Source organism: Pistacia vera, unplaced genomic scaffold (assembly GCF_008641045.1).
Source record: "Pistacia vera cultivar Batoury unplaced genomic scaffold, PisVer_v2 Contig468, whole genome shotgun sequence".
NCBI classification, from domain to species: domain Eukaryota; kingdom Viridiplantae; phylum Streptophyta; class Magnoliopsida; order Sapindales; family Anacardiaceae; genus Pistacia; species Pistacia vera.
The window spans coordinates 342,250-485,080 of record NW_022196299.1 but is presented as its reverse complement, the minus strand read 5'-3'; the positions used below and the strand labels follow the sequence as shown (position 1 = coordinate 485,080).

The window sequence follows — 142,831 nt, the reverse complement described above, 5'->3', positions numbered from 1 at the left end:
TTTAGATAGAAAGGAATAGAATGGGATTCTGATTTCCTATTATAGACTGTTGCAGGCAAGGCTGCTGAAACCCTAGTTAGCTTAATTATAGGATAGCCAACTCATAGAGTGGCTATAGTCGTAAGGTGATTTTAAGTGTAGGCCTAATCGAGAGGGCTGAGGCCTTGGGCCATGACATGTTTATTTCGTTATTGGGCCTCATCAAGCCCAAGATGATTTTTTGGCCCTAACATTCACCAATGCCAAGAAAAATGATATATTAAGAAAAATTGTTCACATGCCAGAAAAGTAACTGGGATGACGTTATTGACATATACCAGAGGGATCCAAGTTTTCACATGAGAAGACACCAAGTCAGGGCAGACAGCATTACAATCGCTGTTTGATGTCCAAGAACAAAAGGTTGCAAAGCTGTGGATATTATCATAAAACACCTAACCAAAACGGATGAATCAACAATAGTCGATATATAAGACTACACTTCAAAAATAGACGAGGCTAAAGCAAGATTTCCAACATTGGCAGTTGAAGATGACAGAGGAAACACTTCTTCATATTGCAGCTTCGCTGGGGAGTGCAAAGATGTGCGAATGCATAGCTTGGGCGACAAGGACTCATCATTAGAGTTGATTGGTGCTCGTAACCATGACTGGTGAGACTCCTTTCTTCTTGGCTGCTCTTCAGGTCACAAAGACGCTTCCTTCGACCCATTATATTATTTCCAACCAAATGCTCAGGCTATGAGTAAGTAGAAAAACGACGGCGTACATTCTTCACTCTGCCATCTCTGGAGACTACTTCGGTATATACAGACCTTTATATATAATATATATATATATATATTAATATATATATAATATATATATTATATATATATATATATATTATATATATAATAATATATATTATATATATATATATATATGAATTGAATGAAATTCTATTCTGCCATGCAAATATTACTATTTCGACCTGATTTATTTTATTATTGCTTTGATATGTTGATTTGGCATTTCAAAATATTCATTTGTATAAACGCTTGGCAAACTATGTCAACGAACCAGGATTGACCCTCTTCATATCCTAGTGTTGATCGTAATTTTGACACCAACCAAATACACGTGTGAAATGCTGAGCGGCCAGAAGACACACACGGTGAAAGAATGAGTAAAAACAATAGGGAACAGCGTTTAAAGTGGTTCGGATGCTAAGAAAGCAAATCTTAAGTCCACTGATTTTGTATTAATAGTAAAGGTCAGGTCGCGTTCAGCGGACTGACTTACAAATGATTATACAAGAGAGAGATTGCTATTTTCTTTTGAGAGATTAGCTAATCTTTAATGAGAGAGGAGCTCTCAATTTATAGTGGGATGAATTAAGGTTATCATTACTAAATTGTGATTGGGGGATTATCCGCGCAAATCATCTTTAGCCCATTGCCCACTTCTAGAGTGATATGTGATTTGGTGCAGGGATTGGACAGTGGGAATCACTATAGCTTCTGACTGGTGACACACACCCACTGTCTAAAGAAGCATGTCGCCCTAATGTATGACGTGGCTACCTCAGCTAATGGATGCGGGCCAACTAACTCTGACTTTTTATTACTGGGTCTTGCGTCAGCTCTACTTCAGGCATTCCCTAGTTTTTAAGGTTCAAGGATCAAACCTTGAAAACTATAATCATGCCGTGACAAGATGCCTTCGAGGAAACTTGGTGATTCCGACCTATATGAAAAGAGGTTGAGACCGCGCTTGTGCGCGTGCGACCCGATAATATTTGCTTAAACATGAACGACCTGATCTTAGACCGTACAGTGCTTTGATTTCGATTTTCCGAAGTTCACGGCCTGATACTTGGATTCTCTTCTGACAAGGATTAGGTTGTTTCGGAACTAATACTCATCGAGAGTCATGTCGCTTCGCGACCATGGGTAGATAGAATGGAGAGTCACGTTGCTCGTGACTGACCAGATGAAGAGTGTTCATGTAACGATCTCTTCAGACTTTACCTGTTGCATTGTAATGCATTAATAGAACGCCTTCTGCTCTACAGCATGTCCTGTGCACAATTAATGCCAGCCATGCGCATAAATGCGGAGCATGCGAAACGAATGACGCCATTTAGAGCATTAAATGCAAATTGGGGCGACTTTAATGAATGCGGCAGGAGAATGTTGCATCGTTTGGGTGTTTTCAGAGGAGAGTGGACGTGTGATTGCGTGTGTCGGGCGGACGCGTGGCGGATACACGCGTAAATCATGATTTTCGACACCAACGTCAAGGCCGTGTCAACAGGTGAGAACAAGTTTGTCCACACAAAAGTCCATTTGAGTCTAGAGAAAAGCCGATTCATGCTTACCAGGTTCGTTCAGGCAATGTTAAATCATCTTTTCAGAGAGAGGCATAGAGCTTTGCATTGGATTCTTTGCCTACCAAGCCAGCGCATGCGCGTACTGATATTTGAAAGCAGATAGGATCCATCTATATCAAAGAGGTAAGAAAATTTTTGTTTTATTCTCACTCCCGTAGTGAATAAGATGATTGTTACCGATAGTTGATCGGAGACGAAAGTTCTTACTGGGTTGAGCATGAATGCAGCTCGAATCATTCTGTTAGGGTTTCTTTCTGGGAATTTTTAGTGAGGTGGGAAGGGTGATTGTTTCTCCCAAACATCGTACGAAATGGTGTACCGCGCTAAGAAAGAGCGCCTGATTCACTTTTGGAGAGGGCCTATGATAGAATGGGACCCCATTCTCAACGACGATCGACAAAGAGCGGGGGAACAGTTCGTCCACGCAGGATGTCTGTGAGTCACCACCACGAGATCTTTCGGTGACTACTGAGGAGAGACTCGAGTCGAGGGATAAACCAATACAGATCTGCGAGGATGTTTTTGTGATAGACGGACTCACAGCTCGGCATCCGTGACCGTGGGTTGGCCAGCGATCTCCAAGGAAATCTCAAGGGTGGGGCTTGACTCCCTTTTCCACCATTGTGTTCGGTGGTGCTTGGATCATTTTGATGTACGCACGATGTAACTCAGCCAAACGCGCACCTGATTGCGGTTGCCATGTACATCACATGTCACGAGAACTGGTTGGGCAAGCTAACCGTAGTAGAACTCAGTTCTGTACATCCTAAAAAAAGCGCAGGACAAGGACTTCTACTACTGTCCAAGGACTAATCGTAGTGGAGATACACAGTACCTAGCACGCGGGGCTTATGAGACGAAGCTCTCTTTTTGTACGAGGCCCTCCGCTTCCAGGACAAGTGGTTTTTTTTCCCTTACGAGTCAGACTTGTTTTACTTACTAACGAACTATTATTTTTCTGACAGTTACAAAACAACCAGTTTGGATGCTGCTCAGATCTGATAGAATCGTAGCCTTCCGTTCTTGTTCGAAGTGAGCCACGATGCAAAGTGCTCGTGCAAACGCGAATCTGTGGAGGTACGCTTCTTCACGTAGAGCGGACCTTGACCCCATCGAGTAAGTTACATTAATGGATCCTTTTATGCGCCGGACGAATTTTTTTTTTTTTTTTTTTACTAACAACGTTCGTATGCAGCCAGACCAACGAGCGAGCAGGGCAACACGGGTGCTGCGCATTTATCGAGGCTCCTCAGCCTTGGGCGGCGTCCTTGAATCCAACTACGGGTGCTTCCCAGCCCGATCGACCTGTGCCGAAGCAAAAGCAAGCCAGCGGACCCCAGGAAGATGCGACAAATTGAGTCAGAAAGTCAGAGTCTGAACTGGAGGTCATAGGCGTTCAGCCCGGGGGGTCATAGCCAAGCTATCCCAATGCTTTGAGAGCATCGCCAGCAAGGCAAAGCCAAGGTCCAAGCACTAGAAAAGGTCGGGTAAGGAGCTGTGGGCGACACTCCTGTCGGGGGTTACTGGCAGTACTTAGTGTTGGACTCGATGGGACAACTACCAATCATTTGCAGTTGGCAGTCTTTGCCTTGCTGGAGTGCGAACTCGCGGAAGTATTCGAGTTCATGGGTTTGACCATGTGGACCTGATTCCACAATCATCCAGCACATAGGCAAGGTAAAACGAATTGTTTCAATGAGGACTGCCTTTTTGTTCTTAGTAGGAAACTGACATTCTTCTTGTTCGCAGACTCTGTTCTCCAGGCAACTACCCTGCAAAAGGTTTCGGCTAGGAGCTACTGCGGGAAGAGGTCGCACTGAAGGAAAAGAATACGAAGCTTAACCGGACTTGGAAGCGTTCGAAATAGAAAAAAGGCTCTCCACTAAATCGATGGTCCGGTACCTGAATGAAGGGATGCGGCTTTCGCACGGTGGATTTCAAAAGGCGAGCTTGAGGCAAGGAGGGAGGAGATAAAGGACCCAGAGAACTAAACAGCTCTCAGCGAAGTCGACGGAAAGAGTCAGGACTCAAAAGACACCTCTCAGCGGGCTTTACGAGTAGAGCAGGAGAAGGAGGGTCTCAGAGAAGCAAAGGCAGGCTCTTGAGGCCGCAAACTCAAGCGAGTCAGGGAAAAATTACTTCGCTAACTGAAGAGATGCAGAACCAAGCAGAGGAGATACGGGCAAAAGTGCTGAATGGGCAATGAGTTATCTATGCCTTGCGACTGAAGAATCAGAGAGATTATAGTCCGACTCTCGGAGGATTAGCGGGAAACTCTATTGCCATGGCGCGGCGCGAGGATGAGGAAGCAGTGAGTGCCCGAGGATTGATCAAAGAGATGCTTAGGGACACGCCTTTAGGAAACCACAACCGATCGGGCGGATGGCGACCAGCCATGAGATGACGGGTCGATCCTCCAAGAGTCAAGAATCAGGGCCGATAATTGTAATTTGTTTTTGGTATCTGTCTTGTTAGCTGTACTTATTAAGAAAAACATCTTAATCTCTAGAGCAATAACTGTACCCGAGATCGCTTTCAACCATTTATAACATTAGAACAAGTCTATGCGAACAAATTATAAACGTCTATACGAGCAGAATACATGAGGATTATTACAAAAGAACAGGATAATTACTTGGTATTTACATTTACGAAGAAATTGCGAAAAATAAAATCTTTACAAGGAAAAACTGAGTTCGGAATTACTGATAATATGGTCGGAGATGTTCAGCATTCCAAGCTCGGGGTATTTAAACCCATTTAGCCTTTTGAGATGATAAGGCCCGGCTATCACTTTGGCAATGTGGAGGCCCAGTTCAGTCCTAAACTCCACACTGATTCTGTTAACTGGGAAGAACTTCCTTCAAACACAAGGTCGCTGACCAGAAGTCTCTTCTCCTACCTAGAGTCGAAGAACTCTTTGCGGTTGCTGATAGGCTACTACCTTTAGCTGAGCCTTGCTGCGATGTTCTTCAATAGGCAAGACTTGTGCGATAAACGCTCATTGTGGGCTTTGTTGTACAGGTCCCCTCCAAAGTGAAAGGTTCCTACCTCCACAGGGATCATCGCTTCGCAGCCATATGCATGCGAAAAAAGTGGTTTCGAGGTAAAGGGTCTTGGAGTTGTCTGTAGGCCTATAGAACTTCGGGAGGTGTCGGGGCCCAATTTCCCTTGGCTGCGCCAAGCTTTGCCTTCAGGGTGTGTTGATGGTTTTTTGACAGCTTCAACTTGACCATTTGCTGCGGCTTTGCAACTAAGGCAAAATTTTATGAAACCCAACCGTACTGTTGTGCCCAATGCTGATCTCATCAATTTTGCATGTCGAGATAAGAGTGGAGGAATCCATAGCAGCACATAATGTTCTTGAAGATGAAATCCTTGAGCTTTCTGGTCATGATCGCGAGCTAACGATTCTACTCGACCCACTTGGTGAAGTAACCCGCGAGACCACAACATACTTTACCCCCTTTCCAAAGTGGGGCGATGAGATCGATTCCCACATGGAGAAAGCCAAGGCTGGTCAGGTTATCGCTGGAGGAAGGAGCTCGGGGTATGTTGTGAATGCTGGCACTTGGCACACCCTTTTGACAAAGTTGTAGGTTTCTTGAATTAGGGGCCAGTAGTACCTTGACAAACAACTTTGTCGGCAAGAGATCACGCGGTGGTGTGATTACGCAGATCTCTTCAGTATCTCCTCATGATGTAATTTGCCTCTCGCTAGTTAAACATCAGAGGAGAGGGCGCTAACCACTGCCTATACATCTGGCTCTGATGAGGGTGTAAAGAGCAGATTTTGTTCGTAGAGTCCTTGCCTCGACTTGAGTAGGCAAGGTCCCATCCCTAGATACTGAATGATGGGGTCATCCAGAAATCTGATTCATTACATTCACAACCTGTTCGATTGGGCTGATACGGGGGGTCTCAATGAATCAAACAAAAGATACTTTGGTGCATTTGAGTCAATGACGAGGTTATCCTGCCAAGGCATACACCATAGAGTGTATCTCTAGGAAATTATGGTGAGCACGTGCAATGAACGCTGCCCCTAACGAATTCTTTGTCAGGTCACGAATGATAATTTTCTCACTGGCCGTTGGCTTACCCCGAAAAATCTTCAGATCCACGACTCAGCTAGGTAGTCGCGTTATACTGTTTGCAGCCAATCTTGGCACGATCAGTCGACGCAGCAGAGCTCATACCGCCGCATCTTATTGGTTGGTCCGTTTAAAACCGAACGGACGAATGCCATGAATGCAAGCACCTTCGGGACTCAAAAAAAGAAGAAGACCATCCCCGACGCTCCTTCTGTTGAGAATCCATGCGACTAGAGTGAGATTGAAGGGCTAGGCTCCGATAGGAATGTTTGGCAGAAGTTGTGGCGAGACAGCTTGGAAGTACACTGTTGAGCACCTAGATTGATTTAAGTAGGTACCTGATGCCTAGAATTCATGACGTGAGACTGACGTAGATCTGGTAGTGATCGTATGGGGTAAGTAATATGACTTCTGAAGGATGCTTGAGCAGGGCGACCACTGCCATACCGGATAGCAATCTAGCAACTATGATGCAATTCGCCGGTAAAGACATCGCCATGGAATTAGGCCCACTGACCGCGAACTGAGGGATGGATAGATTAGGAGGAGGATCTCTGCGGGGAGAGGTTTGGACAGAAGAGGTATTCCCAGGTGTTCTTAACTCTGAACTCCTGTTCACACTGGGATGTCGACATCAACTTTTAGGTAGGCACTGAGAAAATTAGAATGCAAGCAGCGATTTTTTTGCCCTTGATATGAAATGACTTAGTGTCACTATTCACCCATTGAGGCTCATGCTGCTTTGTTGGTAGGTGGTGCTTTATGAGGAAAGCTTGGATTTTCTCGGGGTTGACTCTATTCCCCGTTGGTTAACCATGTATCCTAGGAAGTTTTCCCGAAGATACTACCGAATGGGCACTTTAGGGGGGTTTTGCTTCATTTTGTATGTTATGAGAGTGATGTCGAACATCTCAGAGATGGAGAGCGATGTAATCTGAACCGGACATATGACGACCAAAAATGTCATTAGATAGACCTCCATCGATGTTTCTGATCTGTTTGGAAAATATGCGATTAACCAACTGCCTAGTAAGAGCGTTCCCCTATTAATGAGCCCGCCATGGCATAGCATAACTCTATAGCAGTACAGCCCCGATCTATAACAAAGGATGTATGCTCTTCTTCCGGCTCATACATCGAAATTTGATTGTATCCCGACTACGCAACCTAAAAACTTAGCAGCTCGTGCAAGAGGTGGCATCCTGAGCTGGTCGATTTAGGTAGGGGAAAGCTATCTTTTAGGCATGCTTTATTGAGGTCGGTAAAGTCGACGCAGGTCCACCATTTGTCGTTAGGCTTCTTTATAGAACCCGGTTGGCAACCCAGGTGGATAGAGCGCTTCTCGGATAAACCTATTTCGAAGGAGATTATATCACTCAAGCTTCAAGGCGACACAACGTTTGGACATCGCTCTCTGCTTTTGGCAAACCGGCTTAGGTTCACTATCGATGTTCATGCATGGCAAAATATCTGGGCTGATCCTGACCATGTCTGCATGTGACCATGCGAACACACCGATATTCTCTCTGAGAAAGCTGGTCAGTTCGGTGGCCAGTGGGGGTTGAGATTGCCCAATCCTTAACACTCTGCTCGGCTCACTCTGGCGACCGATACTTTCGACACATCCTACTGGCCAGGGGTGGAAAAAACTGGTTAAACAGTTTGAACCGAACCGATTTCGGTTTCCAAATAAAATGAACCGAAACGGTCCGGTTTGATTATAAACGTTAATTATAATGGGCTGGATTCAAGATTTTTTTCGGCCCAATTTGTCAAACCTCCATTGGCCCTATTTTTTTATTTTTCTAGGTTTTATTACACTTGAATATTTGAATTCGTTTTATTGTTTTAATAGGCCTTATCAATCTGTATTTTCATTAAGAAAATGTGAAATACACCCAATAAATCATTTCCATGTTTTACCTCTAAAGTGTAGCAGTATTCGACTTTTCTTATCATATGAATTTCGGCAACTGTTTCTCTCAATGAAAGAGTTATAATCTTGTTCTTCCGCTGAACAGCTTTGTAGATACAAGACACAATTCATAGTGCCATGACGAGGAGACTGAAAGCTCAAAATATTGTCGTATATAATCAACGAAGTATATATCCTAACAAACAAGTTTTATATTACAACACAAAACTCTAGAAATAAATTTAAAAAAAAAAAAAATCCAACGGAACGTTCTGAGACCTAAGTGGAGAGTTAACAAAATGCAGAAGGGTTTATACGAAAGGCGATGATTACCACTTCAAATGAAGGGCGGAGGTTTAACAAAGCTTCAACTGGTGGTATGGTTCGTTGCTTCAACTAAATGCAATGGATACGGGATCAAACCCTTGAGAATTGCGCTTCACTTTGCTCCAGCTCTACCTCTTTTATTAATCATCAACCTTCTGATAAAATCTACCCCAAGAGAGGGTCATGTCCTTCCAATGGTGGTCATAATGGCCCATGATGCATTTTGGTGACTGAGAGAAAGAAGAATGGTGAGTGGTGACTACAAGTCTGCAATTGCGGCTGCCTAGTGCTGCCGTCTGCCATCTGGTGAGCAAAAGATCGGGGACTGCATAACTGGTGAGCTTTTCGGTGACTGAGAGAAAGAAGAATGGTGAGTTGGGGACTGCAAATCTGCAACTGTGGCTTCCTAGTGTCTTGACTACCGTCTGGTGAGCAAAGATCGGTGACTATTGAGCTTTCCAGTGACTGAGAGAAAGAAGAATGGTGAGTGGTAACTGAAAGTTTGCAACTGCTGGTGGAGTGGTGTGACAGTGTCTGCCGTCTGGGAGCAAAGATTAGCGGCATGAGAACTAAGAAATTTATGATTTTGTGTGGCTGAGGGCAGCGGCAATGAGGCTTGACCGCGTGAGAAGTGAGAACAAAGAGTCTGAGAGAGAGTCGGAGAGAGAGACAGGAGTGAGGAGTGAGAGTGAGAGTGAGAGACTGAGTGAGTGAGTGACTGAGAGTTAGCCAGTTATGGTCTTACACTCTTACTGGGATTCCAAGTCAAAAACCCAAAAGCATAATTTCAAATTTGTTTAAAAATTCGGTTCAAAAACCGGTTTCCAGGTAACCGGAAATTCATTTAACTAAAAACTAAAACCAAAAGGATATTCAGTTTTTTTATAAAACCGAACCAAAACCCCAAAAAAAACCAAATTTTCGATCCGGTTCAATTTTCGGATTTTTTTTTCCACCCCTAATTGGCCCACTGGAAGGGTATTCCTGAATACGAGGATCCATATTATCCCGGTTGGGCCAGGCTGTAGAGGAATGCTGGCGCGATAACCTTCCTTAGCTCGCCATTTGGTAACGCCCACTTGAGGTACGTAGTTATTGGTCCTCTTTCGCCCTCATTGAGTGTTTTGGTAATATGTTTGATAGTTATTAGTATGAGTGTTGTGTGGATTAATTGCTTGAAATGGGTTAAAATAGAGAGAAGTGTAGTATGCCGAGCTTCGCCGGGGCAAAGAAGAATCTTCGCGCGGCGAAGATGTGTTGAAACCACCGGAAACTCTCTGGACGGTTTCACCGCGGCGACGGGCCGATTAATGTTGGTAAGTTTTAGATATTTCTTCCTAAGGGCAATTTGACCATTCTACCCTAATTAGCAGGAAAAGTGGGGAGTTATAATAAGTATTTTCATGGAGAATATGTTGATATGTGGGTGAGTTTGTAATGAATCAAAGGATATGGATGAAATTCCCAAATAAGATAAGGGCAAAATGGGAAATGATTGGGTATATATTTCATAAAAGGAATTAGAATCAGAAAACCCCTCATTCTTCTCTCCAAAAACGCAACTCTTCATTCTTCTTCCTATCAACTTCTCTTTTCTTTTGATCAAGGAATTCCAAGGGATTTTTTGAAGTGATTTGGGGTAGAAAAGCAACCTAAGGCTTCCTAAGAGGAAAAGTCAAGCAAAACAAGTGAAAGGAAGAGTGGTGAAGTCTCTCCATAACAAGGTAAGTAAACCCAACCAAGTTGAGATTTATGAAATTTCTTAATTAGGGTTTGATAGACTGATATAGGTATGGATGGCATGTAATATGCCATGTAGGAGGTTGTCATAGAGATTTCTATGCCTTAAGAATGCTTACATATTGCAAATAGAGAAAGGGTTGTTGGGTTGGCAAGGGTGTTGAGATGGATTTGAAAGGTGGTTGGAACCCTTTTTGGAAGTGTTTGTTGACAGGTTTTATGGCTTTGTGAAGGGGTTTTCCCCCATTTTGGATGGTTAGAAAAAGTTTTAGAATCATGGCTATGATAGAGTTTTATAGTGCACATGAGTTGTTGATGAAATGTCTAATAGAGGTTTGAGTGTGGTAATGAACCTTAATTCTTGCAATATGCATGTTGGCATCTCATAAGGCATTGGTGAAGTTGAACCATCCATAGGTACTAGTTGTACATAGAAAAGTGACCTAAGAAAGTGTAAGAAATTGTGTATGCAATACTCTATGAGTAGAGAGCTTAGTGGGTGCAATTACTGTAAGGGTAGAAAGCATTGGAAAATGCTACATAGAATGAATTAGAAGAGTAGTATAGTTGGGATGATGCTTTGTGATCATCACGACGTTATGGGAATCGGATTGATGCTTTGTGATCATCATCGAATAGCCCTTAGAGATGGGTCGATGCTTTGTGATCGCACCAATGAGTAATAGAAAAGGGAGATGCTTTGTGATCGTCACCCAATGAGTAATAGAAAAGGGGTAGATGCTTTGTGATCCGCACCCCAATGAGTAATATAAATAGGGTAGATGCTTTGTGATCACTACCAATTAGTTATTAGATAAGTGGTTTGATGCTTTGTGATCATCATCCACTAGTTAGTAGGAGCGGGTAGATGCTTTGTGATCATCCCTGACAGTGACTAGAAAACGGGTATATGCTTGGTGATCGTTACCCAAAAGTCATGAGGAACGGGTAGGTGCTAGGTGATCTCCACCCGATAGTTAGGAAAACCGAGTAAGTGCTTTGTGATCCTACTCGGTAGTCACTAAGAACGGGTTAGTACTGTTGAATTCCACCGATAGTCATGGAGAGTGAGATGGTGCTGTGTGAACGCCATCGGCCGTACTCCGGTAAGATGAGGCCATGGTATTTAGTAGAAACAGAAACAGAATTAGAAAAAGGAAAGAATTAAGAGTTACATACGGGGACAGGCAGTTAGAGAGTTTTACTTACTGAGCATTAATTGTGTCACCCCGTTATTTTCCTTTGTGGACGCAGGTTCTAGGTGTTGATGCGGTCGGAGGGGGTCGGCAAGCGAGGAGCAATAGCTACACTGTTCCCCTGTTTTGTCTTTTAAAATGCATTTTTGTAAACAGTACTATTTGTGGTATAAAAAGACATATGTATTATAATGAAAAGAAATTTTTGGGGCCCAAATTTACATTGTTATTATGCATGCATCGTACGAGTTTCAGCAGATGTGTACAATTTGCACTGCTTTTATGTAATAATCACGAGATGCGTGCTAAGATCTGCTAACTTCCTATTCCCGTCGGGGTGGGACATTCATCTTCAGATGGTATATCGAAGTGACTACCTTGAAGATTCTCAGTAGAGGTCACCCAGGATACCATTAAAAGCGGATGGGCAATCCACTACCAAGAATTCAGTTACCTTGGTCACTTCGTCAAAGTTACCCAGCGTGACTGGAAGCAAGATCATTCTTTGGGGATTTGGTGGTCCCTTGTTAAAACCATATAAATGGATCAAGGCGGGGCTTCAAGTCGGCCTCGTCCAAGTTCATTCTTTCGAAAGCTGTCTGGAACAGGATGTCACAGCACTTTTATTGTCCACCAACATTCTGTGGACGTTATGGCGCCCTATTAGGGGCGTGATCACAAGAGCATCATCGTGGGGATGATGCAATCGAACTGATCGTTTTTGGATTAGGTAATTTCCTTTTCCCTGCAAAACTTTTGTGGTCGTCGCGTCATGCTCATCACAATGATAGGGTTGTGAGGGCTGCGCGAGAATACTCTCCTGGGCACCTCGCGAGTTCCCGCGAGGTGTGATCCCCGAAGATCATTTGACGTTGCACACACCTTTGCGAGCACGACGTTTCTTTCCTAGTTCCCCTGATTTTCTCTTGTGCAGGAGTGAAGTCATCAATATATTCCTTGAAATCCCCTGCTTGATGAGGTCTTCGATTGCCTGTTGAGAGCTCGAACCATTGATATGATGTTCGTTATCCCGATGAAAACGACAATATTTTTTACTATTTTGGCGATAGGGATTTTTCATGGGCTCAGGCTCTCAAAGCAGGCTGGCTTCTTCCGACATTGTCAAGAATAGCCGATATAGACGCATTCAAAGGTGTACACTGATTTCTATCGCGATTGCGATAGGAACTAGAGCATAAGACTTTTTGGGCTCGTAGCGCGGTTTCTTCCTTTTCGTTGATCATTAGTAGCCCATCTGCGATCAACTCTCCTACTTTCCCCTTGACCAGGCGCACTTCCTTTAGCGCCGGGGTCGCGGCGGTGAGAGCGCCGCCACAGAACTTTCATACGGAGGTACTTCTCCGCAAGGTTATAAAAAGCAGGTGAGGGAAACATCATCCTCAGCCTGTAACTATTTCCATAGGTCGGTTTGTAGGTCCATAGGTCGGTTTGTAGGCGAACTGCCGTTATGATGAGAGTCCGAATAGACTCTTCGGGAGTGTGAGCTACCTATAAGTTCTCTGTGGAATCTATCGATGTATGATTGGAGGGATTATCCCTCTCTTGCCTATTGCTGAGGTAGCTCAAAGGCATCGAGAACTTTCGATTCGTTTGGAAATGCTCAGGAATGTCGCGCTCATTTGAGGCCACGGCTGATCGATCCTGCTGGGAGCGAACTGAACCATCGTTTGGCATAGAGGTTAGAGTAACTGCCAAACAACGGCATTTTGCCAAATCTGAAACTGGTGAAGCTCCATCAGATCGTTGAATTCATACAAGTGATCTTGCGGATTAGAATTTCCATCGAACGCTAGCAATCGGGCATTAAATTGATGGGAGTGGTGTGGGTAATACTGCCAAAGAAAAGGGAGACGCTACTGCGACCTGCCTTGCTCTTGTTGAGCTTTAGCTGATCAAAGCTTACTATAGCTCCTCAATCTGAGGCAGCGGAGCTATTTGGGGATGCTTTCACCCATGTGAGTTGCCCTCGCAATTGTGATTGAGGAAAGCCGGAGGTGGATTCCACTTCACACTAGACCCGCAGTTTCGGCTGCTCTTGACATATGCTGGCTTGAGCCTCTGATGGCGATGAATGGTGCGAGGAATTTCACGACCTTCGCAGTGTATGAACGCCCCGCGGAGTGTGGGAACCTCTCGCACGACTATGATCAGGATTGCTTTTATGACGGTGATGAGAATCACCCCTCCCAGCATTTATGAAGATTTTCATGCGACGCGGCATGGGATGGCTCGGGCTATGACTTTTCACCGAGTCTTAACACCACGGGTATTCTATTCTAGACGTGGTCGGTGTTCACCGCCCTTTGGAGCCTTTAGGCCCATTTTTCTCACTTGCTTACCCTTCCTTTGGCATGCTGCAGTGCTCGCGGCACGGGCTATCGCCCTTTGCCGCACTTTCGCAGACTGCAGGCGTTTTGGCAATGCACCGCTCCGACTGATTCGAGTGGCACGCCCTGGTCCAAACGGTCCAACCTTTGTTTGACTGTTGGAGAGTATTGTTGAACTCTCCAGGTAGCTCACGATGGCAGTGTCAAGTTGTAAACTTGACGGGACATCCTAGTGATATTTGCGGAACCAAAGGTACCCCAGACAGGTGTCCTCCTGCATTAGTTATCTCCTCAGCGCCCTGATGGTTTGCTCAGGTTTAAGTCAGCAAGCTATTTGTGTTGTAGGACCGGTGTAGTAGATATTCTCTGATGAAGGACGAATACTAACAGGCCTCCCTCTAGCGTCAAACTGTTGATGCATTATTTTGACATAACCAAATACACATGTTGAAATGCGGCTAGCCTAGAGCAACACACGGGTGAAAGAATGAGTAAAAACAATAGGGAACAGCGTTAAAGTGGTTCAGTGCTAAGGAAGCAAATCCTACCCGATGTTTGTATTAAATAGTAAAGATCAGGTCGCATTCAGCGAGCTGATTTACCAATGATTATACAAGAGAGAGATTGCATTTTTCTTTTGAGAGATAGCTAAACCTTTAAATGAGAGAGGAGCTCTCAATTTATAGTAAGATGGATTAGGTTATCATTACTAAATCTGTGAGTTAGTAGGATTATCTGTGGAAATCTTCTTTATGTCCCATTGCCACCTTCTGGAGTGATTTACGCGATTTGGTGCAGGGATGGACAAGTGAAATCGCTATAGCTCTGGCTGGTCGACACGCACCCACTGCCCTGACATAAGCATGCCGCCCCTGTATTGTATGACGTGACTGCCCTGACTGGCTGTGGGCCTACCTAAGTTCTGACTTTTATGCTGAGGGTCTTGCGTCAGCCCACTTTTCAGGTTAAACACCTAGCAACTAAACCTTCCGCCTTCAGAGCAGTAGTAGCCACCTCGGAGCTTCAACCAAATTATATATCATTGAAGTATCACTATCACCACTAGAAAGATAGACCCTAACGAGGCAGGCCGGCAGTCGAGAAAGCCAATTCTTATCGTGGGTTTGGTTCACTATTTGACATTTTTAGAATAATATTTTAGAAAAAGTTCAGTTAAGTAGTATTTAAGAAGTGTTTGTATATTTTTTAATAGCATTTTTTAAATATTTAGATATTTAACCCTAGGTTTGTGTAATTTAACTAAACATCCCTAACAGTAAAAGTTATAAATGAACAAAAACACCCATCCACCACGTATTGCCAGTAAGTCAGCCACCAACGCCAGAAGGTGGTCAGAATCTGTCTAATAACGCAACCGGTTGGATTTGGTCAATAGTGCACTGATCTGCTTTCTGGTTAGATCATCGTGGATCTAGCTAGAAATTGCCAAATCCGGCCACAGATCTAGCCGTTGATGACTAGATCAACGACAATGAGGCCAAACGACGACCAAGATATGGCCATCTTCAATGGCCATATGTGGGCTGATCTAGCCAGGAAAGGCCAGATCGACGCACTCAGCAACCAGATAACTGATGTCATTACGGCAGGTTCCGGCCACACATGATTCCAAGGCCGGGCATGGAACTGGTCTAGGCCCAGGCCCAAGCCCAGGGCTGGTCCTCCTCCCCGATTTCCTTTTAATCCCTATAACAATATCCCAAAACCCCATTTAATAAAAATTAGCAATAATAAGAATTGAAATGACATTTTACAACACAAAAAAATTGTCCACCCAAAGGCCAAAGGATCGGTCCCAGGACCGATTGGGCCGGGGCTTTCCCACCTTTTTAAATATTGATATTGCTCTCTTCAGCGTGTTGTAGTCTGCATAATCCATAATGGTAAACTAAACAGTGTAAACAATAATTATAGTTATTTATCAAGGATGGTATAATCACTCGGTAGTGCAAAGGACTTTAATTACACCAGCTGGGGTATATGGTCCCATGATAATACACGGTGGGTTGTTGGCACAGCTTTGCGGTGTGCGAAACTTAAATAACAAACACACAAACTACAAACGTAAAAGAAAGAAAGCGAGTACATGTGATTTTACTTTGGTTCATCTAATTAATAGAATTGTCTAACAAGAATCAAATATTGTAATATTACCTCACCTCTCCGATTACAATAAATGAATGTGTTCTGATTGCTATCGCTCATTACAAAGAGAAAACGTGTTTATATTATGTTTAAAGATTAAAACCTAGTATTACAAGGATTTCTATTCCTAAACTCAAAACGAATAAAAAATTAATAACGTAAAGAAATCCAAATTTGTCTACGTGGCCTATAATAATGAAGTAATCGACAACCCAACATGTATGCCTATCAAATTTCCATATGTGATGAATTCAACTTAATTCCAAGAGCAAAATCTTGTATCAATATTCAAGTTACTTTCAATGGCATGCGCAGGCAAATAGGACAAGAATTTGAATTCGGTAGTTGCGGGGGGAGATGGATGGGAGAAGGAATAAAAGACAGTTGATAAACAGCGCAACCTCTACAGAGCCACACACGTTGATTCATCTCGTCCAGTCTCACAATAATCGCAGTGCGTTAAGCTCGAAGTTGGAAGGAAACTGAGAGACACTTTTTGTGATTTAGGTTTTGATTGAGGGTTTTTATATTAAAGGTTTTTTTTTATCTATATATTCTATAGGGTTTTCATTTTGGCAATTTCAAGGCTATTTAAAAAAATTTAAAAAAAAAGGGTTTAGTATGGTACGATTAAGTTCGAATAACCAAAAAAAAAAAAACCCAAATCGTATCGTGCCATTCTTAAAAAGAAACCAAACGAATTATTTTTTTTTACTAAAAATCTATTGTACTATATCGTACGGCTTCACGGTTGTATAGCTTCATGGATTTTTTGCCAACCCTAGTGTATTGCAATTTGTCTTTACTCATAAGATGAAAAAAACGTTTGATAATTTCGTGATTGGTCCAGTAAGCATACTGGGAGAAAATTAAATGTTTTTCAAACAAGTAAATTTTGTCATGCTACAGTATAGCAAAGAGCCATAACTAGTAAACTTATATATATATCAATTAATTATTTATTTATTTTTCTCTTATTTATCATAAATGCAGACAAAATACCTAAAGGCGGAGAGTTACATGAGGATCATTTCAGCTTATTATCATTATTTAAACATTTTTCGAAACATTACGAAGTGAATAAGTGATACTAAAGTTCCCTCTTGAAAAAAGGTTGCTCATCAACAAAACTTTAAAAAAGTAGGCGAGGATAATTGCTTAAAACTTTAATGATTTATTGATAGTAGTTGGACGCATGATGATCATCCCATCATGTGAGCCCAGATAATTTATTTTTATGAAATTATTGGTATGGAAACTCTAAGGACCCGTTTTTTGATTTGCAGATGGTTTGATACAAGTTTTGTAGAAACAGTTTTTCAAAGAAGAGAAAATACAGGACATAGAAAGGAGGCACGTTTTCATCACTATTAGTTGCACGAAAGAGAGACAGATACCAAAGAAAGTAACCATAACTGATGATCGAATTGAGATACTTCAACCAGAGATGTATTTCTGCCATGATTTAAATGAATACTCCAAGTTATGGCCAGCGTAATTATTTCAGCTCCATTTTTCTCACATGCAACACATTATTATTAAGATAGTCCACCACACTACACTAGAACAATGTTATAGTCCCGAAGTCCCTCAAGAAATACGTTTAATTATAAATTTGTTCCTGCTCTCTGAGACAAAACACCACAAAGATCAGATCGATCATAGAGAATAATGGCGGTGGTGGAAGCTAAACCAGTTTCAATAACAGAAGCAACAACAATTCCGGTCTTTGTGAAAGGAAGTGTAATACTCCAACAACCACCACAAATGAGCACAAATAATTCAATCACTCCTAAACAATTGTTATTGTTTGTCGTCGGAACCAGGAAAATTATGATGTTATATTGTTCTTTCCTGGTACCTCCCTTGGCAATAAAAGCTATTCTGACCTCTTCAACAACATTGCTCCCATGGATCATAGTTGTAGCTCCCAGGTAACTAATTGTTCATTATGAATTTCCATATATATATATATATTCCCTATCAAAAAGGTTCAATACACCAAAGCTAGGTCCCGATGTTTGTAGCTCAGCATATAAATTCAATATCTAACGTCGCGGCGTCAAGGTAACGGTATTCCCGACGCAGTAAATTTGCGTCGAGGAATTACAGTAACTATCCATATGTATGTCATCTATGACGTCGAGAGTTGGACAGATAAAATCTGGCGCTAGTAGCGCGGCAGAGCCTGTCTCCACTGGGCTGACGCCGGACCGCGTCGGTGTAAAATGTTACAGTTTTTAAGATTTGATATAGATTATTTGGATATTTCCAGTTATACAGCTGCTTGCCAACGTCTGGAAACCACGAAGTTGACTATGCTGACAGATTGCAAATTGGCTATCAAGGCTCCAATCAGTTCTTCCGGAGAATGTGAACCAACCTAGACAATCTTGTTCTTTCAGGCCACAGTCGAGGAGGACAAAAAGCATTTGGTCTGCACTCGGATACGCCAAAACCCCAAGTAGTCCCTCAGTTTTCAGCAATAATCGGCATAGACCCCGTCGCCGGGACATCAAAATGCACTGCACTCAATCCCACTCTCTCCTCCCTATGACTCGTTCAACTTCTGTCTCTCGATGCCCGTCACCGTGATCGGAACCGGACTGGGTGGCGTAACAAAGTGTGTGGCGTCCGCGTCCGGAAGGAGAACCACGAGGAGTTTTATAACAGATTGTAAATCTACTCGAGCTCATTTTGTTGCTACAGATTACGGCCACAGGACATGTTAGATGTGTCCGGCGGATTTTGGTTCCAGGGTAATTCAAAGTGTTTGTGCACAAATGGAAAGTGTTCAAGGGATCCAATGAGGAGATGTGTTGGTGGAATTACGGTGGCGTTCTTGAAGAAATTTTGTGATTTGGACAGTAGTGATGATGAATTTCTACGATTGTGAAAAATCCTCTTTGGCTCCATAGAGCTGATCAGTGGAGTCAGTAAAGGATAAAATCATGCATGTCCGAGTTCATTGATCATCTATTATTATACCATAGTGTACTATTCGAGAGTTTACGTTGGTTGTATGTTGACGTCATTGAAAACCACGACATAATACCACATTACTCTTACCACCATTGATATATTTTTCAATAATGCTACTCCACAACCTTTTCGCACAATTTTCTATCACATTCTTATATAGTCGTGTGTCATATTTAGCTAGTAAATAGGTAATCAGGACTATACAAGAAGTGAGATTTTTGCGAATTGACCAATGACGAACTATTACGTGAAGGTTATGAGATTAGATGTAGACCTAGTATGACTAATTATTATTATAAATATTTTACAGTAAGTTGAGGTCCATAAACCAATCTCCAAACCCCGACAAGCACCGCACTCTTCAGCTCACAAAAATGGGTTCATCTACCATTTGCGAGAACTAATGACAAGTTACAACGTTAGAGGTTGTGAAAGAAGGTTGATACCTGAAAATTTAAATTAATAACTACTAATCACATTCATGATAAAGATATAAGAGAGAAAAAAAAAATAGAGTTTACATTTGATAATAATTTTCAACTTTCCTTGTAAATTCAAAACATTTTTCCGAAACATTATGAGCTGAAGAAGTTTGTGTACCGAAAACTTCGCCATGGTCTCATTACTGAGGTGACAAAATCCCTTGCACAATTGAAGTGCGTTCCCCAAATTTATGGTGGAAATTCAATGGTACCTAGTACCTACTACTGCTACAAACTGATAATCCTAGGGTTCATTATATATTCTCCTAGTAGAGTTATAAATTATAAATTTTTAAAATTAATTTTAAATATAACGTTTAAAAAAAAAGTTTTCTATTATTGGTAGAATAAATAAATATTAAAAAAATGATGTGTAAATGTTATAGGTTACTATCATGCAAAGGGGTCATCGGTTCCAAATACCCTACATTTTCAAGGGAACGGAACCGTTATAGCGGAAGTTCCAAAAAAAAATGAATTGAAACCGGAACGCACGGTATAGGTTCTTAAATTTAAGAAACTGAAACCTAAATTTTAGGTTCGGACTTCCGATTCTTTCCCCGGTACCTATAAAAAATCAATACCGTATTAGTTTAAAAAATGACAAAAAGACTTTAAAACAAAATGTGATTACTCATTCATGTGTCAAATGGCTCATAAATCCTTAATCTATATACAACATTGAATCAATCAATTCATCACAATTCATATCAAATTCCCAAACAAAACCAAAACACAAATAAATTAATTAAACAATCATACTATAAATCTTTTTATTTAATAATACAATTAAATTCTTAATCATTAATTAAGTATTGTACTAAGTTTATAATAAAATATTATAATAATTAAGTAATCATACTATAAATCTATAATGTAATGTATAATAATTAAATTAATTTTAATTTTAATAAATAAAATATTTCTAATGTAATAAATTACTAAGGTTATAATGAATGTATAAATTTGATAATTATAATATAACATTTAACTAGTAATGTATAATTAATTAAGTGATATAAATAATATAATGGTATAATTAATTAAGTAATTATTGAATTAATGTAAGGTTTTAATTAATTAAATTTTTAATCATTAATTAAGTATTGTGAACAATTACTAATATTTATATATCAATGTCATATTAATTAGTAATCATTTTAATTACAATGTTAATCAACTACGTGGATCATATTATGAGTCTTAATGTAATATTATAATTAATTAAATTTTAATATTAATTAAGTATTGTACTAATGTTTATAATGGAGTGTATAACTCTAAACCCAAACCTAAAATAATAGTTGGTGTGTAATGTTAGAATAAATTACGTAATTTATAAAATATTTAATAATAATATAATAAGTTAATTTTCTAATTATGTAATTAGTATTGTGCTAATGTAGGAAGTACTAATGTTTCAATATATATCATAATTAATAAGTAATCATTTAATTAGTAATATTATAATAATTATGTGATGATACTATAATGTAATGTTATAATAAATTAATAATAATATCATAAATCTTAATGTACTATTGTAATTAATTAAATTCTAATCATTTAATAAGTATGTACTAATGTTATAAGAAAATTATAATGAACTAATATCATTTGGTTATAATGTAATGTTATAATTAATTAAGTAATTATACTATAATTCTATAATGTAATGTATAAAATTAAATTTCTAATTATTTAATCTAAGCAATATGACTAAATATACTAAGTAATGTTAATAAATTAGAAATTAAGTAATGATAATGAAACTATAATATAAATATGTAATGATACACTTAGAGCTTGATAATGAAGTAAATAACTAAGTATGGTATTATTATTCAATCAAATATACTATTTATTCAAAAATAACTTCTAATAACATTAAAACCATTTTTAATTGGTCTAATTCCAAATACATTAAGTTAATCAAACTTTAATATTAATATATATAATATATTAAAGTTTTTATATGTGAGTTTTATGTAAAGGTATAATTGTAAATTATTTAATAGGGTATGTAAAAATTTAACTTTTCCATTTAAAGTTTTTTATATGTAAAATTACAATGGCCCCCCATTTTTAACAAGATTTTATTCGACTCGGGTTCGAAAATAGGGTATGTGCAGGTTCCAAGTAGGTTCCAGCCGGGGGTACCTGCTACAGGTTTTTTTTCAGGTGTCGATTTTGGTTCCAGTTTGGTTCCTCCACATATAGGAATCAGAACGGAACTGCATAATGTCGGTTCCAAAAAAAATGGAACCAAACCTGCCGTCACACGGGTCGGTTCTAGGTAGGTTCCAGTTTGATTCTATCCGTAGGTTCTGATTCTACCTGCTACCTGTTGCTCACCCGCGCACAGCAATGTGGAGAATTAAATTATGGAAAATCTTTTGTACAACATTAAGTGGCTTTCAGAGGAGGGATCCCCATCCCCCACTCTGTTTATGTTGTGGTATAGATTTGAAGAAGGACCTACTAGTTAATGAGCTAAATTCCTGGACTCTTCAATAAGATTTTGTTAATAATGGAGTTGGAGGGATCGGAAAACAATCACAATCAGCCCTTAATGTAATTCGAGGCACATACGATCGTAATTACGAATGATCGTTTAATGAATATAATCCATGAGATATGATATAATAACAAAAATCCTCATAGTTTTATAATAAGAGCATCCCCTGTTCATGATTAATCATTAGTGAGTCGTTAAAAATTACATATTATTAGTAATATTCCTCTTTATTATGATTTTAACATCTAAAATTTATGTAGATAGAATGAGAAATAAAAGTAATTATGTAGTTTGAATAGGTCATCTATAAAACCTCTTATAGTCATAATGTTGGGATCAAACTAATTTATTACTATAAGTAGGTTAGAACTTAATTAAATGGTAGTTGCAAAAAACTATTTTGATTTCTTATTGTATAATTCATGTTGTAGTATGTATTAGGACTTCAATTAATGTTTTAGAGTATTAGGATTGCTTTTAATTTTAACTATTCTGTTTCTTATATTATAATTTATGTTTAATAGATTGGATTTACTATTTTACTTTATATTACTGATTTCCTATTTTAAATCAGTTTTGATAGTACTAGGATTCAATTCATGTTTTAGTATTTGTAGGATTTCAATATTGTTTTAGTAGTAGCATTAGGATTTCTCATTTACTCTACTAGTAGAATTATGATTAGCCTACTGATAAATAGGGTGTCTTTTCAACTTATTCAATCAGTTTTTAATAAAATTTTCCACCAATTCTAGTGATACCGTTCTTTCCTCTAGCAAATCAATCATGCACCCAAAGTTAATACATGAAACTCATTGACCGAAGTGTTCGTGTTGAGTGTATGCAAAATGAAAGAATCAAACCCTAGTTGGAAGCAGAAAGATCTTGTGAAGGGTTTAGAATAATCTGGTCTTAAGGATCACAGCAGCAATATCAAGACACTCAAAACGATCAGCTGACCTTCTTTAAGAGAGAAGGATTGTTGAACAAACACAAAACATTCAAAGATGGTAAAGTACCAGCAATGGAGTCTGCCTCTCTGAATGGTTTGAGGCCACAGAGCAGTCAATATGAATGGGTGAATTTAAAGAGAAAGAGGATATTTTCTAAGGAAAACTGATCCCCAAGCTACCTTGTTTGGATTTTCAAATGGTGGTGAGAAAAGTTCAAGCAACGACATGTATTCATTCCTTCCTCATTTTGAGAAAAGTGGTTCAAAATATGGAGGAAATGAAGCTAGTTTGTCATCAATAAGAGAGGAATAGACAAAGGGCTGGAAAGGACATTATAAATGCATGAAACTGGCTTATTTTCATCGAATAGAAGCCGATAACTCTCTGGCAACAAAGCAGTTGGAGGGCCGAAAGGCAAAACAAGAGAGGATGTACAATGTTTGTGTGCAACGGCGACGGCTATGACAAACTTCCACTTGGGTCATCGGTAAGTTTCTAATCCAACGATGCTTTAAAATGTTAACCATGACTATCAATTGCAAGTATCGAGCGAATTCAAATGCATAGATGACTCTTTGTTTTTAGGAATTGCTTAAGTGGTTTGATAGCGTTTGAGTAGACATGTCTGTCTGCTAATTGGATAATTGTACATACTATGGCAAAAAAGGAGAATCTCCCCCCACTTCATCACACAACTGTTCTGTTCTACACCAGCTAGACTTCCAATCCACCCATGTGATGCAGGCATTATTAGAAATTTAAAGGTTATTATCGGCAGCGCTTAATCGCTGCTTTTGAACGGATAGAAGTTCATTATTGGAACCAGAAAGATAAGTATCCTGGTGGAATTGTAAATGCAGTTGCTGCATGGTCAATTGAATGTATGAGCCACAGGACCAATATCAATGTTTAGCATGCAAAATTAGGACCCCCGATGTCGATGTAGAATGCAAGTTACAAATTGAAGTGGATATGAAGAGAATAGAAAAGTCATTGTAAAATTGAAGTGATCAGATTCGACAACTTACTACACTAATAACGATATTATGTGCTTCCTGCGATCATTCAAATGGAGCAACAAGCGTATATGTTTTAATGAAGAAGACATCATGCTGTGCAATTAGGACAAGAGAGAAATGAAATAATTCTGAGGAGAGTGACGGAAATGCAAAAAGTTTCATGCCATGAAGCTCAAAGATGCTGAAAAGCTAGAAATATTTTGGCTTCAACAGAAGATGTCCATGCTAGCGAATATTATATACCGCAAGTTGAGAGATTGGTAACACCTTAAAGCATAAATAATGTCGTAAACAACTTTAGATAAATTTTTGTTCATCATAAACCTTTATGTAAATAACATATTTTATTTTTTTTTTGCATATAAAAAATAATTATTACTATGTGGAGGCAACTTCCTTTAAGACGGGAATTAAAAAAATTAAACTTATTACAATATGAAAGTTTGTTTCTTATTTATACTATCCAATTAGAAATATATTTTTTATGATATGTACAGTTTATCCTATATAGAGTAGCACTATAGAGAGATTTTAATATTTACTTCGGAAATCTTGGGAGAATGAATTTTGTAACTTCTAACATATACAAAATATTGTAGGTGAATTATAAACCCTCAAACATTTCGTGATTTAAAATAAACCGTGGTTTCTAAAATGGGACTAACTTCATTTCATTAGTTTCGCAGTTTGAAAGGTAGATAGATAGATAGTATTTGATTTTCAATTTGTGTCTCCAAAGGGAATTTTTTAAATAAAAACTCAATGGATATATATTTCTTCCCCCCCCCCCCCCACCCCCCCCCCCCCCTTTTTTTTGTGTGTGTGTAACCCAAGGTGTTTAGGCAGCTTACGCAGCACCGTAACTAATCTTCGAGGTCCATTAAACACTCTATAAGCCAAAGAATAAGAACACAACAATGTTATCGTGGTAGGTGGTCCAAGATTGAATCCGAAAACTCAAGGAAGCGAACAAACGCCTGATCGCTTAGGTCAATCTCACAGGGTTTTTTCTCGTCTTTTCCCTTATCCTTGTCCCTTTTTCCTTCCCCCACCAAATTTTTCTGAGAGATCTACACATTCGAAATATGTGAAGTGGATCTGGTCTCAGTAGCTTCGAAGAGGTTGATTTGGGCATTACACGACTACGATGAGGGCATTATGGCGTGCGCGGACTTGAACAAGCTATAAAGGTCCTAATATGTGGTTGCCAAGCGTTGGAATACGGCCTTAGTGGAAGCTTTGGCGTCGATTATGGGTTTTCACAGGGTAAAAGTTTATTTTAAAATTTAAAGTATTGCATTAACTATTTTTCGCTACAATTTAATTTTTTTTTTTTATAGAAGTCATTGAGGATGGGTAATTTCTCTATGATGTTATTGCCAGCTTGAACTGGGAAAGATGGATAGTGTTACCTGGCTTTTTGCTTGAAAAAACAAGAGCAATAGGTTTCTGTGGTGGGTCAAAGGTGAAGAGGAGATTATTAAAGCCTATATAGTGGGTTTGTGTTGTCAAATTGAAACAATTAGCGATAAAGATAAAGTGTGCATGCAGGAAAAGAAACAGATACCTTTTTGACTCTTACAAGGCTTCTCTGTAATAATAAAGATATTGTAATTTAGTTTCTGTATTTTTTAATATTTATGTATGTTAAAGTTAATATACCACATGGCTTTCTTTTCGAAAGAGAGATTACAATCTATCTGAAAAAGATTGAAAAGCTTACATTATATATGCATGCATGATTCACATTATGGAACATAACTAGCTTCAAGCTCAAGTTAATTTACTGGGTCCAATACCAAAAATCTTGGCCACTAATCACTTTATATTATGCTTTCTTCTTTTTCTTTTATTTATTTTTTTTTTTTTTGGGGTAATCGAGGTGTTCGGACTAGCTTACGCGTACCTCAACTCATCCACTAGGGTCTATTAAACACCCTACAAGCTCAAAGGACTAGGTAAGCAAAAAAGGGTCCATTGAATATCATATAAACCCAAATGACCAAGTAAGCCGAAATGTTATTTATATTATCCTTTTTTTTTTGGTAACAGGGGTATCCGGCTAACTTGCACACATCTCAACTAATCCCGTAAGGTCTATTGAACACCCTACAAACTCAAAAGAGCAGATAAGTCACATTGTTATTATAGTAAATGGCCTCAAGGGTTAACTTAGAAACTCAAAAAATGGAGCAAATCTTTTTAACTGACAAACCAACTCCTTCAGTTATATTATCTTTTTTTTTTAATATATTATTCAGTCACAAATTTTTAAATATACCAAAAATCTTCTTTTTTATCTTTATCTTTATTTTTTTATCTTTTTATTTTTTTAATTTTTTAATTTTTTTTTTCCAATTGCACAGTAACTAAGATTGTAGAATAAAAATGATACTCGCTAGTACTTGGCAGCTGCTACTTCAAATCAATATTGTAATTCTTCTTCTTCTTCATCTTCGTAGCTCTTTAATTTAAAGTCTAGTAAGAGCAGTAATGGGTTCACCAATGCCGAAAAATGATATAAATTATGATATTAAGAAAAAATTGTTCAGATTTGCCATGAAAAGTAACTGGGACGACGTTATTAACATATACCAGAGTCATCCAAATGTTCACATGGAGAAGATCACCAAGTCAGAGCAGACAGCATTACACATCGCTGTTTCTGATGTCCAAGAACAAAAGGTTGCAAAGCTTGTGGATATTATCATTAAACACCCAACCAAAACGGATGAATCAACAATAGCTGATCATCATAAGACTACAGCTTCAAAAATAGACAAGGCTGAAGCAAGATTTCCAGCATTGGCAGTTGAAGATGACAGAGGGAACACCCCTCTTCATATTGCAGCTTCGCTGGGGAGTGCAAAGATGTGCGAATGCATAGCTTGGGCGAACAAGGACTCATCATTAGAGTTGATTGGTGCTCGTAACCATGACGGTGAGACTCCTTTCTTCTTGGCTGCTCTTCATGGTCACAAAGACGCCTTCCTTCGACTCCATTCTATTATTATTTCCAATCCAAATAGCTCAGGCTATGAGTATTGTAGAAAAAAACGACGGCGATACAATTCTTCACTCTGCCATCTCTGGAGACTACTTCGGTATATACAGACCTATATATATATATATATATATATATATATATATATATATATATATATATATATATATATATTATATATATATAGATAAGATATATATATATATATATATGAATTGAATTGAATAATTCTATTCTGCCATGCAAATATTACTTATTCGACCTGATTTTATTTTATTATTGCTTTGATATGTAGATTTGGCATTTCAAATTATTCATTTGTATAAACGCTTGGCAAACTATGTCAACGAACCAGGATTGACCCCTCTTCATATCCTAGTGTTGATGCGTAATTTTGACACCAACCAAATACACGTGTGAAATGCTGAGCTGGCCCAGAAGACACACACGGGTGAAAGAATGAGTAAAAACAATAGGGAACAGCGTTTAAAGTGGTTCGGATGCTAAGAAAGCAAATCTTACGTCCACTGATTTTGTATTAATAGTAAAGGTCAGGTCGCGTTCAGCGGACTGACTTACAAATGATTATACAAGAGAGAGATTGCTATTTTTCTTTTGAGAGATTAGCTAATCCTTTAAATGAGAGAGGAGCTCTCAATTTATAGTGGGATGAATTAAGGTTATCATTACTAAATTTGTGAATTGGTGGGATTATCCGCGCAAATCATTCTTTATGTCCCATTGCCCACTTTCTAGAGTGATTTATGTGATTTGGTGCAGGGATTGGACACGTGGAATCACTATAGCTTCTGACTGGTCTGACACACACCCACTGTCTAACAGAAGCATGTCGCCCCTATCATTGTATGACGTGGCTACCTCAGCTAACTGGATGCGGGCCTAACTAAGCTCTGACTTTTTATCTGACTGGGTCTTGCGTCAGCTCTACTTTTTCAGGCATTCCCCTAGTTTTTAAGGTTCAAGGATCAAACCTTGAAAACTATAATTCATGCCGTGACAAGATGCCTTCGAGGAAACTTTGGTGATTCCGACCTATATGAAAAGAGGTTGAGACCGCGCTTGTGCGCGTGCGACCCGATAATATTTGCTTAAACATGAACGACCTGATCTTAGACCGTACCAGTGCTTTGATTTCGATTTTCCGAAGTTCACGGCCTGATTATACTTGGAATTCTCTTCTAGACAAGGGATTAGGTTGTTTCGGAACTAAATACTCATCGAGAGTCATGTCGCTTCGCGACCAATGGGGTAGAATGGAAGAGTCACGTTGCTTCGTGACTGACCAGATGAAGAGTGTTCTATGTAACGATCTCTTCAGACTTTACCTGTTGCATTTTCGTAACTGATACATTTAATGAAACGCCTTCTGCTCTAACAGGCATGTCCTGTGCACAATTAATGCCAGCCATGCGCATTAAATGCGTGACATGCTGAAACGATATACTCCATTAGAGCATTAAATGCAGATTGGGGCGCATTTAATGCGGCAGGAGAATCGTGCCATCGTTTGGGTTTTTCAACGGAGAAGGACGATGATTTGGTTTTCTTGGAGCGTGACGGTCACCCGTTCCTATGGATGAGCGACACGTGGTCGCGATCAACAGGGAGGAACATTTTTTCACCCAAACGTCATTTGATTTCAGGAAAACCAAGTGCCAGTTCTTTTGCTATAAAACCCAGGTTCGTTTCAGGCAATGTTAACACACTCATCTTTTCAGAGAGAGCAAGAGACTTTTGCAAACTTGGATTCTTTGCCTACCAAGCCAGCGCGTACCTGATATTTGAAGCAGAAGGATCCATCTTCATACTCCAAGAGGTAAGAAACATTTTTTGTTTTTATTTCTCACTCCCAGTAGTTGATAAATGATTGGTTTTCCAGTAGTTGATCGGAGACGAAATGTTCTTACTGGGTTCGAGCCATGAATGGCAGCTCGAATCATTCTGTTAGGGTTTTTCTGGGATTTAGGAGGGGAAGTGTTTGCTTTCTTCCACATCATCGTACGAAATGGTGTACGAGGGCTAAAAAGATGCCCTGCTTGTCACTTTTGCAGACTGCAGTAGAATGGACCCCTCAACGACCAGATCCGAAGAAGGGACCAGTTCGTCCACGCAGGATGTTCCTGTGAGTCCCACCCAAGAGATCTTCTCGGTACTTACTGAGGATGAGCTCGATAGGGTGATAAACCAATACAGTATCTGCGAGGATGTTTTTTGTGATAAGACGCTCACAGCTCGGCATCCGTCACGTGGGTTGGCCGCGATCTCCAAGGAAATCTTCAAGGGTGGGGGCTTGATCCCTTTCCACCCTTTTGTCAGGTTGGTCTTGGATCATTTTGAGATCGCACCGATGTAACTCATGCCAAACGCGCACATGATTGCGGTTGCCATGTACATCACATGTCACGAGAACTGGTTGGGCAAGCTAACCGTAGTAGAACTCAGTTTCTCGTACATCCTAAAAAAGAGCAAGGACAAGGACTTCTACTACTTGTCCAAGCGACCTACTATCGTAGTAGGGATACACAGTTACCCTAGCAACGCGGGGGCTTATGAGACGAAGTTCTTCTTTTTTCGTTACGATGGCCTCTACCGCTTCCAGGACCCAAGTAGGTTTTTTTTCCCTTAACGAGCTCATTGACTTTGTTTTTCTTACTAACGAACTATTTATTTTTCTGACAGTTAACAAAACAACCAGTTTGGAGCTGCTCGCAGATCTAGATAGAATCGTAGCCTTCCGTTTCTTGTTCGAAGTGAGCCACGATGCAAAGCTGCTCGTGACAACCGCGAATCTGTGGAGGTACGGCTTCTTCAACGTAGACGCGACCTTAGAGCCTCCATCGAGTAAGTTACATTAACTGGATCCTTTTTTATTGCGCAGTGAACTTTTTTTTTTTTTTTTTTTTTTACTAACAACGTTCGTATGCAGCAACCAAGCCGAAGGGGCAACATCGGGGTCTGCGCATCCTACTGAGGCTCCCTAGCCTTGGGCGGGCTCCTTGATCCAACCTACGGGTGCTTCCCAGCCCTCGACTGCTCGTCCGAAGCAAAAGACAATGGCTCAGCGACCCAGGAAGATGCGACAAATTTGAGTCGAAGAGTCAGAGTCTGAACTGGAGGATCTAGGCGTTCAGCCCGGGAGGTCATAGCCAAGCATTCCCAATGCTTCGAGAGCATCCCGAGCAAGGCAAAGCAAGGTCACAAGCACTAGAAAAAGGTCGGGTAAGGAGCCGGTGGGCGACACTCCTGTCGGGGGTACTGGCAAGGATACTCTAGTGTTGGACTCGATGGGACAACTACCAAATCATTTGCAGTTGGCAGTCTTTGCCTTGCTGGAGTGCGAACTCGCGGAAGTATTCGAGTTCATGGGTTCTGACCATGTGGACCTGATGTCCACATCAATCCAGCACATAGGCAAGGTAAAACGAATTGTTCTCAATGAGGACTGCCTTTTTGTTCTTAGTAGGAAACTGACATTCTTCTTGTTCGCAGACTCTGTTCTCCATGCAACTATCCCTGCAAAAGGTTCGGCTAGGAGCTACTGCGGGAGAGGTCGCACTGAAGGAAAAGAATACGAAGCTTAAACGGGACTTGGAAGCCGTCGAAATAGAAAAAAGGCTATCCACTAAATCGATGGTCCGGTACCTGAATGAAAGGGATGCGGCTCTTCGCACGGTGGATTTTCAAAAGGCCGAGCTTGAGAAGCAAGGGGAGGAGATAAAGGAACTCCAGAGAACTATAACCAGGCTCTCCAGAGAAGTCGACGAGAAAGATCAGGAGCTCAAAACGACCTCTCAGCGGGCTTTACGAGTAGAGCAGGAGAAGGAGGTCTCAGAGAAGCAAAGGCAGGCTCTTGAGGCCGAACTCCAAGCGAGTCAGGGAAAAATTACTTCGCTAACTGAAGAGATGCAGAACCAAGCAGAGGAGATCGAGGCAAAAGCTGCTGAATGGGCAATCGAGTCTATCTATGCCTTGCGACTGAAGAATCAGCAGATTGATATGTCCGACCTCTCGGAGGATTAGCGGGAAACTCTCATTTCCATGGCGCGGCGCGAGGATGAGGAAGCAGTAGAGGCTGCCCGAGGATTTGATCAAAGAGATGCTTAGGGACACGCCCTTAAGGAACCCACAACCGATCGGGCGGATGGCGACCAGCCATGAGATGACGAGGTCGATCCTCCAAGAGTCAAGAATCAGGGCCGATAATTGTAATTTGTTTTTGGTATCTTGTCTTGTTAGCTGTACTTATTAATGAAATACATCTTAATCTCTAGAGCACTTAATCTGTACCCTACGAGATCGCATTCTAACCATTTATAACATTAGAACAAGTCTATGCGAACATAATTATAATACGTCTATACGAGCAGAATTACATGAGGATTATTACAAAAGAACAGGATAATATACTTGTTATTTACATTTACGAAGATTGCGAAAAATAAAATCTTTACAAGGAAAAACTGAGTTCGGAATTACTGATAATATGGTCGGAGATGTTCAGCATTCCAAGCTCGGGGTACTTTTAAACCATTTAGCCTTTTGAGATGATAAGTCCCCGGTCTTATCACTTTGGCAATGCGGTAGGGGCCTTCCCAGTTCAGTCCTAAGACTCCCACACTTGATTCTCTGGTACTGGGAAGAACTTCCTTCAAAACAAGGTCGCTGACCCAGAAGTCTCTTCTCCTAACCTTAGAGTCGAAGAACCTCTTTGCGCGTTGCTGATAGGCTACTACCTTTAGCTGAGCCTTGCTGCGATGTTCTTCAATTAGGCCAAGACTTGTGCGCATAAACGCTTCATTGTCGGCTTTGTTGTACAGGTCCCTCCAAAGTGAACCGGTTCCTACCTCCACAGGGATCATCGCTTCGCAGCCATATGCTAGCGAAAAAGTGGTTTCTGAGGTAAAGGTTCTTGGAGTTGTCCTGTAGGCCTATAGAACTTCGGGGAGGTCGTCGGCCCAATTTCCCTTGGCTGCGCCAAGCTTTGCCTTCAGGGTGTGCTTGATGGTTTTGTTGACAGCTTCAACTTGACCATTTGCTTGCGGCTTTGCAACTAAGGCAAATTTTTTATGAATACCCAACTCGTCGCAAAACTGCTTGAACTCCTCATTGTCGAATTGTTTGCCATTGTCCGAGATAAGAGTATGAGGAATCCCATAGCAGCACATAATGTTCTTGAAGATGAAATCCTTGAGCTTTCTGGTCATGATCGCAGCTAACGATTCTACTTCGACCCACTTGGTGAAGTAATCCACCGCGACCACAACATACTTTACTCCCCTTTTACCAACTAGCATGGGATCGATGAGATCGATTCCCCACATGGAGAATAGCCAAGGGCTGGTCATGGTTATCAGCTGGTAGGAAGGAGCTCGTGGTATGTTTGTGAACTGCTGGCACTTGTCACACCTTTTGACAAAGTTGTAGGTGTCTTCTTGAATTAGGGGCCAGTAGTACCCTTGACAAACAACTTTGTCGGCAAGAGATCACGCGGTGGTGTGATTACCGCAGATCTCTTCATGTATCTCCCTCATGATGTAATTTGCCTCTTCGCTAGTTACACATCAGAGGAGAAGGGCGCTAAACCCTCGCCTATACATCTGGTCTCTGATGAGGGTGTAAAGAGCAGATTTTGTTCGTAGAGTCCTTGCCTCGACCTTGAGTTAGGCAAGGTCCCATCCCTGAGATACTGAATGATAGGGGTCATCCAGAAATCTGATTCTATTACATTCACAACCTGTTCGATTGGGCTGATACGGGGGGTCTCAATGAATCAAACAAGAATACTTTCTGGTGCATCTGAGTCCAATGACGAGGTTATCCTTGCCAAGGCATCTACCATAGAGTTGCTATCTCTAGGAATCTATGTGATCGCGAAGTGCTTGAACCGCTCGAGCGCGGCCTTAGACTTCTTCAGGTAGCTGATCATATTTTCTTCCTTGGCTTGGTACTTCCCCAAAATTCAGTTAACGACTAGCATGGAGTCGCTGTGGATACTGATTGCAGTTGCACCTATTTCTTTGGCCAATCGCAGTCCAGCGAGCAGAGCTTCATACTCGGCCTCATTATTGGTTGCCTTAAAACCGAACCGGAGAATGCCATGAATGCAAGCCCCTTCGGGACTCAAAAAGAGAAGACCTATCCCGACCCTCTTTCTGTTTGATGATCCATTGACTTAGAGGCTTTAGGTCGATAGATTTTGAGCAGTTTCCTAAATGACTTCACTAGGCTGTTGCTCCGACTCATCCGTTGCATGATATGAGAATTCGGATATGAAGTTGGCAACAGCCTGCCCTTTGATAGTTGATTTCGGTCTGTACTTCAGATCGAACTGACTTAATTCCATGGCCCATTTAAGTAATTTACCTGATGCCTCCGGCTTCTAGAGGACCTGCCTGAGCGGGTAATTAGTCATTATGTGGATCGTATGGGCGTAGAAGTAAGGTTGCAACTTGCTGGAAGCGATTAGCAGGGCATAGGCTAACCGTTCCATTTCCGGATACCACATCTCAGCATCCAACAGATATTTGCTCGCGTAATACATCGACCATTGGACCTTATCCTCTTCCTGAATTATGGCTGCACTGACCGCGAACTGAGAGATGGATAGATATAGGAGGAGGATCTCTTGCGGGAGAGGTTTGGACAGAAGAGGTATCTTCCCGAGGTGTTCTTTAATACTCTGGAATGCCTGTTCACACTTGGGAGTCCACTCAAACTTTTTATTGGCCCTTAGAACATTGAAGAATAGCAAGCAGCGATTTGTTGCCCTTGATATGAAATGACTTAGTGTCACTATTCACCCATTGAGGCTCATGACCTGCTTTTTGTTGGTCGGGCTCTTCATATCGAGGAAAGCTTGGATTTTCTCGGGGTTGATCTCTATTCCCCGTTGGTTAACCATGTATCCTAGGAATTTTCCCGAAGATACTCCGAATGAGCACTTGAGGGGGTTTAGCTTCATTTTGTATTATCGGAGGATGTCGAACATCTCAGCGAGATGCGCTATGTAATCTGAAGCGACATATGACTTGACCAAAATGTCATCTATATAGACCTCCATCGATTTTCTGATCTGTTTGGAAAATATTCGATTAACCAACTGCTAGTAAGTTGCGCCAGCGTTCTTAAGGCCGAAGGGCATAACTCTATAGCAGTACAGCCCCCGATCTATAACAAAGGATGTATGCTCTTCTTCCGGCTCATACATCGAAATTTGATTGTATCCCGACTACGCATCCATAAAACTTAGCAGCTCGTGTCCAGAGGTGGCATCCTTGAGCTGGTCGATTCTAGGTAGGGGAAAGCTATCTTTTAGGCATGCTTTATTGAGGTCGGTAAAGTCGACGCAGGTCCACCATTTGTCGTTAGGCTTCTTTACTAGAACCCGGTTGGCAACCCAGGTTGGATAGAGCGCTTCTCGGATAAACCTATTTCGAAGGAGATTATCTACCTCAAGCTTCAAGGCGACACAACGTTTTGGATCCATCGCTCTCTGCTTTTGGCAAACCGGCTTAGGTTCACTATCGATGTTCAATGCATGGCAAATAATATCTGGGCTGATCCTGACCATGTCTGCATGTGACCATGCGAACACACCGATATTCTCTCTGAGAAAGCTGGTCAGTTCGGTGGCCAGTTGGGGGTTGAGATTGCTCCCAATCCTTAACACTCTGCTCGGCTCACTCTGGTCGACCGATACTTTCGACACATCCTCAACTGGCCCTAGGGGTGGAAAAAACTGGTTAACCAGTTTGAACCGAACCGATTTTCGGTTTCCAAATAAAATTGAACCGAAACCGGTCCGGTTTTGATTATAAACCGGTTAATTATAATGGGCTGGATTTCAAGATTTTTTTCGGCCCAATTTTGTCAAACCCTCCATTCGGCCCATTTTTTTTATTTTTCTAGGTTTTTATTACACTTGAATAATTTGAATTCGTTTTATTGTTTTAATAAGGCCATTATCAATCTGTTATTTTCATTAAGAAAATGTTGAAATATCACCCAATAAATCATTTCCATGTTTTACCTCTAAAGTGTAGCAGTATTCGACTTTTCTTATCATATGAATTTCGGCATCCTGTTTCTCTCAATGAAAGAGTTATAATTCTTGTTCTTCCGCTGAACAGCTTTGTAGATACAAGAACAATTCAATAGTGCCATGACAGAGGAGACTGAAAGCTCAAAATATTGTCGTATATAATTCAACGAAGTAATTATCCTAACAAACAAGTTTTATATTTACAACACAAAACTCTAGAAATAAATTTAAAAAAAAAAAAAATCCAACGGAACTGTTCTGTAGACCTAAGTGGAGATTAACAAAATGCAGATATAGGGTTCTATACGAAAGGCGATGATTACCACTTCAAATGAAGGGCGAGGTTTAACAAAGCTTCAACTTGGTGTATGGTTCGTTGCTTCAACCTAACTGCAATGGATACGGGATCAAACCCTTGAGAATTTCGCGCTTCACTTTGCTCCAGCTCTACCTCTTTTATTAATGCATCAACCTCTCTGATAAAATCTACCCTCAAGAGAGGGTCATGTCCTTCCAATGGTGGTCATAATGGCCCATGATGGCATTTTGGTGACTGAGAGAAAGAAGAATGGTGAGTTGGTGACTACAAGTCTGCAATTGCGGCTGCCTAGTGTCTGCCGTCTGCCATCTGGTGAGCAAAGATCGGTGACTGCACTAACTGGTGAGCTTTTCGGTGACTGAGAGAAAGAAGAATGGTGAGTTGGTGACTGCAAATCTGCAACTGTGGCTTCCTAGTGTCTGCCATCTACCGTCTGGTGAGCAAAGATCGGTGACTATTGAGCTTTCCAGTGACTGAGAGAAAGAAGAATGGTGAGTGGTAACTGAAAGTTTGCAACTGCCTGGTGGAGTGGTGTGACAGTGTCTGCCGTCTGGTGAGCAAAGATTAGCGGCATGAGAACTAAGAAATTTATGATTTTGTGTGGCTGAGGGCCTGAGGCAATGAGGCTTGACCGCGTGAGAAGTGAGAACAAAGAGTCTGAGAGAGAGTCGAGAGAGACAGGGAGTGAGGAGTGAGAGTGAGAGTGAGAGACTGAGTGAGTGAGTGACTGAGAGTTAGCCAGTTATGGTCTTACACTCTTACCTGGGGATTCCAAAGTCAAAAACCCAAAATGCATAATTTCAAATTTGTTTAAAAATTCGGTTCAAAAACCGGTTTCCAGGTAACCGGAATTCATTTAACTAAAAACTAAAACCAAACTGGATATTCAGTTTTTTTATAAAACCGAACCAAAACCCCAAAAAAACCAAATTTTCGATCCGGTTCAATTTTCGGATTTTTTTTTCCACCCCTAATTGGCCCACTGGAAGGGTATTCCTGAATACGAGGATCCATATTATCCTCGGTTGGGCCAGGCTGTAGAGGAATGCTGCGCGAGATACCTTTCCCTTAGCTCGCCATTTGTGTAACGCCCCACTTGAGGTACGTAGTTATTGGTTCCTCTTTCGCCCTCATTTGAGTTGTTTTGGTAATATTGTTTGATAGTTATTAGTATGAGTGTTGTGTGGATTAATTGCCTTGAAATGGGTTAAAAATAGAAGAAGTGTAGTATGCCGAGCTTCGCCGGGGCAAAGAAGAATCTTCGCCGCGGCGAAGATGTGTTGAAACCACCGGAAACTCTCTGGACGGTTTCACCGCGGCGACGGGCCGATTTTAATGTTGGTTAAGTTTTAGATATTTTCTTCCCTAAGGGCAATTTGACCATTCTACCCCTAATTAGCAGGAAAAGTGGGGAGTTAATAATAAGGATTTTTCATGGAGAATATGTTGATATGTGGGTGAGTTTGTAATGAATCAAAGGATATGGATGAAATTCCCAAATAAGAGTAAGGGCAAAATGGGAATGATTGGGTATATATTTCATTAAAAGGAATTAGAATCAGAAAACCCCTCATTCTTCTTCTCCAAAAACGCAACTCTTCATTCTTCTTCCTATCAACTTCTCTTTTCTTTTGATCAAGGAATTCCAAGGGATTTTTTGAAGTGATTTGGGGTAGAAAAGCAACCTAAGGCTTCCTAAGAGGAAAAGTCAAGCAAAACAAGTGAAAGGAAGAGTTGGTGAAGTCTCTCCATAACAAGGTAAGTAAAACCCAACCCAAGTTGAGATTTATGAAATTTCTTAATTAGGGTTTTGATAGACATGATATATGTATGTGATGTGCATGTAATATGCCATGTATGGAGGTTGTCATAGAGATTTCTATGCCTTAAGAATGCTTACATATTGCAAATATGAGAAATGGGTTGTTGGGTTGGCAAGGTAGTTGAGATGGATTTGAAAGGGTGTTATGGAACCCTTTTTGGAAGTGTTTTGTTTGACAGGTTTTTATGGCTTTGTGAAGGGGTTTTCCCCCATTTTGGATGGTTAGAAAAAGTTTTAGAATCATGGCTATGATAGAGTTTTATAGTGCACATGAGTTGTTTGATGAAATGTCTAATAGAGGTTTGAGTGTGAGTAATGAACCTTAATTCTTGCAATATTGCATGTTGGCATCTCATAAGAGCATTGGTGAAGTTGAACCATCCATAGGTACTAGTTGTACATAGAAAAGTGACCTAAGAAAGTGTAAGAAAATTGTGTATGCAATTACTCTATGAGTAGAGAGCTTAGTGGGTGCAATTACTGTAAGGGTAGAAAGCATTGGAAAATGCTACAATAGAATGAATTAGAAGAGTAGTATAGTTGGGATGATGCTTTGTGATCATCACCCGACCGTTATGGGAATCGGATTGATGCTTTGTGATCATCATCCGAATAGCCCTTAGAGATGGGTCGATGCTTTGTGATCGTCACCCAATGAGTAATAGAAAAGGGGTAGATGCTTTGTGATCGTCACCCAATGAGTAATAGAAAAGGGGTAGATGCTTTGTGATCGTCACCCAATGAGTAATAGAAATGGGGTAGATGCTTTGTGATCGTCACCCAATGAGTAATATAAATAGGGTAGATGCTTTGTGATCACTACCCAATTAGTTATTAGATAAGTGGTTTGATGCTTTGTGATCATCATCCACTAGTTAGTAGGAGCGGGTAGATGCTTTGTGATCATCCCCTGACAGTGACTAGAAACGGGTTAATGCTTGGTGATCGTTACCCAAAAGTCATGAGGAACGGGTAGGTGCTAGGTGATCTCCACCCGATAGTTAGGAAAACCGAGTAAGTGCTTTGTGATCCCTACTCGGTAGTCACTAAGAACGGGTTAGTACTGTGTGAATTCCACCCGATAGTCATGGAGAGTGAGATGGTGCTGTGTGAACGCCATCCGGCCGTACCTCCGGTAAGATGAGGCCATGGTATTTAGTAGAAATAGAAACAGAAACAGAATTAGAAAAAGGAAAGAATTATTAGTTTCACACGGGGACAGACAGTTAGAGAGTTTTACTTACTGAGCATTAATTGTGCTCACCCCGTTATTTTCCTTTGTGGACGCAGGTTCTAGGTGTTGATGCGGTCGGAGGGGCGTCGGCAAGCGAGGAGCAATAGCTACACTGTTCCCCTGTTTTGTCTTTTAAAATGCATTTTTGTAAACAGTACTATTTGTGTATAAAAGACATATGTATTATAATGAAAAGAAATTTTTGGGGCCCAATTTTACATTGTTATTATGCATGCATCGTATGAGTTTCAGCAGATGTTACAATTTGCACTGCTTTTATGTAATAATCACGAGATGCGTGCTAAGATCTGCTAACTTCCCCTATTCCCGTCGGGGTGGGGACTTCATCTTCAGATGGTATATCGAAGTGACTACCTTGAAGATTCTCAGTAGAGGTCACCCCAGGATACCATTAAAAGCGGATGGGCAATCCACTACCAAGAATTCAGTTACCTTGGTCACTTCGTCAAAGTTACCCAGCGTGACTGGAAGCAAGATCATTCCTTTGGGGATTTGGTGGTCCCTTGTAAAACCATATAAATGGATCAAGGCGGGCTTCAAGTCGGCCTCGTCCAAGTTCATTCTTTCGAAAGCTGTCTGGAACAGGATGTTCACAGCACTTTTATTGTCCACCAACATTCTGTGGACGTTATGGCGCCCTATTAGGGGCGTGATCACAAGAGCATCATCGTGGGGATGATGCAATCGAACTGCATCGTTTTTGGATTAGGTAATTTCCTCTTCCCTGCAAACCTTTTGTGGTCGTCGCGTCATGCTCATCACACTGATAGGGTTGTGATGGGCTGCGCGAGAATATCTCTCCTGGGCACCTCGCGAGTTCCCCGCGAGGTGTGATCCCCCGAAGATCATATTGACGTTGCACACACCTTTGCGAGCACGACGTTTCTTTCCTAGTTCCCCTTGATTTTTCTCTTGTGCAGGAGTGAAGTCATCAATATATTCCTTGAAATGCCCCTGCTTGATGAGGTCTTCGATTGCCTGTTTGAGAGCTCGACACTCATTGATATGATGTTCGTTATCCCGATGAAAACGACAATATTTTTTACTATTTCTGGCTGATAGAGGATTTTTCATGGGCTCAGGCTCTCAAAGCAGGCTGGCTTCTTCCGACTTGTCAAGAATAGCCGATATAGACGCATTCAAAGGTGTACACTGATTTCTATCGCGATTGCGACTAGGAACTAGAGCATAAGACTTTTTGGGCTCGTAGCGCGGTTTCTTTCCTTTTCGTTGATCATTAGTAGCCCATCTGCGATCAACTCTCCTACTTTCCCCTTGACCAGGCGCACTTCCTTTAGCGCCGGGGTCGCGGCGGTGGAGCGCCGCCACAGAACTTTCAATACGGAGGTACTTCTCCGCAAGGTTATAAAAGCAGGTGAGGGAAACATCATCCTCAGCCTGTAACTATTTCCATAGGTCGGTTTGTAGGTCCATAGGTCGGTTTGTAGGCGAACTGCCGTTATGATGAGAGTCCGAATAGACTCTTCGGGAGTGTGAGCTACCTTATTAAGTTCTCTGTGGAATCTATCGATGTATGATTGGAGGGATTCATCCCTCTCTTGCCTTATATTGCTGAGGTAGCTCAAAGGCATCGAGAACTTTCGATTCGTTTGGAAATGCCTCAGGAATGTCGCGCTCATTTGAGGCCACGGCTGATCGATCCTGCTGGGAGCGACCTGAACCATCGTTTGGCATAGAGGTTAGAGTAACTGCCAAACAACGGCATTTTGCCAAATCTGAAACCTGGTGAAGCTCCATCAGATCGTTGAATTCATACAAGTGATCTTGCGGATTAGAATTTCCATCGAACGCTAGCATATCGGGCATTCTAAATCTTGATGGGAGTGGTGTGGCTAATACTGCCAAAGAAAAGGGAGACGCTACTGCGACCTGCCCTTGCTCATTTTGTTGAGCTTTCAGCTGATCTAAAGCTTACTATAGCTCCTCAATCTGAGGCAGCGGAGCTATTTGGGGATTGCTTTCACCCATGTGAGTTCGACCCTCGCAATTGTGATTGAGGAAAGTCCGGAGGTCGGATTCCACTTCACCTCGACCAGCAGTTTCGGCTGCTCTTGACATATGCTGGCTTGAGCCTTCTGATGGCGATGAATGGTGCGAGGAATTTTCACGACCTTCGCAGTGGTATGAACCGCCCCGCGGAGTGTGGGAACCTCTCGCACGACTATGATCAGGATTGCTTTTATGACGGTGATGAGAATCACCCCTCCCAGCACTTTTATGAAGATTTTCATGCGACGCGGCATGGGATGGCTCGGGCTATGACTTTTCACCGAGTCTTAACACCACGGGTATTCTATTCTAGACGTGGTCGGTGTTCACCGGCCCTTTGGAGCCTTTAGGCCCATTTTTCTCCACTTGCTTACCCTTCCTTTGGCATGCTGCAGTGCTCGCGGCACGGGCTATCGCCCTTTGCCGCACTTTCGCATGACCTGCAGGCGTTTTTGGCAATTGCACCGCTCCGACTGATTCGAGTGGCACGCCCTGGTCCAAACGGTCCAACCTTTGTTTGACTGTTTGGAGAGTATTGTTGAACCTCTCCAGGTAGCTCACGATGGCAGTGTCAAGTTGTAAACTTGACGGGACATCCCTAGTGATATTTTGCGGAACCAAAGGTACCCCAAGACAGGTGTCCTCCTGCACTTAGTTTATCTCCTCAGCGCCCTGATTGGTTTGCTCAGGTTTAAGTCAGCAAGCTATTTGCTGTTGTAGGACCGGTAAGTTAGATATTCTCCTGATGAAGGACGAATACTAAATCAGGCGCCTCCCTCTAGCGTCAAACTGTTGATGCATTATTTTGACACTAACCAAATACACATGTGAAATGCTGAGCTAGCCTAGAAGACACACACGGGTGAAAGAATGAGTAAAAACAATAGGGAACAGCGTTTAAAGTGGTTCAGATGCTAAGGAAGCAAATCCTACGTCCACTGATTTTGTATTAATAGTAAAGATCAGGTCGCATTCAGCGAGCTGATTTACAAATGATTATACAAGAGAGAGATTGCTATTTTTCTTTTGAGAGATTAGCTAATCCTTTAAATGAGAGAGGAGCTCTCAATTTATAGTAAGATGGATTAAGGTTATCATTACTAAATCTGTGAGTTAGTAGGATTATCTGTGCAAATCCTTCTTTATGTCCCATTGCCACCTTCTGGAGTGATTTACGCGATTTGGTGCAGGGATTGGACACGTAGAATCGCTATAGCTCCTGGCTGGTCTGACACGCACCCACTGCCCTGACATAAGCATGCCGCCCCTGTTATTGTATGACGTGACTGCCTCTGACTGGCTGTGGGCCTACCTAAGTTCTGACTTTTTATGCTGACTGGGTCTTGCGTCAGCCCTACTTTTTCAGGTATAACACCTAGCAACTAAACCTTCCGCCTTCAGAGCAGTAGCCACCTCGGAGCTTCAACCAAATTATATATCATTGTAAGTATCACTATCACCACTAGAAAGATAGACCCTAACGAGGCAGGCCCGGCAGTCGAGAAAGCCAATTCTTATCGTGGGTTTGGTTCACTATTTTGACATTTTTTAGAATAATATTTTAGAAAAAGTTCAGTTAAGTAGTATTTAAGAAGTTTTTTGTATATTTTTTAATAGCATTTTTTAAAATATTTAGATATTTTTAACCCCTAGGTTTGTTAATTTAACTAAACATCCCTAACAGTAAAAGTTTATAAATGAACAAAAACACCCCCATCCACCCACGTATTGCCAGTAGCTAGCCACCAACGCCAGAAGGTGGTCAGAATCTGTCGTAATAACGCACTACCGGTTGGATTTGGTCAATAGTGCACTGATCTGCCCTTTTCTGGTTAGATCCATCGTGGATCTAGCTAGAAATTGCCAAATCTACGGCCACAGATCTAGCCGTTGATGACTAGATCAACGACAATGACGGCCAAACGACGACCAAGATATGGCCATCTTCAATGGCCATATGTGGCCTGATCTAGCCAGAAAAGGCCAGATCGACGCACTACCAGCCAGATCCAACAGATAATGTGTCATTACGGCAGGTTCCGGCCACCACTGATTCCAAGGCCCGGGCATGGAACTGGTCCTAGGCCCAGGCCCAAGCCCAGGGCTGGTCCCTCCTCCCCGATTTCCTTTTAATCCCTATAAAATATCCAAAACCCCTTATTTAATAAAAATTAGCAATAAATATAAGAATTGAAATGACATTTTACAACAAAAAAAAATTGTCCACCCAAAGGCCAAAGGATCGGTCCCAGGACCGATTGGGCCGGGCCTTTCCCACCTTTTTAAATATTGATATTGCTCTCTTCTTAGCTGCTTGTAGTCTGTCCATAATCCATATATGGTTAAAACTAAACAGTGTAAACAATAATTATAGTTATTTATCAAGGATGGTATAATCACTCGGTAGTGCAAAGGACTTTATAATTACACCAGCGTCGGGGTATATGGTCCCGATGATAATACACCGGTGGGTTGTTGGCACAGCTTTTCGCGTGTGCGAAACTAAAATAACAAACACACAAACTACAAACAGTAAAAGAAAGAAGCAGTACATGTGATTTTACTTTGGTTCATCTAATTAATAGAATATGTCTAACAGAATCAATATTATTGTAATATTACCTCACCTCTCTCGATTACAATAAATGAATGTGTTCTATGATTGCTATCGCTCATTACAAGAGAAAAACGTGTTTATATATTATGTTTAAAAGATTAAAACCTAGTATTACAAGGATTTCTATTCCTAAACTCAAACCGAATAAAAAATTAATAACGTAAAGAAATCCAAATTTGTCTACGTGGCCTATTAATAATGAAGTAATCGACAACTCCAACATGTATGCCTATCAAATTTCCATATGTGATGAATTCAAACTTAATTCCAAGAGCAAAATCTTGTATCAATATTCAAGTTACTTTCAATGGCATGCGCAGGCAAATAGGACAAGAATTTGAATTTCGGTAGTTGCGGGTGGGAGATGGATGGGAGAAGGAATAAAAGACAGTTTGATAACAGCGCAACCTCTACAGAGCCACACACGTTGATTCACTACTGTCCAAGTCTCACAATAATCGCAGTGCGTTAAGCTCGAAGTTGGAAGGAAACTTGAGAGACACTTTTTGTGATTTTATTGGTTTTTGATTGAGGGTTTTTTAATATTTAAAGGTTTTTTTTTTAATATATATATTCTATAGGGTTTTCATTTTGGCAATTTCAAGGCTATTTAAAAAAATTTAAAAAAAAAAGGGTTTAGTATGGTACGATTAAGTTCGAATAACCAAAAAAAAAACCCAAAAATCGTATCGTGCCATTCTTAAAAAGAAAACCAAACGAATTATTTTTTTTTTACTAAAAATCCATTATTGTACTATATCGTACGGCTTCACGGTTTTGTATAGCTTCATGGATTTTTTTGCCAACCCTAGTTATTAGCTAATTTGTCTTTACTCATTAAGATGAAAAAAACGTTTGATAATTTCTGTGATTGGTCCCAGTAAGCATACTGGGAGAAAATTAAAATGTTTTTCAAACAAGTAAATTTTGTCATGCTACAGTATAGCAAAGAAGCCATAACTAGTAAACCTTTATATATATATCAATTAATTATTTATTTATTTTTTCATTATTTAATCATAAATAGCAGACAAAATACCTAAAGGCGGAGAGTTACATGAGATCATTTTCAGCTTTATTATCATTATTTAAACATCTTTTTCGAAACATTACGAGTGAATAAGTGATACTAAAGTTCCCCTCTTGAAAAAAGTTTGCTCATCAACCAAACTTTAAAAAAGTAGGCGAGGATTAATTGCTTCAAAACTTTAATGATTTTATTTGATAGTAGTTGGACGCATGATGATCATCCCATCATGTGAGCCCAGATAATTTATTTTTATGAAATTATTGGTATGGAAACTCTAAGGACCCGTTTTTATTGATTTGCAGATGGTTTGATACAAGTTTGTAGAAACAGTTTTTCAAAGAAGAGAAAACTACAGAACATAGAAAGGAGGCACGTTTTCATCACTATTAGTTGCACGAAAGAGACAGATACCAAAGAAAGTAACCATAACTGATGATTCTGAATTGAGATACATTCAACCAGAGATGTATTTCTGCAATGATTTAAATGAATACCTCCAAGTTATGGCCAGCGTAATTATTTCAGCTCCATTTTTCTCACATGCAACACATTATTATTAAGATAGCTCCACCACACGTACACTAGCAACATGTTATAGTCCCCGAAGTCCCTCAAGAAATACGTTTAATTATAAATTTGTTCCTGCTCTCTGAGACAAACACCACAAAGATCAGATCGATCATAGAGAATAATGGCGGTGGTGGAAGCTAAACCAGTTTCAATAACAGAAGCAACAACACTTCCGGTCTTTGTGAAAGGAAGTTATACTCCAACAACCACCACAATTGAGCCATCAAATAATTCACCTCCTAAACAATTGTTTATTGTTTGTCCGTCGGAACCAGGAACTTATGATGTTATATTGTTCTTTCCTGGTACCTCCCTTGGCAATAAAAGCTATTCTGACCTCTTTCAACACATTGCTTCCCATGGATTCATAGTTGTTGCTCCTCAGGTAACTAATTGTTCATTATGAATTTCCATATATATATATATATTCCCTATCAAAAAGGTTCAATACACCAAAGCTAGGTCCCGATGTTTGTAGCATCAGCATATAAATTCAATATCTAACGTCGCTGGCGTCAAGGTAACGGTATTCCTCCGACGCAGTAAATTTGCGTCGAGGAATTACAGTAACTATCCATATGCTGATGTCATCTATGACGTCGAGAGTTTGGACAGATAAAATCTGGCGCTAGTAGCGCCGGAAAGCCTGTCTCCACTTGGGCTGACGCCGGACCGCGTCGGTGTAGTAAATGTTACAGTTTTTAAGATTTGATATAGATTATTTGGATTATTTCCAGTTATACAGCTTCTTGCCACCGTCTGGAAACACCGAAGTTGACTATGCTGCACAGATTGCAAATTGGCTATCCTCAGGGCTCCAATCAGTTCTTCCGGAGAATGTTGAACCCAACCTAGACAATCTTGTTCTTTCAGGCCACAGTCGAGGAGGACAAACAGCATTTGGTCTCGCACTCGGATACGCCAAAACCCCCCAAGTAGTCCCTCAGTTTTCAGCAATAATCGGCATAGACCCCGTCGCCGGGACATCAAAATGCACTGCACTCAATCCACCTCTCCTCTCCTATGACTCGTTCAACTTCTTGTCTTCCTCGATGCCCGTCACAGTGATTGGAACCGGACTGGGTGGCGTAACAAAGTGTGTGGCGTCCTGCGCTCCGGAAGGAGCCAACCACGAGGAGTTTTATAACAGATGTAAATCTACTCGATCTCATTTTGTTGCTACAGATTACGGCCACATGGACATGTTAGATGATCGTCCGGCGGATTTTGGTTCCAGGGTAATTTCAAAGTGTTTGTGCACAAATGGAAAGTGTTCAAGGGATCCAATGAGGAGATGTGTTGGTGGAATTACGGTGGCGTTCTTGAAGAAATTTGTTGATTTGGACAGTAGTGATGATGAATTTACTACGATTGTGAAAAATCCTTCTTTGGCTCCTATAAGACTTGATTCAGTGGAGTTCATTAAAGGATAAAATCATGCATGTCCGAGTTCATTGATCCATCTATTATTCTATCATACCACTAATGTACTATTCGAGAGTTTACTGTTGGTTGTATGTTGACGTCATTGAATAACTACCGATCATAATACCACATTACTCTTACCACCCATTGATGTATTATTTTTCAATAATGCTACTCCACAACCTTTTCGCACAATTTTCTATCACATTTTCCGATATAGTAGTTTGTCATTATTTAGCTAGTAAATAGGTAATCAGGACTATACAAGTAAGTGAGACTTGTTTTGCGAATTGACCAATGACGAACTATTACGTTGAAGGTTATGAGATTAGATTGTAGACCTAGTATGACTCTAATTATTATTATAAATATTTTACAGTAATGTTAGGTCCATAACCCAATCTCACAACCCTCGACATAGCAACCCGTCACTCTTCAGCTCACAAAATGGGTTTCATCTACCCATTTGCGAGTTAACTAATGACAAGTTACAACGTTAGAGGTTGTGAAAGAAGGTTGTATACCTGAAAATTTTAAATTAATAACTACTAATCACATTCATGATAAAGATATATAAGAGAGAAAAAAAAAATAGAGTTACATTTTGATAATAATTTTCAACTTTTCCTTGTAAAATTCAAACATTTTTTCCGAAACATTATGAGCTGAAGAAGTTTTGTACCGAAAACTTCGCCATGGTTCTCATTACTGAGGTTGACAAAATCCCTTTGCACAATTGAGTGCGTTCCCCAAATTTTATGGTGGAAATTCAATGGTACCTAGTACCTACTACTACTACAAACTGGTAATCCTAGGGTTCATTTATACGATTTCTTTAGTAGAGTTTATAAATTAGAAATTTTTAAAATTTAATTTATAAATATAAATGTTTAAAAAAATAGTTTTCTATTATTTGGTAGATAAATATATATATTAAAAAAATGATTGTAAAATTTTATAGGTTACTATCATGCAAAGGGGTCATCGGTTCCAAATACCCTACATTTTTCAAGGGAACTGGAACCGTATAGCGTAAGTTTCCAAAAAAAAATGAATTGAAACCGGAATCGCACGGTATAGGTTCTTAAATTTAAGAAACTGAAACCTAAATTTTAGGTTCCGGACTTCCGATTCCTTTCCCCGGTACCCTATAAAAAATCAATTATCCCGTTATTAGTTTAAAAAATGACAAAAATACTTTAAAACAAATTTTGATTACTCATTCATTTGTGTCAAATGTGGCTCATAAATCCTCTAATCTATATACAACATTTGAATTCAATCAATTCATCACAATTCATATCAAATTCCTCAAACAAAACCAAAACACAAATAATTAATTAAACAATCATACTATAAATCTATAATTTAATATTACAATTAATTAAATTTCTAATCATTTAATTAAGTATTGTACTAATGTTTATAATAAAATATTATAATTAATTAAGTAATCATACTATAAATCTATAATGTAATGTTATAATTAATTAAATTTTTAATCATTTAATTAAATAATTTACTAATGTAATAAATTACTAATGTTTATAATGTAATGTTATAAATTTATAATTAATTAAATAATCATTTAACTATGTAATGTTATAATTAATTAAGTGATTATAATATAATATAATGTTATAATTAATTAAGTAATTATTTAATTATAATGTAATGTTTTAATTAATTAAATTTTTAATCATTTAATTAAGTATTGTGAAAATTACTAATATTTATAATATAATGTCATAATTAATTAAGTAATCATTTAATTATATAATGTTATAATCAATTACGTGATCATATTATGAGTCTTTAATGTAATATTATAATTAATTAAATTTCTAATCATTTAATTAAGTATTGTACTAATGTTTATAATGGAATGTTATAACTCTAAACCCTAAACCTTAAAATAATTATTTGTTTATAACGTAATGTTATAATTAATTACGTAATTATACTATAAATTTATAATGTAATATTATAATTAATTAATTTTCTAATTATTTAATTAAGTATTGTGCTAATGTAGTAAATTACTAATGTTTACAATATAATATCATAATTAATTAAGTAATCATTTAATTATGTAATATTATAATTAATTATGTGATGATACTATAATGTAATGTTATAATAAATTAAGTAATCATACTATAAATCTTTAATGTACTATTGTAATTAATTAAATTTCTAATCATTTAATTAAGTATTGTACTAATGTTTATAATGAAATATTATAATTAACTAAATATTCATTTGTTTATAATGTAATGTTATAATTAATTAAGTAATTATACTATAATTCTATAATGTAATGTTATAATTAATTAAATTTCTAATTATTTAATTAAGCAATATACTAAATTACTAATGTAATGTTATAAACTTATAATTAATTAATGATAATTGAACTATAATATAAATATGTAATGATACACTTAGAGCTTGATAATTGAAGTAAATAACTAAGTATTGTATTATTATTCAATCAAATATACTATTTTATTCAAAAATAATTCTTTTAATAACATTAAAACATTTTTAATTGGTCATAATTCCAATTATACACTTAATTAATCAAAACTTTAATATTAATATATTATAATATATTAAAGTTTTTTATATGGTGTAGTTTATATGTAATAGGTATAATTGTAAATTTATTTAATTAGGTTATTGTAAAAATTTAACTTTTTCCATTTAAAGTTTTTTTATATGTAAAATTACAATGGACCCCCCATTTTTAACAAGTATTTTATTTCGACTCGGGTTCGAAAATAGGGTACCTGTTGCAGGTTCCAAGTAGGTTCCAAGCCGGGTACCTGCTACAGGTTCTTTTTTTCAGGTGTCGATTTTGGTTCCAGTTTTGGTTCCTCCACATATAGGAATCAGAACCGGAACTGCATAATGTCGGTTCCAAAAAAATGGAACCAAAACCTGCCCGCACAGTGTCGGTTCTAGGTAGGTTCCAGTTTTGATTCTATCCGTAGGTTCTGATTCTACCTGCTACCTGTGCTCACCCCTGCATGCAATGTGGAGAATTAAATTATGTGAAAATTCTCTTGTACAACATTAAGTGGCTTTCAGAGGAGGGATCCCCCATCCCCCACTCTGTTTATGTTGTGGTATAGATTTGAAGAAGGCCCTACTAGTTAATGAGCTAAATTCCTGGACCTCTTCAATAATGTGATTTTGTTAATTAATGGAGTTGGAGGGATCGAAAACAATCACAATCAGCCCTTAATTAATTCGAGGCACATACGATCGTAATTACGAAATGATCAGTTAATGAATTAATCCCATGAGATATGATATAATAACAAAAATTCATCAGAGTTTCTTAAATAAGAGAATCCCCCTGTCATTGATTAATCATTAGTGAGTCGTTAAAATTTACACTATTATTAGTTAATATTCCCCTCTTATTATTGATTTTAACATCTAAAATTTATGGTAGAATGAGAAATAAAAGTAATTATGTAGTTTTGAATAGGTCATCTATAAAACCTCTCTATAGTCATAATGTTGGGATCAAACTAATTTATTACTATAAGTAGGTTATAACTTAATAAATGTGTAGTTGCAAAAAACTATTTTGATTTCTTATTTTATAATTCATGTTTTAGTAGTATGTATTAGGACTTCAATTAATTGTTTTAGTAGTATTAGGATTGCTTATTTACTTTTAATATTACTTGTTTCTTATTTTATAATTTATGTTTTAATAGTATTAGGATTTCCTATTTACTTTTAATATTACTTGATTTCCTATTTTAAAATTCATGTTTTGATAGTACTAGGATTTCAATTCATGTTTTAGTATTTGTAGGATTTCAATTCATTGTTTTAGTAGTAGCATTAGGATTTCTCATTTACTTATCCTAGTAGAATTATGATTAGCCTACTATAAATAGGGTTGTTCTGTTTCAACTTATTCAATCAAGTTTTTAATAAAATTTTCCACCAATTCTAGTGATACCTTTCTTCTTCCTCTAGCAAATCAATCATGCCACCCAAAGTTAATACATGAACTCAATTGACCGAAAGTGTTCGTGTTGAGTTATGCAAAATGAAAGAATCAAACCCTAGTTGGAAGCAGAAAGATCTTGTGAAGTGGTTAGAAGATACTCATGGTCTTAAGGTATCACAAGCAGCAATATCTAAGACACTCAAACGATCAGCTGACCTTCTTTAAGATGAAGGATTGTTGAACCCAAACACAAAACATTCAAAGATGGTAAAGTACCCAGCAATGGAGTCTGCCCTCTATGAATGGTTTGTATGCCATCAAGAGCATGTCAATATGAATGGGTGAATTGTTAAAAGAGAAAGGAGATATTTTTCTAAGGAAACTCTATCCCCAAGCTACCTTGTTTGGATTTTCAAATGGTGGTTGGAAAAGTTCAAGCAACGACATGCTATTCATTCCTTTCCTCATTTTGAGAAAAGTGGTTCAATTAATATGGAGAAAATTGAAGCTAGTTTGTCATCAATAAGAGAGGAATTAGACAAATGGGCTTGGAAGGACATTTATAATATGCATGAAACTGGCTTATTTTATCGAATAGAAGCCGATAACTCTCTTGCAACAAAGCAGTTGGAGGGCCGAAAGCAAAACAAGAGAGGATTACAATTGTTATTTGTTGCAACGGCGACGGCTCTGACAAACTTCCACTTTGGGTCATCGGTAAGTTTCTTAATCCAAGATGCTTTAATAATGTTAACCATGATAATCTCAATTGCAAGTATCGAGCGAATTCAAATGCATAGATGACATCTTTGTTTTTTATGGAATTGCTTAAGTGGTTTGATAGCTGTTTGGATAGAAATGTCTTGCTTATATTGGATAATTGTACTACATATGGCAAAAAGGAGAATCTCCCCCCACTTCATCACACAACTGTTCTGTTCTACCACCAGCTAGCACTTCCAAAATCCAACCATGTGATGCAGGCATTATTAGAAATTTTAAAGGTTATTATCGGCAGCGCTTTAATCGCTTGCTTTTGAAACGGATAGAAGTTCATGTATTGGAACCAGAAAAGATAAGTATCCTTGATGGAATTGTAAATGCAGTTGCTGCATGGTCAATTAATGTGAAGCCACAGACAATTATCAATTAGTTTAAGCACTGCAAAATTAGGACCCCCGATGTCGATGAATTGCAAGTTACAAATGAAGTGGATGAAGAGAATAGAAAAGTCATTGTAAAATTGAGTGATCAGATTCGACAACTTCACTACACTAATCGAATGGATATTAATGTCTTCCTCGATCATCCAAATGAGCAACAAGTCGTATATGTTTTAACTGAAGAAGAAATCATTGCTGCAATTAGACAAGAAGAGAAATGAAATAATTCTGAGGATGATAGTACGGAAATGCAAAAAGTTTCATGCCATGAAGCTCTAAAGATGCTTGAAAAGCTAGAAATATTTTGGCTTCAACAAGAAGATGTCCATGCTAGCGAATTATTATATACCCGCAAGTTAGAAGATTTGGTAACACCTTTAAAGCATAAATAATTGTCGTAAACAACTTTAGATAAATATTTTGTTTCATCATAAACCTTTAATGTAACATAACATATTTTTTTTTTTGCAATATACAAATAATTATTACTATGTGGAGGCAACTTTCCTTAAGACGGGAATTAAAAAAATTATAACTTATTACAATATGAAGTTTGTTCTTATTTATAACTATTCCAAATTAGGAATATATTTTTTTATGATTATGTACAGTTTATTCCTATATAGAGTATCACTATAGAGAGATTTTACTATATTTTAGCTTCGGAAATCTTTGGGAGAATGAATTTTTGTAACTTCTAAATATACAAAATATTTAGGTGTAATTTATAAACCCTCAAACATTTCGTGATTTAAAATAAACCCGTTGGTTTCTAAAATGGGACCTAACTCTCATTTCATTAGTTTTTGCATTAAAGTTAATTAATAGATAGATATTTTTTATTTTCCAATTTGTGTCTCCAAAGGGAATTTTTTATAAAAACTCAATGTATAATATTTTTTCTTCCCCCCCCCCCCCCTTTTTTTTTTTGTGTGTGTTAACCAAGGTGTTTAGGCCAGCTTACTCGCACCTTAACTAATCTTCGAGGTGCCATTAAACACTCTATAAGCCCAAAGAATTAAGTAAACACAACTGTTATCGTGGTAGGTGGTCCCAAGATTTGAATCCGAAAACTCAAGGAAGGGAAAAAACCGCCTTGATCGCTAGGTCAATCTCTCAGGGTTTTTTTTCTCGTCTTCTCCCTTCTCCTATTCCCCTTTTTTCCTTTCCCCCACCAAATTTTTTCTGAGATCTACCCTCAATTATGGTGAAGCTGGATCTGGTCTCATGTAGCTTCGAAGAGGTGATTGGCTACACGACTACGATGAGGGCATTGGCCTTGCGCGTGAGACAAGGCTAGTAAAGGTCTCCTATATATGGTGGCCAAGGTTGGAATCGGCCTAGTGGAAGCTATTGGCTCGATTATGGGTTTTATAAGGGTAAAAGTTTATTTAAAATTTAAGTAATTTCATTAACATATTGCTAAATTTTAATTTTTTTTTTTTTTTCTTATAAGTATTGAGATGGGTAATTTCTCTATGATGTTATCTGCCAGCTTGAAACTTGGAAAGATGGATATGTTACCTTTCTTTTTTGCCTTAAAAAACAAAGAGCAATAGGTCTTCTTTTGGTGGGTCAAAGGTGAAGAGGAGATTATTAAAGCCTATATATGTGTGTGTGTGTGTCAAATTTGAACAATAGTTGATAAAGTAAAGTGTATTGCATTGCAGGAAAGAAAAAATACCTTTTTGACTCTTACAAGGCTTCTCTGTAATAATAAAGATATGTAATTTAGTTTCTGTATTTTTAATATTTATGTATGTTAAAGTTAATATACCACATGGCTTTCTTTTCGAAAGAGAGATTACAATCTATCTGAAAAAGATTGAAAAGCTTCATTATATATGCAAGCATGATTCACATTATGGAACATAACTAGCTTCAAGCTCAAGTTAATACTGGGTCAATACCAAAAATCTTGGCCACTAACCCTTTATATTATGCTTTTTTTTTTTTTTTTTTCTGAGGGGGTGTTCAACAAGCTTGCGTGCACCTCAAATCACATTGGGGTTATTGAACACCTTACAAGCCCAAAGGATAGATAAGCAAAAAAGGGCTATTGAATATCCTATAAACCCAAAGGACAGAGAACCGAAATGTTATTATATATCTTTTCTTTTTTTTTTTTTTTTTGTAACAAGGGTGTAGCTAACTTATACACTTAGAACACTCTACAAACTTAAAAGGACAGATAAGCCATAATGTTATTATGGTAGATGGACAGATGACTTCAAGATTTAACCTAGAAACTCAAAAGATGAAGCAAATCTCCTGAACTGTCAAACCAAGAGTTATATTATCCTTTTTTTTTAATATATTATTCAGTCACAAATTTTTAAATATACCAAAAATCTTCTTTTTATCTTTATCTTTATTTTTTTATCTTTTTATTTTTTTTTATTTTTAATTTTTTTTTCCAATTGCACAGTACTAAGATTGTAGAATAAAAATGATACTCGCTAGTACTTGGCAGCTGCTACTTCAAATCAATATTGTAATTCTTTCTTCTTATCTTCGTAGCTCTTTAATTTAAAGTCTGTAAGAGCAGTAATGGGTTCACCAATGCCGAAAATGATATGATAAAGAAAGAATTGTTCAGATGTGCCAGGAAGTAAGTGGGATGACGTTATTGACATATACCAGAGGGATCCAAGTTTCACATGGAGAAGATCACCAAGTCAGGGCAGACAGCATACACATCGCTGTTTCTGATGTCCAAGAACAAAAGGTTGCAAAGCTTGTGGATATTATATTAAACACCAACCAAAACGGATGAATCAACAATAGCTGATCATCATAAGAATGCAGCTTCAAAAATAGACAAGGCTGAAGCAAGATTTCCAGCATTGGCAGTTGAAGATGACAGAGGGAACACCCCTCTTCATATTGCAGCTTCGCTGGGGAGTGCAAAGATGTGCGAATGCATAGCTTGGGCGAACAAGGACTATCATAGAGTGATTGGTGCTCTGTACCATGACGGTGAGACTCCTTTCTCTTGGCGCTCTCTATGTCACAAAGAAGCCTTCCTTCGACTCCATTCTATTATTATTTCTAATCCAAATAGCTCAGGCTATGAGTACTGCAGAAAAAACGACGGCGCATACTATTCTTCACTCTGCCATCTCGGAGACTACTTCGGTTGTACAGAACTATAATATATATATAATATAATATATGAACGAATAATTCTACCATGCAAATATTACTTATTCAACCTGATTTTATTTTATTATTGCTTTGATATGTAGATTGGCATTTCAATATTTCATCTGTATAAAGCTTGGCAAACTATGTCAACGAACAAGGATTGACCCCTCTTCATATCCTAGCAACCAAACCTTCCGCCTTCAGAAGCGGTAGCCCTCGGACGTTCAACCAAATTATATATCACTGTAAGTTCACTATCACCACTAGAAAGATCGACTCTGACGAGGAGGCCGGCAGTCGAGGAAGCCAATTCTAATAATAAGCGCTAGAAAAAACGTTGAGGGCATCATGGTCGGGAACATGATGCCCCAACGCCAGGGAGCGTCTGTAATTCAGACCTCCCAAGTGGGAGGCCTTGCAATCTCGATGCCAGTTTGGTTGCGAGGTAATGCATTATAGATATTGCAGTACCCACCGCCAGCGCAAAATTATTTTATTTTATTTATTTTGAAAGGCACATTCGTTGAAAGGCTTAAGGAGGTTCGGTGAAGCCATTTCAAGCCCCAACTGAGTCGACACATCAGCTGATAACAAGAAATTCAGCTTCCCGGAAAACTACCAAACTGCTGTAGCATCATTGTCTCCTAAAGAAATGGTAAAAGTAGGTAAGTGATCAAATCGATCAAACCTTTTTTTTTTTTGTAATTACAATTTATAACAGCAATCAAATCTTTTAGCTCATGAATATCATCACATTTAGGCTAACTGATCGTTTTGTTTGATTATAATATGGACCTACTCACTAGAATTTTCATTAATTTTCAGCCATTTTCCCAAGAAGAAAAGAGGCAGAACCAGAAGCGCCACCAGCTGGAGATACAGAGGATCCTCAAGGAAACTCAAAAGGTATTCTATTTTACTTTTCGGTTCGACTTCATTTTCTTTTCGGTTTGTAGCTCATGTTAGACTTGTTGACGATAAAAGTCAAAAGAAGGAGAGGAGTGAAATTATGATGCTGTCCTTATCTAATACGCTGCCGTTTTGATTGTTTATATCTTAAGTGGTTGACTCAAGTCAGCTTCTGCTTTTCTTTATCACGGTTTCTTCTTTGAATGCTTCATTCAATCTTCTCATTCATTTAGTAATATTACACTAAAAAATAAATCTCATAAACTTTCTCTCACAAATTCAATGTGACACTTAAGTTGACATTATCACGTCGAACTCACAACTTTGATTAGACATAAGTAGTTGTTCTTTAGAGATAAACGATCATTCATCATATAAGAAACATCCATTCCTTAGAGATAAACGATCGTTCATCATATAATGGTCATTTCAGAAATAGCCATTCCGTAGGAAGGGAGGCTATTTAATCATAAAATTGTCGTTCCTCTAACTGGAATGGTCATTCCTCATCCAAAGATGGTTGTTTCTCATCCAAAAAACAACCATTCCTTTACTCATAACAGCCGTTTCCTATAAAGGAATGATTGTTTCTTAATTTTAATTGAAATCATTATGCAACCAACTCAAGTACTACGTGGGGTTTGTAAGATGCATTTATGAGCTTATCTATATTCTAGTAACAAAGGAAATCTTTCTCTTTACACTCAATATCACTCAGCTGCTTAAAGCTGGGAATTATTAACTATTTACAAGTTACAATATACTATATACTATACATAAATCTAAATAAAAATAGAATTTTTTTTTTTTTTACTTAAATATTAGTGTTGAATTCTTACTAGAAACAGTGTTTCATTTGAAGATTTTTCAATATATATCCTTATATCATCCATGTTTCTAAAGCATCAGGCATTGGTGGAGCTCAAGGTCATCTATTATTTCCTCCCAATTATAAGAACTGCTTTGAGTTCGTGAAGCTTGTATCCAAAGCAATGCTAGTTATCCTCGGATTAGGTATGCCGATATCTACTACCTTCTGATCTCTGTACCTTTCTATATATTATACTTTATATTCATATAAATGCACGGTATCAAATTAGGATCGAAAAGGATAAAGAAGACACGAGAGAAGAAAGAGAAACACATATGGTCTGTTCAGATTATGAATGAACTTCTAGTCCTAGATGCCTCATTCGACTATGAAGACGATGGAACACAACCCTCGCCGGGATCAATACCTGAATTCTCATCAATTGATTTGGAGTTACTTGCAAAGGCTCCTACACCAGATCATCCGGGTTCAGTACCTCCAATTTCCAGTTTTTCATCAGACCCTAACCATAATAAGGACAAGGAAAACGAGAAGGGAAAATCAAAGGTTGAAGAAGGTAACTATTGGAAAATGATACAATCTGTTTTTTTTTTTTTTTTTTTTTTTTAACTTATACGTGGTGGTATCCATGCAGGGATGATATCAAAGGAGGAACCACCAGCAAAGAATGATCTTTCTGAAAAAGTGCAGAATTTCTTAAAAAAATTCCCAGTGGCAATCCTAGCCACAAACACGGATGAAAAAGTGTTATTGTCAGTGGATAACAGGAAGCAGGATATCCATACAGGGATGACGTCAAAGAAGGAAACTCCTATATTAATCGCAGCTAAGAATGGAATCACTGAAATGGTGCAGAAAATCCTAGAAAAATACCCAGTGGCAATCCAAGACATGAACACGGACAGAAAGAATATAGTGCTGTTAGCTGTGGAGAACAGGCAACCCCACGTGTATCAGCTCTTACTCAAAATAAGCACCATGAAAGAGAGCGTCTTCCGTAAAGTTGACAATAAAGGGAATAGTGCACTGCACCTCGCTGCAACACTAGGAGATCATAAGCCCTGGCTTATTCCAGGGGCCGCTTTACAAATGCAATGGGAACTCAAGTGGTATGAGGTATGACCAAATTGAGAAAAACTTATATATACTGGACAGTCTCACTACTTCACTTTGTTGATGTAGTAATACATATCATTATATTATTAGACGGTTTTATCACGTTAGCAAAGTAGGGTAGCAAGACCGTCCAATATAAGTATTTTTGGAGCAAATTTCAATCATTTTTTTTTTTTTTATCAATTTTGTGATAGTTAGCCAGATTCTTGATCGTCCCATGAAATTAATGTTTGCAGTTTGTTAAAGACTCTATGCCATTCCACTTCTTTGTTCGTTACAACAAGGACAACAAGACTCCAAAAGATATCTTCACCGAAACGCATAGCGATCTCGTCAAAGCTGGGGGCGAATGGCTAATGAACACCTCAGAGTCATGCTCCGTCGTGGCTGCACTCATTGCCACGGTTGCTTTTGCAACATCAGCCACCGTACCAGGAGGCGTCAAGCCTGATAGCGGAATACCAACCCTCGAAAACCAGCCGGCATTCAACGTGTTTGCCATCTCATCACTCGTTGCCCTCTGCTTCTCGGTCAATGCAGTGATCATGTTCTTGTCAATACTAACGTCAAGGTACCAAGAGAAAGATTTTGGTGAAGATTTGCCCAGAAAGCTCCTGATTGGCTTAACTTCGTTGTTCGTTTCCATAGCTTCGATGCTCATATCTTTCTGTGCGGGCCATTTTTTTGTTCTCAAAGATAAGTTGAAATTTGCTGCACTCCCCGTCTATGCAGTGACATGTTTGCCCGTTACTTTCTTCGCTGTTGCGCAATTTCCACTGTATTTTGATCTTGCGTGGGCTACCTTTAAGAAGGTGCCACAGCGTAGCTACAAATCGATTCCTCATTAGACATTATTAGTCTTTTCCTCTTTGCCCTGGTCCTTTCTTTAATGTATCCTTTGTTTCTTTCATTTTAATCCCTTATTTACGGATCATTATATATGTTTGAATTTAGTATCTGTTTCCCGTGGTATGGCTCATATACTTGGATCAGAATAGTGTTTTGGGTGTAGTCAGCATCTAATTTTATATACGTAAGTTATATATGTAAGTGTTTGATAGAAAACCAGAAAGAAAATCTAGAGTGTTTGGGAGAAAATTTAGAAAGAATGAAATTTTATTGATCCATCACTGTAACTTAAGTAGTCCTTTATATAACGTTGAAAGCACTTGAAAATTTATAATGAGTTTTTACTATTGCATTTCCAATGCATTGTAGGAATAGTACATTATTGTTTAAAATATTCTCTCTCTTTTTTTCAATTAATTCTTAATAATATTAATTATTTTGTATATATTAATTAATTTATAATAATTAAATTAATATAAATAAAAAATAAAGATGACATGATATACATTATAGACTAATAATATCACACCAAATTTAGCGTAATACTATTTGGTTTGAGCAAAATTTGAACGATGCTCTAACGTGGTCTTGACTCTTGAGCAAAATTTATATTAATATTAATATAAATAATAATTAAATTAATATAAATATAAATTAAAAAATAAGAAATACAGATGACGTAACGTAGACGAATAATATCTCTCCAAATTTAGCGTATTACTGTTTGGTTTGAGCAAAATTTGGACGGTGCTCTAACGTGGTCCTGGTTCTCAGGATAAGTCGTAGGCGAATCTCAATTTTTCAAGTTAGCCTTGAAAAAAGTGAAACAAAAAAGAACCCGCAACGTGGTCCTCTCATTTGTCCACTATACATGGGCGACACGTGGGTTTTCGGACACGTGGCCACAGAGGGCTATCCAAAATTTCATCAATGTAGGTCCCATCCTTATCGTCCGTACCACGATTTGTCTCTCACCTCATAATCCACCCGCTGCTTTCACTCTCAACCCTTCACGCTCCAACGCGCGTCCACTCACAAAAATTAAATATTTTTCTCAAATTAGATATTATTTAATGAGAATAATTCAAGAGAGAAGCGATAACGTGGCGACCTGGGGTGGCAACTTGCCATTCAGCATATTTAAACTTATTTATTTAAATAAAAATAAAAAAAATCCTAAAATCAAAGCTGAGACGCCGCAAACAAGAGTAATGCTGCACCACGTCCCCTTTTTACAAATTTTTTTCTGTAATTCGGATGTGGTAATTCATAATTAATCAATTATAATTTTTTAGATAAAATCTGACCAATTATTACTGATATTTCAGAATTTGAGAATTATAAGAGAAAGTTGGTAAAAACGAACACATCTTCCCAAACAAAAATCCCTCATATCCTCGCTTTCACTAATTCGCGCAGTCACACTCTTGCCTTCCTGAAATTCTCCAAAAGGCGTCAGTTTTACCAAAATGGTGACCAAAAGAAATCAGCAGAAAGTGTAAAGACTAAAGAGCGCGTCGATCTTCTTTCTGCGATTCGGAGGAGGTGATTGATCGGTGACTGGAAATTGTACAACATGTCACCGGGAGAGACGGTTTCCCGGTCACTTCTTGACAAGCCTCTCAACCAACTCACTGAAGAAGACATTTCTCAGCTCACTCGTGAAGATTGCCGCCGATATCTCAAAGAGAAAGGTTAGTTCACTTGCATCTTTACATAAAATCTTCACATTTTTGTGAAGATGCAGTAGTACTTTGAGTGAGCTTTTAGTTACCTTTTCAGTGTTTTTTGTGTGTGTGTGTTTGTGTACAGGCATGAGGAGGCCGTCGTGGAACAAATCGCAGGCGATCCAGCAAGTGATCTCTCTCAAAACGCTCTTTGAAACGACGACGGATTCAGAGGCCACAGAGGCGCGAAAGAAGCTCTACAGTGTGCGCTTCTCTTTTTCTCTACTACCACTTTTGTTATTTTATAATGGTGCTAATTTGTTGTTAGTTCATTTATTTTATAAAATAAACTAAATTCGAGGACCTTTACTGTAATCATTTTTTATTTTTAAAATTAAAACATAATTATATTTTTGTAGGTCCCTTCAAATCCTGTTGTTTCAGTTAAGGAAACGAGTGAACCGGTTCCGTACCGGCGTCAGGATCCCCCGAAGCCCGATATTCCGGTTAATCCTTCCGGCCAACTGGCTGCGGACAAGGATTCTGTTTCTTCTAGGTTTTCCTCCACAAAAATACTTTTAATAGTGTGCTTTCTTGAATTTAATTTTAAACTTACTTTTTTGTAATATGAGTAACTTTAAAATTGGAGGATTTTAGTTGGCTCTATTTTTGTGAGGTTACAGTTGCGTTTGTTTGGGGATTTGTTTATTTTTGGTGCGTAGATTCAATTCTCAACTTTTATTTGGTGGGAATGCTGGTCAAGTTGTGTCAGCGAATTAAGTCTAAGCTTATCACAAATGTGGATGTGTGTTAAAGCGTGCTCACATGTTTAAATCACTCTTATAGTTGAGTGTTCTATACGCATATTACATATAGGTTGCTATGATTATTCACAATTGTTTGAATCAGATTAGTCGTATTTTGTAATTCCAGTATTACCATTTGATAGAAGAGGCCAGAGTGGACTTTCATGAATCCTATCAAGAGCCCATGAAACAGAGTTGACATAAGTAAAGATAAAGTGTCTCACGAAGATCTATGCAAAATATGAGTTCTTGTTTCTTATGAAGATAACGGTTCTGTTCGATCATTCTTGTTGGAGAAAGGAGGTTCTTTGAATCTTTTAAAAAAGTTTGACATATGAAGGATATTTGAAATTAGATCAAACCAGTGCAGCTGTAAATATGTAGTGGAAATGCAGTCTTGTTGTATTTCACCTTTTACTACTCTTTGATGGCCATCCTTAGAAAAGAGGTCCATCAAGAAATATAGAAAAACTTGCAAGATGAGTGGAATCAAAATGCGTCATGATTGCTGGATCCTATTATGCCAGGATACTGGTGTGGCTAATGGTTTAGGAGTAGAAAAGTCTTGTAACTTTCTTGTTTAAATTTTAGATGTTCAAGTTTAAGACTTAAAAAGAAAATATGCGTTCCTAATTGTAGCAAGCTTATAGTTTTGCCAGAATTAAATGTGGTTAACAGTGTCTTTTAATGGTCACGGGAATTAAGATTTTTTCTTTTAAGATCCTTATATGGTTCAACCCGATTCTTTATGATTCCTTCAATTTATTTATATATTTTTAAGTTTCTGTGCGTGGTTACCTTATTCAATTTGCTTTTTATTCCTATTGCAACTTCAATCACCTTGCATCTCTGCATTAGTGTTTGGTATAGATCTGGATGATCATTTGCAATGTCTTCTTAGGAAGAGCAAACAGGTTTTACAAAGGTTTTTGATTACTTGTTGAAGTTTCAAAACTAAAAATTCCTTTAAATCCCAGAACCACAATTGCAGCAAGTGAGCCGGTAGGACAGATGACAATCTTTTACGGTGGAAAGGTGAATGTCTATGATGACATGCCTGGTGATAAGGTTATGAAGCTGATCTTTTTCTTGTCAAACATGCAATATGTGTCATCATGAATTGGCTATCTAATGTTATTAAGTGAATTTCAGGCACAAGCAATAATGCAGCTTGCTTCAAGCCCACTCCCAGTAGCACCATCAGAGGGAAATTCAGCACTATGGTCTGGTCCATGCCACTTGCAGCCTACAGGTATCAAAGTTGGCCCAAGTTCTCCAGTGTTGAACTTCCCAACTTTACAAACAGGTAGATTTGGTGGCAGGGTCTGGGGTTTTCATTATCTTTGTTTACTTAATATATATACACTGTAAGGGGCTTTTGATCCTCAGATGAGAACGCTATATTTTATGTTGTGGCTATTGTAGTAGGATAATCTTGTGTTAACATGCTTGGTTTTCTTTGCAGTGAAAGTGGCAGAAAACTGTCAGCTTCCCCGGGAAGAAAGTTACATTTCTTGCGAAGACAGCCACGGTAAACACTTCTATAAGACATCTCTTTAATTTCTTGTTCATTTGATTGGTGGCATTGTCCACTCAATACTTGATCAGCACTTTGTCATCATGCTCTGTTTAGATCATCTATGTTCTTTTGTTTTTGCTCTTTTATTTATTGATTCAGGAGACCAGTTGTGAACACTTTTAGCAACTCTTGGTACAGTCTCACAAGATTTCTTTTTATTCTTTTTGCTCTCTATTAAGAAAGCCCTTTTTAAAAAAAATAATAATAATAATTAAGTTGTATCGTCTTGGAAAATATAACAGAAATTTTGAATGATCAATACTTTTTTACATTAACGGTTTATCTATTTCGGTAGACGCTTTCTTATTCAACTTTTGAACTATTAGCCTTAAAATATTTACGTTTTGTTTCTGCATTTTGGAACTTCTGTCTCACCTTATTAATTTATTCCATCTTGAGTTACTTCCAGATGGCCCAACCAGCAGAAAAGCATCAGTGCAAAGATACCGTGAAAAGCGGAAAGACAGGTATCTTCACTTAATTATAAGCTGTTTCTGACAATCTTATAGCTTTAAAAACAGCTATTTTGCTTTCCTATATGTTTCTCATACCCTTGTTAGGTGAAGGTTCAAGAACAAGAGAAAAGTACCAATGCCTTCATCTGCTGGTTTGGATGTCTATTTCAACCATTTGATTGGAGATGAGATCTCAAATGAGCAGCTGAACCAAAGTGGTGGCTGCTCTACTCCCAAATCCAGACCACCTAACATGCCCATTGGTTGCGGCTTGGTTGAAAATTTTTCGTTTGTTTCCAATCACTCTGCTAATTTCAATGACAAAGGTGACAAAAACTTTTATCTCTCTGCAACTATTAGATTAGTTAAATACAAAATTATGCAGGTCAATTATTATAATATACTCATAACTCCTACCTCACCTGTGTAGAGGTAAAAATCTGCTCTCAAATGCTGACTACTGAAATTAAAAACCTGCCACCTGCTGCAACCCATCTTAGATATTCATAATGTGCTGATGGTTACCTCTTTTTTGCTACTGTTTTTTTTTTTTTCTCAATATTTTTCTTCTCTCCCTCTCTCTCTCTCTTTTGGACTAGGAAACAGAAATGAGTAGAGAAATAGGAGATTAAATTAGATCTTGATACAAATGATAGATGAGTAAGAAACTATATTTGCTCCCTTAAAGAGAAGTTTCCTGGTGTCACCAAAAAGGAGAAGATAAGAGAAGAGTGGCATCTGTTGAATGAATATTGAATATTATGTTTTTGTGTATTCTTTCATATTTGACTTTTGTATACATGCGCTTTTTTCATCTGGTAAAGCTCATTAGTACTTGTATCAGGAACTGGCAGGTTCCCTTCTAGTGTGAACCATATCTCGCAAAGTTTGAAATTTTTATGTTTACACTTTGGATCAAACTCCCTTAAATTTAACTAAATTCTGTTGTGGGAGTTAATTTTATTATCAGATGTGCAATGATAACTGGTAGACACTGAAGCTGGTCTTAACTTCCCCTTAGGTATGCTTTAGATGTGGCTTCTCTTTGACTAGTCTTCCTGGTTGGTCATGAACTAAAATATTCGGGACCAACTTAAGAGCTGTTAAACATATGGCGAAAATCAATGTGATAGTTTGTAGAAATGTGGAAATGCAAAATGATGATGATGATTAAATTACCTATTCCTTGATGTAATTCTGTGCCTGCGAAATGTTTCTGGAACTGAGAAGTTTGTTAGCACCAAGGTGATCATTTTGTCAGCTTTTGAAATTCTTTGGATGTATCAAGTTTGCCAATTTGCCATGACAGACAATTTATCACCTCTTTATATTACATTTTTGTGATTGCGATGTGACTTTGTAATCGGAATGGATGATTTCTTATTGTTTGCAGATGTTCAGGAATGTTGAGTATAGAGCGGACGGATCTACTGTGACATCGTTGCTGGCAGAGAGTTGTTTGGAGCCTGGGCATATTTATCCTAGTTAACCATATGGTAAGTACGTAGATGCATTATGTAGCCTTCCTCGGTTGCTTCAAGTACATTTTGAATTGGATGAGAAAGAAGATCACAGTTTCTGCATGCCATTTCCGTTTTGATGTGCATGAAATAAATGATCATAATTCCAAAGGCTTAAAAAAGAGGATTGTTGTCAGTTGTCACCGGAGTTAATAGCTTATTTTTAACTAAACTTAAGCATCCAAACCTGCGGGTTTTAGACAGTGCAAAATCACCTCTAGCACATACCCTTTTATGTGAAATTAGAACCCATTGATTTTGCCATTGTGTTTACATGTAATCTAATGTGCTTACGTTGTCTAATGCAATCCTGATATCTGTTAAACCTTGACAAGTTTGCCAACATCTGCAAATTTATAACTTTTGTCGCGTGTCACGACATCGAAATTAGAGCAAATATCGTTTGTGGCATGCATTGAAACAAACATCTCAGTTACCAAATCTGCAAACCCCAACAGAAGACCATAAAGCCCGGGAGCGGGCCTGCTGGGCCCAAATCCATTATATCCTCGAACAGTTGTTCAAATCATCCACTATACGCTACTATTATGGATGCTCGGTTGCGTATAGATGTTCCTTAGTTGATTAAGAAAGGTACATGAATCCCCAGTCCAAACCAAACCCACTACACAGCTTTGAGGATTTGCATATTTCTCAAGCATCACAGAGACCAATAATATTTTCTGAATTATGCCCGCGATTCCACTGGTCCCCTATTCTTCACCCCCTTCATAGCCCACCACCTGACCGAATTTTTTTTTATTATTATTCTTCTCTTTAATCTCTACATCATTAGACGTTGTGGTTTTTTTTTTTTTCTAATAAATTTTGCCATTAGTACTACTCTATTATGGGTGAATCAAGTAGGAATGAAAAAGGGTGTAGTTTATGAAGGTTTTGATTTTGACTTAGATTTAAACCTGAGGGTGTGTTTGGTTTAAGGAGTGTTGTATAATGGGGAATATTATATTAATGAAAAGATAAATTACTTTGAAGATTATTGGGAATGTAGCGAAATGTGTTTAGTAGGTTAAAATAAATTGGTGAGTATGTTATATTGATATGTTTGGTTGGGAGAAATAAATTGGTGGTTATGTTTATAGATTACTAAATTACTCTCTTTTTTAAATATTAATATATTATTATTTTTGAACTATTTTTTTAACCTCCTACATTTGAGATTTTGTTAAAACATTCAGTCACATAAAAGTTTGATTTTTGACAAAAACACCCTCACCCACTCAAGCCATTGTTGGCTGTCTAAACCACCGCGAGTCATTGATCGAGAAGTGCAATGAAGATGTTCTTTAAGGGGTTTTGAAGAGGAGGTGAAAGGAGTCGATCGGTGCAAGTGGGGGTGATTTTTGGTGGAAAACGCGATCGAAAAAGCATTGAGAAAAAGAGAAATCGCACGAAAAAGCAATGGGCTTTGTTGATGATTGAGGGCAGCTTCGATGATGGGGTTTGGTGGGATTTGAAGAGGAAATGAGAGAAGTAAGGTGGTGGTGGTTGGGGCCGATGGTGATGCCGGAATCAGCCCAGATTGGGCTTAATATCGACGATTGCGTAGAGGAAAAAGTCCAGATTCGGCCAAAAAAACCTGGTTCCATGGTCATGCGGTCGTTTTTGACCACCGTCGGTCGAATCCGGTCGATCGTGCGTTGTTCCAACGACTTTGGCTGACAGTGGTGGTTGGCTGTCGACAGTCTTTTTGGGTGGCTTGTAAATTGTTTTTAAAATAAAGGTATTACTGTCCAAAAAAATTTAATTTAAGAGTTAAGGGTAAAACTGTAACAAAATTAAGATTACCAACTAATTTTAAAATAATTAAGAAAATAGAGGTATTCAGATTATCACATATATAACCAATAGTAATTATTATTGATTTTGAAAAATTTGCAAAATCTTATATTAGTTAACAACAAAACAAAATAACTCTCGACCAGCCTCTTAATAGTCATGGCTCCGTTTGTTATGTTATTTTGGATAGGATTTTAAGAATAATATTGGTTAGTTGAATAAGGTGAGTATTACGAGGTAAAATTTAAAAATTTACCAAAAACCCTTTAGGTTTGCCAATTTAACTAAACACTCCAATATATAAATTTTTTGTAAAATGACAAAAAAACCCCTATCCACCCACAATGCCAGATTCCGGCCACCACCGTCAGAATCTAGCCGAAAAATGGCTTTATGATGCAAACTGGTCAAATCTAGTCGGTCGTGCATCGATATGGTCTTTTTCGGCTAGATCCATAGCTGATCTGGTCGGAAAAGGCCAAATCTGTCCTTCAACAGTCATAAAAGGCCAGATTTGGCTGTCGTTGTCGATCAACAATGACTCTTTCTTTGGTCGTTGCTGGCGGCAAGATCTGGCCTTTTTCGACCAGATCTAATGTGGATCTGATCGAAAAAAATCAGATCGGTGAATTACTGACCATTTCCGATCGTTTGTATGCCGTTGTGACAGATTCCGACAATTACCGACAGTGGTTGTCGGAATCTAGCAACTATGGGTGAGTGGGGGTGTTTTTGTTAATTTTTAAATATTTTTTTAGGGGGTTTTTAATTAATTAATAAACTTAAGGGGTTTAAAAGTAATTAAAAAAATAGAATAGTATTTCTCAAATAATCAATTTTTATTAATTTCATAAACTCTAAAATCAAAAATAAAAGATTTGAGTATTCATATTTGATTCATACATTAAAATTTTCAAAACATCTATACCTAAAATTTTTTAAATGAAATTCAGTTTTTTTTTAAAAATAAATAAATAATTAGGTAAACCTAGTAATTACCTCTTCTTTCAAATACAATATTTTTGGATAACGATTAATTTTTAATGGTTAAAGGGTTTATCATTTGAATAAGAGAAAATAAATAATTATTAAGTCTTTAGTATATTATTTTTGTTACAAATAATGTTATATTAATATAGTCAAATCTTCTTATACATGTAAGAATCAAAATTCGAGATTTACCTACTTTATGATTTTAAATAAAGATTTAATGCTCCTTTCAAATTGAGCAGAAACAATAAGATAATAATAATAATAATAATAATTAAGCTGTCCCAGCAGCAGTGAAGCCAAATTGAAGCTCATGGTATTAGTCCCCACTCTCTGGCTCCCACAACAAAGGCATAGGATTTGGCAAAAACTCACAATTCAATAGAGGGGCATTTAAGTCATTTGAGAGTTAGATTTTCCCGAGAATTTAAAGGCGAAAACATCGGCATTTGATGTTGTATGACTCTGTGATTGAGGAGCATGTGCTGTTGTGTTGATTATTATTATTTTCTCAAACCCATATCATATCATTTCATTTGGAAACTTTTTTACATGTAGATGCTCACACCTTTACGTTTTATCCTCCTTTTTTATTTTTTAATCTCATACCCTGCCACCTCATCGCCATGATTTTACATCAAATCAGTGGCACCAACACCAACTCTGAACTTTTTTTTTTTTTTCTTTAATAAGGGATTTATCTAACGTTAAAAATTTCCTTCTTCTTAAATTTTTTGATTCAAATTTTAGAGTTACTTACTATAATAATATTATGATTTATCTAATTTTTTAAACTTATAGAGTATTCAATAAACCTAAAAGATTAATTGAGATGTACGCAAACTAATACTAGGTTTGATCTAATAACAATAGAGAAAATAATTTTTTTTCACCCACATAATGAGTTTAATAATACTTTTTTACTTACAGACTTTTAAAATACTACTTTATTACTCAAATTTATATTTTGTTTCTAATTTCGGTATCATTGCGATCTCGCACCACCACAATTTTCATCCTTGATCATCATTCATTAAAACCCTTCAAACCTTACTCCCGTTAATCTTGTCAATCGTTGATAATTAAACAATTATGGTTTTCGTAATTATCCCTCTCAATTTAATTTTTTAATTTTTTTTTTTTTATATGCATAACATGATGTATACCCCTAAAAAACTTTTATTATATATAAAAAAATATTAATGTTATATTTATAATTTTTTTTCATAATTTTTGACGTGATAATTTATCATAAATGAGCTTATAAAATAAGTTTTATTTATCTATCTATGAGTTAATCAAAGAAAAGTTACGGCGTAAAAAGTTATAAACCTAACAGTATTGATAAAAAATTTCTTAGTAATCCTCGAAAAATTGTTTAACATATTTTGTTTTATGTTATTTATTTATGGATTGGAATTTTACAAGCCCACAAATGTTAACGTTAGTAACACAATCCAAATCCAAAATTCTAAGTGAAAACACAGGAATGTCAGAACTTTTTGACCACCACCACTGAGTCACTGGCTCTAATTTTGAGTAAAAGTGTGATAAAAAAATCAAACATTTTTATTTATTAAAATCAAGTGGGCCCAATCATATTGTGATAAGAGTGTTATACATGCAAGACTGTCTCCACTCGTTCTTATTAACCATAATTAAATTAACTTAAATTCAAAGGACCCCATTATGACAAGTTAATTAATAATTGAACCTAACAGCAACACAGCATTTATCACACTTATTTTCTCACTTTTACTCCAAACAAAACGACATGTCGTTTTCTCACTTCCAATCGTTAACGGCGCACCTACACAGTCAATTTTTATCATTTTTTTTATTTTTAATTTTCGGTTTTTGTACTTGCACCAAACTGTGGCTGAAATCTTTCCGGTTTCCAACAGAAGGAAAGTGAGAGGAAGAAATTTTAATAAAGAAAAAAAGAAAAAGAAAAAGAAAAAGAAACTTTCCCTTTTACCAAACAAAAGCGGAATGAAGAAAGTGGGAATTCTGAATTTTTGCCCTTTGGATTCCTTCACTTTGATCTCTCTCGTGTCAGATTTGCTTCTGTAAATTGAAACCCTCAACTAGGTAGTTTTAGTTTCTTCTCTTTCTGTTTCTCTCTCTTATTGTAACGAGTTTGTTATGCTATTTTGTCTTTGCTTGTGAGAGATTATGTGGGCTCTATTGTGGGTTTGGTTTGGCTGCCTTTTTTGGTAGAGATCTTGCGTAACTCGTGCTTTTTCTTTGTTTGGTCCTATCTTGTTTGCTTTTGCTATCTATTAGAAGAATTCACCATAATTCTGATTCTTCATTTCTGTTTTGTAACGGGATCCGTATAGATTTTTAGGACTTGGATTGCTAGGAAAGTTTCATTTTTTACTAGTAAAAACAGCTTCTTTTTTGGCTGCTGAGGGAGAGATATATTTTATATTATTTAGATAGTGGAATTTTTGTTGGGTTGTGAGGTTAGAAGATTTCTCAGCTAAGGGTGATAAGAAGGAAGGATTCTTATTTTTGTGTGTTTGCTTTACTTTACTTTTTTTCTTTTTTCTTTTTGTTTGTGGGTTTGAATTTCGGAGAGAAAAAAACCCATCTGGCTATTGTGGAGATCTGGGAATTGTTTCACCTCTTATGTCCCATGAGGACCTTTTTTCCCTCTGATTCTTGTAAAGAATCACAGCTTAATGCTTTCAATCCTCAGTCATGGCTTCAAGTTGAAAGAGGAAAGCTCTCCAAATTGTCTTCACAACACCTTGCATCTTCTTCCATGTAAGTATCTATTTTATTTCTCTTTATTGTTTATTTCATTTTCATGTTGGGCAGATTAAGACTTCTTTTTTTTTTTTTTTTTTTTCGTATTTTGTGTTGCTGCTGTGGGGATATGATATCGTAGAGAGTCTCTTATCAAGGTACCTGAGCCACCATTACTACCGTATTATAAACCAGTTGATTATGTAGAAGTTTTAGCTCAAATACATGAAGAACTCGAATTGTGTCCTGTTCAAGAGAAGTCGAGTCTCTTTTTATTACAATTTCAGGTCTTTAGGGGCCTTGGTGAAGCCAAATTGATGCGGCAAAGTCTTCGGAAAGCTTGGCAGAAGGCTATTACCCTTCACGAGAAGCTTGTGTTTGGGGCATGGTTAAAGTATGAGAAGCAAGGAGAAGAGCTTATCACTGACCTGCTTTCCAATTGTGACAAATGTGCACAAGAGTTTGGACCAGTAGATGTTGCCTCTCAGCTTCAAAATGATACAAATGTGGGTTCCCATGAGCCTGTACCAATGAGTGGGGACCAAATTTTGAGACATGTTGTATTTAGGATTGGTGAAGAGAAAATAGTTTGCGATAGGCAGAAAATTGCGGCTCTTTCAGCTCCATTCTATGCTATGCTTAATGGATGTTTTATGGAATCACTTTGCAAAAACATAGATTTGTCTGAAAACAATATCACTCCATCAGGTATGAGGATAATAAGTGAGTTCAGTTTGACAGGCAGTTTAAACGAAGTCCCTCCAAATCTTTTGTTAGAAATCCTTGTATTTGCAAATAAGTTCTGCTGCGAAAGGCTCAAAGATGCATGTGATAGGAAACTTGCATCTTTAGTTTCTTCTAGAGAAGATGCTGTGGAACTCATGGGATATGCTATTGAGCAGAACTCCCCTGTTCTTGCTGCATCGTGTTTGCAAGTATTTTTACTTGAACTACCTGACTGTTTGAATGACAACCGTGTGGTGGAAATATTTAGCAATGCTGATAGACACCGTAGATCAATCATGGTTGGGGTGGCTCCTTTTTCACTGTACTGTTTATTAAGTGAAGTTGCTATGAACCTTGATCCTCAATCAGATAAAACAGTTTGTTTCCTGGAACGACTGCTAGATTCTGCTGAAACTGATCGACAGAAACTGCTGGCATTTCATCAACTTGGATGTGTGAGGTTCTTGAGGAAAGAGTATGACGAAGCTGAACTTCTGTTTGAGGCAGCTGTAAATGCAGGCCATACGTATTCTATTACCGGTTTAGCTAGATTGGGTTTTATTAAGGGTCATAAACTTAGGTGTTATGAGAAGCTCAGCAATGTGATTTCCTCTGTTACTCCACTGGGATGGATGTATCAGGAGAGATCATTATACTGTGAAGGTGATAAGAGGTGGGAAGATCTTGAGAAAGCAACTGAGTTGGACCCAACTCTCACTTACCCCTATATGTATAGGGCTGCTTCCTTAATGATGAAACAGAATGCTGAAGCTGCACTTGCAGAAATTAATCGGGTTCTTGGTTTTAAACTTGCACTAGAGTGCTTGGAACTCCGGTTTTGTTTCTATTTGGCTCTTGAGCAGTACCAATCGGCAATGTGTGATGTCCAGGCAATTCTCACGCTTTCTCCTGATTATAGGATGTTTGAGGGACGAGTAGCAGCATCCCATCTCTGCACTCTTGTGCGTGAGCATATCGATAGTTGGACTACAGCAGATTGCTGGTTGCAATTGTATGATCGCTGGTCTTCTGTTGACGACATTGGGTCACTGTCTGTAATCTACCAGATGCTTGAATCTGATGCTCCAAAAGGTGTGTTATACTTCAGGCAGTCTCTGCTTCTCCTCAGGTATGTTATAAACTTCCAGTTATAGCTATTTTAAACAAATGGATGAGCAGTTTTTTTTTTTTTTTTTCTAATCAAGCATATGCAACCTGATTTTATGTGTATTATTATTTGATGTTATTTTTTTATGCTTCGTTATAAACTTCCAGTTATAGCTATTTTAAACAAATGGATGAGCGGTATTTTTTTTTTTTTTTTTTTTTTCTAATCAAGCATATGCAACCTTATTTTATGTGTATTATTATTTGATGTTATTTTTTTATGCTTCGTCGTAAATGAATAACCTGCCACATTGTGCAACTGTTAAAATGATTTGGAATTTGGTGCAACGAAAGGAAAAAAAAAAGATGGATTTCACTGCAAAATCCAAAATTTCCTATAATTTCTGATTCTTGATCCTGAATTCAACTCCGTGTTCCTCTTCTGTATATTTAGCATGTTATGTGGTGTTTAGATTATTCGTATAAGTGTGAGTTAAACCTCATTTTTTATCTCAATTAGGTTGAACTGTCCTGAGGCAGCCATGCGAAGTTTACAGTTAGCTCGCCACCATGCACCTAGTGACCATGAGCGGCTGGTGTATGAGGGATGGATCTTATATGATACAGGTCATTGTGAAGAAGGGCTCAGAAAAGCGGAAGAGTCTATACAAATTAAAAGATCCTTTGAGGCCTTCTTCCTTAAAGCCTATGCACTGGCTGACTCTAGCCAGGATTCATCTAGTTCTTCAACTGTTATTTCACTGCTTGAAGATGCGTTGAAGTGTCCCTCAGATAGGCTGCGGAAAGGCCAGGTATGGATTCTCTGCTACCCCCACAATTTGTTTATATTTTTCCTAACTCTGGAAGTGGTCTGCTATCATCTGTCTTCGAAATAGGTTTTCACCATCTTTGCTCCACCTCTTCTTCTTCTTCTTCTCTCTCTCTCTCTCTCTCTCTCTCTCTCTCATATGTATGTGTCATATTCTTGTTAAGTAGTTTAACTAGTGGATATAAGTCATCCTTGAAAGCTTCTTACTTTTATTTTATTAGTATTTGCTCCACTGTTTTTTTTGCCTCTCTCTCTCTCTCTCTCTCTCTCTCTCTCTCTCTCTCTCTCTTATGTATCATATTCTTCCTTCTTAAGTAGTTTAACTAGTGGATATACGTCATCCTTGGAAGCTTCTTACTTTTATATTATTATTATTTGTGACAAGGGATGGAGGCTGTGAATTGTATATTGACAAAGGAATTTCTATTACCTCAATCTTTCTGTTTGTGTTAGGAAGATTCAAAAGTCAAGCAACATGTCGAGGTTATGATGTTGGCTAGCTCACTGTACTGAAGTTAGCACCATATTTTTGGTCTAGAACATTCAGCCCTTTGGTTATAAATGATAAATGTAAATACATTAGCTAAAAAGTTATGGCTAATACCATGAATTGGAGGTCAAAGAAACATGCTGCACTTAATAAATGTTATTTATATCTGCTGTGGAGGTGGCAGAATCGGCACGGCCCCCTACGGCACAGCACGAAAATTTCATGCTGTGCCATGGCCCATGGGCCATGGGGGCTGTGCCGTGGGCCTCGGGTTTTGGCATGTGGGCCGGCACGGCCTACATGCCATAAAAAATAAATAAATAAACAAACAATATTTGCGGGTCAAGGCTTTTGGCACGTGGGCCGGCCTGGCACGGCACGGCACAGCACGGCCCACGTGCCATAAAATATATACTCCCTTTGTTTTTTTTTAAAAGTCGTTTTAAGGGTGTAGTTTTTTTTCAAATTAAATGTCGCTGCTTGTCTTGTCTGTCTCCCTTCTCCACTTTTCGTCATGGCCCACATCTCCTCTCTCTCTCTTTATCTTATCTCTTCCCCTCTTCTCCTCTCTTCCATATTTTCCATTGCCCACTTTTTCTTTCTTTACTCTACGTTTCTGCTTCCATCTTCTCTCTCTTTTTTGCTATCTCTTCCCTATCTCCTCTCTTCCACATTTTCTATCACCATCATCCCCTTTCTCTCTTTCTATTCCGCCCCTCATCTCCTTTCTCTCTTTATCTACTAAGGTTGTAGAACCTGCAAAAAGGAAGGAAGCACCTTTCAATTATGTAGTGTTTTTCTTCCATTGTCCATTAACACTTCGCTTCAATCGAGATTCAAAAATTGCTTGCCTTTGTTCATTTGTAAGGTTTTTTCGACTCACATGTGTATTAACTTTCTCAGTTATGTCATCAACTTCATTCGTAGCTTCTAATGTTGGAAGAACATTTAAATCAATTTCCCCAAGCACACCTCTACTATTACATTGTTCAGCCATGGTGATTGACCGAACAGAATCAAAGAGATGGAAATGGAACAGAAATGGAAATGAGTGAGGGACGACAAAATAAAAGAAATGGAAATGAGTGAGGGACGACAAAATAACAGAAATGGAACAGAGTAAAAGAAAAGAGACGAAGACGAGCAGAATAAAAGAAATGGAATAAAACAAATGTAAATTATTTAAATAATTCAATGTGTGTAGTGGGAAAGTTTTTCCCACCTGCAAAATCGGAGGAAAAAGTTGGGTGGGAGAGAGAATAATTTTTTTTATTAAAAGTTGATCGACAGAAACTGCTGGCATTTCATCAACTTGGATGTGTGAGGTTCTTGAGGAAAGAGTATGACGAAGCTGAACTTCTGTTTGAGGCAGCTGTAAATGCAGGCCAACATTCTATTACCGGTTTAGCAGATTGGGTTTTATAAGGGTCATAAACTTAGGTGTTATGAGAAGCTCAGCAATGTGATTTCCTCTGTTACTCCACTGGGATGGATGTATCAGGAGAGATCATTATACTGTGAAGGTTGATAAGAGGTGGAAGATCTTGAGAAAGCAACTGAGTTGGACCCAACTCTTACTTACCCCATATGTATGGGCTGCTTCCTTAATGATGAACAGAATGCTGAAGCTGCACTTGCAGAAATTAATCGGGTTCTTGGTTTTAAACTTGCACTAGAGTGCTTGGAACTCCGGTTTTGTTTCTATTTGGCTCTCGGCAGTACCAATCGGCAATGTGTGATGTCCAGGCAATTCCCACACTTTCTCCGATTATAGGATGTTTGAGGGACGAGTAGCAGCATCCCATCTCTGCACTCTTGTGCGTGAGCATATCGATAGTTGGACTACAGCAGATTGCTGGTTGCAATTGTATGATCGCTGGTCTTCTGTTGACGATATTGGTCACTGTCTGTAATCTACCATGCTTGAATCTGATGCTCCAAAAGGTGTGTTATACTTCAGGCAGTCTCTGCTTCTCCTCAGGTAGTTATAACTTCCAGTTATACCTATTTTAAACAAATGGATGAGCAGTTTTTTTTTTTTTTTTTTCTAATCCAGCCCGTTTATTTATGGATTGGAATTTTACAAGCCCACAAATGTTAACGTTAGTAACACAATCCAAATCCAAAATTCTAAGTGAAAACACAGGAATGTCAGAACTTTTTGACCACCACCACTGAGTCACTGGCTCTAATTTTGAGTAAAAGTGTGATAAAAAAATCAAACATTTTTATTTATTAAAATCAAGTGGGCCCAATCATATTGTGATAAGAGTGTTATACATGCAAGACTGTCTCCACTCGTTCTTATTAACCATAATTAAATTAACTTAAATTCAAAGGACCCCATTATGACAAGTTAATTAATAATTGAACCTAACAGCAACACAGCATTTATCACACTTATTTTCTCACTTTTACTCCAAACAAAACGACATGTCGTTTTCTCACTTCCAATCGTTAACGGCGCACCTACACAGTCAATTTTTATCATTTTTTTTATTTTTAATTTTCGGTTTTTGTACTTGCACCAAACTGTGGCTGAAATCTTTCCGGTTTCCAACAGAAGGAAAGTGAGAGGAAGAAATTTTAATAAAGAAAAAAAGAAAAAGAAAAAGAAAAAGAAACTTTCCCTTTTACCAAACAAAAGCGGAATGAAGAAAGTGGGAATTCTGAATTTTTGCCCTTTGGATTCCTTCACTTTGATCTCTCTCGTGTCAGATTTGCTTCTGTAAATTGAAACCCTCAACTAGGTAGTTTTAGTTTCTTCTCTTTCTGTTTCTCTCTCTTATTGTAACGAGTTTGTTATGCTATTTTGTCTTTGCTTGTGAGAGATTATGTGGGCTCTATTGTGGGTTTGGTTTGGCTGCCTTTTTTGGTAGAGATCTTGCGTAACTCGTGCTTTTTCTTTGTTTGGTCCTATCTTGTTTGCTTTTGCTATCTATTAGAAGAATTCACCATAATTCTGATTCTTCATTTCTGTTTTGTAACGGGATCCGTATAGATTTTTAGGACTTGGATTGCTAGGAAAGTTTCATTTTTTACTAGTAAAAACAGCTTCTTTTTTGGCTGCTGAGGGAGAGATATATTTTATATTATTTAGATAGTGGAATTTTTGTTGGGTTGTGAGGTTAGAAGATTTCTCAGCTAAGGGTGATAAGAAGGAAGGATTCTTATTTTTGTGTGTTTGCTTTACTTTACTTTTTTTCTTTTTTCTTTTTGTTTGTGGGTTTGAATTTCGGAGAGAAAAAAACCCATCTGGCTATTGTGGAGATCTGGGAATTGTTTCACCTCTTATGTCCCATGAGGACCTTTTTTCCCTCTGATTCTTGTAAAGAATCACAGCTTAATGCTTTCAATCCTCAGTCATGGCTTCAAGTTGAAAGAGGAAAGCTCTCCAAATTGTCTTCACAACACCTTGCATCTTCTTCCATGTAAGTATCTATTTTATTTCTCTTTATTGTTTATTTCATTTTCATGTTGGGCAGATTAAGACTTCTTTTTTTTTTTTTTTTTTTTCGTATTTTGTGTTGCTGCTGTGGGGATATGATATCGTAGAGAGTCTCTTATCAAGGTACCTGAGCCACCATTACTACCGTATTATAAACCAGTTGATTATGTAGAAGTTTTAGCTCAAATACATGAAGAACTCGAATTGTGTCCTGTTCAAGAGAAGTCGAGTCTCTTTTTATTACAATTTCAGGTCTTTAGGGGCCTTGGTGAAGCCAAATTGATGCGGCAAAGTCTTCGGAAAGCTTGGCAGAAGGCTATTACCCTTCACGAGAAGCTTGTGTTTGGGGCATGGTTAAAGTATGAGAAGCAAGGAGAAGAGCTTATCACTGACCTGCTTTCCAATTGTGACAAATGTGCACAAGAGTTTGGACCAGTAGATGTTGCCTCTCAGCTTCAAAATGATACAAATGTGGGTTCCCATGAGCCTGTACCAATGAGTGGGGACCAAATTTTGAGACATGTTGTATTTAGGATTGGTGAAGAGAAAATAGTTTGCGATAGGCAGAAAATTGCGGCTCTTTCAGCTCCATTCTATGCTATGCTTAATGGATGTTTTATGGAATCACTTTGCAAAAACATAGATTTGTCTGAAAACAATATCACTCCATCAGGTATGAGGATAATAAGTGAGTTCAGTTTGACAGGCAGTTTAAACGAAGTCCCTCCAAATCTTTTGTTAGAAATCCTTGTATTTGCAAATAAGTTCTGCTGCGAAAGGCTCAAAGATGCATGTGATAGGAAACTTGCATCTTTAGTTTCTTCTAGAGAAGATGCTGTGGAACTCATGGGATATGCTATTGAGCAGAACTCCCCTGTTCTTGCTGCATCGTGTTTGCAAGTATTTTTACTTGAACTACCTGACTGTTTGAATGACAACCGTGTGGTGGAAATATTTAGCAATGCTGATAGACACCGTAGATCAATCATGGTTGGGGTGGCTCCTTTTTCACTGTACTGTTTATTAAGTGAAGTTGCTATGAACCTTGATCCTCGATCAGATAAAACAGTTTGTTTCCTGGAACGACTGCTAGATTCTGCTGAAACTGATCGACAGAAACTCCTGGCATTTCATCAACTTGGATGTGTGAGGTTCTTGAGGAAAGAGTATGACGAAGCTGAACTTCTGTTTGAGGCAGCTGTAAATGCAGGCCATACATATTCTATTACCGGTTTAGCTAGATTGGGTTTTATTAAGGGTCATAAACTTAGGTGTTATGAGAAGCTCAGCAATGTGATTTCCTCTGTTACTCCACTGGGATGGATGTATCAGGAGAGATCATTATACTGTGAAGTTGATAAGAGGTGGGAAGATCTTGAGAAAGCAACTGAGTTGGACCCAACTCTCACTTACCCCTATATGTATAGGGCTGCTTCCTTAATGATGAAACAGAATGCTGAAGCTGCACTTGCAGAAATTAATCGGGTTCTTGGTTTTAAACTTGCACTAGAGTGCTTGGAACTCCGGTTTTGTTTCTATTTGGCTCTTGAGCAGTACCAATCGGCAATGTGTGATGTCCAGGCAATTCTCACACTTTCTCCTGATTATAGGATGTTTGAGGGACGAGTAGCAGCATCCCATCTCTGCACTCTTGTGCGTGAGCATATCGATAGTTGGACTACAGCAGATTGCTGGTTGCAATTGTATGATCGCTGGTCTTCTGTTGACGATATTGGGTCACTGTCTGTAATCTACCAGATGCTTGAATCTGATGCTCCAAAAGGTGTGTTATACTTCAGGCAGTCTCTGCTTCTCCTCAGGTATGTTATAAACTTCCAGTTATACCTATTTTAAACAAATGGATGAGCAGTTTTTTTTTTTTTTTTTCTAATCAAGCATATGCAACCTGATTTTATGTGTATTATTATTTGATGTTATTTTTTTATGCTTCGTTATAAACTTCCAGTTATAGCTATTTTAAACAAATGGATGAGCGGTATTTTTTTTTTTTTTTTTTTTTTCTAATCAAGCATATGCAACCTTATTTTATGTGTATTATTATTTGATGTTATTTTTTTATGCTTCGTCGTAAATGAATAACCTGCCACATTGTGCAACTGTTAAAATGATTTGGAATTTGGTGCAACGAAAGGAAAAAAAAAAGATGGATTTCACTGCAAAATCCAAAATTTCCTATAATTTCTGATTCTTGATCCTGAATTCAACTCCGTGTTCCTCTTCTGTATATTTAGCATGTTATGTGGTGTTTAGATTATTCGTATAAGTGTGAGTTAAACCTCATTTTTTATCTCAATTAGGTTGAACTGTCCTGAGGCAGCCATGCGAAGTTTACAGTTAGCTCGCCACCATGCACCTAGTGACCATGAGCGGCTGGTGTATGAGGGATGGATCTTATATGATACAGGTCATTGTGATGAAGGGCTCAGAAAAGCGGAAGAGTCTATACAAATTAAAAGATCCTTTGAGGCCTTCTTCCTTAAAGCCTATGCACTGGCTGACTCTAGCCAGGATTCATCTAGTTCTTCAACTGTTATTTCACTGCTTGAAGATGCGTTGAAGTGTCCCTCAGATAGGCTGCGGAAAGGCCAGGTATGGATTCTCTGCTACCCCCACAATTTGTTTATATTTTTCCTAACTCTGGAAGTGGTCTGCTATCATCTGTCTTCGAAATAGGTTTTCACCATCTTTGCTCCACCTCTTCTTCTTCTTCTTCTCTCTCTCTCTCTCTCTCTCTCTCTCTCTCATATGTATGTGTCATATTCTTGTTAAGTAGTTTAACTAGTGGATATAAGTCATCCTTGAAAGCTTCTTACTTTTATTTTATTAGTATTTGCTCCACTGTTTTTTTTGCCTCTCTCTCTCTCTCTCTCTCTCTCTCTCTCTCTCTCTCTCTCTTATGTATCATATTCTTCCTTCTTAAGTAGTTTAACTAGTGGATATACGTCATCCTTGGAAGCTTCTTACTTTTATATTATTATTATTTGTGACAAGGGATGGAGGCTGTGAATTGTATATTGACAAAGGAATTTCTATTACCTCAATCTTTCTGTTTGTGTTAGGAAGATTCAAAAGTCAAGCAACATGTCGAGGTTATGATGTTGGCTAGCTCACTGTACTGAAGTTAGCACCATATTTTTGGTCTAGAACATTCAGCCCTTTGGTTATAAATGATAAATGTAAATACATTAGCTAAAAAGTTATGGCTAATACCATGAATTAGAGGTCAAAGAAACATGCTGCACTTAATAAATGTTATTTATATCTGCTGTGGAGGTGGCAGTGGGCCTTGCCGGCCCGTGAGCCGGCACAGCCCACAAAAAAAAGGGCACGGCTCCCTACGGCACAGCACGAAAATTTCATGTTGTGTCATGGCCCATGGGCCATGGGGACCGTGCTGTGGGCCTCGGGTTAAAAAACAATATTTGCAGGCCGAGGCTTTTGGCACGTGGGCCGGCCTGGCACGGCCCACGTGCCATAAAATATATATATATATATAAATTTGTTTTGTAGCTACAAAAAATCTCGACGGTTACATTGTAGTTGTTCAGATTTGGCTTATTTAATCCACCTGTTGCCACCCCCCTCTTCACATATTCACTTTCCTCTCTCATTCTCTCTCAAATTCTCTTAAATAAGCCAAATTTTTTGTAGCAAGTGCCTTAAATAAGCCAAATCTCAACAGCTACAAAACAATTTTTTTTTTAATATATATATTTTTTTATGGCACGTGGGCTGTGCCGTGCCGGGTCAGCCCACATGCCAAAAGTTCTGGCCCGCAAATATTGTTTTATTTATTTATTTTTTATGGTATGTGGGCCGTGTCGTGTCTGCCCACGTGCCAAAACTCGAAACCCACGGCACGGCCCCCATGGCCCATAGGCTATGGCACGGCACGAAAATTTCGTGCCGTGCCGTAGGGGGCTGTGCCGAATATTTTGTGGGCCAGCACGGCCCACTGCCACCTCTAATCTGCTGAATGAAGATTAATGACTGCAATATTGAGAGAGGTTAGTGATAGGTTAAGGTATTTGAGGAGGGTCTTAAAAGTGAGTGAATAAGATTACATAGAAGAGATAAAAGTATAATGTTCCTACTTGGAGAAGTTGAAATTTTGCCATGCTAAGTAGCAGAGAGAAGTCTACATTGTTAGTCAAAGTGTATGTTCAGAGAACTTTGAAATCCTGATGGTTAAATTGGAAGGTATCAGAATTCCTGGGCTAATGTCAGTTACAGTGTAGTATAGTGATTGAGATTGTTGCCCATTTTCTCAGTTTTTGGCTGTGGTCTGAAACAGATCCATGGTTAAAATGTGAAAGCTCATCAGATCTATGATTTTGTTCATAACTTTGGTCTGCTGCAAGGCAAACTATAACACTACACTAGTTGACTGGAAAAGTTCAGTTGTGGTGCATTTCATAAATTTCTTTCGAGCCGCCCTATCTCTTTAATTTCCAAGTTATTTGATTCTGTTGATCACTAAAAATGTGCTTGCACTCTTGTTTGCTTGAAGATTGCCAGTAGATGGGCAATGCTAGACAGCCCTAGGGAGAGTTAATACTGTAGTAGCTTAATTGGATCTCTATGCATGGAACCACTGAATTCTTTAGAGAAAAAGTGGGATACTGTTAAGAAAAGATATTATTTTTGGCCATTGCCCATGCTAAGAAGACTTAGCTTGGATGCAGAGGCTGTTGTCATCTGTTCTTAAGAATAGATCATTGATTGCAAGTAGAGCATATAATTCAGATAGACCAGTCTTCTAGGATTAAAAAATTATTTTATTCATTAGTAAGATTGAATAATTTAGAATGATGGAGTTTTGAGCTTTTTAAAGTTTCATGTTATTCTATTTGTAACAATTTTGCATGCATAATAAGTGAAGTTGGGATACAACGTTTTCTAATTTTGAAATTATGAAATTCCTTCTATCAGGCCTTAAACAATCTAGGAAGTGTTTTTGTTGACTCTGGAAAGTTGGACATGGCTGCTGATTGCTACGTTAATGCCCTTAAGATTCGACACACCAGAGCCCACCAAGGCCTTGCTCGGGTTCATTATCTGAGAAATGATAAGGTTGGTGCATATGCAGAAATGACCAAACTGATTGAAAAAGCTCGGAACAATGCATCTGCCTATGAGAAGAGGTCTGAATATTGCGACCGTGAACTCACAAAGGCAGATCTAGAAATGGTTACTCGATTAGATCCTCTCCGGGTGTACCCTTATAGATATCGAGCTGCAGGTATGATTATATTCCTTTGCTACATCAATCATCTACTGATATTTGACTGCTAGTCCCAATAGTACTGTTTATGCATACTGAGAACCCAAACTAGCAAATCTTCCTATTGTCATAAAATGGCCAACTGTTGGTACCTATTTTGATCATGAGGCCCAGAAGACAATAGAATTTATATTTGATTGATTTTGTTGCTGTTGTCAGAGTATCCTGTTTCTAAGTTTCAGCCGAAAGTAATTTTATCAAAAATATAAGAGCAATGCTGAAACTAGTTAGTTACTCTCAAGCTTTGTACGAAGATGTCCCATACTTACTTATATAGCTGTTTCATTATGATTTTTCTTTGACATTTGTGCGATGTCAAAGTTTAACTAGTCATAAATGCTGTCTATATGTTGTAAAAGTAGAAGAGAACTACTAATTTTAGGACATGACAGCTCCAATGTCTATATGACTTACAGCCTAGTTTTAAGCAAAATAAATAATTTTTTTTTTTTTTCACCTACACTTAAAATCTTTTGACACTCTGCTCCCGATTATTTCCCAATCTTGAAAAAAATGTCATTAGAGCGAGTGCCTATACACCACATCACCAACCTCCATGCTGCATTTATACATCCAACTTATGTTGCAGCTGTTGTTTGATTTTGGTTGATGCAGTTTTAATGGATAGCCGCAAAGAGAATGAAGCAATTGCAGAACTCTCAAGGGCCATTGCATTCAAAGCAGACCTTCACCTTCTGCATCTGCGAGCAGCATTTCATGAGCATATGGGTGATGTCTTGGCCGCACTGCGAGATTGCCGAGCAGCTCTTTCTGTTGATCCAAATGATCAAGAAATGCAGGAGCTCCACAGCCGCGTATACAGCCATGAACCATAATTATCCAACAACAGAATTCTAAGTTTATTTAAAAAAAAAAAAAAAAAAAAAAAGGTCAAATTGTATTCTCACCTTGTATACTAGAGAAAGTGTGCTTGTAAAAATGTAAAATCCGTGTCTTCTCTTTTTGTTTTCTTTTATCAATTTTTGTAATTTATCATTTTGGATTTTTTATGATTAAATTTTTAATACATCCCTTGCCCTTATTCTTATATATGCAAATTTGTAATGCAATTGCAATCTGCCCATATGTGATTAAATAATCTTTAACTTCACGCGTAATAATTCTGCAGAAAAAGGCGAGTTTACTTTTCTGGGTAGTAACAAATTTTAATCTGAAGAGGAAAAGAAAATAATTTGTCAATTAATATGATAATTGATTTGAGAATAGCGTTGTTTATTGGTGCAAATTTTCAAGATTGAAATCTTAAAATTATGTTTGAATTACATTTTAATTCCCCTTACTTCATATGAATTAATAAAAAAAACTTCAACCCAAATGATTAGAATTGCAAAATTCTGTTTCTCAGTTGGTAGAATGGAGGAGCTTGGAGTTGTATTTGTCATACTTGGACTTGTTCTTATTTCTAATACTGTAACATGTTCATCTGGAAATGGGGTCACTGTATCATGTATGATGGTGTATGAGCAAGGTGGGGCTCCTGCTGTTTTTGATTCTGAGGAATGTCTCCAATGGCCTTCTCTTCAAAATCACACTCCCAATTGTCAGTTCGCTCAGCTTCAGGGAGATCGCCGCTACCAAGAGGATCGTATATCATGTCATCTTCACATGAAAATTATACCGCTTATAGGTTGTTTCTCTAACTCTCACTCTTATAATTCAAAAGAATTGAGTTAGTTTTGAAATTGAAGGACATGTAAAATTAGTCGAGTTGGTTGGGTAATTTTCACAAACAGATGTTCCACATATTTAGTTCTGGGAACTTTTCTGGTCTTATGATCTTTGAATGCAGAATCACAATTAAGTGTTTTGATTTGTTCTGCAAGGTGTTTGATAATATATAATTTCCCTTATCAAGGGACATATATTGTTATTATCAAAGCAAGTAATTAATTGAATCTATGGGTGCAGGCGAAAATCGGCTCCAGGAAGTAAGGCTTGGAATTGCTGCAGTATTTGATGGTCATGGCGGCGAGGAAGCTAGTGAGACGGGTTCTAACCTTTTATCAGATTATTTTCACTTGCACTATGTCTTCAAGATGTACAAGCTAATGGGGCAATTCCAGGGAGAGTTTACTGCAAATGATAGTGAATCTTTGCAGCTGGAAGTTATTAAAGAAGCATTGTTGAGTACTATTTATGATATTGATGCCAAATTTACTCAGGCAAGTTGTATCCTTTCGGTTTCTTGCTTCAGGTTATTTCAATTTGTTCTAGTTGTTTTTGCTCCTCGTGAATTGTGGATGGTGCATTCGATATTTTCAGGAGGCCGTGAAGAACAACCTTTTATCAGGGTCCACGGCGACTGTCATTGTTTTGTTTGATGGGAAAATTTTAGTTGCAAATGTTGGTGATTCAAAAGCCATTATCTTCTCAGAGATTGAGTCTGGTCAGGGGCCTGAAGGTCGGATTTTCTACTGTCTTGTATAATTGATAACTTATTTCTTGTATTTTGACACAAACTCGCTGATAAATGGCATTTGGCAGCTTCTCTTTCAGCCATTGAATTGACAAAAGATCATCATCCAGATCAAGCTGATGAACGAGCCAGAATTGAAGCAACAGGTGGTTCAGTTATCGTCCGGGGAGTCCCTAGGGTCAATGGCATCCTCGCCATGTCCCGTGCCATTGGCGATATTTATCTGAAAAGGTGATGTTCCTAATTTGAAATGGTTACCTTAATACCCGTCTCGTTTAATCGTCAAAGTTTACTAATATTTCCCAAGTTTAATGGCAATTCTTGGACTCATATTTGTGCAAACCTTAAATGACAATAATTTTAAACAAATAAGCTATTCATTGATTCAGGTATGGTGTTATAGCTGTGCCAGAGGTAACAGGTTGGCAACACATAAGTGGTAATGATAGGTATTTGGTGGTTGCATCTGATGGAATATTTGAGAGCCTCAAGCCAAATGATGTTGGTGATCTCATATTGAAATGGGATTCCCATTATGTCAAAGGGCCTTCATCCACATTAGCTGAATTTATTGTAAAAACTGCATATGATGAAGGCAGTACAGACAACCTTTCTGTTATTGTAATTCCATTGTCTTGAGATTTTAATTGTTAGCGTTTGAGTCTCTTCATGGGCGGGCACCTACATGAATAAGATCATTGTTTCACACTTTTCAAAGATTATAGAGTTTGGCAAAGTTCTAGTTTTGAACACCATTTGGCGAAGCAAAATCAAAGGATTTATGGGTTATTAAAAGAATAAAAAAAAAAGAATCAATTGGTTTTTCATGCGTAACCTTTTTCCCAAAATTTGCAAATTTCAAATTTAAATTTCTAAAGCTCCATTGGATACCGGGTGTTTGAGAAAGAGACTCCTTCACAAGTGCTTTTTCCTTCTTCTTTTTGGGAAGAACGACATTTTCCCATCCCAAGGTTTGAGGAAATGACACTTTCCCACCCTTCAAGTTTAAAAATGACACTTTTCTATCCGTCTTTAGATTTTGTTATGTTTTCTATTAATAATTTATTGAAAAAATGAAAATACCCTTAAAAATTTGATTTTATAAATTTTTAATTAACTACAAAGTAAAAAAAAAAAAAAAAAATAGTTAGTCTTACCTAAAAAGTTAGGAGTAATGCTATAAAATTATTTAAAATTAAATGATCTTAATATTTATTTATTTATTTATAATGTCATCAATATCCTATCACCATTATTCAATAATCTACTAAATTTATAATGTTTTTCATAATATAATTTTTTTTATTTTTCCTAATTAATATAGAAAATCAATATTCTTAATTAATTAAATAAACAAAGAAAAAAAATATCTTTACACTTAAACTAATAAATAATCAAGTAAAGACTTTGACTTAATTAAATTTTAATTTATAATAAACTATTTAAAGATATTTTCGTCTTTTCAGTTAAATATTAACATAAAACACTAACAGAACTTAACGAAAGATAAAAAAGTATCATTTTGAAACTTAATGAGTGAAAAAGTGTCATTTCGTCGAACCTTGGGTGTGAACATGTCGGTCTCTCTTCTTTTTGTTCAAATTTGGGTTGGGCCATCCCTTACCACCCGTTTCTTTTTATTTTATGATGAGTCTTTGCTTATACAAATTGCATAGCCGACAAAATAACATACATTATTTCAAGTTGCTGGCAAGTAATTTGCTTTAGGGTAACGTCTACTTTAAGCAGTTAACAATCTGGAAAGCACCCACTTCGGGAAAATAAGTTGACAGTATAATAGAATAATTCACAAAATTTCTTAAAAAACAAAACTATAGATTTCATTAATTGATCTTCTTTATGGCAAAACAAAAACCGAAAGACAGACTGGTACTCTTCCAAGTCCTTAAACCAACTTTTGGGGGGTAAAAGAAAGAGTTAAATGCAATGCTTTGCTCACTTCAATCAAACTTGATTTACTATGAGACAGTTAATCCATAAAACTCTAAGGGTGCGTTTGATTCCGAAAATATTGGATTACTGAGAATGTTAAATTATTTAAAAGTTAGATTACTTTGAAGATTTATATAATCTTTAGGAAAATATGTTTGATTAGTTGGTAGATATGTTATATTAATATGTTTGGTTGGAAAGAATAAATTGATAGGTATGTTATTTAAATTACTGAATTGTCCTCTAATTAAATATTATATTATTTTTTAATATTGATTATTATAACCCCTTGCGTTTAAAAACTTAACAAAAACAACCACATAATAAAATATTTGAAAATCAACAAAACACCCCCACCAATCCAGCCACCAGCAACCACCGCAGGCCGCCAGCAACCTAACGGTGCACGGAAGGAAAAAATGGCCTCCGTGTGCAATATGGTCATTTTCGGCCAGATATCTGGCTAGAAATGGCCATATCGGTGCACAATAGCCATTTTCAGCCTTCTGTGCACCGTTCCGACCGCGGCTGGCCGCAACGGTGGTTGCCAGCGACATGTGGGTGGGGGAGGTGGCTTGGGTGGGCTACAATTTGTTTTGAATTAAAGGGTAATTTTGTTCAAAAAGTTAATTAATTGGGGTGAAATAGTAAAAACCTAGAATATTGACCTCTAATTAAATATTATATTATTTTTTAATATTGATCATTATAACCCCCTGCATTTAAAAACTTAACAAAAACAACCACATAATAAAATATTAGAAAATCAACAAAGCACCCCCACCAACCCAGCCACCAGCAACCACCGCAGGCCGCCAGCAACCTAACGACGCACGAAAGGAAAAAATGGCCTCCCTGTGCAATATGGCCATTTTCGGCCAGATATCTGGCTAGAAATGGCCATATCGGTGCACGATAGCCATTTTCAGCCTTCCGTGCACCGTTTCGACCGCAGTTGGCCGCAGCAGTGATTGCCGGTGACATGTGGGTGGGGGTGGTGGCTTGGGTGGGCTACAATTTGTTTTGAATTAAAGGGTAATTTTGTCCAAAAAGTTAATTAATTGGGGTGAAATAGTAAAAACCATATTCATGTAAATAGATTTAAAAATAAGGGCATTATTGTCCTAAAATTTTATTAATAAGGGATAGAATTGTAATAAAATAAATATTACCCTGGTAATCTTAGAATACCTAAGAAAAAAGAGGTAATTAGATTACCTCCAATATTACCAACAGTAACCATTATTGGTATTTGAAGATTACCGGAATCTTATATTACTTGACAACCAAACGTGGTATTCAAGTAATATAAGATGACATAACTCCAATAATCCTACATTACCCCCAACCAAACGCCCCCTAAGAAATTGAAATTTATAAAGCAAACTAACCATATTTGGTGTTGTTAAAGATTCAATCTTTCATTATTGTCCCTTATGGCTGGATAGCAAACCCTATAGCCAATGGGATTAGTTATATCTAAGGGTGAGCACAGGTGGCGAGTAGAACCGGAACCGACATTGTGCGGGTAGGTTTCGGTTCCATTTTATTGGAACCGACATTGTGCTGTTCCGGTTCCATTTTATTGGAACCGACACTGTGCGATTTCGGTTTCAGTTCTTATGTGTGGAGGAACCGGAACCTGAAAAAAGAACCTAAAATGGGTACCCGGCTTGGAACTTATAGCGGGTACTCGATTTGGAACCTGTTTGTAACCTATTTTTGGAACCTGTTTTGGAACCTGGGCTCCAATGAAATATTTGTGAATAATGGAGGGTTTCATTATTTTACATATAAAAAAATTAAAATAGAAAAAGTTAAAATTTTAGTATAACCTAATTAAATAAATATACAATGATACTTATTATATAGAAACTACACCATATTAAAAACTTTAATATATTAATATTAAAGTTTTGATTAATTAAGTGTATAATTAGAATTAGGATCCAATTAAAAGTGTTTTAATGTTATTAAAAGAATCATTTTTGAATAAAATAATATATTTGATTGAATAATAATATATTTAGTTATTTACTTCAATTATCAAGTTTTAAGTATATCTATAGTAAATTAGCAATTAATTAATTATATATGATAAATTGATAGACATTAATAAATTTAATTACTAGTTAAATATCATACTTAATCAATTATAATATTACATTATAGTTAAACAATTATTTAATTAATTATAATTTTATAACATTACTTAATTGATTTATAGTATAATTTATTATAGCATTACATTAATTGATACTACTTAATTAATTGACTTATAACATTTAGTATATTACTTAATTAAATAATTAGAAATTTAATTAATTATAGCATTACATTATAGATTTATAGTATAATTAGTTAATTACTTAATTAATTATAACATTTTATTACAAACATTAATACAATACTTAATTAAATGATTAAAAGTTTAATTAATTATAATATTACATTAAAGATTTATAGTATGATTACTTAATTCACTATAACATTATATTATAGTATCATCACATAATTAATTATAACATTACATAATTAAATAATTACTTAATTGATTATGACATTATATTATAAACATTAGTAATTACTAATTTACTATATAAACATTAGCACAATACTTAATTAAATGATTGGATATTTAATTAATTATAACATATTTATAATATGATTACTTAATTCATTGTAACATTTCATTATATTATGATTATATAATTAATTATAACATTACATAATTAGATGATTATTTAATTGATTATAATATTATATTATAAATATTAATTATAACATTACATTATGAACAAATGATTAGAAATTTAATTAATTAAGCATTACATTATAGTTAAATAATTACTTAATTAAATTAAAAAATTATTACATTATATTATATTATAATCACTTAATTAATTATAGCATTACATAGTTAAATGATTACTTAATTAATTATAAATTTATAACATTACATTATAAACATTAGTAATTTACTACATTATTACATTACTTAATTAAATGATTAAAAATTTAATTAATTATAATATTACATTAAAGATTTATAATATGATTACTTAATTTACTATAACATTACATTATAATATGATCACATAATTAATTATAATATTACATAATTAAATAATTACTTAATTAATTATGATATTATATTATAAACATTAGTAATTATTAATTTACTACATAAACATTAGCACAATACTTAATTAAATGATTAAAATTTTAATTAATTATAACATTACATTATAAATTTATAGTACGATTACTTAATTAATTATAACATTATATTATAATTAAATAATTACTTAATTAATTATAACATTCTATTATAAACAAATTAATTATAATATTATATTAAAGATTTTATAGTATGATTACTTAATTTATTATAATATGATTACATAATTAATTATAGTATTACATAATTACATGATTATTTAATTAATTATGACATTATATTATAAACATTAATTATAACATTACATTATAAACAAATGATTCTTTAATTAAATGATTAGAAATTTAATTAATTACAATATTAAATTATAGATTTATAGTATGATTACTTAATTCATTATAACATTACATTATAGTATGATCACATAATTAATTATAACATTATATAATTAAATGATTACTTAATTAATTATGACATTATATTATAAACATTAGTAATTTACTACATAAACATTAACACAATACTTAATTAAATGATTAGAAATTTAATTAATTATAACATATTAACATTACATTATAAATTTATAGTATGATTACTTAATTAATTGTAATATTACATTATAAACAAATGATTACTTAATTAAATTATTAAATAATTAATTATAATATTATTACATTACATTATGTTATGATCACTTAATTAATTATAGCATTACATAGTTAAATAATTATTTAATTAGTTATAAATTTATAACATTACATTATAAACAATATTAGGGGTGTTCAAAAGCGGTTAACCGCTTTTCTAAACCGAACCGGATTTTCGATTCGGGAAAATTCCCGAACCGAAACCGAACCGGTTAACCGTTTTAAAAAAAGCGGTTAACCGATTTTGAACCGGTTTTCCCTTTTTTTTTTTTGGTCCTAAATTAAATTGTAAATATAGACAATACATTGGAAACTAAGAAAAAAATTTTGGGTTGGGATTTTATATTGAGTAAATTAGAGATTTATTTTAGTTTAGGTTATTATTTATTTATTTAATATATATATATATATATTTGAAAAACCGGTTTTTGGTTAACCGTTTCTAATTTTGCCCGAACCGGTAACTGAACTGAAAATTCGATTTTTTGAATTTTTCGAACCGTAACTGAACCATTTTTTCGGTTAACCGGTTTTTTGGTTTAGTTAACGGTTCGGTTCGGTTTTTACATTTTTTTGAACACCCCTAATAAACATTATTAATTTACTACATTAGGCATTAGTACATTACTTAATTAAATAGTTAAAAAATCTAATTAATTGTAACATTACATTATAAATTTATAATATGATTATTTAATTAATTATAACATTACATTATAAACATTAGTACAATATTTAATTAAATAATTAGAAATTTAATTAATTATAACATTATATTATACATGTATAGTATGATTACTTAATTAATTATAACATTACATTATAATTAAATAATTACTTAATTAATTATAATACTATTATATTACATTATAAACATTAACAATTTATAACATTAAATTAACAATTTTACGATGAATAATTGTTTGTCTTGGTTTTGATTGAGAAATTTTGTGTGAATTGTGATGAATTGATTAAATTCAAGTGCTGTCTAGAGATTGGAAGATTTATGAGTTACATTGGACACAAATGAATGAGTAATCAAAATTTGTTAGGAGTGTATTTGTAAACTTTTAAAGTATTTTTATCATTTTTTAAACTAATAGGGGGTAATTAATTTTTTATAGGGTACCCGGGAAAAGAACCGAAACCTACATTTTAGGTTCCGATTCCTTGAATTTAAGAACCTGCACTTTACAGTTCCGATTCCGATTCCTTTTTTTGGGAACCTGCACTGTGCATTTCCGATTCCCTCGAAAAATACAAGGTACCTGAAACCGTTTATATCCAAGGAAGTCTTGTATTCAAGTCGTGTGAGAGGCAATTACCAAGTTTACCCAACAAAAAACAAATATGCATTTTACGAGCTCTACGGAAAAACCAGATGATCCAAACAGAACAGCCATAACAGATAAGTAATCCATGCCATCTCCTTCATAAGCAGTCCTCAATATAAATTCACTTGATGGCGTACTGGGATAAAGAACAGATCGGACCTTTCTGTCTGGGTAAGGATGATCTAGTAAAAAGATCACAAATGTCTTGGGGTTTAAGCTCCTCAAATCTCAAATATGCCATCTGAAGAAACCCTGAAATAAGTATATTTTGGGTGGTTAGAAACTTCCAATCTGTCATCTGTGGCATAGAAATAACACCATAGATGGCGAAAAAATTGAATTTAACAGTAATATGTAAACCCATTATGGACAAAGGCTTTACAAATGAACAGCCCATATTATGAACTAGTAAAAAATGAATGATTTAGGATTAGATAAAGAAGATAACTTAACAGTTAATGATGAAAAGTTCTATAAAATAAAGGTTCAGGTTTAATTCACGAGAGAAATTCCTACTATCAACTTCCTAGCAAGTAGGAACTTTTTAGACCACAAGTTATGAAATCCTTTGAGTGACTAAGCAGGCAATTAAAATTTGACTATCAGCCATGAGTACGATTGTGGCAGGAAATTCTGACTTGGGGCGTCAAGGACATGGGTGGCATATCTACACCAAATGCAGAGAGATTTCAAGACAAGTACTATCAAAACGTACCTTAATATTCCATCAACACCAAGGAAATGGATTGCATTCTTCATTATGCCCAGCTGTCATAACTCAAAAAAATTCCAACCATGTTGCCTTCCCTGCAAAAATTTGATATGGTCTTGCTTCCTCAAAACATGTCTTGCAACATAATTAAGACAAAAATAAAAAAATAAAAAACAGAAATCTATAATAAGAAAAGACACAGAGAAACCGTTAATTTCATTCAATTGTTATAAAGAGGATAAATTTTAGTTTTATTCTTTAGTCCACATTATATTACAAATACGATATATTGTCATCAATACACATGACCGATCCAAGGACTGCTTTCAATTGAAATTATGCTTCCATTAGGTGATAATTGTCATTACATTGCCCAAAAACTACATATAACAGTACAACAGATTGGAATCCTGTTTTGGTTTAAGTTGTATTCTTATATGAAGATTTTCAACTGTATGGTTTGAATACCTGAGGTGGATCACCAGTTCACTATCACTGTCACCATTTTGTTATTGGTGAAAATTGGTTTCTTGTCTAACTACAGAAACTGTAGAACAGACAGGATGGCATAGAACAGTCAGCAGTAGAGACACATTCATAATCTTACCAGTGTATTCAGCATTCTGATCATCAACCGCAATTTTTTGAAGCTTCCTATTTCTGATTTTTGTAACATCTTCAGGAGTCTTGAGTAATGATAGCTCATCTGAAATCAAAGAGAGAATTATGAAATCTGCATCTAAATTGAAAGAATCTGGAGTTATTGCACATCTGGTTATTAAAACAAAATGTAGGAAATTGTAGCTTCCATGAAAAAATAGTTCTCATCACCTCATCTTTTGGAAGGTCGGAAATAAGGATGCTGCAGTGCATCATCAACACTCATGCGATCCTCCTAAAAGTTATATAAATTTCAGGTTCACATGTATAGTCCAATAATGCATTTGAAAGCAAATCTAAAAGACAAATTGTAAGTTAAAATACGCTTCACAACATGATTTGCAATGCCAAATAATTGATAGATAATATTTAGTGTCATGGCACAAACCTGGGTACATGAAAATATATTTTGTAGGAAAATAACTGAAAGAGGACCAATTTTTTTTTTTTTTTTGCTGCATAGGAATGGTATCTATGTAAATCAGAATTCTTGTTCACAACGGTTTCAACTAGGGAACTTCCTTTGCAATAAATTTTTTTGGCAAAATCTCCTCTACCTCTAGAGCTCCCCAAAGTTAGCACAGAATAACAAACGACTAAACATGAGAATTACTCTCCATCCAAATAGTTATCATCAATCTCCAATCATCCTCATCACGATATTATCCTAGAAGGAATAACATAGTAGCTGATGAATTAGATCAGAATCATATCAAATGCCTAAGTTGTAAATGACCAGCTCAGTTAGGGTCAGGTCAGTATCATTATCCGAACTTGTATTTAATTAGGTTATCAACAAGGGAGCTCTCTGTTAGGATCCCACATTGAAAGGGACCCAACCTAAATTGTTGAGTTATTGGAATGGGTTCCTATCACTCTCTTTGCCATTGAAAAATTTCGGCAAAGTCTTCAATGTTTCTGGTGCTCCCATTGTTACGCCTGCTTCAATTACCCCAAAATCAATGACGTAGATTAACAAATGGTAAAAAAACAAGACAGTCTCCATTAGAAATAGTCATCAGCGTTCTCCAGTCATCTCTCATCACAAATTATCCTGGAAGGACAAATGTAGTAGCTGATAATGATTTAAGTCAGAGATCTTGTCATATCAACTAAGTCATAAATCACAAGCTAATTTATCTTCAGGTCCACAATACATTCCCAGAAGGGATATAACAATCTATGAAGCAAGAATTTGCTCCAACCCCAATTAACTCAATTTTATTATAACACACCAAGTTACCAGCTAATTTATCTTCAAGACCCCACAAAGATTCCAGACTCAAGGTAGAGATGTAACAACCAACAGAGAGTGGAGTAAGAAAATTGCCCAGAGAAGTTTAAAGGTTGTCAATGGCTCAGCTGCTAATTAGGAGGACTTACCGACAAAAAACTATTTTAAAGCAATTAACAACATTAACAACAAATTGAAGTCTTAAATGCCTTGCAACAGTATTGTTTGAATTACAAAACCAGAAAACTTACAGGGTCCCAAAGCAAAAGTTGGCGCACTAACCGCATTGCCCAAACATTTGGAAACCTGCCAACATGGTGATAAAAAGAATATGTAAAGATATAACACAATCTTCAGAATAATAAAATTACATAGGCATGATTATCATAATTCACCCCAGTTTAAGAGGATCTCGACTCTTTATTTGTTGAGAAAAGAACTCCTCAGAGCATTTCCAAGAAGCAGGCGACAATCTACCCTGGATTCCCAAAAATGAAATTCAATGAGTACATGTCAAAGCTTTAGGCCCTTTTTAGAAGGGTTATTTTTGTAGGAGGGGATTTCTGATTCACTTTCTAAGTTTTTTTTCTCATTAATATACATTTCTACCTTTCCTATCCAAAAAAAAAAAAAAAAAAAAAATCAGTACATGTCAAAGCTAGATCTTGACAAGGATACTATGCTTCAAAAAAGACAATTAGCGTATCATACTCTTTTAAGTACAATAATCCTCTAAAAACAATGGATAAAGCTTTATAAACACCAGGCCTAACTCACTCTGCAGTGATACTTCAGCACTTATTTCTACTGACAGCCATGAAATCTTCACTGCTAAATGCATCCAAAAATGAACCTTAATCATTAGACAAATAACATAATGTTCAAGACCATGAATTGTTTATAATATTCTTGACTGTCAGAACATAGTCATACAATTCTATCTGGGTCATTCGGTACAACTCTAGACCTTGCTTTAAAGCACAGACAGTCAGTGGTAGACATTCCAAATTCTAGTTTATTTGGGCTCCCTCTGATTATAAATTGGATAGAAGAAGAAATGACAACTAGTAACCTCAAAAACTTTGGGGTTGAAGGTCAATACAGAATACAGATACTCTTCAACTTGCTTGCTTGTCTCCTTGACCACAAATTAAAGCATGAAAGGTAATAACACCAAAATTTAAAATCCACATCAGAAAGCAATCATGAAAGTCAGCTATGCCATTGTCTATAATAGGAACCATCAAACCACACTTTTTACCTAAACATATCAATAAAGAGATGAAAGAAAGAATGAAAAAAGAAAAGTCACATAGATAAATGCTCAATAATTTGTTGTCCCATAAACACGACCTAGTTTAACATAGAACAAAGATATACTTACTTGGTTTGTACTGCGCATATGCTTCAAGGAATTGCCAGGGATTAGGATACACAATTCCATGAAAGATCTAAGCCTGGCACAACCAAACATTCACCAAATCACCAGTGTCAGCATCTATCACTAAAATATGCAAAACACTCACTCCCCTTACAACAAGTAGAACAGCATATTAATTTCTTAATCATTAAAAAATAAAAAAAAATAAAAAAAATAACCAAACAAACAAACAAAATTTTGAAGGCCCACACACACAATATCTTCATAATTTTATGGATCTTAAAATCAATATTTCAACATTAAAGTGAACAAGCTTCATACAATTTAGATATAAATGGATACTACTGAGCAAGAAATTCCTTTGTAGATGTCAATTATCAGATTTGCTGCCAATAAATAAGAATATAAAGAAGACTAAAATGTATATTTAACCACAGAAATAGGATAAAGTATTACAACACATGGTACCCCCTCCCTCTTTCATATTATATATTGATAAATCAATAAATAATCTTTTTCATTATGGGATCTAGAAGATTATCAAATATATTTATGCTGAGATGTGACATCCTTTTCATAATTGAGAAGCAGAAAAAGGGTTAAGTAGCTCTTGTTATTTTTAGTACTAATGTGCCATAATATAGGAGTCCTCTAGAATTATATGTACATATTTTAAAACAGAAAGTTAATAAGAGTTTCTTCAGAATATAGCTGAACAATTTGAATTCAGAACCTTAATTATCAAATTAAATATGGAGTATAGAGTCTAAAAAATTATCAAATATTGAATGTGAGATACAGATCCCAAATTTCATAAAGAAAAGACAAATAAATAAAGGCAGTTAGTATTTTTAAGTTGAACGCAATATTCTCAGCAACAACTCACTTGTAAGCAAGCTCCTTCAATTCATCATTCCAGCCCTCAAGATGGCGATCCAAAAGAGAGCGCGTCAAGGCACTTATCTGAAAAACATCTGGTGATCCTAAAATCAGCTCTAAGATTACAACACCAACGCTCCACATATCATACCTATGCAACAAAACAAGCAATGCAATAAATTATTCCAACCAATACAAAGGGAAGCATTCTAATTCAACAAATGAAACTAAGTGTTCAGACAGAATAAAGATATTGTTGAAGATAGACCAAGATGCAAATTTTTATATCACTTAAAATGGAATATGACGTACTTCAAAGTTGTGCCCGTTGGATCTTGATACCAACTAGCATTGAGAAAAGCTTCAGGAGGAGCATATTCATAAGTTTGTTCAGCTCTAGCAAAATAAAAAATAAATAAATAAACACCCATCAGGACCTTTTACTATGATTCAAAAACAGGAAACAAAAAGAAACACTCCCAGAAATGAGATACCTAGAAGGTCCAGTCGATCCATACAAATGCTTCACTGTGAACTCATCTATGGCACTACCAAAGTCGATGATGCGCCTAAACAATTAGTTAAAAGGGTATGAATAAATTACCCCTAACATAGATATAACAAAAGGAATATGCAACCATCAAGAAAATTATAATCTAAAGCATGTATATCCCTTTGTCATATTTAATTAGGTGATAAATGCTGTCAACAACATTTTACTGCTCACTAATTATAGCAAGAGAGAGGAAAATAGAACAATATTACATTGAACATACATTTATATGCTACAAATGGCACCATGAAAGGAAAGAGGTCCTATTGTGAAATGTGAATACACTACGCAAGAGAACAATGTAACACATGAAAAAAAGAGAAAGGCAAAAATTGAAGGATGAACATAGCAGTCAGAAATTATAAGATGCTGCAATTTTGTTTGTTACTTTCTTTTTTCCTCCAAGCATCAATAAGAATAAAAAATAATAGCAAAAACAGTCAGGGAAAACATGCAGATTGTCGAGGGTGTTCACTAATTAGTTGAAGAATTAAATGACAAGTAAAGGATTCAAAGTCATTACTGAAATTCCAAATAAAAATATCGCTGGCAGTATTACTAAATACTAATATAGTCTAAAACTGAATATTGTAGAGCATTGGGTTATCAGAAATAAATGAAGCAAACTAAGAAGATTCTACTTGGGCAGTTTACATGATATTGGGAAAAAAGTCTTCTGTAGGTAGGATAGTCTTTCAACGCACCAAAGAAAAGAGCAGAAGGGTTCAAAAAGGGTAGTTGTTACCCTGCTTGAGGCGTCTGCTCATAATGCTATATGGTATCACAACCTATCATACTTCAGCTAAGTAAGTGGAACAAACTTGAGCTGAAAAGCAAAATTTCACTTATACCAACATACATTCTGGTGGTAAAATTCTTATCTTCACTTGGAGTTCCTTTCAAACATTTCCCAGTGTTCCAATCTTCAAAGCATATCACCATGTTTTCTTCCAATAACAAATATAAAAGCATTCTAAGTTAGCATAATCCATAAAATACTTATTTTGCCATAAATGATGTGAAACATGATCAAAGAAATGACAATTCAAGAAAAAGAAAACGGTAGATTTATACCATATAAATCCAGTTGCAATATAAAGGGCATATTTATGTTATATTATCTCAAAATTACTTCCCTAAATTTTACACGGCATCACAGATGAATGACATGAGATAAATAATATATTGAAAAAGTGTTTTCTCACCCAGATCTCTGTCTCCACCCCCACACCCTCACTCTTGCCTGTGAAACTGTAACTCTCACAGCATATAGTCATTATAAATCATGGGATTCACAGATGCGTGGTCCTCAAAGCATGGTTAAATGGTTTTCAACTTATGTAGCATGTACACCAAGGATTGTGAGGAAGGATCATGAAAGCTTAGTGCATATACAGAAGTTCTCATATGGCAATCAATTTGACCAGCCAGCAAGACATAAGAAACAGGAGCTTGGACCAACCAAGGGCAGCCAATAATGCCATTTTAGACTCTTATTTTAATCATATTACTTGATACTCATAATCTATGATGAAAAAATGCATTATTGTGCTCACCAGGTTTGATATCCCTGTGGGTGATATTGCGGTCATGACAAGACTTGAGTGCCATCAACTGTGAAAGGAAAAAAGAAAAGTACATCAAATACTATATGACTGATTTCAATGTTTATCATTATAAAGACCAAGAAAAAAAAAATCTAGACTAGTGCAGAAGTTGAATAAAAGGAAGAGAAAGGACTAATATGGCGCATAAGTGACCAAAAACAAAACTAATGAAACTATCTTTAATGGAAGGAAAAAAAAAAAAAACCCGATACAAGTCTCATAGATAGAGACTAGAAATGAATAAATTTAAAACTCAAAGACAAGCAAGTTTATTTGATCAAGCGGCGATGGAGAGTATAGCCAAGAGCATTGAATTACCATTGAACAATGTTGATAGTAGTACCAAACTTTGGACAAACATAGCAAACTTTTGAGTGAAGCTTTTTTTATTAAAGCATTTAAACTCATCCTATTAACAATAAGCTTATTCGCCTAGCAGAGGAATGACAAATCTTTGAACCACAAAATTCAGTACAAACTGCAGAGCTAATAAAAATAAAAGCCATGTTAACGATCCAATCCAAGCAATGTTCACGCAAGAATGAAAAATGAAAAATAAGCCAAAGTAATATTAAAGTGGTGACAATGGAAGATGCAAGCTAATATTGGCATGCAGACATACCAACTGCCATATAAGATTGCGCATTTCCTCTTGTCCTGCTTCTGTTGTCTTCAACCAATGCCACCATTTTGATGGACGCAGTACCTGCACATGTTTGACCTCTTCAACATTTTCTTCATCAGGATGACTTGCTGCTTCTTCCACAGTATATATTAGCTTCGACAAGGACACACCTTCATAATGGAATACCAGCCATATTTCATTAGATTGAGATTCAAAAGACTCCACATATCTTGCAATATGGTTCAAACCTTCCTCAAAGGAAGCTCTCTGCAATCTAAATTTGTTCGTAAAGTCGTTATCAAAACTCCAGCTGTTTCCACAGTCATGGAAAGATGATTCATTTTTCTCTAATAGGTCATCATAATATGATCTTGATTCTTCTGGATAAGGTTCTGATATTCCAGACAACAGTAAACCTCCAAGACTCGTCGAGGCATTTAAAAAGAGCTCACCAAAATACTTCTCTCGCAGACCACTTAAGTAAACATTGGTCCCTCTCTCCACCTGTTTAAGGTAATCAACTCCATTGAAATAAATTGCCTACAAAAATCAAACTCAAAAAATGGACAACGTAAAAAGCAAAAAGGCAGCAATTAAAAAAAAAAAAAAAAAAAGGATCCAGATGACCAGTCAGAGAAAAAGGTGAGAAATACTGAAATAATATGAACTTGTCAAACCAGTAATTTGAAGGAGAAAGTAAATATAGTAATAAACCAATTACATTCCACAAATTATGAAATTCATTATTAGAAGAAAAATTGACTAGTAGAAGATTAACTATAATTGTGTCACTAAAAGCACAAGCCATGTAAGCAAGAATAAAATTGATTGCATTTCACAGCATAAAATTTATAAACATTCTTGCATATACATTTCGTATTGCTAATAAACCTTATCAGGCCAATTTTTTTTCTATTTTATCTAAATGTATGATTTCATTCTCATGAAAATTTATCATGCCAACAATCCAAGCCCAAAGAAGTACAAAAACACAGCACAAACCCTCTTCCTAGGTAAAGATCCAGAAGAGGAGAGAGAATGGGTAATTAAAATTTTTTGTTATTGCATATGAAATATTCTCTCTTAAATAAACAGAGACAGAACAATGTAATGACAATCATGCCAAATTTTCCAAAATAATGGAAAAAAGGACCACAAGTAGGATCTCTAACATAAATCACATCTTCAATTTTCTTTTTTCTTTTTTCTTTTAATAAGAATCTGTAGAACTATATTAAAGAAGAAATTGATGTAGGTACATCAGTGGATTAGTAGAAATCCACTCAGAGATTAAAAAAAAAAAAAAAAAAAAAATCAAAACAATAAACAATTCTATACAAGACACAAACAAAAATAGGTCAAACATAATATCCTATTTCCCATCCCACAATAAGCAAGCTATACAAAGTTAGCCCAAAACCCCACCTGATTAAAATGTATAAATAAAAAAGAAGATTCCTTAAATTCCTTTGGAAATGAAGCCCAAATAGAAGCAAAAGGTCTAACTCTCTCCCATAAAGCCTCATTGTTATCGTCTCCTTTCACTTCAAAATACGATTATTTCTTTCTTGCCATAAAACCCAAAGAATAGCTAATAAGACACATCTCCAAACGGTTCTCAAAAAGAAAAAAACATTCTCTGTTAATAAAGAATCGCAAGAACTTGGAACTTGGAATAGCCCATGATTCCTGGATTCTTTACAACCATAGCCCATAACTATGAAGCCATAAAACACATCTTCAATTACATTCCAGAATGCAAAGCTATATTCTTTCCTTAAATAACCATCTGCTGCCTTGAATGCTTCATGCCCTCAAACATGGAAATTGAGATACATCCCTCATTGATATTTTGTGAATCCAAGTCAAAGGCAGTATAGTTGTTGAGGGATAATCTCAACAATAGTTACCTCTAAAACTCTGAATATGATATAGTGTGTGTAAAATATAAAATAATAACAAAAATATAAACACCACAAAGAACAAGGGCAAATCTAGAAGATAGTACATATTAAATGCATAGTTCCTTGCTTCAAAAATACATCATCTCCAATATATCCTAATCAAGAAATCCAGCAACAAGAGATGCCAGTACTGAAATAAAGTCAATAATACTTCAAAACAAATGACAGGATACACGAAATGCCAGTCCCCACAACTGTATTTATTGTGACACTATCGTCTCTGTCAACCAATTGTACATCTAGTGTGACCAAGTAACTAGAAAGTTTCAAGGCTCGATGACCAATTGAGTATATTAGGCTTCATATAAAATATTTATATTTCAATTAAGTTAAAAAGATTTCACTTTGACCCAATACCGAGAACAATGCTTAATGAACTATGATGAAGTCATCGGTAAACACTAAATTGAATACAAACTTCTTTTAAAATTTAAAATAAAAAAATAATTTATATCAATTGAATAACTTACCATTATACGTTTCAAAATGAACAAGCCATCATTAGAAGAACCAGCATGGCAATCATTGGTTGAGCCATTTTGCAAATTTCTGGTATGTGATTCTTCAAGAATGGTATCGTCTGAGACATTTTTACTTTTTTCACTCGAGTTTGAGGCATCACTGCCATTTTGACAGTTCCAATGAAAGGCCAGCCATACTTCGCCATATGATCCACGACCAAACTTTTTCTTTAGAACATACCTAATAATCAATATGTACAGAGTGTTTTTATAGGCTTGTCTGACTAGAAAAATGAAACAAGAAAATATAGGTAAATATAAGATTATTTACAACAGTGAATAATCATTAACATAGTAACACTCATTTTTAACAACCCAAAATAGTGCAAAGGAAGGCATATCTTTTGCCTGTCCCACTCAAAAATCATTGCCTGAATCTATGTTACTACCAAATATTATACAATGTTCAATGAGCACCTTTTGATGAGTTCATATCACCTTCCATGAGTCCCAGTACTCTACCTTATTAATTTATGCCTCGTGTTTGAGCAGGAGTCAAAATACATGTGTTCATATAGATACATAGCAAGTCAACTCTAAACCAAATTGTCCATATACAATGGCCTGACTGTAATTAAAAACCATGCATCAGTTGTGCTTGATTGGCGCTATGTGCATCATTTCACAAAGGCTACCAGGACACATTTATTTTATCCAAATAAAGATAGGCATGCCTTTAAGCATAAAGGAAGTACATTACCTGCATGCAGGTAAATGAAACAGTTTTCAAGTTTATCTTTCTCAGTAATTGCAACCTTTAATTATTTGATGGTTCTATAAGCTACGGGTCACAAGGAGAAAAAGCTGAATAGAAAACAGATATGTACCTCAAGTCAGGCATTGCATTCTCATTTGATCCATAATCTGAACCAGCAGTATGGAAGGGTATTGATTCAAGCAAACCAAGGAAACTAGCAAAGCCTTCAGTATTGATGCATTGATCTTTACTTCCATCTACAGTCATTCCAAAATGCAAGCAAATATTCTGGTCGTTATAAGAATATAGAGGTCCACCTAGACAAAAACAGAAGAAGAAGAAGAAGAAGAAACAGAATATATTAATCCTGAACAAACAAAAACATGACATACAAAAAATGTGAGCCAGAAGTCCACCATGGAAGCAGCAGAGCTGTCAAAGCTCAAAAGTCAAAATAGAACTCTCCAAAAAACAAAAAACAAAAAGCACTCAGAAAATAATAAAAATAGTGTTACAATTTTCATTATTGAAAAAATAGAAGTATTCTTGAATGCAAAGGAAACTGACACCAAAGAGAAGCAAAGAATCAAACTTTATCCCACAATAAATCAGCCTCATCATCCTTAGCCATTGAAGTGGTTTTCTATCCAGCCACATTGATGTTCAAAGAATAGTTGTCTTAGTTAAATTAAACTTCTATTTTTTTTTTTTTTTTTAATTAGGATTATCAAATATTGTTTTATTAAAATTAGGATTATATCTAATCCAGTTTTTCAAGACCTATGAGTAAAAGCTTCTTTCATTATTGTTTTTATGCATGATTATTTGACATGAAATAAGATATTGATTCTTTCCCTATAGATTGTTTCTTTCTCATTTTTTCTAACATTTCTCCTTTTTCTTGCTATTCTTCCCAATCTATCCTTCTTTGATTCTATTTATTTCTATATTCTTTATCAACTTCTCCTTTTGCCCCTCTATCAATTTGTAACAAAGCAAGTTTTGATTTCTTCTTAAAGGCTTGTGCCCCAAAACCCTAGACTCAATCAAAACCCTAAATTCTTTCAAAATACAAAAAAAAAAAACCCTAATTTCTCCCATCCAAAAACCCCCCCCAAAAAAAAAAAAATGGAAAAAAAAAAAAAAAAAAAAAAAAAAAAATCAGATTGCACAGAAAGCCCAAGCTTCCACAATCAAAACTACGTTGAACCACTGCCCCATGCATCGCCATCACAACCTTCGTTGAAGAATCAAGTCCAAAAACAAATTGGAAAATTCCCTACATACCACCAAAAGTTGAGCCGCCGTACTAGATTCCATCCACCACCTAAGTTTTCACCACCCATCCCAAATTCCTAGTTGCTAGTCTGTCTAATGACACCTCTCCATCTTCCTTTAGACGTTGCAAGTGATACACACGCACTCAAGTTTTGGTTTATGTCACTTCAGACCCTTCATGTTTCAAATACTTTCAGTTTAGTCATGTTTGTGCCTTATTGACCAAACATGAACTTAAGCAAGCCATCAGGCATTTCAACCAATTTAAATACCTAAAAACCAAAATCAATAACCATTTGACTACCTTTGGAGAAAACATGAACACCCAATCTGTAAACATCCCTATTACCTAACAGTCTAAATCGTTAGGTAAATAACCGATAGATGATCCTATAAGTGGTCAATTCTCTAATCCTCTTAATATTTTTAAGCCTAAAGTTGAAGCAACTATTGAAACTTCTAACTATCGAATAATAAGCTCAATCAATTACCCAAAGCACGCATTAATGTCTGTAGATTAGGTGTTCATGTTTTCTTTCAAGATAGTCAAATAAAGTATTGAAACCAGTTTGAAATGTCTAAATGGCTCACTTAAGTACATGGTCACAAATTTTTTTCAAGGCACAAACTAGGGATGTCAAACGAGCCGAGTTCAAATAGCCAAAGCTCAGCTTGCTAGGCTCGCGAGCTTCAACGAGCTCGAAAGGGTCCAAAATGTTAGTTTTATAAGTATTAGGGTATATGAACTTAAAAGGTTGTAAAAATGACAAACACCCCCATAAATCATAATCCCAAATCAATTAAAACTATCCCTCTTCTTAAGTCTCTCTTTCTCAACTCACAATCTCTCTTCTCTTCACTGCAAACTCTTTCTCATTTAAAAGCAATTCGTTAACAAAAGAAAAATTCAAATTTTAGTCAACGATTGATCTTTGAGATATGTAACCCATGTGCCCTTGTATTTTGTGTTTAGTTTTCTCTTTCCTTGGGGCGTCACATGTGACCCTTTTTATGCGTAATTTTTATATTTTATGTTTTTATTAATTTGTGGGCACTATTTTGTAAGACTATATAAAGTCAAACTATGCTTTGTAATGGGTTAGCTTTTATGAATGATAAATTGAGCTCTTGAAAGAGTTTTCTTCAATCCTTTATCCAAGCTTTGGTCGAACTTGGTGGTGGAAAAATCCAAACCAATGGCTCAGCCTTTACATTTGGATCTCTTGGCGGGTGGCTTTGCCTTTAAGCCTTAAAGTTGGCCGTTTACTTTGATTTTGTTATTTACTTGTTGTTTGGTTTGTTAAGTTTAGTTAGATTTGCTTATATTGTGTTGTTGTGTTAGAGTTTTGGAGTCTTTGTTGGTTGATATTATTTGAGGAGAACCGACCTTTGATTGTGTTGCACTAAAACATGAGTGAGTTAATCTAGCTTCCATCATAAACATCACAGCAACACAATCAAAGTTAAACACAAAATATAAAGGCACATGGGTTATATAAAAGTTAGACTAGGTCTTCCTTAAACTAAACAAAAACGAAATGATAGATTTTGTTGAGTTGTACAGAATCATATCAGGATTAGGATGTTGATCATATTAGAATTAAGATCAAGATCACATTAGGATTAGGATCATAATCATATTGGGAAAATGATCAGTTTTATTAGGAATAGGATTATTTCATGAATATATATTATTGTATATTGTTCACAAGGAATATTAAGAAAAATCTCTTTTGATTTCACATGGTATCAAAGCAAAGAAATCAGAAATCTTAGAATTTTTTTTCCTTCTTCTTTTCTGTTTCAGCGATTTTTTTCCGATGATCTTTTCCGGCGAAATTTAGGTTGCCTCCATCTAGTGTTGACTCTGAAATCCGACAACACCAACCTATTCGTCTCTCTCTCGCCGTCAAACCCTCAAAAGATCATCGTTGTTCGCCGTCCCACGCACCAATCGACTTTCTGACAGCTTCTCCAATCTCCTTCTCCGACGAGTGTGACATCTCATCGTCGACACCAATAGCCTCAGACAACGCCGACAAGCAGAACCTTGGGTCTCATCACTGTCCGACGCCTGCCACATCGTCACCGTCATCGGAAAACGTCATCCATCGTATAAAATATTTTTATTTTTTTACTACTGCCCAAATCAGTTTAATCTCTATCATAAATTGATGATGTCTGCTGCAAGATGGTTGAATTGCTACAAGTTGCATGGCCCCCCTTCTCAGGCCGCTAATGTTGTTCAGACTGATCACCCTGATCCGCATTCAGGGTCATCTGAGGGACACATTCAGCCATCCTTGACTCTCATTGGTGCTAATTATGAAGAGTATCTCAAGTATCAAGCAAATAAGCAGTCTTCCTCATCTGTTGCCTCCATAGCTCACTCGGGTAATTCAGTTGCATGCCTCACTCAATCTTCCCTTTAGGGCCTTGGATACTTAATTCTAGTGCTTCTGATCATATTTCTGGTAACCCTCATTTACGTTCTCATCTCACTAATGCTACATCTCTACCTTCTGTCACTATGGCTAATGGGTCCAAAACAGTTGTAAAAGCAGTGGGCCGTGCACATCCACTTCCATCCTTGGCCTTAGACTCTGTTCTTTATATTCCTAATTGTCCTTTTAATCTTATGTCTGTTAGTAAACTTACATGGTCTTTAAATTGTTCTATCACTTTTGATACTACTTCTGTTGTTATACAAGACCAAGATATGGGACGGATAATTGGTGCAGGATATGAGTCACAGGGCCTCTACCATCTCAATTTACATTCTGCCCCTATAGCATGCACTGTTTCGAATCTCCGGTTCTCCTTCATAATCGTTTGGGCCATCCTAGTTTATTGAAGCTTCAGAAGATGATTCGAGGTTTATCTAATTTATCATCTTTCAATTGTGAGTCGCGTCAACTTGGGAAACATTCTCGCAGTTCACTTCCTAAGCATATCAATAAACAGGCAACGTCCCCTTTTGAGTTAGTTCATTTAGATGTGTGGGGTTTTTGTTGTGTTTCGTCTATCTTGGGATTTCAATATTTTGTTACATTTATTGATGATTATTCTCGTTGCACCTGGTTATTTTTAATGAAAACTCGTTCTGAATTATTTTCCATATTTGAATCCCTTGTGCTGAAATTAAGACTCAATTTAATACTATTATTCGTGTGTTGCGGAGTGATATTGTTCGTGAATACTTTTCTGCCCCCCTTTACAAAATTCATGTCCTCCCAAGGAATCCTCCATCAGTCATCTTGTGCTTATACCCCACAACAAAATGGGGTTACTAAGCGTAAGAATAGACATCTCATTGAAACTGCCCGCACTTTGTTTATACACAATCAGGTTCCTTTCCAGTTTTAGGCAAACGTTGTGCTGACTACTTGTTTCTTGATCAATCGGATGTCTTCTTCTGTCCTACAAAACAAGGTACCTCATTCTATTTTGTTTCTTGACCAGTCTTTATTCTCTCTTCCTCCCTGTTTCTTTGGTTGCACCTGTTTTATCCATGTCTTCTCCCCTGGTCAGGATAAAATGTCTGCCAAGTCTACCAAATGTATTTTCCTGGGTTACTTGCGTCTTCAAAAAGGTTATAAGTATTACTCTCCCACACCAAATCGATATTTCATATCTGCTGATGTTACGTTTTTTTAGTCTTCTCATTTCTTCTCTTCATCTCCACTAGACTGTGCCTCTATAACTGAGGTCCTCTCCATACCTTACATTGCTCCTCTTTCTGGTTAGTCATCTGAGTCTATCCCTGTCTCATAATGTTCTTCACCTAAAGGAGAGTCCCCCCCTGTAGATGATGCTCTTATTCCTCTTACAGGTACTGACATTATCCCTGACCCTATTCCTAAGGCTCCTATTACAGGTCCTACTCCAGATTCCTCTCATGCTGCAGTCCTACCTTCTGATCATCAGTTTCCCATTGTCATTCGTAAAGTATGCGATCCACTCGTAACCCTCATCCAATTTATAATTTTCTTAGTTATCATCGATTATCTTCACCATATTTTGCTTTTGTGTCCACTATTTTGTCTGTGTCTGTTCCTTCCAATATTCATGAGACGTTGACCGATCTCGGGTGGCGTCAGACAATGGTTAAAGAGATGACTGCTTTGCATAATAATAACACTTGGGAATTAATTCATTTGCCTCCAGGGTGGTCGACTGTTGGTTGTTGTTGGATTTATATTGTCAAAGTTAGTCTAGATGAGCAGGTTGATCGCTTGAAGGCTTGTTTGGTAGCCAAAGGATACACTCAGACTTATGGGTTGAATTATTATGACACTTTTTCTCTTGTGGCGAAGATGTCTTATGTCTACTTGTTCTTATCTATGGCTGCCATCCGATAATGGCCTCTGTTCTAATTGGGCATTAAGAATGCATTTCTGCATGGTGAGCTTCAGGAAGAGATATTTATGAAGCAATCGCTCAGTTTTGTTGCTCAAGGGGAGTCTGCCTTAGTCTGTAAACTTCATCGCTCACTGTATGGCTTGAAGCAATCTCCTACTGCCTGGTTTGGACGTTCCAGTACTGTCATCCAAGAGTTTGGTATGGTGCGGTGTGAGTTTGATCATTCGGTTTTCTATAAATATACATCACCAGAGCAATGCATCTATCTAGTTGTCTATGTCGATAATATTGTCATTACAAGAAGTGATCAAGATTGTATTGAGCAGTTGAAGAAACACTTGTTTAGCCACTTTCAAACCAAAGATTTGAGGTTACTTAGATACTTCCTTGGTATAGAAGTTGCTCAATCCAGCTCTGGTATTGTTATCTCTCAAAGAAAGTATACACTAGATATTCTGGAAGAAACAGGGATGTCAGATTGCAACTTACTGCATATTTCTTCTTTTCTTTTAACTTTTGTACTTTGATCTAATGTGCTTGGGTTATTTTTATTGGAATTTGAGAGGAATTGAGCTCGACTTGACCTTGACAAAGCGAGCTTCAATCGAGCTCAAGCCCGACATGTTAAGCTCGACCGAGCTTAAGCTTGAGCTCGAGCTCAACGCTATAGTAGCCAAGCCGAGTTCAAAAAGTCGAAGCTCGGCTCAACTCGACTCGTTTACACCCCTAGCACAAACATGATTAAACTAAAAATATTTTAAACATGAAGGGGTTGAAGAATATAAACAGAGATCTAAAGAGTTAATATGCAATTTGATTTGTAATAGGGTGTGTAACACGTGGCGTTGGAAGGAAGCCAAAGAATTGTTGATGGATAGATCGGCAACCAGGGAATCTTTTGGGATGGGCGGAAAAACTCACTCGGGCAATGGACAAGATCTAGAAAGCCAACAGTGACTAAACTTTGAGTGGTGCATAGGGGACTTTCCGATAGGGTTTTGAACTCAATTCATTAGGGAAGGTTGTAATCAGCAAGGGAGGAAGCCAACGTGGTGGTTGTGACAAAGGTGCGTAATAATAGGTGGTGGCACATGGGGCAGTGGTTTGACATAGTTCTAACGGTTGAAGCCTGGGGTTTTTGTGCTTTCTGATTTTTTAAAAGGATTTTGGATGGGAGAAATTAGGGTTTTTTTATATGTTTTGAGAAAATCTAGGGTTTTGATTGATTATAGAGTTTTGATAGGAAAGCTTTTAAGAAGAAATCAGAACTTATTTTGATACCAATTGATAGAAGGGCAGAAGGAGAATTAGGTAAAGAATAGAGAATAAGAGGATAGACTAGCGAGAATAGCAAGAGAAAGGGAGAAATTCTAAATAAATTAAGGGAAGAAACAATCCTTAGGAAGAGAACCAATATCTTATTCCATGTCAAATAACCATGCGTAAAAACAATAATGAAAGAAGCCTTTATTTATAGGCTTAAAAAAATTAAATCCTAATCAAAATATAATTTGAATAATCCTAATTTTAATGAAACAATAGTTTGATAATCCTAATCCTAATAAAAAATTGAAATAAAAGTTTAATTTAACTAAGACAACTCAATCCTAGAAATTATCCTATTCTCTCTACATCACACACGCATGTGCGTGTGTGTTGCTATATAATACAACTAATTCACAAAACATTATTGGAGGAAGTTAATTGACTTTCGATCCAGATATGCAGAGGTTCATGTATGTCTCAGTGTGTCAAAAATAGTACAGCATCCATCCACAAACACAACTTCACTTACCAGAACGATGGTCAAGGCTGTTGGGTAGAGCCTGTGAAAAGTCATACACATGATCTTCTTGTCCATCCTTTTGAGCCCCCAGTTTGCTATCGACATTTTCATCAAGGTTTTCAGATAAATAAAAACAGTTAAATCTTCCACGTTTTCCTGCAACCTAGAGGAAGGAAAACAATCCATCAGTTATACAAATTTTCCCTGTATTGATGGTCACATAGCCCTTTATTATAAACCTGTCATTGGAAAACTGTTCAGCCTCAATTGCTAAAGTTGATAGAAAAGTAAACCAAATAAAATAAATTCAAGCAATCAGTTTTTCAGATTTTGTTAATGGTCACAGTTATAATGTAAATTAAATGTACCAGAAAAACTCAGGTATTCAAATCCCAAAATAATCAACAAAATTGATATTTTGGCAGGGTGGGATTCAGTTAAAATAATCTTTTCCAAGAGTAATTTCAAATAAATAAGATCAAGTATTTGGAAAATTAAGAAAAAATGGAAATCTACCTCTGCCAATAATTCAATTGGCAATGAGAAGAAACCTTGATTGGGAAAAGAATAGAACAACCAGCAAGATATCTTAGTTTGCTATTTCCTTTTTCTTATCATTTATGCACTATCGTTGGCATCATAAAATATCATAGCTCACCAAGACGCATAACTGCTGTCAAGACCAGCCACCTTATAATTTTTATATTCCAGGAATCTCTTTCAGGTCCTTTTTCTTTAAGCAGCATAAGTTATCCATTTAACAAGTGAAAAACAAATAAAACATCTCCATATTATTTCTAGTTAAGTGCAAATTGCCTGAAAACAAGTTACCCGGCACGTTTCTATTCACCTAACAGATAAAGGAACCAAATTCACATAACAAGGAATTAGCTTTACGCAAATATGAAGAAAAATAAAAATCTTTGTCTTCCAGCCTTACCAATAACCTGTCAAATTTGGTCGTAAGTGGATGAGCATGTTTCAACTGTACCAGGTCAATAGCTTTGTCATTATCTGATCATGGTGACAACAGCAAAATCAGCTAATTAGTAAACACACAATCATTAAAATCAGTACACACAATTCAGATGTAAAAATTAAAAGATAGCTAACCCTTCAACATGTACAATGCTCATAACATACCATTTACATTTTGGAATTACCAATGTCCACTAAAGTCACACTATCATTGGAATTTGACAAAAACTTGAGTGTCTAACAGAATATTGAGGAATAAATAATGCATACAGCTACAGGAGAGATACTATAGTGAGACAAGTGCAAGCCTAACATGGACAAGAGTTGAACATATATAAGCATTCATCAGATAAGACCAATGAGAAATATGGTATTATAATAGATACAGGGTATGCACTAAAAAGATGGTGACAGTTTTCCCTTCACTTAATATAGCTGTTTTGAGGAACCAATAAACCAGGTCAGCAGAAGATCAGCCCAGAGGCTTTGGTTTAGTTGTTTATTGTAGACATAAGAGCAGTAGGAAGATTCACATTCATACTTCATGGAAATATGAGGCATTTAAGCACTAATATTTATGACCCTTATGTTGTGAAGGCAGTGGGTCCAACAACATATGAGTGCCAGCGCCCTGCGGCACCCATTTATAGCAAATTTAATTAAGATCAAAGTATAATGGCAGGTGATCAATTGTACGGCCACAAGTCATTATTCATAAATACGATGGGTTCTCACAAACTAATATTGATCCATTACCCATGCAGCATATATTATCATCTATCAGAAAATCTATGAGCAAAGCGACTTACCTGACAGTTTATAAATGGACTTCTGTAGTTCTTTGGTAGGGCAATCTATGTCTCCCTCTTCTATACACGTTTCTCTCAACTGGTTTTGAGAAACATAAGTAGATCCTAGTGGAACCACAACGGCTGCCATATTGTCCATGGTGCCCTTTTCAAAGGCAGAGTTTACTAAGCAGTCAGCTAATGAGTATGAGCATGAAGAAGAGAGTCCTGGTCCAACGATACCATCAGTGTGCAATTCCCACAGTATATCACAAATATCTTGCAAGCTCAGCTTCTCAAACACACCATCAGATGCAGCTACCAAATAGCTATCATTCTCGGTCAGAGATTGCCAATCTGTTACCTCTGGTGCAGATATAACACCATAACTGAAGATAATCCAAACAAAAATTGATTACAGTCTAACAATGTAAATAGTTCTGAATCCAATTTCAGGGTCCTAGATAAAATTAGCATACCTTATTTAAAATAGTCAATAGAAGAAAAAAGGGGAAATACCATATCCACATATTTTCTGGTGGTTTTGAACCTCACCTTTTATAAGACAAATCACCAATAGCTCGAGAAACAGCCAGCCGACCATTTACTCGTGGCACACCACCCCACTCCAGAACATAACCACCAGCAGCTTCCACTCGGAACCTTTCATCATCTCTATCAGGATGATGATCTCTAGTCAATTCCTTGACAGTAAAATGAGCCAGTCCATTGGTGGTTGGGAATTTAAAGTTATTATGATCTCTTGATCGTGAAACACCATTACGTCTTTGCTCCCTGTATAACCTTAATAAAGTAGCTGCAAAGTCAAGTACCATGGCATGAATACCTTCACCGTGTTTCTGTTAATATGACAAAGGGATCTATGCTATGGTCAATCATACTCCACAATAGGGCATGAAATAACATGATAAGATGAACAGAAGTTCAAAATAGATCATTCACTATTCTAATCAAATTATAACCTTTAGCCTCCCCAGGTGACCGAAATTTTTCAGAGCACAAAAGAGCTTTTGAATCTCCAACATTGGCAGCTAAAATTTGGCCCTCCACTATTAGCACAACTGTGGCTGTAGAGCCCGAATCAAGATTCTTTCTGGATGCTTCCTTCATGGCCAATACAATAAAATATCAACATAAGAGAAAAAGATGCAATGCACTTATCAGCATAAGAGAAAAATATGCAATGCACCAAATTTTAAGCCAAGAAACATCAACCAACTTGCCTTAGAAAATGCCGCATCAATATCATGGATTGCCCTCAACAATGCTTCTTTTAAAATTTCCAAGTGAAAAGAATCATCGAAATTTGCAGGAAAAGAGACCTTAAACCTGTGAAAGCATTCACATGAGTAGCATATATCCCCAAGGATAATAATACTAAATGCAGTAAAATAAAAAAGATATTAAAGGACAAGATGAAGCTAAACAATAGCATCCCTTTAATATAAAACAAGTAATAGAAACAATAATGGCAGCATGAATGCATATATAAAAGCACCTTTCAAAGTTCAGTTTATGCCGACCCAGTTCTTCATCCCAATTAAGCACTTGAGAAACAATATCCAATTCCCCCTTAATCGGCAACCTTCCGGTTGATTTCTTCAATACAACAGAATATGTAGCATCCAAAAGAAAATATGTATGCAAAGCAAAATACTCCAATAAAAGCTTGGAAGCCATCTCACTAGCTTCAGCACCATTATGGCCATCAAAAACTGCCACAATTCCAACAGTAACCTCCTTAACCCCTGCAAGACCTGCTTCCATGTCAAATTCTACGTATTTCAGCAGCCACTTCTATGATAGTAAAGGTAAATCACAGTAATATATAAACTTCTATATTCATCAAACTAATAAATACGACAGCCCAAATCCCCACTTGTATTTCTTCTCATCTTCTGAGCAGCACACAATTAGAGTTTTGAAAATAGTATGGCATATGTTTAAAACCCCAGTCCTAATATTTTTTTCTTTTTCTCCTTCCAATATATATATCTTTCCTAACATTTAACTAGGCGTCATTTCACTAGGTTTAATGCAGAAATTATATTACATGTCAATCTTGTTTAAGCTTTTCTTTAAAATGGACATCCCAATGCTCTTCCATATATCAAATACTAAAATTCAGTAAGAAGCAAATATCCCAATTTCATCATACTAATCATATTGTATCACAGGTTATTGCCTTCCAACTCAAACTATAACACCAATTCACAGCACATAATTACTAAAACATAATTATATGCAAACACATGTATATATGGAGAGAGAGAGAGAGAGAGAGTTGCGTAACCAGGGAAGGGAATGTGAAGGTCGAGAGCACAGAGAGTGCGATCCTCCTGAGATTTTCTTCGGCCAAGAAGCATAGCCGATTGACAACGATGGGTGGTACGTGGTCGGGAATCGTAATTTGGAAGCTTCCAGCGAGGGCATTTTGGGGATTGAAACACCGCCGGTGCACCGCCTTCTTTGTACACTGTCAAACACGTCGACGATTCTCCGCTAGAACGCGTCGTTACGTATGCAACAATCGAAATAATAAGCCCTAAAACGGACAGCTTCGATTTGAATACAAGTGTCCTCATGTTTGACTGATTTCCTTAATTTTCATCTCACAGAATTACAAGAAATTGAAATAACAGTAGACCGAGACATGAACAGTTAAAGCGCGCTCCGGGATTGATACTTTGGCGCTATTTTGAATATTGCCAGGTCAGCGGAAAGGGGAAATAGTTGAGATAATCGAGTAATTCAGTGAAACTGGAATCTTCCTAAGCATTTCCCGGGGTTTTTAATTGGCACCCTCAATTTAGGAGTGTATGTGTCATTTTCCAAAATATGGGGATCTCCTCAGTATTTGTAAACTTGAGAGTTCATTTAAGATATTAATTAAATCAGAGTTAACAATATTAATCTCCTTGAGTTACGATTAAATAACAAAATTCTCTTTTAAGGTTTCGGAAATAATGAAAATTTATCCGTGTTAAGTTTTAGGTATTCAAATAATAATAAAAAATACTTAATTAATGTCTTTCTAATATTACATCCAAGTCAAATTCGTAGATCCATTGGCCAAATCCATGGTCAAAGGTTTAGACCCGGAAAATATCTAGTGAAATCTTTTTATAAAATTATTTCACCAAAGACATTTATCAAATCAGTTCTCATATATGTCTCCTTATTGAGTCAATAGTCATCCCTCTTATTAAATATGTATGAATTTAGACCGTCGAATCTATTTATAAACATGCATAAATAGTTAGTTAATTCATTTGATTTGTTCTTTGTATTCTTTTGACGGTAATAGGAATGCAAAAGAAGTATTCTCTCCATCTTTAGCTCTTTTGAGTTCTTTATTTCTTGAGTGCATGTTTTCAAGTTTACTTAGAGCAAACCTCTTTGTACATGATTTCTCTAGGTCTATGACACTAATCATGATGTTTCTTAGATGGAATCATGGTTGTCTCTAAAATAATGTAATATGGAACCTAGGACAAGTTAACTCCAAAATCTGACGTAATCGTCCATTTTGTCTCCATTAAATCTGTTTTGCATTAAACTACCTTTTCATTGAATTTATTGTTTAATTATGAGTTTGTTCGATCCATGTGATCATGTTGTAACCAATAAGATTGCTGGGCCTGTTTGGGCTCCAATTTGTGTCAATGGGACGGTTTGGGTTATTATTGGTTGTTTTGGACTTTTCGTATGATATGTAATGGAACTGGGCCGAATGAAACGATACAAAAATATCGATTATAAATAAAATGTTCTTCCAGAAGCAATAAACACAAATTATAGAACAATGTAGAAGCTTATTGTAAAACAAATAAGAACTTCTTTTTCAATGCCCCATGAACTGTTCCTAGTATTTGGATAATATCCATAGGGTTGCTCACCTGCATCGTAAGAAGAAACCATATATTATAAATTAAAATCAATGTACTACTGCAGTGTACACATCAGAACAATGTAGAAACTTGGTAATTAAATAATTTAATACAAGAGAAGTTTCCACTTCGTGTATTTTATTAATAATAATTAATAAGAAGTGTCGTCGTCTTTTCGATTCAATTTGGCACTGGCAATCACTTTAGCTATTGACACGCACACACTTTGAACCTATAAAAAGGAATGGGCTGTGGGCCATTTCATTCATCCCTGACCCAACAACACCAAACCTGGGATTCAAAATATCCACCTATTCGCCTAATTTACCTGTCTCCAAATCCTCGACATAATTAACTTAATTACCTTAATTAATTCCTCTCTTAAACCTTCATTATGCCTCGTTTAATTAAGCAACTTTAAATTAATTATTTTTTATTTTATTTGCCATAGATCTTCATCTTCAGTAGTTTCGCGAATGTTGTAGAAGGTTTTGTTTTGGATAATATCTTGATATTTTTAATTTTTTAATCCCTCGGGGTGGTGCTTTTGATGCAACAATATATAATATAATATTAGCTTGCTTAATTAAACAAATAATAAATTTATTATTTAAATAACAATTGCCACGGAATACACAATAAATTAATCCCACTTGTTGATCTAGAATTTGCCCATTTTGCTTAGTTGCTGTAAGCTAGACAAAACACGTGACATCCCACCTGCTTGCCACATAGTAGTTTTTTTATTTACTTTAATTATTTGATTTTTAGGCTTGATATTTTGGATTAGTGAGCTGAGATTCGATTTGTTCACACATGAGATTGAACAAAGCGATTGAATGATTAAGTATTTTTAGGTAAGGCAATGTCTTTAATTCATAATTAACAAAATATCTCTTCATTAATCAATATTTAATTAAAAAGAAATCAATAATTTTCTCTTCTTCTGCAACTTTTCTCCCTACCAACCAAACAGAAAGCTCTTCTTTGTCAATCCGCTCCTTGTAGTATGATTTTGTATTCTGCGTATGAATTTCCCGCCTTCGTTGACCAATCAGAAAATGCCACGCACTTTGTACTTTCAAAATTAGGCGCATGAGCAAACTGAGATGGCGTCCACGTGGTGTAAGAATGCCGAACCTAACCTAGGATTGGATTCAAACTTCTTTTTAGATTCCTACTATCACAAAATACGAGATCTTGACTAGATGACACGTCACAAAATAATTTGATAAAACTAATTAATTAAATATGATCGATAAATATCTAGTTTTGGCTCTCTCTCTCTCTCATACACGCGGGCAATGCAAAGCATGGAAATATTCTTTAGTAAGTTCAGACAATTATGGTTTGCTAGAAAAATTAACCAATAGGGTGGCGGGGAATATGGGAGAATTTCAGAAACTACCCCTCACTTTTTGCCGTTGACAAACTGATGGCACTTTTGTGGGAAATTGTCAAAAACCACTCTTGAGCCCTAACGCTATCCAATTCCATTAACTTGCACTTAATCAATGGCAAAAGGATATTTAATATTTTCCCAAAATTCAGGTAATATTAGCTATCTCTAAAGAGGATAAATAATAAAAACCCTAAAATATTTGAAATTGTTTTTATTATCTCCAAGATTCATACCGAAAACCAAAAGATAATTAGCAAAAAGTGAGGGTTAATTTCGGAAATTCATCATTGGGAATATTGTAGAAGCTTCTAAAAGAATTATTTTTTCTTCTTTTCCCTTTTATAATATTTTATTATCATAATAAAATAATTATTTTTTGGATTTAAATAATGCAACTTGCCAAATAATGCACCCGCCAAAGTACCAATCAACTAATCAAGTGACGCCACTTGATAATAATTTAACACGAGTGCCTAGTACGTTTATTTCAGTAAGATAGAGATAAGTACGTGTCAACTGGGCGGCGATGCCACGTTACCTTTAAATTTTTAAAATGCATTCGTCACGGTTAAATTGGGTAACATTTGACTAATTTTTAGACTTTTAGTGGTCTTAGAACTGCTGCACGGTAACCAAATGTGGTAAGCATTTGACTAATTTTAATTTTAATTTTAAAGATGCGTGTTTAAATCTTGTTAGAATAATTAACGATTTAACTACAGTTTTTTTTTTTTTTGGGTATAATTTTAAATGTTTTTATAGGATAGTTTTTCAATACAACCCTTAAATTTGATGTAAAATCCGAAAATAATTTCAAACATTTTATAGCTTTTGATCTAAAAGTAATTATAATAAATAAATTTTTAAATATTACAAATATCAATGGTACCTAGTTTTTTAACATTGCAATAGGCGGAAGAATCTGTAAATTTTGTCTATTAATAGCAAAAAATAATATATATATATAATATTTTGAAAAGGTTTTTTTTTTTTTTTGGTGTTTTTAAAAAAGTTTTTGATACTTTTATTAAATGATTTTTTTTTTAAAAAAAAAAGATAAATATGTAATATTTTTCAATAATGGCAAATGCGTATAAAATCTCGCACAGTAAATATGATAAAATTTGAGGTAAATCTGAATTCTCATCGAATAAGACTTTGTTAGGTGAGAAGTCAGCCCCACCTAAAATTCTATTATGGTATCAAAATTAGGCTCAGTTGAGCTAAGTATTCGACCAGCGGATGAAAAATTAGAATCAAATAATTACCTCTATTAACAGGCATGGCCCAACATATGAGCTTGACATTGAGAGAAAGTGTTAGAGCTCTATACTGATTAGGCATGCTTAAGCCTACTGGTTTATAAGAGAGGATAATCCTCCCATTCAACAAATCCCCAAACTATATAATAAATTTTTTACATCTTTGATAGGTTTATAATTGGTTACCCCCTACCGACCAAGCAAAGCAAAAGAAAAAAATATCTTCTACTTAGTAGCAAAAAAATTATGTTGATTTAGGTCAAAATTACATTGAAATAAAAAAAATGTCAACCAATAATGAGTGGGGACATGATCACACCAATGAAAATTATATTTATAAAAAGAGTGTGGCTACCAATAGTCCAATACCACTAATTTAATATTTCTAGGGCTCCACACCATGCCTCCCGCCATATCATTTCCTATCATCTTAATCCTCCTTACCCTCGCATACAAGTTCCAGAACTTTCCTTAAGGACCACAACTTGCTAAATGAAGAAGGGGGCTAATATGCAAAAATCCAAAACCCACCTCTAGAACTTTCTAATTTTCTTATTATAAAATAATAATCCCCCATAATCTTTCCATTTAACCCCTTCAATGTCGTTATTTCGAAGCGTTGGATTTGTGTTACATGAGTAATGGAATTGGGCTACCTAGTTGGTAGTTGTTGTTGTAGTAACAGCTTAAACGACCTTCCGGAAGAAGAAAACAGAGGCGTATGTGAACAAAGAAAGAAAATATCTCGAGTGTCACTTTGTAACAATCATCATAACCCATCAGCACCACCACCAAAACCGCGGCTCTTTATTATACATATACACTTCTCTTTTATGATTTTCTTCTTGATTCTCCTTTAATCATATCCTTTTTTCTTTTCTCTTTTCTTTTATAATCTAAAGTCAATCAATCTGTTTGTCTTTCTTTCTGTTCCTTCCTCTGTTTTTCTAAATTGGTAAATGAATCCTTATTACATAGTAAAAGAGGAGTACCTGGGATCGAGTTCATCACAATCGGGAGTGATGGCTCCGCCGCAGCCAATGGAAGGCCTCCACGACACGGGGCCACCCCCATTTCTGACTAAAACTTATGAAATGGTTGATGATTTGAATACTAATCATATTGTTTCTTGGACCAGAGGCGGTGGGAGCTTTGTTGTTTGGGACCCTCACGCCTTGTCCACTGCTCTTCTTCCTCGATACTTCAAGCATAATAACTTCTCCAGCTTTGTCCGGCAGCTTAACACTTATGTAAGTCCGCAATTTGAAGTTCTTAGTCGAATTTGCTTTCTTCTTCCCTATTGTGATTTGAATCAACATTGTTCAATTCAATTCATCCACCAATCCTTCTTCTTGGATGTATGGTTTTATTTTATTTTTTAATTAATTTTTTTAACCAAGCAAGTGGGGATTCCAAATGGGTTCTTGAAATGCCTACACTTGGATGCTCACTGGCTTGTCACAATGTCCTATCTGTAAGTTTAATAAAATTCAAGATGGTTCTGGAAACTCACATGCCTTCGTCATCAAATCCTATTATTTTATTATCAGAAGAGTTTTTTATAATATTGTTTTTTATTGTATCAAATGCATGAATTCATGTTAATATTTTTTTCTTAGTTGAGTTTCACTGACCCATTTTCAATTTTTTGATAAGTTACTGAATGTAAATTTTGTTTTGGTGCAGGGATTCAGAAAGATTGATCCAGGTAGGTGGGAGTTTGCAAATGAGGGATTTCTGAGGGAGCAGAAGCAACTTTTGAGGAACATCAAGAGGAGGAAGGCAACATCTCAGCCGCTTCCTCCGCCGCAAGCGCTTGGTCCTTGTGTTGAAGTGGGGCGGTTTGGACTAGACGGGGAGATTGATCGTTTGGTGCGTGACAAGCAGGTTTTAATGATGGAATTAACGAAACTTAGACACCTGCAGCAGAATACAAGAGCCTATCTTCAAGCCATAGAACAAAGGCTACAAGGCACAGAAAAGAAGCAGCAACAAATGATGTCTTTCTTGGCTAGAGCAATGCAAAATCCTGTCTTTCTACAGCAGTTAGTGCAGCAAAAACAGAAAAGGATGGAGCTTGAGGAAGCCATGACTAAGAAAAGAAGAAGGCCAATTGATCAAGGACCAAGTGGAGTTGGTAGTAGTAGTGAAGGGACAAATCCCATCAAAGCTGAGCCCTTGGAATTTGGGGAATACGGGTTTCAGGTGTCTGAACTGGAAGCACTGGCATTGGAAATGCAAGGATATGGGAGAACAAGGAGGGAGCAAGAGGATGGAAATGCAGATATAGAGGCACCAGAGAGTGGTGATAGAGAACTTGATGATGGATTTTGGGAAGAGTTATTGAATGAGAGGTTTGAAGGAGAATTAGATATTCCAAATTCTGAAGCAGGTGAAGATGAAGATGTGAATGTTTTGGCTGATCGTTTTGGGTATTTGGGTTGAAGCCCCAGGTAAAATATATGGGCAGTTGTTTGATTCTACAGTTTACACTGCTCTATCGATGATGACAGTTCCTTCTGGGTGGGAGGCTTCTGCAAAGCGAGCCATCAGTTTGTATTTTCCATTGTGGTGTTTGGATTTCTTGAAATGCCATTAGGCAATAATATTCACCTGCATTTCTTGCTATATTGACAGGACAGAAGAATAACCAAGCAGTGTACCAGTGGAAAAATATCTTGTTTCTGGTGTTTCTAACCCTGTATTCCATTTTCTTTTGTTCCAAAAATTTTCAATTTTGTACATCTTTTTTTCTCTTAAATTTTCTCTTATCTTGGTTAGGTTGAAGGCAGTGCTTGGAAGATTCACTATCATGATTTGTCTCTGAAGGTTTTTTGTTTATATTTTCACACCTCAAAATCACAACCTGTTCTATATGCACTATGCAATGCATTTAATTCATATCCATTGCTTTATCTGCCTCTTGTCTCGTAATTCCTTCTCTTTTTTTGGCCTCAAATGAGTGTAGATTGTAGATTGTCCTGAAGCTGTTGAAATGGACAACATCATGTAGCTGCAAATTCCTGGAACCATCATTACTTGTTGCTATTGGACTCAAGAATTACTTGGTAGTTAACTTAAATTTTTTTAAACTTTTATGCAAGAATTGATACAGTATTTGGTGACAAATATATCATGATGTAGATCTTTTTCCTGGGATGGCAACTGGGTTCTCAATTCTCATTGGTGATTTTCATCTCCATATGTGCTTCCAAGTGGTAAAATTTTCAAATCTTCGCAAAGAAATTAGCTTGTAATTTATTAATGTGGTATAATATAATGTTATCGGTATGACTTCCTCTTATTCAAGAAACCACTTTTAAAAGAAATAGACAAAGATGCAGCTGCAAGTTGCTGGAACCACAAATAGCTGAAGCTACTTGACAAAATCTATTCAGTTGGTAGTTAGCTTTTAGGATTTGACATCTCCATTTTTCAAGTTGTTTTTACTTGTTTAAAAGAATTGATAGAATGTGTACTGTCGGTGGTAATAATCATAAATGTGTATTGTGTAAGATTTTACAGCTCATTTGCAATTTGGCCCGGATTGTCACTTTCATCTGCATGCCGCATGTATCCAAGTGTGTGATAATTCTTCATTTCTTGATTTGCACCACACGAATCCATCAACCCTGTTGCTCTTCTCCCTTTTCATGGAGATCAATAAGTTCTAGATGAAAGAGATAATCATTTTGTTTTGCTGGGTTTTATAGCTTTTGAATGCTAGTGATTTGTGAGAAAATTCCTATATCCAAGTGGGGTTGTATATGAGAATTTTCATGGCTGTTCAAAGTCGAATGATCAAGTAAATTTTGACTTATCGGCTTGATTTATGTTAAACATGCATGTACTTAATCCAATTGTATTTGCGAAGCACAATTTCTATTTGGCTTACTGAATTCATTTACTTGATTTATGAAAAAAAAAAAAAAAAATCTTTCTTTCAAACACGAGAGCAAGTATAAGCACTTGTGTTGATGTGGTATACTCTTATTCACTGGTTAATATTAGAATTATATAGTGAGCAAGAGAACATAATGTCACGCACTTAACTTCTTTGCTAAGTTCGTGCAGCCTTAACCCTTCGGAAATGAGTTAAGCAGCCTAACCCTCACACAAACTTACAGGCTAAAAATATACGAATGAGAGAGAAGTTTAGAGAAAATATAAACTATGTATTGGTGGAATTCAAGTTATGAAACTTTACATGGTGGAGTTGCCTATTTATAGGCTCAAGCTCCTCAAATGAATATGACTAAGCTACATAAGAAAACCCTAGGTGGCAAACATTGATGCAGCCTTGGAAACGAAGGTCGTAGGTGGCGAGCATTGGCGCAACCTTGGAAACGGAGGTGCTTAGTCGTCTAGCCTAGTTGCTGAGTCGTTAACTTAGCTATTAAGTTAACTTAGCCCTTAAGTTTGCTTCACCCTAAAGTATACTTAATCTGTAAGCAACGTGCAGCATGCTTGAGTCGGTAAGCAAGCTGGTTGTGACATTCTCCCGCACCTAATGCTGCGACGCCCTCGTCGCATTATCTTTATAGCGCAGGACTAAGTCTTGGAATTGTCACAATGAGTCTTCGGTCTCCCAACTGGCTTCGGCATCAGGAAGTCCCTTTCATTTGATGAAGTATTCCCAATAATTTGGCACACCACGTCGGCGAATAACTCTGTCGGCAAGTATTTCTTCAACCTCCTTATCAAAGGATATTACAACGGCTGTTGGAGCTCGTTTAGAGACTCCTTGGGATGGCTTCTTCAGGTCTTCATGGAATGGCTTCAACAAGCTTACATGGAAGACCGGGTGTATCTTTAGTTTCGGAGGAAGCTGGAGTCAATACGAAACTTTGCCGATGTGTTGTATCACTTGAAAAGGCCCTTCATATTTGCGCACGAGGCCTTTCTGCACCTTCCTTAATGTCTTGAACTGCTGGGGCAGTAGCTTTACAGGAACAAGATCACCTTCTTGGAACTCGACGTGCCTTCTTTTCTTGTCGACCCACTTTTTCATTTTTTTCGCTGCCTTATGTAGGGCTGCACGAGCAAGTTCAGTTTGTTCGTGCCATGACTTGGCTAACCTAAAGGCTGCTGGGCTCTTCCCATCATAGCGTACGGCTAGGGAAAGAGGTGTGTTCGGTTGTCGTCCCATGATGATCTTGAAAGGACTTTTGTTGGTTGCCTCGCTCCGTTGCAAGTTAAATGAGAATTGGGCTGTGTCAAGGAGCTTTGTCCAATCCCGCGGGCTAGCGCTCACATAGTGCCACAAATATAGCTCTAACAGTGCATTGACGCGCTTGGTTTGACCATCAGTTTGGGGATGAAAGCTAGTCGAGAAGTTTAGGTTTGATCCTAGCATCTTGAATAACTTTGTCCAAAATCTCCCAGTGAACCGAGGATCTCGATCGTTTACTATGCTTGTTGGAATGCCTCATAACTTGATGATGTTACGAAAGAAAAGCTTGGCTGTTTCTTCTGCTGTGCAATCGGTGGATGCGAGGATGAAGGTGACATACTTGCTAAACCTGTCCACAATGACTATAATGCTCCCGGACCCTTCGGACTTTGGCAAACATGTGATGAAGTCCATTGAGACACTCTCCTATGGTCTCTCGGGCACGGGTAATGGTTGTAGTAAGCCTGCCAGTTGTTGTTGCACTACCTTGTCTTGTTGGCAAACAAGGCACGTACGCACATACCCCTCAATGTTATCCTGCATCTCAGGCCAATAATAGGCAGATTTTAAGAGAGCAAGGGTGCGTCTCATACCTGGATGGCCTGCCCACAAGGAGTCATGACACTCTTTGATCAATTCTTTCCTCAGATTATCCCATCTCGGGATGCAAAGGCGGTTGCCTTTGGTGTAGAGTAAGCCGTCAGTCAGCCAAAACCTCCGAGTTTTCCCTTCTTCTACCAAGGCAATGATGTTTCGAGCCAATGGCTCATGCTGGAGTCCTTGCTTGATTCGGTCAGCCAATGCGCTTTTGACTTGACTGATGCTCGCCAACTCGGCCTTGCGGCTTAGTGCATCTGCCACCACATTGGTCTTGCCCGGCTTGTACTCCAAGACATAATCAAACTCGGCAAGAAAGTCCTGCCATCGTGCCTACTTCGGACTCAACTTCTTTTGGGTCTGAAAGTAGCTCGTTGCGACGTTATCTGTCAAAGTAACAAACTTAGACCCAAGCAGGTAGTGTCGCCATACTCTAAGGTAATGGATGATGGTTGTTATCTCCTTTTCTTGCATAGTATAACGCCGCTCGGTCTCATTGAGCTTTCGACTCTCGTAAGCAATCGGATGCCTATTCTGCATGAGTACTCCCCCGATGGCAAAGTCGGATGCGTCGGTGTGCACTTCATGTGGCTGAGTATGGTCTGGCAAGGCAAGTACAGGCTCCTTGCTGATTGCAGCTTTCAATTCCTCAAAGGCGGCTTGACACTCATTAGACCAGTCCCATGGCTTGCTCTTCTTGAGTAAGTCTGTCAACGGGGCTGCCTTTGCCGAGTAGCCTTTGATAAACTGGCGGTAGTAGTTTACTAATCCAAGGAAGGATCGTAACTTTGGCACTTTGGTGGGTGTTTCCCACTCTTGAATGGCCTGCACTTTGCCATCCTCCATCATAAGCTGCCCATCCTTGATCTTGTGACCCAAGAACATTACCTCCGGCTTGGCAAAAGAACATTTCTCTTTCTTAATATACAGCTTGTTGTCCCGCAAGACTTGGAACACTTCCCTGAGGTGCCACATGTGCTCCTCCCAGGTTTTGTTATACACCACTATGTCGTCTAGATGACTAGATAGACGACCACAAAAAGGTTGAGGTACAGATGGAATATCTTATTCATCAAAGTGCAAAAAGTGGCTGGGGCATTTGTTAGACCAAATGGCATAACCAAAAATTCATAAGACCCATACCTTGTAACACAGGTGGTCTTTGGCTCGTCGCCTTCGGTTATGCGTACTTGATAGTAACCTGACCGCAGATCCAGTTTGGTGAAGTAGCGGGCATGCCCCAGCTGATCGAAAAGATCGACAATCAAAGGAATAGGATAGCTATTTTTAACAGATACCTTGTTGAGTGCTCGGTAGTCTATGCACATGCGCAAGGAACCATCCTTCTTCCTTTGAAACAAAACTGGTGTGCCATAGGGAGCTTTGGAGGGTTTGATGAACCCTGCATCTAGTAGTTCCCACAACTGCCTCCTTAGTTCCGCAAGCTCGGGTGGTGCCATACGGTAAGGACCCTTGGCAGGTGGCTTGGCGCCTAGTTCTAGCTCAATCTTTTGGTCTACCTTCCTTCTAGGTGGTAGTTCTTTTGGCAGCTTGTTTGGTGAGACATCAACAAACTCCTCGAGTACTTGTGCTACCTCCCGGGGCACTGCCTCTGGCGGGATTGGCTCCTCGTCGTCATATTGCTTAAGGATGGCCAAGTAGCTTTCCTCTTTCCTCTTGATGCCTTTCTTGAACTGCATTGCCGAGAGTGTTGCTGACTTCGGCTTGATAGAGCGGCTAGTGGGCAACACACAAGCTTGTTCCCCGTCCATGATACACATGGTGTTGGTTGATGGCAAGGGAAATGCCTTGACTTGTTCCATGAACTCTAAGCCAAGGACAACTTGGTAGTCATCCATCGGTGCAACTGAGAAATCTAAGTAGCCGGACCAAGTTCCCATTGTGGTTTTGACATGTCGAGCCACTCCATGTATCGGTTGTGCCTCTGAGTTGACTGCCTTGATGGTGCCTCCACCTCCTAAAGCCTTGATACTTAGCCGACGTGCTTCACTTACTGAAATGAAGTTATGTGAAGCTCCTGTATCTACCATGGCTTTGGTGGCCTTCCCATTGATGGCCATATCAACATAGAGTAACCCTTTGGCTTCGATTTTTGGTGCGGATTGAATCCCGTTGAGTAGTTGCATTGATCCCATATGTGCCCCATCACTACTGCTTTCGACTTGCTTGCCCTCCTGATGCTTGGCTATGAGGGAAGTAAGAACTTTCTTCTCCGGACAGTCTTTCACCCAATGTGGCCCGTTGCAAATGAAACAGTTGTTGCGGGGTTTGTTAGAGCTCTTGTCCCAACGTTTGCCCTTGTCCTTACCTTTGGATGAGGAGAAGTCTTGGCGAGTGTCTCGATAGCTCTCCTTAGATTGCCCCTTGTCTCCCGCACCTTTAACAAAGCTACCCTTCTTATCTTTGGATTTGCCGGTGTATTCTTTTTGGGTGGAATAGTTAATCAAACTTTCAGCAACTGCTATGGCCGTGGCAAGATCTTGCACTCCCCGACGCCTTAGCTCTGTTTTCACCTATGATTGCAATCCATCCATGAAATTGAAGAGCGAGTCCTTGTCGGACATCTCCGGGATCTCCAGTATCAAGTCGGTGAAGTCCTTGATATAATCACGGATCGTCTCTGTTTGCTTGATCCTTCGCAAGCGAGCTCTTGCCTCATCCTCGGCATTCTCCCGGTAAAACTGTCGCTTAAGTTCTCTCTTAAAATCATCAAAAGTAGAGATAGTGCAAATACCTTTTTCGATGTCTCCTTCTCTTCTCCTCCACCACAACCTTGCGGTGTCTGTGAGATAGAGGACTGCAGTTTCAATCCTCGAGTTTTCCTCCGTGACGCCTACGGCCCCGAAGTACTTGTCTAGTCCCCACAAGAAGTTGTCAACCTCTTGTGCCTTGCGTGAGCCATCAAAACTTCTAGGCCTTGGGACGTCAATCCTTTGGCTTTCAATGACGTTGATGCCGGTCCTTGCAACCATGGCGCGCTAAATCGGCTTGCACCTCGTCTAAACAAACCAGTGTGTTGTTGATTTCGGTTTGGAACACATGACGGGTCTTGGCAAGCTCCCCTACGAACTCCTCACGGATTCTCCCCATTTCAGTCCTTAGTGACTCTTCCATTTGAAACAACATAGATTTCACGACAGTGTGGGTTTCAGTAACCTCCGACTCTAGATCATCTACTCGATGATCTAGATCCTCCAACTGCGTGCTCACCCTTTCTTCTACACGAGATAAGCGTGAGTCAAAACTGGAAAGAAAATCTTTGGACTTACCTCTCTGCCTTGAGGGGTTGGGGTTGGGGTCGACTTTCTCTGGACGACCATGTTCTTGGGAAGTCTCCATCTCCGCCGTCTTGGTTCCCTTTGAAGCGACACTATTTTTTGCCATTGAATGAAAACCAAGGTTATGCTAACCGAGGCTCTAATACCACTTGTCACGCACTTAACTTCTTTGCTAAGTTCGTGCGGCCTTAACCCTTCGGAAATGAGTTAAGCAGCCTAACGCTCACACAAACTCACAGGCTAAAAGTATACGAATGAGAGAGAAGTTTAGAGAAAATATAAACTTTGTATTGATGGAATTCAAGTTATGAAACTTTACATGGTGGAGTTGCCTATTTATAGGCTCAAGCTCCTCAAATGAATATGACTAAGCTACATAAGAAAACCCTAGGTGGCAAACATTGGTGCAACCTTGGAAACGAACGTCGTGGGTGGCGAGCATTGGCGCAACCTTGGAAACGAAGGTCCTTAGTCGCCTAGCCTAGCTGCTGAGTCATTAACTTAGCTATTAAGTTAACTTAGCCCTTAAGTTTGCTTCACCCTGAAGTATACTTAATCTGTAAGTAACGTGTAACGTGCTTGAGTCGGTGAGCAAGCTGGTCGTGACAATAAGCTCCTTGTGGGTGGGCATTGATGTAACAACTCAATCTCGTATAAGGGTAACGTAAATAGGAGGAGTATTATACAGACAAACATTTCTTATTAACTTTCTCTCATAAATGCAACGTGTCAATTTGTAATAGATTTTGTTTACCTAACAATGGATTTCGTTTGATCAAATATAAACTAATTAATTGTTAACTGTCACGTTGCGTTTATGAAAAAAGTTGTGAGTATTGTTTGTTAATCTATCTTTATTTAATTAATAAACAATTTGATAAACATGTGTAAATGTACCGATGTTCTAAACTCATAAATAATGAAACAATTATGTGCACCTAAATAGATAGATAATTTTGTAACCCGAAACTTTTATTTTAATTGGACATTTAAAGATCTCAAAGACATTTTTATATCAATGATAACTTATGATTAAAATCATGATCTTCTCTTGTTATGAAGTTTATCTGAATACAACAATTAATTGTAAATAAAAATAGAAAATATAAGAAAAAACCAATTATGAGGTAATATAAATGAAAATAAAAAGAAATTTGGGAAAGGATTTTCTGCAAAAGCCAAAAAGTGGTCAACAGTCAAACCTCAAGACCGTGCGTTTTAAATGAAAACGAATCAATTAAGCGCTACTTTTGAGTGGACTCTCATGAGTAAGCTCCGAAGATCTCTCTGTTTCCTGGCGCTCTCTTCCTCAGATTTCGCCGGACTAACCAATCAACAGTTTCACGGGAGATTACGGTGAGTAATACTCGTCTCTTCTCTTTATCTCAAATCAACTTTTCATTTTCAGTGCGGTTGCCATTTGCCAACTTGGATCTACACTTTTAACAAACAAAATGCGTTTCATGTAGAATTTCTCAATTTTAAAAAACCTATTGTGAATGTTCATAATCTATCAGATTGTTAGCCAGCCATAGGGATACTGGCAGTCCAGATAAACTAGTTGGGTTTTTTTTTTTTTTTTTTTTCTTCTATTGCTGTTAAATTGGCCCAAGTTGGCTAACTTAATTAATTGTACGAAAGTTTTTCCTGGAATTTGCAATATACAAGAGTTGATTAACCACGTAAAGTTTTTCAAATCAATATAATTATGTAGCATTGAAGTTGCTACCAATAATTTATTTTACTTCAGCGTTGCATGATTTTTGAAATCATATTGCAAAAATTGGCATTAGATGATTTAGATAATTTAGTTTTGAGGAAACTCTGGTTAGTTTAAATTATGGTATTTTGATGCATCTGTTACCGGTTTTATAACATTTTTTGATGCGGCTTACGCTAAGAGCAGGCGGGTTGTCATAATGTTAACTAATTAGTTTGCAGATTTATGCTTTTTTACTCATAATTTGGTTCAAGTCGAGAAAATGTTCGAAGGTTAAGTCAATATGAAGAGAAACTCAGCTATAACTGAGACTATTATCACAATTAATTGTATTGAAACTGTTTTCCTGATTAATCGATAATAACATTGTCATGGCATTTACTGGTTTCCTTTGCATTCTGTAATACGCATTTGCATTGCTCTCTATCTGTCTACTGTTGCTGTAATGAGGTGTTATAGTTGTAACTGATTTGCGGTGGCATCTTCTCATGACCTTAAATATATATGTTACGCTGTACTGTTTCCATTCATTTTTCTCCTTCCTGCCTGTCATGATATGATCATTTTGATAAGTTTTGGTGGGAGAGGAGTTATCGATTTCACATACTCTATATGTGTTTTGTTGTAAAGGGTATTTTTGAAGCTTAACTCCTAGTATCATGTTATTTGATTTGTGTAATTAATAAATGAAAAATGGTTTAGTTATGTTTAGTGATAATCAAAATTTGGGTTCATGTGTTACATGTGAGCATAATATTATCTGTTTCATAATTGTAAGACTAATAATTTTAAGACTATACTCATGATTCACTTACCATTAGAGAAAGGAAAACAAATGATGAGGTTGATGCTATGTTGAGCTAGTTACTTTGAGTAATTAGTAAAATCCACACATAAATTAGTTTGACCTTCTAGAAGAAGTAATTGGGTGGAGTGTAGTGCTGGATTCCCATTATTTACTCTCGTTCTTTTTAATATATAGTTTTCAATTCGGGCGGCTTTCACTTTTTTTGGTTCTGAAACAAGTGAACTTTGTAGAATGTTCTTTTCCAATTTCTGTAATTTTTAACAAATTCTCACAACTGTACTTTATTTTAGCATTCTTGAAATTCAAACCTGAGTATTATTAGTTTCTAGAGTGGATATTGTGCTTAAAAGTCAGTTAGTCTTTTTTCCTTGATGGCTGCGTTACTAATTGCCATAGGCAAGTATTCACCCAAGGTTCTTTTTGCTTCTGTCCATTTTAGGCTGGACATCGATGTGCATTGAAACAGCAGAGTGAACAAGTGGGGAAATGCCTTCTTAGAAAGCAGTTGATCCAGAAATAGCAGGATTTAGCTGGAGATGCTTTGCAGTGAAAAGGTAAATTCCTTTCTGGAAACAAGTAATATTGGGCCTGCTCCTGTTGTAAGGTGATAAAAAATTATCTTTGTTTTAACGATGCACAACTCTTAAAGATGTAACTTAAATAAATTATATATGCAGCATTTTTTTTTATCTGTTAGAGCAACTTGTGACAACTTTGATAAGACAGAAAGAATAGAAATGAGTTATTGCAGGTGTCTGAACTGGAAGCACTGGCATGGAAATGCAAGGATATGGGAGAACAAGGAGGGAGCAAGAGGATGGAAATCAGCAGATATAGAGGCACCAGAGAGTGGTGATAGAGAACTTGATGATGATTTGGGAAGAGTTATTGAATGAGAGGTTTGAAGGAGAATTAGATATTCCAAATTCTGAAGCAGGTGAAGATGAAGATGTGAATGTTTTGGCTGATCGTTTTGGGTATTTGGGTTGAAGCCCCAAGTAAAATATATGGGCAGTTGTTACATTCTACAGTTTACACTGCTCTATCGATGATGACAGTTCCTTCGGGTAGGAGGCTTCTGCAAAGCGAGCCATCAGTTTGTATTTGCCATGTGGTGTTTTGATTTCTTGAAATGCCATAGGCAATAATATTCACCTGGATTTCTTGCTATATTGACAGGACAGAAGAATAACCAAGCAGTGTACCAGTGGAAAAATATCTTGTTTCTGGTGTTTTCTAACCCTGTATTCCATTTTTTTTGTTCCAAAAATTTTCAATTTGTACATCTTTTTCTCTTAAATTTTCTCTTATCTTGGTTAGGTTGAAGGCAGTGTTGGAAGATCTCTATCATGATTTGTCTCTGAAGGTTTTTGTTTATATTTTCACACCTCAAAATCACAACCTGTTCTATATGCACTATGCAATGCATTTAATTCATATCCATTGCTTTATCTGCCTCTGTGTCTCGTAATTCTTCTCTTTTTTGGCCTCAAATGAGTGTAGATTGTAGATGTCCTGAAGCTGTTGAAATGGAAACATCATGTAGCTGCAAATTCCGGACCACCATTACTTGTTGCTATTGGATCAAGAATTACTTGGTAGTTAACTTAAATTTTTTTAAACTTTTATGCAAGAATTGATACAGTATTTGTGACAAATATATCTGATGTAGATCTTTTTCCGGGATGGCAACTGGGTTCTCAATTCTCATTGGTGATTTTCATCTCCATATGTGCTTCCAAGTGGTAAAAATTTCAAATCTTGCAAAGAAATTAGCTTGTAATTTATTAATGTGGTATAATATAATGTTATTGGTGTGACTTTCTTATTCAAGAACCACTTTTAAAAGAAATAGACAAAGATGCAGCTGCAAGTCTGGAACCACAATAGCTGAAGCTACTTGACAAAATCTATTAGTTGGTAGTTAGCTTTTAGGATTTGAATCTCCATTTTTCAAGTTGCTTTTACGTTTAAAAGAATTGATAGAATGTACTGTCGTGGTACTAATGTATTGTGTAAGATTTACACTCATTTGCAATTTGGCTCGGTTGTCACTTTCATCTGCATGCCGCATTATCCAAGTGTGTGATAATTCTTCATTTCTTGATTTGCACCACACAATCCATCAACCCTGTTGCTCTTCTCCCTTTTCATGGAGATCAATAAGTTTAGATGAAAGAGATATCAATCATTTGTTTGCTGGGTTTATAGCTTTTGAATGCTAGTGTAGATGTGAGAAAATTCCTATATCCAAGTGGGGTTGTATATGAGAATTTTCAGGCTGTTCAAAGTTGAATGATCAAGAAATTTTGACTTATCGGCTTGATTATATTAAACATGCATTTACTTAATCCAATTGATTTGCGAGCACAATTTCTATTGGCTTATTAATTCATTTACTTGATTTATGAAAAAAAAAATAATCTTTTCAACACGAGAGCAAGTATAAGCACGTGTTTGATGTGGTATACTCTTATTCACTGGTATATTAGAATTATATAGTGAGCAAGAGAGCATAAGCTCCTTGTGGGTGAGCATTGATGTAACAACTCAATCTCATAAGGGTAAGTAAATAGGAGGAGTATTATACTGACAAACATTTCTTATTAACTTTCTCTTACAAATGCGACGTGTCAGTTTACAATAAATTCGTGTTGTCTAATAATGGATTCCGTTTGATCAAATATGAACTGATTAATTGTTAGCTATCCCATTCTATTTGTGAGATAAAATTGTGAGAAAGTTTTTACCATCTTCTTTAAGGTTCAAGAAAGTTTTTGATACTTTTATTAAATGATTTTTTTTTTAAAAAAAAAAAAGAGAAATATGTAATATTTTTCAATAATGGCAAATGCGTTTAAAATCTCACATGGTAAATATGATAAAATTTGAGGTGGGTTTGACTTCTCATCCAATAAGACTTTGTTAGGTGAGAAGTCAGACTCATCTAAAATTCTATTATAATATCAAAATTATGCCCAATTGAGCTAAGTGTTTGACCAACGGGTAAAAAGTTAGAGTCAAACAACTATCTCTATTCACATGCATGACCTAACATATGAGCTTGACTATGAGAGGACGTGTTGGAGCCCTACACCGACTAAACATGCTTAAACCTACTGGTTTATAAGAGAGGGTAATCCTCTCATTCAACAAAGATTTATTGGGTGAAGAGGTAGACCTACCTTAAATTTTATCAAAATAAAATAAATCCCCAAACTATATAATAAATTTTTGACATCTTTGATAGGTTTATAACTGGTTACCCCCTACCGACCAAGCAAAGCAAAAGAAAAAATATCTTCTACTTAGTAGCAAAAAAATGATGTTAACTTAGGTCAAAATTACATTGAAATAAAGAAGATGTCAACCAATAATGAGTGGGGACATGATCACACCAATGAATACCACTAATTTAATATTTCTAGGGCTCCACACCATGCCTCCCGCCATATCATTTCCTATCATCTCAATCCTCCTTACCCTCGCACACAAGTTCCAGAACTTTCCTCAAGGACCACAACTTGCTAAATGAAGAAAGGGGCTAATATGCAAAAATCCAAAACCCACCTCTAGAACTTTCTAATTTTCTTATTATAAAATAATAATCCCCCATAATCTTTCCATTTAACCCCTTCAATGTCGTTATTTCGAAGCGTTGGATTTGTGTTACATGAGTAATGGAATTGGGCTACCTAGTTGGTAGTTGTTGTTGTAGTAACAGCTTAAACGACCTTCCGGAAGAAGAAAACAGAGGCGTATGTGAACAAAGAAAGAAAATATCTCGAGTGTCACTTTGTAACAATCATCATAACCCATCAGCACCACCACCAAAACCGCGGCTCTTTATTATACATATACACTTCTCTTTTATGATTTTCTTCTTGATTCTCCTTTAATCATATCCTTTTTTCTTTTCTCTTTTCTTTTATAATCTAAAGTCAATCAATCTGTTTGTCTTTCTTTCTGTTCCTTCCTCTGTTTTTCTAAATTGGTAAATGAATCCTTATTACATAGTAAAAGAGGAGTACCTGGGATCGAGTTCATCACAATCGGGAGTGATGGCTCCGCCGCAGCCAATGGAAGGCCTCCACGACACGGGGCCACCCCCATTTCTGACTAAAACTTATGAAATGGTTGATGATTTGAATACTAATCATATTGTTTCTTGGACCAGAGGCGGTGGGAGCTTTGTTGTTTGGGACCCTCACGCCTTGTCCACTGCTCTTCTTCCTCGATACTTCAAGCATAATAACTTCTCCAGCTTTGTCCGGCAGCTTAACACTTATGTAAGTCCGCAATTTGAAGTTCTTAGTCGAATTTGCTTTCTTCTTCCCTATTGTGATTTGAATCAACATTGTTCAATTCAATTCATCCACCAATCCTTCTTCTTGGATGTATGGTTTTATTTTATTTTTTAATTAATTTTTTTAACCAAGCAAGTGGGGATTCCAAATGGGTTCTTGAAATGCCTACACTTGGATGCTCACTGGCTTGTCACAATGTCCTATCTGTAAGTTTAATAAAATTCAAGATGGTTCTGGAAACTCACATGCCTTCGTCATCAAATCCTATTATTTTATTATCAGAAGAGTTTTTTATAATATTGTTTTTTATTGTATCAAATGCATGAATTCATGTTAATATTTTTTTCTTAGTTGAGTTTCACTGACCCATTTTCAATTTTTTGATAAGTTACTGAATGTAAATTTTGTTTTGGTGCAGGGATTCAGAAAGATTGATCCAGGTAGGTGGGAGTTTGCAAATGAGGGATTTCTGAGGGAGCAGAAGCAACTTTTGAGGAACATCAAGAGGAGGAAGGCAACATCTCAGCCGCTTCCTCCGCCGCAAGCGCTTGGTCCTTGTGTTGAAGTGGGGCGGTTTGGACTAGACGGGGAGATTGATCGTTTGGTGCGTGACAAGCAGGTTTTAATGATGGAATTAACGAAACTTAGACACCTGCAGCAGAATACAAGAGCCTATCTTCAAGCCATAGAACAAAGGCTACAAGGCACAGAAAAGAAGCAGCAACAAATGATGTCTTTCTTGGCTAGAGCAATGCAAAATCCTGTCTTTCTACAGCAGTTAGTGCAGCAAAAACAGAAAAGGATGGAGCTTGAGGAAGCCATGACTAAGAAAAGAAGAAGGCCAATTGATCAAGGACCAAGTGGAGTTGGTAGTAGTAGTGAAGGGACAAATCCCATCAAAGCTGAGCCCTTGGAATTTGGGGAATACGGGTTTCAGGTGTCTGAACTGGAAGCACTGGCATTGGAAATGCAAGGATATGGGAGAACAAGGAGGGAGCAAGAGGATGGAAATGCAGATATAGAGGCACCAGAGAGTGGTGATAGAGAACTTGATGATGGATTTTGGGAAGAGTTATTGAATGAGAGGTTTGAAGGAGAATTAGATATTCCAAATTCTGAAGCAGGTGAAGATGAAGATGTGAATGTTTTGGCTGATCGTTTTGGGTATTTGGGTTGAAGCCCCAGGTAAAATATATGGGCAGTTGTTTGATTCTACAGTTTACACTGCTCTATCGATGATGACAGTTCCTTCTGGGTGGGAGGCTTCTGCAAAGCGAGCCATCAGTTTGTATTTTCCATTGTGGTGTTTGGATTTCTTGAAATGCCATTAGGCAATAATATTCACCTGCATTTCTTGCTATATTGACAGGACAGAAGAATAACCAAGCAGTGTACCAGTGGAAAAATATCTTGTTTCTGGTGTTTCTAACCCTGTATTCCATTTTCTTTTGTTCCAAAAATTTTCAATTTTGTACATCTTTTTTTCTCTTAAATTTTCTCTTATCTTGGTTAGGTTGAAGGCAGTGCTTGGAAGATTCTCTATCATGATTTGTCTCTGAAGGTTTTTTGTTTATATTTTCACACCTCAAAATCACAACCTGTTCTATATGCACTATGCAATGCATTTAATTCATATCCATTGCTTTATCTGCCTCTTGTCTCGTAATTCCTTCTCTTTTTTTGGCCTCAAATGAGTGTAGATTGTAGATTGTCCTGAAGCTGTTGAAATGGACAACATCATGTAGCTGCAAATTCCTGGAACCACCATTACTTGTTGCTATTGGACTCAAGAATTACTTGGTAGTTAACTTAAATTTTTTTAAACTTTTATGCAAGAATTGATACAGTATTTCGTGACAAATATATCATGATGTAGATCTTTTTCCTGGGATGGCAACTGGGTTCTCAATTCTCATTGGTGATTTTCATCTCCATATGTGCTTCCAAGTGGTAAAAATTTCAAATCTTTGCAAAGAAATTAGCTTGTAATTTATATAATGTGGTATAATATAATGTTATTGGTGTGACTTCTTCTTATTCAAGAAGCCACTTTTAAAAGAAATAGACAAAGATGCAGCTGCAAGTTACTGGAACCACAAATAGCTGAAGCTACTTGACAAAATCTATTTAGTTGGTAGTTAGCTTTTAGGATTTAATATCTCCATTTTTCAAGTTGTTTTTACTTGTTTAAAAGAATTGATAGAATGTGTACTGTCGGTGGTAATAATCATAAATGTGTATTGTGTAAGATTTTACATCTCATTTGCAATTTGGCTCGGATTGTCACTTTCATCTGCATGCCGCATTTATCCAAGTGTGTGATAATTCTTCATTTCTTGATTTGCACCACACAAATCCATCAACCCTGTTGCTCTTCTCCCTTTTCATGGAGATCAATAAGTTCTAGATGAAAGAGATAATCATTTTGTTTTGCTGGGTTTTATAGCTTTTGAATGCTAGTGGTAGTGATTTGTGAGAAAATTCCTATATCCAAGTGGGGTTGTATATGAGAATTTTCATGGCTGTTCAAAGTTGAATGATCAAGTAAATTTTGACTTATCGGCTTGATTTATATTAAACATGCATTTACTTAATCCAATTGTATTTGCGAAGCACAATTTCTATTTGGCTTATTGAATTCATTTACTTGATTTATGAAAAAAAATAATAATCTTTCTTTCAACACGAGAGCAAGTATAAGCACGTGATTTGATGTGGTATACTCTTATTCACTGGTTATATTAGAATTATATAGTGAGCAAGAGAGCATAAGCTCCTTGTGGGTGAGCATTGATGTAACAACTCAATCTCGTATAAGGGTACGTAAATAGGAGGAGTATTATACTGACAAACATTTCTTATTAACTTTCTCTTACAAATGCGACGTGTCAGTTTACAATAAATTCTGTTTGTCTAATAATGGATTCCGTTTGATCAAATATGAACTGATTAATTGTTAGCTATCCCATTCTATTTGTGAGATAAAATTGTGAGAAATGTTTATTAATCTATCTTTATTTAATTAATAAACAACTTTATAAACATGTTTAAAAATAGATGTAATAACACGAACTCATAAATAATGAAACAATTATGTGCACCTAAATAGATAGATAGATAATTTTGTAACCCCTAACTTTTATTTTAATTGGACATTTAAAAATCTCATACATTTATACATCAATGATAACTTATGGTTAAAATCATAATCTTCTCTTGTTATGAAGTTTATCTGAATACAACAATTAATTGTAAATAAAAATAGAAAATATAAGAAAAAACCAATTATTACGTAATATAAATGAACATAAAAAGAAATTTGGAAAAGGATTTTCTGCAAAAGCCAAAAAGTGGTCAACAGTCAAACCTCAAGACCGTGCGTTTTAAATGAAAACGAATCAATTAAGCGCTACTTTTGAGTGGACTCTCATGAGTAAGCTCCGAAGATCTCTCTGTTTCCTGGCGCTCTCTTCCTCAGATTTCGCCGGACTAACCAATCAACAGTTTCACGGGAGATTACGGTGAGTAATACTCGTCTCTTCTCTTTATCTCAAATCAACTTTTCATTTTCAGTGCGGTTGCCATTTGCCAACTTGGATCTACACTTTTAACAAACAAAATGCGTTTCATGTAGAATTTCTCAATTTTAAAAAACCTATTGTGAATGTTCATAATCTATCAGATTGTTAGCCAGCCATAGGGATACTGGCAGTCCAGATAAACTAGTTGGGTTTTTTTTTTTTTTTTTTTTCTTCTATTGCTGTTAAATTGGCCCAAGTTGGCTAACTTAATTAATTGTACGAAAGTTTTTCCTGGAATTTGCAATATACAAGAGTTGATTAACCACGTAAAGTTTTTCAAATCAATATAATTATGTAGCATTGAAGTTGCTACCAATAATTTATTTTACTTCAGCGTTGCATGATTTTTGAAATCATATTGCAAAAATTGGCATTAGATGATTTAGATAATTTAGTTTTGAGGAAACTCTGGTTAGTTTAAATTATGGTATTTTGATGCATCTGTTACCGGTTTTATAACATTTTTTGATGCGGCTTACGCTAAGAGCAGGCGGGTTGTCATAATGTTAACTAATTAGTTTGCAGATTTATGCTTTTTTACTCATAATTTGGTTCAAGTCGAGAAAATGTTCGAAGGTTAAGTCAATATGAAGAGAAACTCAGCTATAACTGAGACTATTATCACAATTAATTGTATTGAAACTGTTTTCCTGATTAATCGATAATAACATTGTCATGGCATTTACTGGTTTCCTTTGCATTCTGTAATACGCATTTGCATTGCTCTCTATCTGTCTACTGTTGCTGTAATGAGGTGTTATAGTTGTAACTGATTTGCGGTGGCATCTTCTCATGACCTTAAATATATATGTTACGCTGTACTGTTTCCATTCATTTTTCTCCTTCCTGCCTGTCATGATATGATCATTTTGATAAGTTTTGGTGGGAGAGGAGTTATCGATTTCACATACTCTATATGTGTTTTGTTGTAAAGGGTATTTTTGAAGCTTAACTCCTAGTATCATGTTATTTGATTTGTGTAATTAATAAATGAAAAATGGTTTAGTTATGTTTAGTGATAATCAAAATTTGGGTTCATGTGTTACATGTGAGCATAATATTATCTGTTTCATAATTGTAAGACTAATAATTTTAAGACTATACTCATGATTCACTTACCATTAGAGAAAGGAAAACAAATGATGAGGTTGATGCTATGTTGAGCTAGTTACTTTGAGTAATTAGTAAAATCCACACATAAATTAGTTTGACCTTCTAGAAGAAGTAATTGGGTGGAGTGTAGTGCTGGATTCCCATTATTTACTCTCGTTCTTTTTAATATATAGTTTTCAATTCGGGCGGCTTTCACTTTTTTTGGTTCTGAAACAAGTGAACTTTGTAGAATGTTCTTTTCCAATTTCTGTAATTTTTAACAAATTCTCACAACTGTACTTTATTTTAGCATTCTTGAAATTCAAACCTGAGTATTATTAGTTTCTAGAGTGGATATTGTGCTTAAAAGTCAGTTAGTCTTTTTTCCTTGATGGCTGCGTTACTAATTGCCATAGGCAAGTATTCACCCAAGGTTCTTTTTGCTTCTGTCCATTTTAGGCTGGACATCGATGTGAATTGAAACAGCAGAGTGAACAAGTGGGGAAATGCCTTCTTAGAAAGCAGTTGATCCAGAAATAGCAGGATTTAGCTGGAGATGCTTTGCAGTGAAAAGGTAAATTCCTTTCTGGAAACAAGTAATATTGGGCCTGCTCCTGTTGTAAGGTGATAAAAAATTATCTTTGTTTTAACGATGCGCAACTCTTAAAGATGTAACTTAAATAAATTATATATGCAGCATTTTTTTTTATCTGTTAGAGCAACTTGTGACAACTTTGATAAGACAGAAAGAATAGAAATGAGTTATTGCAGGCTCTTATTCTTGTTTAAACGCGATAATGGGTAAAAATAAGCTAATACTGAGGTCAATGACTAGATGATCCTAATCTTATTGGTAGCATGGATTCAATAATGGATGATTTTGTTTTTTCTGTCATGTAAATTGAACTTTCATGAGTTGGTGGGGTGCAGTACTACAAACTTGATATCAGCTGTGTGAACAGAATGGTTTGGTTTCTTTTTTCCATGATATAGACTTCAACGAATTAGAGGCATGAAGGCTTTTGTTTTGTTTTGTATCTTTTTTATTTATTTATTTTTAACGTTAGGACTTGACTAATCGCCTATATACCTGCTAGCTTGTTAATTATATGATTATGTAAAACAAATGATGTAGAGAAATGGTATGGAAATGATCATAATTGAATTTTGAGGCATGGTTAAGTAAAAAATGTTAGTGATGGATGGGGACATGCTAGTTTATCATTTTGTGTTTCACAAAGATCTGGATACACAGTGAGCCATATGTATGGCATAACTTACTATATATGCCAGAATAGTATAACATGCTGTATAGCCAGAAAGAGTTGAAGCCACAAATCAATTATGGATTTTTTCATAAGCAAGGGTGGGAATATGTATAACTTCTATGTACTTGGATTCAGTATCTCAAGAATATAGAAATTTGTGGGGGCATAAGATGTGTAAATTTGGCAGTTTATTATTTGGAATTTGTCATTTATCTATGGTGGGGAAATGGAGACGATATTTCCCATATAATTGAAGGATTTGAAGGAAAAGTTATGTAAATTGAGGTAAGGCCAGACTTGCTAGTTTACAACTGTGTTGGTAGTAGAAAAATCATCTCCACAATAGTGTAATGAAATTTAAAGTAGGGTAATTTCAATCAGAAAATGTAGGGCAAAACCAAATGCTACTACCATTTGAAAAGATGATCAAATAAGGTCATTATTGTAGACTTGACCATATGCAGCAAAGACCATTGAATTCAGTGATAAAGAGGCGGCTTTTTATATGGTTGCGTGCAAGAATGAAAAGCTGGAGGAGAGAAAGGAAAACAACATTTGCTGGTTGAGATAGGCAAAGAAAAGATTTTATGAGGTTGAGTATACAAATTTGTTTACTGATTTCAATAGAAATTACTTTTAAATACCTGAGGAAATTTTGGATGAAAGTTTTATATCTCTATGATTATTAATAGATAATGCAAAACATTGGATTTCAAGATTGGTAGTTTATAATGTAATGGAATAGACATTAAAACATGTACATAGAGTGGAGTGAAAGATCTATGTAATGTGGGTGGCCAGATAAGAAAGTTAAGATGCTAACTGGTTGCATTTTGGAATTGTTCACTTGCTGCTAAAGTAATTCTTACATGAGAAAGATGTGGTTTAAGCTGATGTTGCCATAAAGAAGGAGGCCAGAAGTATCTATGAAGGTATTAAGTTTTAATTAGTATTGAGACATAAGTAAAACATGGCCATAGAGTGTAGATATTGCTGATTTTCAAAATGTTAGTTGCGTCTTTGACCGATACTGGATAGAAGAAGACAACCCTTGAATTTTTCTTTGACATGAAACAGATTAGATATGTTTTGTTCATATTGCTTGGCACTTTGTGTTCTTAAGCGTATTCTACAAGCAAAAATTTGTGCCCACTTTCTTTTGTTTATCTTCAAATTGGTTTATTTTCCAAACAATATATACATGTATTCTCATTCTTCAATAGTTACAAGGATTGTATTCATTCATGGTTTGCCTTTCTTACATCACTTGGTTAAAATCCAGGATCATTCAACTAGAATTGTCATATTAGTAATCTTATATGGACTCACTGGACAAGTCAACAAAAAGATGCTGGCAAAGAACGTGATGAACGTCAGTTACCGGTCCCAACAGATATGGTAGGTTAGCTTGTTTGTTGGCTCCCCATGCAAGGTTGATGTCATCTTATGTTTGTGCCAATTGTCTTAATCTGATGGTAATTTACCTCATTTCTGCTTTTCAACATGGTTGTATTGTGTCACCAAAAGCCCCCTTACCACCCAGGTTCCTCAAATTGGTTACAGAAGAAGCCTAATAACCTTTTCCCTAGAAATTGGGTTTTGTCTCTTGAAACTTTGATCCTGGTTGTTGGCTTCTGGTGAATATGTACCAATAAAAAATTTATTTGCTTGCCCCTGAAACAAAACTCAAGTTCCTAGTCAGGTGCTTGCTCTGGTTAATTAATGTGTTGAATGTGCAGCGACTGGGGAGATTTTTTTTTTACACATAAAAGTTGTTTCTTCGTATCAAAAAGTCACTAGATGCTTCTCACTCAAGGGACAAATTTTTATTAACTTTTTATGGCCATCTAGGAGACAATGTCAAATAAAGCCTATTGCTGTTATACAATAATGTCATATAGAGTCTATTGCTGTCATACATTAAAAGGTAAACACTCATTAATGGCTTTGTCACCAATTGAACAAAAAATGGAGAAGTGTCCAAAGATGTGATGGACAGAATCCATATGTTCAGTTGTTTTATTTATTTAGTAGAGCATCTCGTGATTTGATAAAAAGCTATATGCCAATCTGTTCTTGTTTCTAATGCATAGTAACATGATGATGGGCTCTATAAATTTTTAACTTTATCATGGTGCTTCAAATTTGGTGACACTGTTCTTGTCATGTATTTGTTGAATTTGCAGGCTTTTGGGGGCTTTCGACAATATATGGTGGGCCTAACATGGCAAATACATAAAGAAAAGATGAGTTAGCACCTCTTCAGCCGTGGTAAGAGACTACTCAAATTTAGGAAGTCTAAATTATATTCACATTTGGTTAGTAGTGATGCCGTCTTAAGACAAATTGAGCCAGAAACTTGCAGCCATTGTGTTGCATCAAAGGTGAGAATAGTCTTGTCTATGCTAGTTGCATGAAAATTGAAATAGTTCAAATCTATGTGAGCTGGATAGGGCATTTTTGTCGAAGGGGCAACTGCGGTCAATGAAAAATTCCTACTCAGCTAAGCCATTTATGTTCTTTTCCGATTACTTCTTTATCTCTTGTTGCATTGTCAATAATCTACCTATAGCTTTTTCGAAATTGTGGTAAAGTTTCTCCATGAAGAAATTTGTTTTACCTGGATTGCTGGCTTATACTTTTCTTTCCCAGTGCAGTAAAATATGTTATGGATTTGTTTTATCAGGTGGGTTGCTTGCTTGTACTTTCCCAGTAAAATATGTTGTAGATAAAGGACAAATTTGAATTGTTATGAACTTTTACTGAATGCATAATTACTCTTGTGAAATCAGGAACGGCAGGAGTTGAATGTTTGTTTCTGTGGTGGGGGAGGACAGGATCACAGGAAAAACTGCAGATTGTATTGAAATTTATTCACGTATGGATGGCTCAGCCGACTCAACAGTAACACAAGATTTGTCCAGGGGAGAAGAGAAAATGTTTAATAATCGCACACGAATGCAACTCTCTAATTATTATAAACAATATATATTTAAATTATATGAATGAATACCACACATAGTAATTAAACAAAAAATAAATGTACATTTGTGACGGTGACTTAATTAATCATTATTGGATAGTTTGTTGGTAAAAGAGAAAAAAAAAAAAAAAATGGTTTAATGAGTTTTTGTTTTCA

At 36.8% G+C, this 142,831-nt stretch overlaps 11 protein-coding genes and 1 long non-coding RNA gene across 22 annotated transcripts; 11 read left to right on the top strand and 1 right to left on the bottom strand.

The window, feature by feature from the left end:
* Nucleotides 1-26,606: 26,606 nt before the first annotated feature.
* LOC116145837 lies at nt 26,607-28,021 on the top strand. The gene is made up of 2 exons (XM_031431269.1): nt 26,607-27,217; nt 27,898-28,021. The coding sequence occupies exons 1-2, from the start codon at nt 26,607-26,609 to the stop codon at nt 28,019-28,021; spliced, it is 735 nt and encodes a 244-aa protein (XP_031287129.1).
* Nucleotides 28,022-30,422: 2,401 nt separating this feature from the next.
* Nucleotides 30,423-31,158, top strand: LOC116145836 (plasminogen-binding group A streptococcal M-like protein PAM). The gene is made up of 2 exons (XM_031431268.1): nt 30,423-30,554; nt 30,628-31,158. The coding sequence occupies exons 1-2, from the start codon at nt 30,423-30,425 to the stop codon at nt 31,156-31,158; spliced, it is 663 nt and encodes a 220-aa protein (XP_031287128.1).
* A 13,564-nt stretch (nt 31,159-44,722) lies between these two features.
* Nucleotides 44,723-46,302, top strand: LOC116145869 (chlorophyllase-1, chloroplastic-like). The gene is made up of 2 exons (XM_031431307.1): nt 44,723-45,187; nt 45,540-46,302. The coding sequence occupies exons 1-2, from the start codon at nt 44,924-44,926 to the stop codon at nt 46,233-46,235; spliced, it is 960 nt and encodes a 319-aa protein (XP_031287167.1). The 5' UTR covers nt 44,723-44,923; the 3' UTR covers nt 46,236-46,302.
* Nucleotides 46,303-55,165: 8,863 nt separating this feature from the next.
* Nucleotides 55,166-58,328, top strand: LOC116145835. Its single transcript, XM_031431267.1, has 6 exons — nt 55,166-55,178; nt 55,339-55,419; nt 56,326-56,436; nt 56,523-56,810; nt 56,889-57,370; nt 57,607-58,328. The coding sequence occupies exons 1-6, from the start codon at nt 55,166-55,168 to the stop codon at nt 58,216-58,218; spliced, it is 1,587 nt and encodes a 528-aa protein (XP_031287127.1). The 3' UTR covers nt 58,219-58,328.
* Nucleotides 58,329-59,661: 1,333 nt separating this feature from the next.
* Nucleotides 59,662-64,435, top strand: LOC116145850 (protein TIFY 4B-like). 2 transcript variants are annotated; one of them, XM_031431280.1, is made up of 9 exons: nt 59,662-59,913; nt 60,032-60,150; nt 60,306-60,442; nt 61,670-61,760; nt 61,845-61,998; nt 62,158-62,223; nt 62,681-62,738; nt 62,838-63,052; nt 64,120-64,435. In XM_031431280.1, the coding sequence occupies exons 1-9, from the start codon at nt 59,796-59,798 to the stop codon at nt 64,134-64,136; spliced, it is 975 nt and encodes a 324-aa protein (XP_031287140.1). In that variant the 5' UTR covers nt 59,662-59,795; the 3' UTR covers nt 64,137-64,435. The 2 variants fall into 2 exon arrangements, with proteins under 2 accessions (XP_031287140.1, XP_031287141.1); XM_031431281.1 differs by lacking the exon at nt 64,120-64,435 and having other exon boundaries at nt 62,832-62,974.
* A 4,547-nt stretch (nt 64,436-68,982) lies between these two features.
* Nucleotides 68,983-72,519, top strand: LOC116145834 (ETO1-like protein 1). Its single transcript, XM_031431266.1, has 3 exons — nt 68,983-69,808; nt 69,933-71,645; nt 72,144-72,519. Exons 1-3 carry the CDS (start codon nt 69,678-69,680, stop codon nt 72,517-72,519), a joined length of 2,220 nt encoding a protein of 739 aa, XP_031287126.1. The 5' UTR covers nt 68,983-69,677.
* A 3,028-nt stretch (nt 72,520-75,547) lies between these two features.
* LOC116145842 (ETO1-like protein 1) lies at nt 75,548-82,584 on the top strand. The gene is made up of 5 exons (XM_031431271.1): nt 75,548-76,373; nt 76,498-78,210; nt 78,709-79,000; nt 81,344-81,653; nt 82,311-82,584. Exons 1-5 carry the CDS (start codon nt 76,243-76,245, stop codon nt 82,529-82,531), a joined length of 2,667 nt encoding a protein of 888 aa, XP_031287131.1. The 5' UTR covers nt 75,548-76,242; the 3' UTR covers nt 82,532-82,584.
* Nucleotides 82,585-82,975: 391 nt separating this feature from the next.
* Nucleotides 82,976-84,771, top strand: LOC116145868 (probable protein phosphatase 2C 51). Its single transcript, XM_031431306.1, has 5 exons — nt 82,976-83,343; nt 83,625-83,878; nt 83,979-84,117; nt 84,201-84,363; nt 84,522-84,771. Exons 1-5 carry the CDS (start codon nt 83,031-83,033, stop codon nt 84,769-84,771), a joined length of 1,119 nt encoding a protein of 372 aa, XP_031287166.1. The 5' UTR covers nt 82,976-83,030.
* Nucleotides 84,772-91,083: 6,312 nt separating this feature from the next.
* Nucleotides 91,084-114,016, bottom strand: LOC116145851 (probable protein phosphatase 2C 51). 5 transcript variants are annotated; one of them, XM_031431282.1, is made up of 23 exons: nt 113,587-114,016; nt 112,792-113,050; nt 112,517-112,622; nt 112,256-112,397; nt 111,828-112,089; nt 111,294-111,661; nt 110,447-110,520; nt 109,516-109,669; nt 102,211-102,397; nt 101,333-101,564; nt 98,896-99,438; nt 98,223-98,280; nt 97,526-97,613; nt 96,608-96,682; nt 96,426-96,509; nt 96,121-96,264; nt 95,238-95,310; nt 94,249-94,331; nt 94,105-94,159; nt 92,766-92,854; nt 92,567-92,667; nt 91,963-92,054; nt 91,084-91,488 (listed from the first exon to the last, which is right to left on the bottom strand). In XM_031431282.1, exons 1-20 carry the CDS (start codon nt 113,876-113,878, stop codon nt 92,792-92,794), a joined length of 3,342 nt encoding a protein of 1,113 aa, XP_031287142.1. In that variant the 5' UTR covers nt 113,879-114,016; the 3' UTR covers nt 91,084-91,488; nt 91,963-92,054; nt 92,567-92,667; nt 92,766-92,791. The 5 variants fall into 5 exon arrangements, with proteins under 5 accessions (XP_031287142.1, XP_031287144.1, XP_031287143.1 ...); XM_031431284.1 differs by having other exon boundaries at nt 98,896-99,402; XM_031431283.1 differs by having other exon boundaries at nt 112,792-113,041.
* Nucleotides 114,017-118,735: 4,719 nt separating this feature from the next.
* LOC116145847 (heat stress transcription factor A-7a-like) lies at nt 118,736-130,135 on the top strand. 3 transcript variants are annotated; one of them, XM_031431277.1, is made up of 5 exons: nt 118,736-119,097; nt 119,534-120,676; nt 120,816-120,915; nt 120,992-121,065; nt 129,884-130,135. In XM_031431277.1, exons 1-2 carry the CDS (start codon nt 118,807-118,809, stop codon nt 120,290-120,292), a joined length of 1,050 nt encoding a protein of 349 aa, XP_031287137.1. In that variant the 5' UTR covers nt 118,736-118,806; the 3' UTR covers nt 120,293-120,676; nt 120,816-120,915; nt 120,992-121,065; nt 129,884-130,135. The 3 variants fall into 3 exon arrangements, with proteins under 3 accessions (XP_031287137.1, XP_031287138.1, XP_031287136.1); XM_031431278.1 differs by lacking the exon at nt 129,884-130,135 and having other exon boundaries at nt 119,534-120,370; nt 120,485-120,676; nt 120,992-121,315; XM_031431276.1 differs by lacking the exon at nt 129,884-130,135 and having other exon boundaries at nt 120,992-121,315.
* Nucleotides 130,136-133,371: 3,236 nt separating this feature from the next.
* On the top strand, nt 133,372-135,767 carry LOC116145861 (heat stress transcription factor A-7a-like). 3 transcript variants are annotated; one of them, XM_031431300.1, is made up of 4 exons: nt 133,372-133,733; nt 134,170-135,006; nt 135,121-135,551; nt 135,628-135,767. In XM_031431300.1, exons 1-2 carry the CDS (start codon nt 133,443-133,445, stop codon nt 134,926-134,928), a joined length of 1,050 nt encoding a protein of 349 aa, XP_031287160.1. In that variant the 5' UTR covers nt 133,372-133,442; the 3' UTR covers nt 134,929-135,006; nt 135,121-135,551; nt 135,628-135,767. The 3 variants fall into 3 exon arrangements, with proteins under 3 accessions (XP_031287160.1, XP_031287159.1, XP_031287158.1); XM_031431299.1 differs by having other exon boundaries at nt 134,170-135,312; nt 135,452-135,551; XM_031431298.1 differs by having other exon boundaries at nt 134,170-135,551.
* A 1,413-nt stretch (nt 135,768-137,180) lies between these two features.
* On the top strand, nt 137,181-142,724 carry LOC116145866. 2 transcript variants are annotated; one of them, XR_004130439.1, is made up of 6 exons: nt 137,181-137,272; nt 138,884-138,998; nt 140,975-141,090; nt 141,879-141,963; nt 142,350-142,378; nt 142,485-142,724. It is a non-coding gene; the product is annotated as an uncharacterized LOC116145866 (long non-coding RNA). The 2 variants fall into 2 exon arrangements; XR_004130438.1 differs by having other exon boundaries at nt 141,879-142,378.
* Nucleotides 142,725-142,831: the final 107 nt, after the last annotated feature.

What these genes read in the sequence shown, in the direction of transcription:
- LOC116145869 (XM_031431307.1), top strand. Translation starts at nt 44,924, where the DNA reads ATGGCGGTGGTGGAAGCTAAACCAGTTTCAATAACAGAAGCAACAACA. An exon ending in TCATAGTTGTTGCTCCTCAG is followed by an intron (nt 45,188 to 45,539) that starts GTAACTAATTGT and finishes GATTATTTCCAG; the next exon opens with TTATACAGCTTCTTGCCACC.
- LOC116145847 (XM_031431277.1), top strand. Translation starts at nt 118,807, where the DNA reads ATGAATCCTTATTACATAGTAAAAGAGGAGTACCTGGGATCGAGTTCA. An exon ending in TCCGGCAGCTTAACACTTAT is followed by an intron (nt 119,098 to 119,533) that starts GTAAGTCCGCAA and finishes GTTTTGGTGCAG; the next exon opens with GGATTCAGAAAGATTGATCC.
- LOC116145868 (XM_031431306.1), top strand. Translation starts at nt 83,031, where the DNA reads ATGATTAGAATTGCAAAATTCTGTTTCTCAGTTGGTAGAATGGAGGAG. An exon ending in GAAAATTATACCGCTTATAG is followed by an intron (nt 83,344 to 83,624) that starts GTTGTTTCTCTA and finishes CTATGGGTGCAG; the next exon opens with GCGAAAATCGGCTCCAGGAA. An exon ending in GGCGATATTTATCTGAAAAG is followed by an intron (nt 84,364 to 84,521) that starts GTGATGTTCCTA and finishes TCATTGATTCAG; the next exon opens with GTATGGTGTTATAGCTGTGC.
- LOC116145851 (XM_031431282.1), bottom strand. Translation starts at nt 113,878, where the DNA reads ATGAGGACACTTGTATTCAAATCGAAGCTGTCCGTTTTAGGGCTTATT. An exon ending in TCATTTTGAAACGTATAATG is followed by an intron (nt 99,439 to 101,332) that starts GTAAGTTATTCA and finishes TGATTTTTGTAG; the next exon opens with GCAATTTATTTCAATGGAGT. An exon ending in GGATCGACTGGACCTTCTAG is followed by an intron (nt 96,510 to 96,607) that starts GTATCTCATTTC and finishes TTATTTTGCTAG; the next exon opens with AGCTGAACAAACTTATGAAT.
- LOC116145836 (XM_031431268.1), top strand. Translation starts at nt 30,423, where the DNA reads ATGGGACAACTACCAAATCATTTGCAGTTGGCAGTCTTTGCCTTGCTG. An exon ending in CAATCCAGCACATAGGCAAG is followed by an intron (nt 30,555 to 30,627) that starts GTAAAACGAATT and finishes TCTTGTTCGCAG; the next exon opens with ACTCTGTTCTCCATGCAACT.
- LOC116145850 (XM_031431280.1), top strand. Translation starts at nt 59,796, where the DNA reads ATGTCACCGGGAGAGACGGTTTCCCGGTCACTTCTTGACAAGCCTCTC. An exon ending in AAGGATTCTGTTTCTTCTAG is followed by an intron (nt 60,443 to 61,669) that starts GTTTTCCTCCAC and finishes TTTAAATCCCAG; the next exon opens with AACCACAATTGCAGCAAGTG. An exon ending in TTCTTGCGAAGACAGCCACG is followed by an intron (nt 62,224 to 62,680) that starts GTAAACACTTCT and finishes AGTTACTTCCAG; the next exon opens with ATGGCCCAACCAGCAGAAAA.
- LOC116145842 (XM_031431271.1), top strand. Translation starts at nt 76,243, where the DNA reads ATGAGGACCTTTTTTCCCTCTGATTCTTGTAAAGAATCACAGCTTAAT. An exon ending in CAGTCTCTGCTTCTCCTCAG is followed by an intron (nt 78,211 to 78,708) that starts GTATGTTATAAA and finishes TATCTCAATTAG; the next exon opens with GTTGAACTGTCCTGAGGCAG. An exon ending in TTATAGATATCGAGCTGCAG is followed by an intron (nt 81,654 to 82,310) that starts GTATGATTATAT and finishes TGGTTGATGCAG; the next exon opens with TTTTAATGGATAGCCGCAAA.
- LOC116145837 (XM_031431269.1), top strand. Translation starts at nt 26,607, where the DNA reads ATGGGTTCACCAATGCCGAAAAATGATATAAATTATGATATTAAGAAA. An exon ending in CATCTCTGGAGACTACTTCG is followed by an intron (nt 27,218 to 27,897) that starts GTATATACAGAC and finishes GATTTGGTGCAG; the next exon opens with GGATTGGACACGTGGAATCA.
- LOC116145835 (XM_031431267.1), top strand. An exon ending in GCTAGTTATCCTCGGATTAG is followed by an intron (nt 56,437 to 56,522) that starts GTATGCCGATAT and finishes GTATCAAATTAG; the next exon opens with GATCGAAAAGGATAAAGAAG. An exon ending in GGGAACTCAAGTGGTATGAG is followed by an intron (nt 57,371 to 57,606) that starts GTATGACCAAAT and finishes TAATGTTTGCAG; the next exon opens with TTTGTTAAAGACTCTATGCC.
- LOC116145834 (XM_031431266.1), top strand. Translation starts at nt 69,678, where the DNA reads ATGAGGACCTTTTTTCCCTCTGATTCTTGTAAAGAATCACAGCTTAAT. An exon ending in CACCTTGCATCTTCTTCCAT is followed by an intron (nt 69,809 to 69,932) that starts GTAAGTATCTAT and finishes ATGATATCGTAG; the next exon opens with AGAGTCTCTTATCAAGGTAC. An exon ending in CAGTCTCTGCTTCTCCTCAG is followed by an intron (nt 71,646 to 72,143) that starts GTATGTTATAAA and finishes TATCTCAATTAG; the next exon opens with GTTGAACTGTCCTGAGGCAG.
- LOC116145861 (XM_031431300.1), top strand. Translation starts at nt 133,443, where the DNA reads ATGAATCCTTATTACATAGTAAAAGAGGAGTACCTGGGATCGAGTTCA. An exon ending in TCCGGCAGCTTAACACTTAT is followed by an intron (nt 133,734 to 134,169) that starts GTAAGTCCGCAA and finishes GTTTTGGTGCAG; the next exon opens with GGATTCAGAAAGATTGATCC.